The sequence below is a fragment of the Bufo gargarizans genome, chromosome 6 (genome assembly GCF_014858855.1).
Source record: "Bufo gargarizans isolate SCDJY-AF-19 chromosome 6, ASM1485885v1, whole genome shotgun sequence".
NCBI lineage: Eukaryota > Metazoa > Chordata > Amphibia > Anura > Bufonidae > Bufo > Bufo gargarizans.
The window spans coordinates 133,999,790-134,143,968 of record NC_058085.1 but is presented as its reverse complement, the minus strand read 5'-3'; the positions used below and the strand labels follow the sequence as shown (position 1 = coordinate 134,143,968).

General features: G+C 45.0%; 2 protein-coding genes across 12 annotated transcripts; one reads left to right on the top strand and one right to left on the bottom strand.

The window, feature by feature from the left end:
- Window positions 1–29,984: 29,984 nt before the first annotated feature.
- Window positions 29,985–45,094, bottom strand: SLC35B1 (solute carrier family 35 member B1). Its single transcript, XM_044299541.1, has 9 exons — window positions 44,991–45,094; window positions 42,122–42,225; window positions 40,769–40,902; window positions 39,613–39,643; window positions 37,130–37,290; window positions 36,444–36,570; window positions 32,239–32,345; window positions 31,220–31,373; window positions 29,985–30,037 (listed from the first exon to the last, which is right to left on the bottom strand). The coding sequence occupies exons 1-9, from the start codon at window positions 45,092–45,094 to the stop codon at window positions 29,985–29,987; spliced, it is 975 nt and encodes a 324-aa protein (XP_044155476.1).
- Window positions 44,997–87,618, top strand: KAT7 (lysine acetyltransferase 7). 11 transcript variants are annotated; one of them, XM_044298753.1, is made up of 15 exons: window positions 44,997–45,284; window positions 66,105–66,252; window positions 74,637–74,813; window positions 74,987–75,226; window positions 75,969–76,051; window positions 76,209–76,298; window positions 76,775–76,873; window positions 79,523–79,633; window positions 80,243–80,434; window positions 81,453–81,542; window positions 81,675–81,815; window positions 82,347–82,440; window positions 82,525–82,671; window positions 82,814–82,920; window positions 85,153–87,618. In XM_044298753.1, exons 1-15 carry the CDS (start codon window positions 45,093–45,095, stop codon window positions 85,252–85,254), a joined length of 2,013 nt encoding a protein of 670 aa, XP_044154688.1. In that variant the 5' UTR covers window positions 44,997–45,092; the 3' UTR covers window positions 85,255–87,618. The 11 variants fall into 11 exon arrangements, with proteins under 11 accessions (XP_044154688.1, XP_044154686.1, XP_044154692.1 ...); XM_044298751.1 differs by having other exon boundaries at window positions 76,191–76,298; XM_044298759.1 differs by having other exon boundaries at window positions 45,222–45,284; window positions 66,093–66,252; window positions 76,191–76,298.
- Window positions 87,619–144,179: the final 56,561 nt, after the last annotated feature.

Sequence of the window (144,179 nt, the reverse complement as noted above, 5' to 3'; positions counted from 1 at the left end):
ATCTTGTTTTGTCAAATTGTATACAGATGACCATACCAAGCAACAGGGCCATAGTTAAAGGTTCATAGACCCTGGTGCAGAAATTCAGCTTCAGCATATAATTTCTCTCCCTTCCTTTATAGTCCTTAACACTGTCCCCCCTAAGCTGAGCAATACAGAATCACAAATAATTAATATTAACATTCAGTGCCCCAATAATTGGCTATAACACAATCAGATATACAGGCCTATATAGCATGATCCAGGCAAATAGTATTAAACCACATCCAGATCTATTGCAGTGAAGGTTATTGTCTGCATCCCTGGGGGTCTAGGACAGTGAAGGGGTTAATGTCAGTATACCTGGTGATCTAGGGCAGTGGAGGAGTTAATCTCAGTATAACTTATGGCCAAGGGCAGGGAGAGGGTTAATTGCAGTATCTTTGGTGGTCTACGGGCAGTTAATGTAAAGATGCCTGGTGGTCTAGTGTAGTGAAGGGGTTAATGTCAGTATAACTAGTGGTGCAAGTCAGTAAGGGGTAAATGTCATTACACTTTGTGGTCTATGGCAGTGAAGGGGTTAATGGCAGTATAACTTATTGAGAAGGGCAGTGAGGGGGTTAATTCCATTATCCCTAGTGGTCAAAGGCATTGAGGGGTTAATGTTTTTGGTGAAGGTAAGTGGAAGTGTTAAAGGGGTTCTCCAGGATTTTTATATAGCTAGCCTATTCTCAGAATAGGTCATCTCTCGCTGATCAGTGGGGGTCTCACACCCAACAACCCCACCGATTAGGCCACTGATGTCACGTTCAACGGTCACATGGCTTCTGCGCAGCTCGGCCTCATTCAAGTGAATAGGGCTGATCTGCGATACCAAGCACAGACGTTATTCAATGGACTTTGCGGTGCTTGGTAAGCTGCGAGGAGGCTGCGGCTGCCAACAGAGCTCCGTTGAACACAGTGGCTTCCTCAAACTAATGGCGGGAGTCCTGAGAACCTCTTTAATGATACATACCTGGGGTCCAGTCAGGGCCGTCTTTAATATTGATTGGACCCTGGGCAAGAATTTACTTGGGCCCCCTGGATAACGCCCCCCCCCCCCCCCCCCGCACTTTGCTGTACTTGCTATACAGCAGCACTTACCTGTCACATCCAGGGCCTCCAGGTGACGTCTCCTCTCTGTCATCATCTTCTCTGTAGATCTTCTCCACTCGGTCTGGACAACTTCTCTCAGCCGCCTTGTCTCTGCAGAGAGTGACACACAGACATCTTAGCTTCCTCACATTCTATCATTATCCCCCAACTGGAGTCCTCACAGTGTTATCCTGCTGCTTGCTGTAACCCCCCCCCCAGGGGTGTAGCTATAGGGAGTGCAGAGCTAGCAGTCGCTACCGGGCCCAGGAGCCTGAAGGGGCCCAAAGACACTTGTGCCGCATAAGAAGACACACAAAGCACTGAGGGAAGGGGGGCCCAAGATGAACTCTTGCACCGGAGCCCATGAGCCTTTAGTTACGCCCCTCCCCCCCCCCTCCCCCAATACTATCCTGAAGAAACATTACTGCCCCCCATAGTAATAGTGCTCCTCATAGTCCCACCAATAGTAATTCCCTTCTAGAATGCCCTCATTAGTAACACTGCCCCAACCGTGATAATGCTCCTCAACAATGCCCCCCATTATTAGAAGAGCCCTCCCATATTAATAATACCCTCACAGAGTCCCTAGTAGAAATAAGGCCCCCTATTGTTCCCCTCAGTAGTAATAAGGCCCCCATAGTGCGCTTAGTAGAAATAAGGCGAATCTATAAGACCCTCCTATAGAGCCCCCAGTAGTAATAAGATGCCTATAATGTCCCCTGGATCTGCAGTGCCCCTTGCAGTTATAAGGCTACTTTCACACTTGCGGCAGTGTGATCCGGCGGGCAGTTCCGTCGTCGGAACTGGCCGCCGGATCCGCCGATCTGCTGCTGCCTGAAAGCATTTGTGAGACGGATCCGGATGCGGATCCGTCTCACAAATGCATTGCAAGGACGGATCCGTCTCTCCGCTTGTCATGCGGACCGACGGATCCGTCTTGTACATTTTTCTCATTTTTACCGATCTGCGCATGCGCATGCCGGAACGACGGATCCGGCATTCCGGTATTCTGAATGCCGGATCCGGCGCTAATACATTCCTATGGGGAAAAATGCCGGATCCGGCGTTCAGGCATGTCTTCAGTTTTTTTGGCCGGAGAGAAAACCGTAGCATGCTGCGGTTTTCTCTTTTGCCTGATCAGTCAAAACGACTGAACTGAAGACATCCTGATGCAAACTGAACGGATTACTCTCCATTCAGAATGCATGGGATATGCCTGATCAGTTCTTTTCCGGTATAGAGCCCCTGTGACGGAACTCTATGCCGGAAAAGAAAAACGCTAGTGTGAAAGTACCCTAATCCTCCCTCCACCATACAGTCCCATGTAAATAACATCACCTCCTCCCCAGCCACCTCCAACGCACAATCCCATGTAAACATCACCTCCTAAGGCTACTTTCACACTTGTGTTCGTGCGGATCTGTCCTGTACTTGTACAGGACGGATCCGCACCGATAATACAAACGAATGCATCCGTTCAGGACCGATTCGTTTGTATTAGATTTGAATTTCTAAGTCCCAATACGGATCCGTCGTGACTTACATTGAAAGTCAATGGGGGGACGGATCTGTTTACAATTGCACCATTTTGTGTCAATGCAAAGGGATCCGTCCCCATTTACTTACATTGTAAGTCAGGACGGATCCGTTTGGCTCTGCAAGGCCATGCGGACACAAAAACGATGCGTGCAGCATTTTGGGGTCCGTCTCCAAAAGGGAACGGGGGGCGGAGCCGAACGAATGCATTCTGAATGGATCCGCATCCATTCAGAATGCATTGGGGTTAAACTGATGCATTTGGGGCTGCTTGTGAGAGCCTTGAAACGGATCTCACAAGCGGATCCCCAAACGCAAGTGTGAACGTAGCCTAAACCCATGTACATCAACATTATTCCCCCCACACCATCCACTTTCAACATACAGTCCCATGTCAATAACATCCCTCCCTTCAGCCCTAACATACATCCCAGTTAAATAACTACAACTCCCAGTATTGCTCTGCCTCTCCCTTCACTTACCTCTCCAGTCCTGCATTAGGCTCCTCCTCTTCACTCTGGTCCAATCCTGCACTGGTCACATGATGGTGACATCATCCAGGTCATCCTATCACAGCCTGTTTAGCTGATCACATGACCTGTGATGTCACCACAGGTCCTTCGCCTCTTCCCAGTCTATTAGATTCAATTGTATTGCCGTTCTGTGTACGGCAATACAGTTGTATCTAGCAGGCAGGCAGGACATTCGGGGCATGGGACAAAACATCCGGGGCCCAGGCCCCGAATGTTTTAACCTAGCAATGCCCACTAGTGAATGGGAGTTGGGAATGGAGCTCCCATGGGCCCCCAGGAGCAACTGGGCCCGGGGCAGCTGCCCCTTTTGCCCTGCGGCAAAGACGGCCCTGGGTCCAGTAGTTACTTGCCTCGAGTATTGTAACTTGTCCTAGAGATGAGTACAAGAAGGATATATGCAAGACCCTACAGTTAGTGATAGACGAATATCGGCCGGGACGGTTCGCGAACTGCAAGTTCGCGGCGGGCCCCATTCACTTTAATGGCAGGCGAACCTGAAAAACCTTCAGCTCATATTTGCAGCCACCAAAAAATTACAAGAAGTGCACAAATCGTCCCACAACATGGACAGTGACATACCAGAGGGGGGTCAATGGCAAAAATTCCCACAAAAAAAATATGTATTTTAATCAGGGGCCATTTTTATGCGTCTTAAATTGAAACTCTCAAGAATGTGCCCTGCTGGAAACTAGAAAATTGATATTTTAGGCCACAGGCGTACAGGCCCCAAACATTAGGCATTCACCAGACAGAAAACATCAAGTGATTATGTGGCTGGATGTATATTAGATGGTCATTAGATATAAATTTTACTACAGGCCAGTGGAGTACAGGTCCTAAAAATTATTCATTCAATGTAGAGAAAAGAACAAGCTTTGTCTTCTTCTCATTATCTGTCGCTAGTAGAGGCCTAAGCATGGCAGGCAGGTTCCCCCAAAAGTATCTGGATGCAGCCAATACCGCACTTGCATCAATCTTGACAGGATTCGGCTCCAGGTGTAGAGGAATAGTTTTTTAGAATGCTTTCTCCATTGCAACACCACGTCATTGAATAAACTGAAGACTTGCTGATTCTCTCCTAAGAATTTTTTTTAATGTTATTATTAAATTTATTAAACATTTTATTATGAAATTAATTCCATATATATTATAAAAAATCTGTGTCTCCATGATCAATCTGCAGCGTTGGGTTCCCACACATGTGTTCTATACACTTCCAAAATAAAGTGGGGCGAATAGGTGATGGATGATTGGGACGCTCCATGATCTTCCCAGGAGCTGCTTTTGGAAGCAGAGGTTCATTTCTGAGACGTCTGTGTGGGAGTCCGAAGACCATCTCCATCTCCGTGCACCACAGGATGTCCTCCTGTGTTAGGAACAATTTAATTTTTATTATAAAATGTATTAAACATTAGATTATAAAATGTATTAAATAAAATTAGGATGCCCTCCTTTCCATTCCATGATGACTGGGAACCCCTGACGAAGAGACTGGGCCCTGGTTGGTTTGAATCGTGCTTAAATTCACAACTTTTCCGGGCTCCAAGCAATCTTGAAGCTTTGTCTTCTTCTCATTGTCTGTCGCTAGTAGAGGCCTAAGCATGCCAGGCAGGTTCCCCCAGAAGTATCTTGCTGGATGCAGCCAATACCACACTTGCATCAATCTTGACAGGATTTGGCTCCAGTTGGAGAGTAATTTCTTTTTGGAATGCTTTCTCCATCGCAACACCCCGTTGTTAAATAAACAGAAGACTGGCCGGTTCTCTCTTGTCTTACGCAACATAACATTTTTATTATTAAAGTTATTAAATATTTTAACATTCATTTTATTGAACCAAAACTTGATTAAAATTATAAGAAAGTATACTTAAATTTGCTAAACCTGGCCTAATAACTCAAGTATGAACTCAGTCTTACAGGTCGATGTTAGCGCCAAGAAGAAGCGCACTCCTTTTACACCATCGTCAGCTGATTCCACATAGATTTCTACAGGACCTGTTCTATTAAATGCTTATACAAGTAGAGCCCCCCTGACAGAGTGGAGAGGTTGTCAGTAATAAGTTTGTGTGGACGTCACTGATTGATTTTTCCTTCCTCTGATCCGTCAGAACAATAACCCACAAAAAACAGATCCTGTCTGTGGAGCATCCGCCTTCACTCAGTCAGCATTTGCTCAATATTCCAGCAGTATTGCTAATGCCAATAAAAACAAGAGTGGATCTAAAACAGAGATGACACGTGAATGGAATATTTGCATGTTTTCTGTGTTTTGTACCCACTCCTGCTTTTGTCTACCAAATCATAAGCCAATTCTAATGGGATCATACAGGCCTTACAGCTGCTACACAGACAGGATCTGTTCTGCGTCTCATTCTTCCTTCCTTCTGAGAGATCACCAGTCCCTGGTAGCCGGACCCCTGCTGTATCCGCCGGCATCGCTGTAAAAGCCGATGCTGGCGGATTTAACCCCTTCTATGCCGCGGTCCGTGCTGACCGCGACATAGAAGGGGTTTGTGTCGGGTGAGGGAGCGCATCGAGTCCCTGCACTGCTGTGGTGGGGACTCGATGTGTCAGAAGGCAGCCCGATGCCGTGCAGAGGCTGCCCAATGCCTTGCACGACATCGGGACCTGCCTTCTATGGGTGCCGAGGAGATCTAGCCTCAGGCAGGGTCTCCTAGGCAACCTGTTTGTGTACTACTCACTGTAGTACACAAACAAGCAATGCATTACAATACAGATGTATTGTAATGCATTGCAGAGGGGATTAGACCCCCAAAAGTGAACATCAGAAACAAAGTAAAGAAAAAAAAGTAAAACAAAAGTGTTTTTAAAGAAAAAATTAAGAAAGTAAAAAAAGAAAAAAAAAAACGCCCCTTTCCCCTTATTTTATAATAAAAAAAAAAGTAAAATAAAAACAACCCCCCACATATTAGGTATCGCCACGTCCGTAATGACGGGCTCTATAAATATATCACATGATCCACCCTGTCCGATAAACACCATAAAAAATAAAAGTGTAAAAAAAAGCAATTTTTGTCACCTTACATCACAAACAGTGCAACAACAAGCGATCAAAAAGGCTGATGTCCCACACAATTGGTATCAATAAAACCGTCACCTCATCCCACAAAAAATGAGCCCCTACCTAAGACAATCGCCCAAAAAATAAAAAAACTATAGCTCTCAGAACATGGAGACACTAAAACACAATTTTTTTGTTTCAAAACTGCTATTATTGTGCTAAAGTGAAATACATAAAAAAAAATATATACATATTAGGTATCGCCACGTCCGTAACAACCAGCTCTATAAAAATATCACATGACCTAACCCCTCAGGTGAACACCGTAAAAAAATAGAAACTGTGTAAAAAAATTCAATTTTTGTCACATTACAACACAAAAATTGCAACAGCAAGTGATCAAAAAGGCGTATGCCCCCCAAAATAGTACCAAACAGATCGTCACCACATCCTGCAAAAAATGAGACCTTACCTAAGAGAATCGATCAAAAAATAAAAAAAGCTATGGAGACACTAAAATATGATTATTTTTTGCTTCAAAACTGCTATTATTGTGCTAAAGTGAAATAAGTATACATATTCAGTATTGCCACATCCGTAACAACCAGGTCTATAAAAATATCATATGACCTAACCCTCAGATGAACACCATAAAAAATAAAAAATAAACTGTGTAAAAAAAATATAACATTTTTGTCACCTTACATTACAAAAATTGCAACACCAAGCATCAAAAATAGTAACAATCAAACCATCACCTCATCTCGCAAAAAATGAGTCCTTACCTAAATCAATTGGTCAAAAAATATATAAGCTATGGCTCTCAGACTATGGATACATTAAAATATCATTATTTTGGTTTCAAAAATGCTATTATTGTGTAAAACTTAAATAAATAAAAAAAAGTAGATATAGTAGGTATTGCCACGTCCGTAACGATCTGCTCTATAAAAAAAGTCACATAACCTAATCCCTCAGGTAAATGCTGTAAAAATAAATAAATAAAAACTGAGCTAAAACAACCAATTTTTTGGTCACCTTGCCCCATAAAGTGTAATAATGAATGATCAAAAAATCATATGTACCCAAAAATGGTACTAATAAAAACGTCAACTCTTCCTGCAAAAAACGAGCCCCTGCACAAGACGATCGGCACAAAAATAAAAAAAATAGGGCGTTCAGAAAATGGAGATACAAAAACCTAATTTTTGTTTTCAAAAATTCTTTATTATGTAAAACTGAAACAAACATCATAGAAAGTAGACATATTTGATATCATGCGTCCATAACAACCTGCTCTATAAAAATAGCGCATTATCTAACCTTTTAAGATGATTGTAATATAGAGCAATTAAAAATCATATGTACCCGAAAATAGTACCAATAAAACTGGCACCTTATTCCTTAGTTTCCAAAATGTGGTCACTCTTTTGAGTTTCTACTGTAGGGGTGCATCACGGGGGCTTCAAATGGGACATGGCATCTAAAAACCAGTTCAGCTAAATCTGCCTTCCTAAAACCATATGGCATTCCTTTCCTACTGCGCCCTGCCGTATGCCTGTACAGCAGTTTATGATCACATGTGGGGTGTTTCTGTAAACCGCAGAATCAAGGTAATAAATATAGAGTTTTATTTGGCTGTTAACCATTGCTTTGCTACTGGAAAAAATGGATTACATTGTAAAATCTGCCCAAAAAGTGAAATTCTGAAATTTCATCTACATTTTCCATTAATTCTTGTGGAACACTTAAAGGGTTAACAAATTTTGTAAAATCAGTTTTGTATACCTTGAAGGGTGTAGTTTCTGTGGTCATTTTTGGGTTAAAGCTTCTAAGCCTTCTAACATCCCCAAAAAATAAAATGTCATTTTCAAAATGATCCAAACATGAAGTAGACATATGGGAAATGTAAAGTAATAACTATTATATGAGGTATCACTATCTATTATAAAAGTAGAGAAATTGAAATATGAAAATATGAGAATTTTTCAATATTTTAGGTAAATTTGGGATTTTTTTCACAAATAAAGGTGAAATATATTGACTCAAGTTTATGACTATCATGAAGTACAATGTGTCACGGGAAAACAATCTCAGAATGGCTTGGATAAGTAAAATTGTTCCAAAGCTATTACCACATAAAGTGACACATGTCAGATTTGGAAAAAAATGGCCTGGGCAGGAAGGTGAAAACAGACCCGGGGTTGAAGGGGTTAAACTCTTGCTAAATGTCATATCAAATGTATTGTGGTATCATGCTGTAGTTCCCTTAACAGGCAGGCAGTATCATTTACCTTTATTCGCTCCTAGGTGGTGCAGGAACTACTTAGATATATACCTGGGGGGAGGGGGGGGTTAAAGTTAGTGTGTCCAATGTTAATGAAGAGATGAGAAAATTAATGCAGGAGGTGGAATTTTTTATTTCCACCAAAATAATTCACAAAAGACTTTACCGCATATAAGTGCAGCGCTTAACAGCGAATACAAGTTTTTTTACTACCAAAATATTTCAAAAGAGATTTTAGCGCATATCAGTGCAGCGCTTAACGCAGAACACAAGATTTTTTTCTGAAGTGAACGGGACGTAGCAGAGAAAGTAGGTGCGCACTGGAAGAGCGAGACGCAGACCTCGTGCGGTTTCTGTGCTGCAGAAAAGTCACCGTAGTGTCCAGTAAGCAATACCGTAGATAGATGCGGTCTAATGGGAATTATTTTGCATTTTTGTGCAGGGTTAGTGCATAGTGTATTCACCTGTATTGGTGTGCCGCTCTTATGGACGTCGTAACGTAAGTGACTAGTGTGTGAAACATAAATACAACATTTTAACACAGCGTAATTCAGTCCATACCGCAAAAAGGACTTTCCTACATATAACTGCTGAGCGCTGAATATATCTTGATTTTTGTACAGAAATATGCCACTAAAGGCTTTACCTCATATAACTGCAACAGTGAAAGCTGAATATATATTTATTTTTCTACTGATATACATTCAAGATATAAGTACAGCATGGCGAATGTATATTTATTTTACTACTGCTGTATGCCAGTAAAGGCTTTACCAGATATAAGTGCAACAGTAAACTGAGAATATATTTTTCTTGTAGTACTGAAATACGCCCCTATATGCTTTCAACAGAAATAACTGCAGAAGTGACCTGAGAATATATATTTCTTGTTGATCTCAAATAGGCCACTATACGCTTTCAACAAAAATAACTGCAGAAGTGAACGGAATTTTTTTTTTTCGTGTTGGACTGAAATAGGCCACTATACGCTTTCACCAGCAGTGCGTATGTATTTTTTTTTTTTTTTATGAAATAAGCCCCTATACTCTTTCACCAGAAATGAATGCAACCGTGCAGTGCGTTTAAATGTTTTGTGTATTACTGAAATACCGCCCTATGCTCTTTCACAGTCAATTTTTGGGGGGGCAACTGGTATATCACACAGTAGAAATTATTTGTTCCAATGGCGTTTGTCACTCTGTGTAGCTGAGGTAACGCAGCTAAACCGCAAACAAATGCTGCACTACCCAAATGCACTATATAGAAAGGATATAATTTGTATATAACACCCCTGCTTCAATCAGTTTTTTGGGGGGGCAATTGGTAAATCACACCAGTAGAAATGATTGGCTCCAATAGCGTTTGTCACTGTGTGTAGATGCGGTAACGCAGTAAAACCGCAAACAAATGCTGCACTACCTAAATGCACTATATAGAACGTATATTATTGGTATATCACACCTCTGTTTCAATCAGTTTTTTTGGGGGGCAACTGGTAAATCACACCAGTAGAAATTATTTGTTCCAATAGCGTTTGTCCCTCTGTGTGGCAGAACTGCACACAACTGCTGCACAATGCAAATGCACTTTCTATGTTAGAAAGTATATTATAAGTATAGCACACCCCTCAGTATGGCACACCTATCGATAGCACACCTATACCAGTTTTGAAAAGGACTTTCGTGGCCCTATTAGCTAGCGTTTGGTGTCCCTAACTGGCTGTCCCTGCGCTACACAGCAACCTCTCCCTACACTGGCAAAAGACTGAATGTAAAATGGCAGCCAGATCGGGTTTTTTTTTATAAGGTAGGGGGGTATGTCCATGTGCTGAAACGTCTCAATTGGCTGTCCTGTACCACCTGATGGATGTGTCATGGGTCAAAGTTCTTCACAATGTAAAAGAATAAAGAATATGGCGGGCGAGTATATCATCATATGTTCGCCCGTTCGGAAGTAAAGTTCGGCGCGAAATGACCGCCTGGCGAACCGCAAGGCCATCTCTAACTACAGTTCTAACTCTATGGCTGCAACATTCTCTCTATGATCAGACAGAGCAATTTAGGAAAGTGTTGCCTGATCAGTTTTAGGGTTGAGAGGAGCGGCCTGCGGGCCTCACCTGGCTTAGAAGCCTAGATGCAACTGCTAAACAGTTTGACATATACTATACATAGGGGCACATTTATTAAGACCGGCGTTTTAGACGTCGGTATCAATAAACCCTATAGCTGGCGGTGGATCGCTGAAGTTCTGTAGAGGTGCCGGCAAGGGTTGCCAACCAGAATGTTGGCCAAACTGGAAAACCATAGAAAATGATAAAGCTTATAAGTAATACATGTCTATAGCTCAATATACTGATAGGAACTCCTTACAAGCATTTACTGTGAACTTTAAAATAATGATGATTACCACCAATATAATCTAGTCAAGTACTGTACCACCAGCTGCCCAAAAAATCACAGATACATCTATTCTTTTTCAAGGTCACAGGAAAAAAGTTGCCTATTTTTACGGACTGTCGAGAAATTTCTGGATGGTTGGCAACTCTGGTGCCGGCCTCTCCATAACTTCGGCTCCTCCAGCGTCAGTTCTACATGTAAGGCCTCATGCACACAACCGTTTTTGTGGTCCGCATCCCAGCCGCATTTTTTGCGGCTCGGGTGCATATCCATTCACTTCAATGGGCCCGCAAAAGATGCGGACAGCACTCTGTGTGTTGTCCACATCCGTTGCACCGTTCCGTGGCCCCCTGCAAAAAAAATATAGCATGTCCTATTCTTGTCCGTTTTGCAGACAAGAATAGGCATTTCTACAATGGGCCACCCGTTCTGTTCCGGAAATTGCGGAAGGCACAATAGGTGTAGAAGATGATGAATGAGACAGCCTGCTGACCCGCCCCCTTCCCTGCCCACGCCACATGCACTTTTTTAGACTTGGCGTGAGCGGGGAAGAAGTAGCAGATTCTGCCGCACCATTGTGTGCGACAGAATCTGCGCCAGATGTACGCAACAAATCTGAACATAAATGCCCCCTTTGTGTCATACAATTGCTTAAATAACCATAAGACGTCATACACACGACCATGTCCATTTTGCAGTCCGCAAACCGAGGATCCACAAAATACGAATATGGTTCGTGTGTCATCTGCATTTTTTTTGCGGACCATGTTTTATGGAACGGACATCTGTGTGCTTTCTGCATCGATATGTTTGTTCTACAAAAGGATAGAACATGTCCTATACATGTGGAAAAAAAATCCAGATGCAACGTGGATGCCACTGCGCCTAATGCCACTGCCACCATACACTTATGTTTTGCAGTTCACATCACTAATCAGGGATGAACTACAGCATGGGCAAAATGGGGAACTGCCCCAGGCCTTTACCAGCTTTCCCCCATCATAGTCTGAACTGAATAATGGACTCTGCTGTGGAATTATTTAGGAACTGGATACTTTTATTTGCGCACTGTTCACTACTCTTAGTGTACTATAGGGCACTATATGGGGACAGTATGTCGGTATTGTTTGAGACTGTTGTGTGGCACTGCATGGTGGCATTTTATCTCCTCTACTTATGGCTCATCAAATACTGTATATCGCTACAAGATACAAAATAAAAAATAAAATAAAAAACACTGTATTGAATAAAATGAAATCCTGCAGCATGTTTCAGAGGTCCTAACCAGGCATCGTACCTACCTTATACTTAATCCACTAGTGCCACATCTTGCCTGTAAGCTGCAGTTCTGCGATATCCTCTTCCATAATCATCTGAATGGTATTTGTGGGCTTAAATGTAGCTTTATAAGGCCCCTTTCACACGGGCGAATTTTCCGCGCGGATGCGATGCGTGAGTTGAACGCATTGCACCAGCACTGAATCCGGACCTGTGGTGACATCACTCCATTCATCACATGGTCCGTCACATGATCTGTTACCATGGTGATGGATCATGTGATGACCGGAGTGACGTCACCACAAGTCCTTTTCCTGCACACAGCAAAGAAGAAGACAGAAGAGATGTCGGCTGCGCGAGCAAGTGGATTAAGGTGAGTTAAAAAAAAAATTCTTTTTTTTTAACCCCTCCAGCACTATTGTACTATGCATTCTGTATTCAGAATGCTATTATTTTCCCTTATAACCATGTTATAAGGGAAAATAATAATGATCGAGTCCCCATCCCGATCGTCTCCTAGCAACGGCACGTGAAAATCGCACCGCATCCGCACTTGCTTGCGGATGCTTGCGATTTTCACGCAGCCCCATTCACTTCTATGAGGCCTGCGTTGCGTGAAAAACGCACAAAATAGAGCTTGCTGCGATTTTCACACAACGCACAAGTGATGCGTGAAAATCACCGCTCATGTGAACAGCCCCATGGAAATGAATGGGTCCGGATTCAGTGCGGGTGCAATGCGTTCAACTCACGCATCGCATCCGCACAGAATACTCGCCCGTGTGACAGGGGCCCAAGTGTCTAGTGAAGTGATTTTTTCCACAAATGAACGTATTTCTTATCATAGCTGCATTGGTATGAGGGCATTGTTACATCGATCACTTGGCAGAGTATAAGATATCATCCTTGGATGCTGGTGGAATGCTGCCCCTGGTGGTCATATTAACAAAGGTGATGCTTGCATGGAATTTTTAAGTAAAAAAGCTCTATTAGGCTACGTCCACATGGCAAAAAAGATTCTGCGTGTTCTGCCATGTAACACCGGTTTTATACAGCATAATACGGGACCAAAACTACATCAACAGCTTCCACCGATTTTAATGGGAAACATGTGACCTACGGAACAGCTGGCCCCTAATAGAACAGTATTATCCTTGTCTGTAATGCGGACAATTTATAGGACATGTTCTATTTTTTCACGGAACGGAAAAACGGAAATACGGACATACAGAAACGGAATGTACATGGAGTAACTTCAGTTTTTTTTTTGCGTACCCAATGAAATTAATGGTTCCATATATGGTCCGCAAAAACCCAGAACGGACACGGAAAGAAAATACGTTCATGTGCATGAGCCCTAGGGTTAACTCCAGCTAATCCTGGAGCACAATGGAAAGTCTTCAAATGACATATCATTTATTTATACGTGAACATAACTTATTGTAATATATGTCTATAATAAAGGCCTATGCACACGACTGTATGTATTTTGCGGTCTTCAAAAAACGGATCTACAGCTGAAGTTCATGTGCATTATGTATTATGCGGAACGGAACAGCCGGCCTCTAATAGAACAGTCCTCTCCTTGTCCGTTATGCAGACAATAATAGGACATGTTCTATTATTTTGCGGAACGGACATATGGACACGGAATGCCGTAATGAATATGAAGTAATTTCCGTTTTTTTTTGCGGAATCAGTGAAATGAATGCATTTTTCCTCATTTTTTGGCGTTCACTTCAACCTCCGTTTTGAGGACAAGGATAGGACATTTCTACAGGAGTTTGAGAAAAAATGATGGCATGCCTTGGGCCAGAATCCGAGTTTTGTGAATCCACGATTTGCAAACTGCAAAATCGTGTGCATGAGGTCTAAGGTCTCTTTCACACGCACGATACGGATTGCGTCAGGTTCTGTTCAGGAAATAACTGATGGTTTTTCTCGCACATTTATCAGTTTTGTCTGCATTTGCGTTCAGCGGGTGCATTGTTCCCCTCTGGATAGTATCCGGATTGCATGCATTTTTCACACGCTTGAAGAAAAAGTGAAGAACATCTAAAAACCATCAGTGAAAAACGCATTGCATCCGGATGCCTTCCATTTTGTGCTTCCTTCGCAGCAGACATCACATGAACGCAGAGACATCACACATCATTTCTGCGTGCAGGAAAAATCGCAGCATGTTCTATATTCTGCGTTTTTCAAGCAGCCCTGGTCCCATAGTGAATGGGGCTTCAATGAAAAACGGACGGCATCCAAAGTAATCTGGATGCAATGTGTTTTTCACTGACCGTTGCTAGGAGATGGAAATTGTTATTCATTTTTTTTTTTCATACGTTCAAAAACTGATTGCACCCGCTCGGAAAAAATAAAACATTAAACGCAATCGCAGATAAAACTGACTCAACTTGCGTGCAAAACTATCCGTTTTTTTCTGAACAAACCCTGAGAAAATCCGTATTGTTTGTGTGAAAGAGACCTTAGGTGCAGATTTGTGCAGAATTAAGACGAAGTGCTTTGACAAATTGATTTCGGATCTCTGGCCTCCCTACCAGTATCTCACCAGCCAAGCCGGTAATTTACTGCCCCTGGCGGTCATTTTTTTTCTACCGACAATAATAATTGCCGGTATTTGCCTATAAGGACTGTTACTAATGAGCGCTTCCATTGTACAGCCTTTAACTCCCGCAAACCCCCCCCCCCCTTCCCTTTGTGTCTCAGGAGCTTCCAGTCAGCAGCGAGTGTTCACAGCGGAGCGGTCAAATGGAGGAGATGAGTTCTTTTTTTTTTTTTTCTTGCACAGAGAAAAGAAGGGGGCATTACTATTACTGGGGGGGGCTCTAATGGGGGCACTATTAATTCTGGGGGGCACTAATATTATTGGGGGCACTAATGGGGGCATTACTATTATTGGGGAGCACTAATGGGGGCATTACTAATATTGGGGGCACTATTAATTCTGGGGGGTGCTAATAGGGTTACTTACATACAAAAGATACCTCTATGCACCCGGTGTATATGTGCAGAGATATACGTCACACCTCTAACTTATTTCCACTTGTGGACTGAGTATATAAAATGTAACTTTTACTAATAAATCGCTAAAAGCATAGGTGGTTGCAGTAGGACGAAACAAAAACATACATACATATATACACATATATTGCCACCATCTGGGGCCGCGGTAGGATAGTTATGGGTAGATCTTACCCCGTCCTGTAGACACACGACCAGCAGACAGTGGGTGGCGTCAGTGCCCTGGTATAATAGTCGGACACTGGTGACCAGTGCTTCTGTGGGTATGGCAGTATGGACACTCCTATTGTGCCCTAGTCTAGAGCCCTCCCTGTATAGGTGGTTAAGGGGCTATCCTCATTGACCTGCATCGCCAACACAGAGCACCCGCCCCGATAGGGGCGACCCCATACGGAACCTGTCCCTATAATAGGGCCTAGTCCCTGTAAAGCCCTTACTATATAGCCCTACATGCCATGTTTCATTCCATAGAGTTGGAACTCATCAGGGGCTTATTGAAGTCAAAGGGTTTTACTTCAAGATAAGTATTCCTTTCTTGTAGTTTGAAGGGTGTACGGACGGTCAGTGGTGCTTGTCCCTACAGGGTATGGGAAAGTGTCCCCAAAAATACCCTCGCCTCACTGCAAGATGCAAGGAGTGCGGAGATTGCGGTGAGGCGAGGGTATTTTTGGGGACACTTTCCCATCCCTGTAGGGACAAGCACCACTGACCGTCCGTACACCCTCCAAACTACAAGGAAGGAATACTTATCCTGAAGTAAAACCCTTTGACTTCAATAAGCCTCTGATGAGTTCCAACTCTATGGAATGAAACATGGCATGTAGGGCTATATAGTAAGGGCTTTACAGGGACTAGGCACAATTATAGGGACAGGTTCCGTATGGGGTCGCCCCTGTCGGGGCAGGTGCTCTGTGTTGGCGAGGCAGGTCAATGAGGATAGCCCCTTAACCACCTATACAGGGAGGGCTCTAGACTAGGGCACAATAGGAGTGTCCATACTGCAATACCCACAGAAGCACTGGTCACCAGTGTCCGACTATTATACCAGGGCACTGACGCCACCCACTGTCTGCTGGTCGTGTGTCTACAGGACGGGGTAAGATCTACCCATAATTATCCTACCGCGGCCCCAGATGGTGGCAATATATGTGTATATATGTATGTATGTTTTTGTTTCGTCCCACTGCAACCACCTATGCTTTTAGCGATTTATTAGTAAAAGTTACATTTTATATACTCAGTCCACAAGTGGAAATAAGGGTGCTAATAGGGGCATTATCCATTCTGGGGGGCACTAATGGAAGCATTATTAATTCTGGGGGGCACTAATGGGGGGCATTATCCATTCTGGGGGGCACTAATGGAGGCATTAATAATTTTGAGGGGGACTAATGGAGGTATTATTAATTCTGGGGGTACTAATGGGGGCATTATCCATTCTGGGGGCACTAATAGAGGCATTATTAATTTTGGGGGGCACTAATGGGGGCATTATCCATTCTGGGGGCACTAATGGGGGCATTATCCATTCTGGGGGGCACTTAATGGAGGCATTAATATTACTGGGGGGCACTAATGGGGGCACTATTAATAATGGGAGCCACAACCCAACCTGTGTTAACACCCTTTGGGGTGTGGATTAACATGGCCAATATTTTTTGTTGGGAAAGGTTAACTAGGGATGAGCGAATCGACTTCGGATGCTTCAACCGAAGTCGATTCGCATAAAACATTGTTGTAATACTGTTGGGAGCGGGAACTCCGTACAGTATTAGGCCTCATGCACGTGACCATTCCGTTTTTGCGGTCCGCAAACAGCAGATCCGCAAAAAACGGAAGCCGCCCGTGTGCCTTCGGCAATTTGCGGAACGGGCGGCACATTGTAGAAATGCCTATTCTTGTCTGCAAAACGGACAGAATAGGAGATGCTGTATTTTTTTTGTGGGGCAACGGAACGGAATTAAGCAATTGTATGACACAATGGGGTCATTTATGTTCAGATTTGTGGCGTACATCTGGCGCAGATTCTGTCGCACACAATGGTGCGGCAGAATCTGCTACTTCTTCCCCGCTCACGCCAAGTCTAAAAAAGTGCATGTGGCGTGGGCAGGGAAGGGGGCGGGTCAGCGGCCGTCTCATTCATCATCTTCTACAACTAGTGTGCCTTCCGCAATTTGCGGAACGGAACGGACGGCCCATTGTAGAAATGCCTATTCTTGTCCGCAAAACGGACAAGAATAGGACATGCTATATTTTTTTTGCGGTGCCACGGAACGGTGCAACGGATGTAGATAACACACGGAGTGCTGTCCACATCTTTTGCGTCCCCATTGAAGTGAATGGGTACGCACCCGAGCCGCAAAAAATGTGGCTCGGATGCGGACCACAACAACGGCCGCGTGCATGAGGCCTTAGAATGTATTGCCTCTGATGAGCGGTTCCGAACTCGGTATCAAGGTTTTTTACAGTAATAATTAATTCACTCGCGAGACTTCGCAAAGTAATAACTTTGGCTCATCGGAGCCAATACATTCTAATACTGTACAGAGCTCCTGCTCCGTACAATATTACAACAAAGTTTATGCGAATCGACTTTGGATGAAGCATCCGAAGTCAATTCGCTCATCTCTAGTGGTAACCCTTACCCTGTAGGTAAGTATGCTTCTCATTACAAGTCTGCTCAGGAGGGGTGTTTTGCCACCCGTTACCAGAATGTGCACAACCTCTATAAAAAGGTATCAAACCTGCAATACTCTTATTTTGTTTTTCTTAACGAGAGCACTAAACCAACCTCTTTAGGTCCCTCTAGTGGTAGTTCTGTGTATACAGGGAATTTGGAGCTTTGCATGAGATAAAGATACATTAATATATTAATTGGCACAGAATTTTGAACCCATTTGGACCTATTTAGAAACAAAGTAATTTTCAAGGGTAGATCAAGGTGTACTCCATCTATTAATATGGCATTACAGAGAAAGGTGTGGTTTGAGCATGGGCCAGCCTTCTTATCATGTTCGTATCCTTAGCATAAAGGGGTTGTCCCACAAAAAATATTCAACATTTTTTAAACCAGTTCTGAATACTTTTGTAATTGCATGTAATTAAAAATGCTGTATAGCTGCTGAGTTATTCACTGAAATCTATCTGTATAGTGCCACCTGCTGTTCGCTCATTTTCTATTTTCTCTGCTCTACATACTGAGATGGAAGCACAAGGATAGTTCCATCTTTCAACTGCCACCAGCTGCAGCAGAAAGGACACATCCCCTGAGAAAGTGCACACCCTAATCAAGCCTCAAAATTCAGGTTCTGTCACCTCCGGCAGCTGCCTCTTGAGCCCCATTTTGGAAGCGCTCATTAGTACCTGAGAACCAGGAAGCGGTGAACGCTCTGTACTTACCGCTTCCTGGTCCTCGGCCGATAGCCGACATCCGGAGGAAGAAAATTGTGGATGGCGAGGAGTGGCGGCGTCCAGGAGCAGAGAGGTCAGTGTTTTTTTTATTTGATAAAAAATTAGGCTGCTGGGGGCATAATGGGGGCTAATGAGAAGCGTTATGGGGGCTAATGAGAGGCATAATGGGGACTAATAAAGCATAAGGGCTGATAATGGGGGCTAATGAGGCATAATGGGGCTAATGAGAGGCATAATGGGGGCTAATGAGGCATAAGGGCTGATAATGGGGTCTAATGAGAGGCAAAATGGGGGCTAATGAGGCATAAGGGCTGATAATGGGGGCTAATGAGAGGCAAATGGGGGCTAATGAGGCATAAGGGCTGATAATGGGGGCTAATGAGGCATAAGGGCTGATGATGGGGGCTAATAAGGCATAATGAGGCTAATGAGAGGCATAATGGGTCTAATGAGAGGCAAAATGGAGGCTAATGAGGCATAAGGGCTGATAATGGGGGCTAATGGCATTAAGGCTATATATATATATATATATATATATATATACACGTGCGGTGTGTGTGTTTGTGCTTTAGGCTGCACACCCTAATGCAATAGGCTGCAAACACCTATGGCACAGCCAGAACAATTGGAGCAATGAATGGGGAAACATCTGGATCCATGTGGTACAGGGCTGGCTCTAAGTTTGTTAGAAGGAGACTGTCATTACTGTCAAGAGTAATCGGAGCCAGCCTGGTTGCTATGGACATTTTTGTCTAAATATTATCTATTGGCCGGTGTATCCATAGCAGACGCAATCAAACCAACCATCTGGACTGGCGCTGTGTATAACAAGCTAAGCTGCCTGGCGGCAGTCAAGCCATGTCATGCCCAGGCTCAGTCTTCATATTAATTACAATTTTTCTGGGGTCAACAAGACCAGACATGGGACGCGATGATAAAACGTAAGCGTCAGTCATCCCGGGGCAGGTACAAATGGGTTTACTGGCGAAGTGTCAGGTCATTGGAGACCATGTCCAACATATTACAGGTTACAAGGTGCACAGATCTGCCCGTCTTCCCCTGTGTCCCCTCTTGGGAGGCAGCTGCCTATTTGGCAGATTAACGCTCAGCAATCTCAGAAGGAGCTGATACAGGGGCAGCGCTGGCGGCGGCTATTAATCACACGACCTTTACAAGGGAACAGAAATCCGATCAGCAGCCGCTGACTCTAGAGGAAAAGATATTAAACAGCAGCACAGACGGCTGAGACTGGGGAGGGGGCAATGAGGAGTGGGGGAGGGGCAGACCGCAGGTGAGATGAGTGAAAGCATGGTGGAAATATTCTACCTCACTGCAACGATAAAGGCCTCCAGGGTACAAATTCTATAGGACGATGGCTTTATTATACAGCATATTATATCTCCATAAAGTTTACAGGGAGGAGAGAGTCCATAGCATACAGGTCATGGTTACGGAGAGGTGGGGGCCAAAAGTGCATGTCCGTGGGTCGACGTGATCTCGGTGGAGAAGGTTTTCCTGCATTACTTGTGATCACTAAATTGCGGTGACTAACAGTTATGGGTTATCTGCTTTACAAACCCCATTTTAAAATACATTAAGGGTCATTTATCAGTGGACTTGCAACTTTTTTTTCTACGACTAAGGCCTCTTGAACACGACTGTGTGTATTTTGCGGTCCGCAAAAAACTGATCCGTAAAAATTACGGATGATGTCCGTGTGCATTCCGTATTTTGCGGAACGGAACAGCTGGCCCCTAATAGAACAATCCTATCTTGTCCGTAATGCGGACAAGTTCTATCTTTTAGCGGAACGGATATACGGAAATACAGAAACGGAATGCACAAGGAGTATCTTCTGTTTTTTTGCAGACCCGTTGAAATTAATGGTTCCGCATACGGTCTGCTAAAAAACCCGAACTTACACGGAAAGAAAATACGTTTCTGTGCAACCGGCCATGCAACGATATTTAGTTGCGCCGACAGTTTTACGTCTTGTTCAACAGTTAGGGGGGATGGTGGCGAAGGAGAGGATATTGACTAAAATGTATGCCTAGAAACAGGCGGAAATGTTGGTGGAAAACTACGTCAGCCAGCGGGTAGAGTATTTTTTTTCTGCAGGCAAAAGGACTGCCATACATGCGCCTAATCATAAATTAGTCAAATCTTATGCCATGGGGGGGTAGGAATCTAAGACCAGTGTTAAAAGCTGGTCTTAGTAAATCACCCCCATTATCTATGAGCCAGAGTGTCTACACAGAGCGGGGGAGATTGATCAAACTGGTGTAAAGTGGAACTGGCTGAGTTGCCCATAGCAACCAATCAGATTCCACCTTTCATTTTTCACAGCTCCTTTGGAAAGCTGATTGGTTGCTATGGGCAACTGAGCCAGTCTTTCCTTTACACCAATTTAATAAATCTCCCCCAGCATCTACTCTCTCTCTGGCGGACCAGGTGTATCTATGCTTGAGGCTAGGGCTACACGGCGACATATGTAGTGCAACATTCATGTCGCACGACATTTATTGTACTGACAGTCTATGGTGTCGCACTGCGACATGTGACGACTGCGACACGACAGTCGCAAAAAATCCATTCAGGTTTGATGTCCAGACCTGCACCAGATTTATCACAGGGCTCAGGCCAGATGATATATTTGGTGTAGGGATAGACACGTTTAACTAGCTGTATACCAACTGCTGGTTGGCTTAGGCCTTATGCACACGACCTTGTTTTGGGTCCGCATCCGAGACGCATTTTTTGTGGGTTGGATGTGGACTTATTCCTTTCATTGAGGCCGTAAAAGATGCGAACAGCACACTAATGCTGTCTGCATACGCATGTCCTGTTCCGAAGTCCCACAAAAATAATAGAACATGTCTTATTTTTGTCCGTATCACGGATAAGGACAGGACTGCTCTATTGAAGGCTGGATGATCTGTTCCGCAAAATGCTGAACACACACGGCCAGTATCCATGCTTTGCGGATCGCAAAACGGACACTGTCTTGTGCATGACACAGAATTTTATGCCAGAATTGTGGTGAAATTTAGTTAGTGTTAATTATAGCACATAGGGCCACACTCTTTCTGTGGGGCCACACCTGATTTCTAATAAAGCTAGGTGCTGAAGATTTCCTAAGAACTAGATGCCCCAAACTGAGCCAAAAAATATGCAAAATTGCTGTCCGATTTGGGCTCAGTTTACAACGCGGACTTTAATAAACGTGGGCTAGTGAATTGTCCAAAGTGGATAACCCCTTTAAGGTCTCTTTCACATGGGCGTCGCATGTGAAGGACCGGATAGGATGCGGGTGCATCGTGGGAAAATGCTAAATTCTTCATGTGCAAAGCGTTTAAATGCGTTTTGCACGTGCGTGAGAAAAATCGGCATGTTTGGTACCCAGACCCGAAACCCGGACTTCTTCACAGAAGTTCGGGTTTGGGTTAGGTGTTGTGTAGATTTTATTATTTTCCCTTATAACATGGTTATAAGGGAAAATAATAGCATTCTTAATACAGAATGCTTAGTATGGAGGGGTTAAATTTTTTTAAAAAAATTAAACTCACCTCATCCACTTGTTTGCGCAGCCCGGCTTCTCTTCTTTCTTCTTCTTTGATGACCTGGAAGGAAAAGGACCTTTGGTGACGTCACTGCGCTCATCACATGGTCCATCACATGATCAGCGCAGTGACGTCACCAAAGGCAGAGAAGCCGGGCTGCGCAAACAAGTGGATGAAGTGAATTTAATTGTTTATTTTTTTTAACCCCTCCATCCCTAATTTACTTAGCATTCTGTATTAAAATGCTATTATTTTCCCTTATGATCATGTTATAAGGGAAAATAATAATGATCGGGTCCCCATCGCAAACGTCACCTAGCAACCATGCTTGAAAATCGCACCGCATCCGCACTTGCTTGCGATTTTCATGCAGCCCCATTCACTTCTATGGGGCCTGCGTTGCGTGAAAAACACACAATATGGTGCATGCTGCGATTTTCACGCAACGCACAAGTAATGTCACCGCTCATGTGCAGAGCCCCATAGAAATGAACGGGTCTGGATTCAGTGCGGGTGCAATGCGTTCACCTCACGCATTGCACCCGCGCAAAAAACTCACCCCTGTAAAAGAGGCCTAAAGGGTCCAAAAGTTAAATCTACTGGTTTTTTTTCTTTTGCCCAGAACAAGGGAATTTCCAGGATATGATCCATTGAGTTAAAAAAAAAACTAAAAAATATTATTAGGTTGACTGGAAATACATTTTCCAATTACGCTATTGTGTAAGAGCAGCTTTCTATGCACACAATCACATAACATGAGAAAAGATAGGAAACAGACTGCAGACTACTTATAGCCACCGCTCAGAACCAGGAGCCGATTCTGCCTTACTGGACTCGAGCCATCAATGTATTACAAGAACGTCCATTCATCTGAATGGCCGCCATGTTCTAAAAAATCAACAGTTTGCCAGGGGTGTCTTAGCATGAGCCAGGGTGATTAGCGGATTACCCTAGCGGCCACATTTTAAAAGAGCGTGGGGGTCACCAGCCTTTTACAGTCTTTGTTTCACCCCATGTGGACAGATGTGTCACAAATTAGGCGCACCGCTGGCAATCTGTGCGCCTGGAGCAACCTGTGTGACTGGAGTAGTTTTCATTCTGCTTTTACATTTCCGCTTCTATCTTTCGAGGCACAAAAGATGGCAAATGTCTTGAACTGATGTCCCGTCCCCACACCTCCATCACTCCGCCACTCCCAAGTTGCAAAAACAGTGCAGAAAAAACGCCTGTGCAACACACAGGTGTTAAAAAAAAAAAAAAGACAGGTCTTGCAACTTTTTTTTATGCATGTATTTCCCTTCTGTTCAAAGATAGAACATGTCCTAATATTGCCCGCAAATCACATTCCGTGGTTCCATTCAAGTCAATGGCCCTGCAAAAAAACTTAACACATACTGAATTCCGTGCGTGTTCCGTATGTCTTCCGTATCCGTTCTGTTTTAGCAGAACCATCTATTGAAAATTTTATGCCCACCCCAATTTTTTCTATGTAATTACTGTATACTGTATATGCCTTACGGAAAGACGGAATGGAACCGGAAACACTACTGAAACAAAAAACTGATCCATTAAAAACGGCCTGCAAAAACACAGAAAAAGCCATACGGTCGTGTGAAGCCCTTAAGGTCAGGATGACACGGCAGTTCATCGTGCAAGCACAACAATGCACTGCGCTATGGTGTGTAATGGTATAGTCACCCCATAACACCATGCATCCACAATATTGGGATCAACGGTGTTGATGTACGCATAAGGGGTCATGCCCGTAATGGGGCATGCTTGGGCTTGATGCACACATCAGGGGTCAATCCTATTGCTGAGGCAGGCATAGGGGCACCTGTGGCCAGTGGGCACTTTGAGGCCAATAAAAACTGATCCAAAAAACATGCACAAAAATCACCTATTTTTTAATGAACCTACTGCAGGCTTTGCTGACCGTCGGCATGGGAAAATGCCCAAGTGTCTGACATTTCTGATCATTAGTCATAATCCCTCACTAGATAGTAACTGTTTTTCAACCACCCAATGCTCCTCCTGCCCCCATACCCCCTGTCAGCCATTGATTTTCCAATCGCAATAACCTTAGGATGGTTAATGAACAGAGGTTACCTTCAGCATCAATTAATTAGATCAACCCAGGTGACCACTGTTGGAAAACTAATGAGCAGTAGAGTCACTACTTGGTGGAGCGGGGTCTGGTTGGCAGCTTCTAATGAGTATTAATAACCGCACATCCACTTGCATTCCATTGGTTTTCCTGAGCATGACAGGACTGCCACCTCTGGCTATGGCTGCCTATAAATCAAATCCATATTAGATCAGCACTTACTGTATGAGTCATGGAGAGGTTGCCCACAGGCAGCACCTGCGTACATGCAATTTCTAAAGCTCCCTCACTCCTCAACACAAACCATCTCGGCAGCTGCTCCGGAAAGAAGTCTTCTCAGGAGAGCTGTGTGCACAGAGGTGCTTGCCTTGCAGAGATCTGTAACAATTGTACCGGAGTCTACAGCGTAGAGCAAGGTGCGTTTCGTTAGCATAAGCAGAAAGAAGGAAACACCATCTGCACAAGTTCCTAATCCTCAACAGACTGGTACATTACATCCAAGATACAAAATAGGCCAATAACATTCCTAGGTAAAAACACGCTTTGACAAAGAGGGGTTGTCCAGGAATTTTGATATTGATGGCCTATCAGGTCGGCGGAGGTCTGACTCCCCGTTAATCAGCTGCTTTGGAACTACAAAGCTTGTTATTTGTGTAGTGGACGGAGCTGGTAACTGCATTCAGGTGCTTCAATGGAGCAAGGCTGCAGTTAACAGTTACATCGACTACAAAATGGATGGAGGTGTGTAGTCGCCTGAGCTACAAGAAACCAGCTGTGTCAGAATCCTGCTGATCTGATATTGATGGGCTAGGCCAGTGATGGCGAACCTTTTAGAGACCGGGTGCCCAAACTGCAGCCCAAAACCCACTTATTTATCGCAAAGTGCCAACACGCCAATTTACCCTGAATACTACAGTCCAGTATAGTAATATCTTCCATGTACTTTATCATTTACCTATAATAGCCTGTCTGCATTCAGTGCACAGCCTGTGCTGTTCATAGTGCGCCCAGCACTGATGAATGGCTGGTGAAGTCCAGAGTATATTGGTACACCATAGACTTTTTCCAGGGTGCCCACAGAGAGAGCTCTGAGTGCCGCCTCTGGCACCCATGCCATAGGTTCGCCATCAATGTCCTGGACATTCTCTTTAAAGGGGCTGTCCATGTTGAATAATTCTGCTCACTGTTCAAAAAGCTCTAAAAAAATAAGCTTACTACAGAATGTCCTGCAGCGGAGACCTCCAGTGATCAGGTGTGATCTGCGGAGTCTGGCAGAAAGAGTTCAGTTTCCCTGCAGCACCACCACAGGATAGAAGAGACAGTACATGGTGCCCATTAATGTCAATGGGTTGTCCACATAACAGTCAGATCCTCCAGACACTCAGGAAGCAGAGAACGTTGAACTGACCATTAAGCAGGGGTCGAGTCGAGGGGGAACGCGTGGGAACTTTTTTCATGGCAGGAACGCCGTTCCCTTTCATCATGGTCTGTGTGCGGCGGGGCAGGCAGTGTGCGGCGGCAGGCACTGAGATGAGCGCTTCCATTGTGGAAGTGAAGCGCTCATCTCCATGGTGATCTGTTTCTGTTTATATCGCTGTCCTCAGGACAGCGATACAAACAGAAGGCTGCGGAGGAGCAGGGCAGGGAGGTGTGTCCCTTTCCTGTTCCTCTGATAGGCTGCCGGCACTACTAGGCCGGCAGCCTATCAGAGGCCGGCGCAGGCGGCGCGATGACATCATCGCGCCACCGGCCTGAGCCGTACAGCGCTGGAGTCAGGACACAGGCTGGAAGAGGCCTGCATCGCTCCAAAGAGGTAAGTATAAGTGTTCATTTTTTATTTTTTTTTAAACTATATTATACTGGCACATGATTGGGGAATTTGGGGGGGGGGGGGGGCTGGTATTATACTGGGCTGGCACATGATTGGGGAATTTGGAGGGCCCTGGAATTACTGGCACAGATTTTGGGGGGGGGTGTCTGGTATTACTGCCACATGGTATTGCTGGCACATAATTGGGGGAGGGGGGGGGGTCTGGTATAGTGGCACATGATTGGGGGGGTCTGGTCTTACAATACTGCCACATGATTGGGTGGGTCTGGTATTACTGGCACATAATTTTGGGGGGGGGGGGGGGGGGGGGGGTCTGGACCGTCTGGTATTACTGTCACATGATTGGGGGGGGGTCTGGTATTACTGGCACATGATTGGGGGGGGGGGGGTCTGGTATTACTAGCACATGATTGGGGGGGTCTGGTATTACTGGCACATGATTGGGGGGTCTGGTATTACTGGCACATGATTGGGGGGGGTCTGGTATTAATGGCACATGATTGGGGGGGTCTGGTATTACTGGCACATGATTGGGGGGGGGTCTGGTATTACTGGCACATGATTGGGGGGGTCTGGTATTACTGGCACATGATTGCGGGGGCTGTTATTACTGGCACATGATTGCGGGGGCTGTTATTACTGGCTGATGAGAGGCGCTGGGGCTCTTATCTGAGGTCTGATTGGGGGTCATTCATATTGGGGTCTGAGCTGAGGTGTGATCTGAGGTCTTATTAACATTGGGGATCTTATTGGGGCTGTTAGCTGAGGTCTGATTAACATTGGGGGTCTGATTGGTGGTCTGACCTGAGGTGTAATGAAAAAAAAAAAATTCTTATTGTGCCCACTTCCAGCCCGGAGCGCAGCTGCCCAGAGCACTGATCCGATGCAGCTTGGAGAAAAAAGGCCTCACAGTCCCACACTCCTCCTGCTTGGCCAAGCCTGTCAGCACCCCTGAGTCTTCAGAACTGTAAGTAAATTATATATAAGGGGAGTTTTTGTTTTGTTTTGATCACAATGTGTACATTTGGCTCAGTCCGCAGCGACACAAATTACAGCTAGATTTTCTGTCCTTTGATTTTTTTTCCCGCTACACGTAGCTTTCAAAAGCCCATTCACATGTATTGTATTTTAAAGGGGTTTTCCCATCTCAGACAATGGGGGCATATCGCTAGGATATGCCCCCATTGTCTGATAGGTGCGGGTCCCTATATATATTTGTTTATTTCATGTTAATTTTGCAGTTGTTTGTGTAAACTGGCACTTTACAATAAATGTTGCACTGAATTTTCAGCTAAATATATATTTTTTTTGGGGGGTGGGGGGTTTGCAGTGGATCTTGGGTGAGTTCCCACACTTTTTCCCAGTCCATGAAGGATATCTGATGTGGCTGACCAGAAGTATCTCACGGTTTATTGTCAATAAAAACTAGATGTGCACTGAACCCACTACCAGGAAACTACCAGTACTAAGCTTCCCTCAGCAACAAAGTCCACCAGGTCAGAACTATGACAAAACCAGATGTGATTTTCAACACAGTTAAAAAGGTTATACGAGAACCTTGAATGTCTTACAACAGGGAGAGATAGGCATGAGGACATTGGAAAAAGAGGTTTAAGCCAGTCTGTCAAATCTATGGTGGAAGGGACAACCATGGAAGCAATGGTTTGACAATGTAATTAGAGGATGCAGAAGAAAGGCACGATATTTCATGAGACCAGCTCCCCACAATGAGCATGGCACCATGTGGTGAGTATCTAATGAAACACTAGATGTGTGAAAGACGATTCATAATCTCTCCATCCACCATTTGTAAATACTGGTGCCTTCTTAAGTAGCAGATTTTAGACTCTCACAGGCACCAGAGTGGAGGTTCAACTGCAGCTTTTTTCCATCACCGGAACTGCCTGCCGGATGCAGCAAAACGTATGCCAACCGATGGCATTTGTATGACTGATCAGGATCCTGATCAGTCTTAAAAATGCCTGATCAGTCAGAAAAATGCATTGAAATGCCGGATCAGTCTTTCCGGTGTCATCCGGCAAAATGGACCCGGCCTTAATTTTTTTTACCTTTTTTTCAGTCTCGCATGTGCAGACCGGAAGGACAGATCCGGCATTCCGGTATTTTGAATGCCGGATCAGGCAATAATACATTCCTATGGAAAAAAAAATTCAGGCAAGTCTTCAGTTTTGTTGGCCGGAGATAAAACCGTAGCATGCTGCGGTTTTAACTTTTGCCTGATTAGTCAAAATGACTGCACTGAAGACATCCTGATGCATCCTGAACGGATTACTCTCCATTCAAAATGCATGGGGATAAAACTGATCAGTTCTTTTCCGGCATTGAGCCCTTTTGACGGAACTCTATGCCGTAAAAGAAAAACGCTAGTGTGAAAGTACCCTTAGATTAGCTGAACAGCCATTCCTATGAGTGTTCACTCCCAATTATCAGCCTATATAAAAGGCCCCTTACACGGTACAGGAGGAGAGCATGCATATGAGGTTTATGGATGGTGGGAGAAGGGGCATTAGTTTAACAAACGTTCTAAAGATATTAAATTCATTAAGATTATACATTTTCTGCAACATTATAAAGTATCACTTTATTAAGTATCGTTATCATTTATTGCTGTCCCGACCAACAGTGGCATCATAGTCTTCCCTCTGATTATGTAGGTCTGAAGATCCTGTGAGGCCGATATGTAGTCTCTTGTTTTTGTCTTTGCTAGGGCGGCACTTCGTGGGAAGGAATGCCCATCACTACAAGATGTCTGCATTACTCTTCTAGTAGGCCTCTAATCTGGAGTGACTGGCTGCTACAGGCAACTACACTCAATTTTGTTTGCTCCAGTTTAGAGCAAATTGTGTCAATCTGTATAAATGGCGCACGGACTACATAATACATTTAGCACACCTCATGACATAGCTAGACACACTTACTGCCACCTCATGTCCGTCGTATGTATATGCAAACTATATTGCGCCAAGAAAGCCATGCCAGGCTTTAAACCTGTTGTCTAGCCACATCGCTATGATGCCTCTTTTTAAAATCTGTTGCAGAGCAAGACTGGAAGAAAGGCGCTCCGCATATTATGGCATTTTCCAATGTAACTTCAGGCTACGGATGCATGACCACAGCCAATATGGTGTTCTACCGGTATGATAATACAACGCATAGAAATCCTCATCTATATCTGTACATGCCCATCATTCATGGCATTTCTGAGGCAGCCACCAGCCAGGCTGCACCCGCTCACAGCCGTAATAAAAACCATCAGCCTGCCTACTAATATTCCTTCTGCTCTCAGTTTCTTCTAAATCTTTCTTGTCCTTGGTACATTTCCACCGCCAGCAGCCAAACTGGTCTCTGGTCTTGTTGTGCCAGTCCTGGGTATTAATGAGATCCAGGGGCTGGGATAGGGATGAAGGGAGGGAGGCTGTTGGCACCAGATGGGAAACTCTACACAGCTGCTCCCTCCGCTTTCATGTCTGATGGGAGAAGTCTGTGGAGGGCCCGATTCTCCAACTTTGAAGCCGGCAGTTATGCAAATGGTAGAATTCAGAGCCAAGCTGAATCCTGTGTGCCCAGTGTCTCTGTACTGTAATATTCATCAGATCTTTTATTAAAGGGGCTATAGACAACTCTAGATGGGTGCAACTCCACAACAGTAAAACCAACCCGAAGTAAAAGCAAAGAGACGTGTTCCATCTTCTTGCATTTAATACTCCCACTCAGCTTAAAATTCAAGCCCTTCCGTCATTAATAAAATAGTTACACATATTTGATATTTAAAAAAAACAAAAAACATGTATTTATATACACAAACAGTTAGTGAGGTCTGAATACATCATCTGAAGGCTCCTGTAAATAGGTATCAGTGGGACGGCTTTTTGGATCCTTTACCAAATTTGGCATCAAATCCTAGACCTGTGGGAAACAGAACAGAGAGCGGTGAGTGTGACAGGAAGAGAGTAGGCACAGAGCGTAAGCTATACTGTCATATAGCATGAGTATGTGCCTGTGGCTCATTGTGTGACCGCGTGTGCCAAGTACAGCTGGCGACACGTTCCTATTACTAAGCAGCGGTGCTATGATGAGTGCACATGGCTGGTCCAGTTGCCTTGTTAAGGGCAAAAATTATCTAATTTTATTCCTCAGGAATAAAAAAATATATATCTGAAAACTGTTTTTCACAGCAAAATTCCTTTACTAGAGGATTGATGGGACCAGAATATCAAATATGGCATCTTTCTGGATCCTTACACCTTCACAGGATAGTATATAAAAAACTCATGTATAAGGGTAGAGGACACAGGGATTCATGTGCAGAAAAAAAACGCAGTGTATTACAGTACCAGCAAAGTGTATGAGATTACACAAATGCTCATGCACACTTTGCAGATTGTTTCTGTACGGAAATTGACCTGCCGTGTGGATTTCCAAATCTGCAGCCTGTCAATTATGTTTGTAGTTTTAGATGCGGACTTCACCCTTTTCAATGGAAGAAGAAATTGAGGATTTTAGTTTGGATATGCTGCAGAAACGCATACATCTGTGTGAAAATTTGTGCAAGTCTTATCCCATGTGCAGGTGGCCTAAAGCAGGCATCCTCAAACTGCGGCCCTCCAGCTGTTGCAAAACTACAACTCCCAGCATGCCCGAACAGCCTACAGGTATCAGCCTACAGCAGGGCATTGTGGGAGTTGTAGTTTTACAACAGCTGGAGGGCCGCAGTTTGAGGATGCCTGGTCTAAAGGCTAGGTAAACCTTTTTTAGGACTGTATTCAACGCATTTGGGGCTAACAACTATTTTTTCAATTGGTCTTTTTAAAAAAATGTTCAGCCACTTCTGAGATACAGGGATAAAAACCAGTCCGTTTGTATGCTTTCATTTTCAGTTTTTTCTTTGAATCCTGTAATCTGACGGCTCATGTGTAGCTCTAATTCCTTGACCTCAAATATTTATTTAAGCCATTGAGCTATAATAAGTGTTTATGAGGTCAGGCGATCAGAGAAGAGAGATTAAAAAAATTAAAATGAGAGTCACAGTGATATAAGATGAAGAGCATAATTCATAGTCAGTCCACTTGTAAGGATTGTGGTACTTACCTAAAAACACTAACAAGGTTCCTACCCACTGTAAGCCACTGATCGGGTTAGAGAAGAGTATTACAGAGGCCAAGATGGTGAAGAACTTCCGAGTGGTGGTAATGATGGAGCAGGTGAGAGGACCAAAGTAGACTACAGTCATGAAGATGAAGGTCTAGAAGGGAAAGTAAAAGGACATGACCTCAAAGCTGTAATTCACTGTCAGGCAGCTCGTCAAGGTTCTTGCATCCTGAAGGCTAAATAGTTACCCAGATCAGAAAAAGTCCACAAGATCTAGCAGTGGTCCATTTATGGATGCAAGCAGACTCCCGCTGCCTGTGTATTCTCAGGAGAATCAGCCATGTTGGATCTTATGGTTATCCCCCGACAGGAGCAGCAAAGAAGGTAAATGGCTCCCCCCCTACTGCTTTCTAAAGGTCACCTTGGTGGCCTTGCTGGTTCTTTCCAATTGTATCTCTATGTTAATTATGGAAAAATGGCTACTGGTTGTAGGGGTGTGAATAAAATATATTTTCCCTAAATAGCTCCACTCTGATCCAAAGGTTGAGCCTAGTATTGTAGCTTATCCCTATTCAGATACCAGACACGGCCAAAGTGGCTATAAATATATATCACTGAAGGCAACTATATAGTTGCCTTCAGTGATATATATTTTGTTATTGCAACTTTCTTTATTATCAATTCTCTGTGATTTTGTTCAAAGTTGATATAACAAAGAAGAAACCATTATTTTTTTATTTCTGGGCAACCCCTTTAAGGAAGTCTATAGGGTTCAGTAAACAATATTTTATTCCTGGGCTGCTTTATATGAATGTACTGTATACTGCAGATAGTGTGTAAATATGGTGAATTTCTCAGCAAAAGGGGCAATTATAAATCACCAGCACTTTCACCTCAGTATTCAAGAGGAAGAGAAGTCACCACCTCCCCCCTTTTTGTGGCTTAAACATGGGCGAGTGGTTCTTAGAAAAGACTTTGGATCCTTGGAGAAGATCATCCCATATCTGCATGGCACTTACCTGTCCTAAGGCGCTGGTCAAGCTGAAGAGCAGAATGTTGTAGATGATACTTGGGTACCGTTCAGTGAAGCTCAAGAACTCCCATATTTCGCCACTGAACACGATACCTGTGTGGAGAGACCCACATTACAGTCTAATTTACAGTAATTACCCCCACACTTGAGCCCATGTCCCTTAACTGGGTAAATGGGATTGCCACATCACTGCCCCTTACATGGACAAAAAGCAGGAGTATAATAAGGCAGTGGTCTCCAAATGTTTTGAAGCTACAACTCCTGGCATTCCCTGACAGCACATGTTAGGAGACCCAAGGCATAGCGAACGGTAAATTCACTGTTCATGGCGCCAAATCTGGATTTGAAAACAAAATACAAATTATAGAGATGTAGATGTGTGGGTGCTTGCGCCACCTTCTGGCAGTATATATTCATGCAAGCTATAATGTAAATCAACAGTATGCGTGCAATCTGCAACAATACACTTTATTTGTATTGATGCGAGGTGATTGCTGTTAATATAACAAATATTGGTTCGGTTAAGAGGCTAAGAAAATATGAGAAGCATGCCGGAGTTGGCACCAGGCAGATGATGGGGCCTGTTGTACTCAGGGGAGGCTGAGCACTAAAACGACAGCATTTTTATCTTTTAAACAGCCTTTTAGTCAGTCCCTTCCTTTTCTCCCTCACTTGTCAGTCTGCAGACCCCTGTCTGCTATTAAAAGGTTTTTTTTTCAGGGAATTTTAAAATTGATGACCTATCCTTATCAGATCGGTGGTCCGACACCACTGCCGATCAGCTGGTTAAAGAGAAGACCATTCCGTGTGAGCGCAGCCTTCCCTTCATTTTTGACCTGCTTGCCATCGACATCCCATAGGTGAGCAGGCGTCACTACAAGAAGCTGTCACATTCACTTCTATGGGACAGCTTGATCCTATACACTTAAAGGGAACCTGTCACCGGGATTTTGTGTATAGAGCTGAGGACATGGGTTGCTAGATGTCCGCTTGCACATCCGCAATACCCAGTCCCCATAGCTCTGTGTGCTTTTATTGTGTCAAAAAAACTATTTGATACATATGCAAATTAACCTGAGATGAGTCCTGTAGGTGAGATGAGTCAGGGACAGGACTCATCGCAGGTTAATTTGCATATGTATCAAATAGTTTTTTTGACACAATAAAAGCACACAGAGCTATGGGGACTGGGTATTGCGGATGTGCTAGCGGACATCTAGCAACCCATGTCCTCAGCTCTTTACACAAAATCCCGGTGACAGGTTCCCTTTAAATAGAAAGGAGCCGTCCCATTGAAATGAATGGGACGACTTGTAATTAACCCGCTTGCCACAGGGAAGGCTGCGCCCGCACGGAGCGGTCACAATAACTGTCCGGTGTAAAGGTGCAAATTATAAAAATGATTAAACTATTAGTGGTTTTTCAATTAAAGTGTATTAACAATACAATTGCTGTATTCCTGCACTAAAAGACAAAAACAAACTGAAATCTTTTAGGTGGATGGAAAAAAAAAAATAATATATAAAAATAAAACGGTTGCATAAGTGTGCACACCCTTAAACTAATACCTTGTTGAAGCACCTTTTGATTGTATTACAATCAGTCTTTTTGGGTATGAGTTTATCAGCATGGCACATTTTGACTTGACAAGATTTGCCCACTCTTCTTTGCAAAAACACTCCAGATCTGTCAGATTGAGAGGGCATCTCCTGTGCACAGCCCTCTTCAGATCACCCCACAGATTTTCAATCTGATTCAGGTCTGGGTTCTGGCTGGGCCATTCCAAAACTTTAATCTTCTTCTGGTGAAGCCATTCCTTTGTTGATTTGGATGTATGCTTGGGGTCGTTGTCATGCTGAAAGATGAAGTTCCTCTTCATGTTCAGCTTTCTAGCAGAAGCCTGAAGGTTTTGGGCCAGTATTGACTGTTATTTGGAACTGTTCATAATTCCCTCTAGCTTAACTAAGGCCCCAGTTCCAGCTGAAGCAGCCCCTTGGCATGATGTTGCCACCACCATGCTTCACTATGGGTATGGCGTTCTTTTGGTGATGTGCAGTGTTGTTTTTGTGCCAAACATATCTTTTGGAGTTATGGCCAAAAAGTTCAACCTTGGTTTCATCAGACCATAACACCTTTTCCCACATGCTTTTGGAAGACTTGAGATGTGTTTTTGCAAACTGTAGCCTGGCTTGGATGTTTTTCTTCGTAAGAAAAGGCTTTCGTCTTGCCACTCTACCCCATAGCCCAGACATATGAAGAATACAGGAGATTGTTGTCACATGTACCACATAGCCAGTACTTGCCAGATATTCCTGCAGCTCCTTTGATGTTGCTGTAGGCCTCTTGGTAGCTTCCCAGACCAGTTTTCTTCTCGTCTTTTCATCAGTTTTGGAGGGACGTCCAGTTCTTGGTAATGTCACTGTTGTGCCATATTTTCTCCTCTTGATGATGACTGTCTTCACTGTGTTCCATGGTATATCTAATGCCTTGGAAATTCTTTTGTACCCTTCTCCTGACTGATACCTTCTAACAATGAGATCCCTCTGATGCTTTGGAAGCTCTCTGTGGACCATGGCTTTTGCTGTGGGATGCGACTAAGAACATTTCAGGAAAGACCAACTAGAGCAGCTGAACTTTATTTGGGGTTAATCAGAGGCTCTTTAAATGATGGCAGGTGTATGCTGACTCCTATTTAACATGATTTTCAATGTGATTGCTTAATTCTGAACACAACTACATCCCCAGTTATAAGAGGGTGTGCATACTTATGCAACCACATTATTTAAGTTTTTTTTGTTTTCTTCCCTCCACCTAAAAGATTTCAGTTTGTTTTTCAATTGAATGGTACAGTTTATAGGTCACATTAAAGGTGGAAAAAGTTCTGAAATTATTTATCTTTGTCTCATTTTTTTACAGCACAGAAACCTGACATTTTAACAGGGGTGTGTAGACTTTTTATATCCACTGATCTATACACACACACACACACATAAAAGCAGATAAACAAAAAAAGTTGCAGCACACTACTAAATGCACTAAGAATGGGTGAACATGTGAATGTCTGATAAGAAGCTACCTTGACGTCTGGTAGATGGGCCCAAATATGTATATATTATTATGATGCAAGTGAGCATATGTCTGTCCAGATCAGTAAATTATACCCTGGTCCTGAGTCTGTGTACCTGAGTAAGCATGTTCCTGAGCCCAGATATTAAGCGGATGTAAAGCTAACTTTCCCTGGCTGCCTGAATGTGTGAACAGCTGTACATCTGGCCCTGGTGCATGGATAACCTGGCAGCGGATACTTAGACTTAGGTTGGGCGATTTTATTTTCCTGTTCTGCCATACGAGTGGAACAATTTACTGTGTGTATAATGTGCATTTTAATCTTTATAAGATGCACGTTCCAGCACAGAGTAGATCATATGTTACTGCACTGATTAATAACCTGGAGGTTCGAAACATGTTGCTCTGATGGGAGGTGAAGCTCACTACGTTTTACCTGTCATGTGAATACTGGAATAAAGAGGCAGTAACGTAAGATCTACTCCGTGCTGGAGCTTTTTCTTGTTATGCCTATGAGAAGAGCTGGCCTTGGCTCCATTAGTGCACGGAAGAATTGGGTGAGCTGGACTAATACATTTATTGTTTGGAATGGGGCGGGGGGGCTGATTTTAGGTCTAATATGGGCATCTGATGAAAAATATTTATTTTTTCTTATTTTTCTAGGTGCATCTTATCAAGTGAAAAATATGTGCAATCAAACTGCAACAGATTTGTCATACAATGGTGCCTACGGGAGCCCACTTACTTGATTTTAAAAAAAAGTGGTGCATGCTGTTCTATTGTATTCATCATCAAGTGGCCCAAAATCTCTAAGAAAGAGGTGAACAGGCCCTAAAGGGAACCCGACACTAGAAATGCATTATAGTCTGCAGGCAGCATTTTATAGAGCAGAATGGGCTCCCATGACCACAGTTCTTCAACTGAAAGTGACAATCATTGAGATTACTGGAGAGGAGACCGCATGTGGCTCTCTCCAGTGAAGTCTATGGGAGTTATGGAAAGACCACAGTGATGCTCGCCCTGCTCTGTCTCATACAGCAATGGAAAACAATCCATGAAGCTAGGTAGGTCACAATGATCCATTTTAGTCCTGATCTACTGAATACAGAGGATGCACCCACATACCTGCTCCTAGAAAACAACTGGACCAGAGGTTGATATGAAACATCATTTGGTTGGAGCCAGTCTGGTAATGTGCCCGCATGTGATCCTGAGACACTCCAGTCAATCCGTCCAGAGTAAGAGAGAGCAACTGGAAGAGATGGTGTAGGAGGACAACCTTAAGTCATTACTGGCTGAGGGGGGCAATAGGAATATTTGACAAGCCATTTCGTGCTGGTAAAACCATGTACTCTCTGGTGCTGGTAGCACATATGAACAAACACTTCCAATAAAGGTGGGCAACGCGTACAGAGACTACAGACGCCAACACAAGGCTGTACAGCGGAGTGGTGGGGTCTAGTGTGCTGCCATATAGTGCTTTGTACAGTGCCATATCCTTAGGCTATTCTGTCCCAGAGGAAATGCTTCTAGGGGTAAATAGCTCTGTAACACAGCATCTGATGGAGCCCCCCATGATTATTTTCCTGTCCAATTCATACAAGTGGCTATGTATAAGAAGAGGCATACAGCAGTGCCCACAGAAGCACAAATATGGACTCATATTCTGTCCACCCCTCCATCATACGATAAGCAGAACATGACAAGACTGCTTTACCCAAGACCACTGTATGAATGGGCACTAGGAAGCCAGACGTATTCCACGTTCCTCAATGCCAGTGCCCCGAAATATTCAAAAATTAGCCACGTACCAGCAGCAATTCTCCGTAACCGAAGACGTGATCATCACCGCTGGGGCCGGTGTTCTTGGGCTTGTACATAAACAGGGCTACTCCCACCACTATGAGCAGCACACACAAATACTTGGTCACAGGATATTTCTTCCGGAGGACGGTGACTCCTAAGAGCATAACTGGAGAGAGACACAAAGAAGAGGACATTGTTGGTATAGAAGCCCAAGGATTAAAAACACCAGCACAATTCACCAGACACAAGCCTATGTAGTCAACGCCATTACACAAGGAATAAAAGGATGTTGGGGGTGGCAGGGTCCACAGGAGACTCTGAATGTCCCCCTCCCCAAAGAGACATCAGTGTAGACAACACTACAGAAAGAAGCATGACAATGAATGGGGACAAAACTGAAGCGTTTTTCTCCGGTATTGAGACTCTATGACGGATCTCAATACTGGAAACTAGAAACGCTAGTGTGAAAGTAGCCTTACCTGCAAGTGCACTGGAGGAGGAGCTCCATGCTCCACTGTGACGTGCTCTATTCTTCCCAGCCCCTCTCCTCCGAGTGACAACTGTACGTGGACCCCTTGTTGGGTACTACATATGTCACTCAGAGGAGAGGGTTATGAAGCAGCTCCGTGCAGACAGCACTTCACAGTGAAGCTCCACTTCCAGTGCACTTTTAGGAGCAGAACCTGAACTTCATATTCACACTGCTCCTGAGGATAAAAGATCTACAAAAGGTATGTTTGTACTGCTGACAGAACCACTTTAAAGTAGTTGTAATTCAAAGTTATCAACAGGATAGATCCCAGTGGAGAGGCAGGGAGCAAGCTTGACCTGTCGCTCCATCAGGATGGGAGAATGGTATCAGCAGTCAGGTCACCTCTGATCAGTTCATTATCCCCCATCCTGTTCATAGGTCATAACTTTTAATTACGCCACAACCCCTTTAAAGTGATGACATATCACTAGGACATGCTATCAAATTGTAGGGGGGAGGGGGGGGCAGCCACCTCTACTAAAAGGGCTACAGTGCCGGTGGAACAGTGCAGACCCTGCACAACAGACCTCAGCCACCCACTGTGCAGGAAACCGCAGGGCAGACCCATTCAAGTGAAATTTGCCTTATAGAGCGGGGTGGCCAGGCACTATTTTACTCAGGCCCCTTTATTATCAGGATGAGTGAGAGGTCTCAGGTTGGACCCCCATAAAGTGATGCGTATCCTAGAAGCACGCCATCAAGGTACCCTTGCTAATGAGCTGGCTGAAGAGGCCGGCGGTGCTGGTGCGAGCGCTGCGTCCTCTTTAATGTTCACCTGCACCAGGTCTAACTTGTAGTGGTGGTGCACTTTCCTCTTCCATTTGGCGCATAGGTAAACACTAAAGAGCATGCAGCCCTCTTCAACCAGTTGATTGGTGGGGAGGCCAAGAGTCGGACCCCCACCAATCTAATATTGATGACCTAGCCTGAGGATACTGAGGCTCCACAACCCCTTTAAACAAACTTTAAAGATGTCTCCCCATAAGGGTCCATTCACACGACCATATTTCTGGGTCTACATCCGGTCCGCAATTTTGTGGAACGGTTGCAGACCCATTCATTACAATGGGGCCGTAGTTCTGTTAGGTGGCCCCGCAAAAAAGACAGACTATGTCCTATTCTTGTCCGCAATCGCATTTCTATCACAGGGCTGGCCATGTGCGTTTCATAAAATGCAGAACGCACACGGCCAGTACCTGTGGTTTGCGGATCCGCAATTTGCAGACTTCAAAACACTTACGGTTGTGTGAATGAACCCTTAATTCTTACTTGGTGACATACATTTACATACAGAGGAACTATGGCCATACCTCTACTAAAAGCCTGCTTAGCTGTGGGACCCCCACCCATCTGAATTGAAGGACCTGTCAGCTCTCCTGACATGTCTGCTTTGGTAACCAATTGTACTCCCCATAGAATATTTCATCTTTTCATACAATCTGCATTGTATCAGTCATCCATTATTCCTCAAAGATATGTATGGAGGTGTCAGTTTATTCACACATTTTCCAGAAGGAGTAACAGAGGAACCATTATGAAGCAGAATTGTGAACAAAGATACATTATAAGAGGAACGCTTGTGGTTAACAAAAAAGAATTTCAGGAAACCTGACAGGTCCTCTGATCTGTATTCAGACACTGACGGCATGCACATCTCTCATTAACGAAACCACTGGCAGGGAGCCGTGTGTAGAGAGAATATTTACTCAGCATATATACACAGGGAGCAGGAAGTTTTATATAGCGGCACAGACGCAGCTAGGGGAGGTTTAATTTAGTACCGAGGCACATGTGGCAGAAAAGGTCAAAGAGAATCTATCCACTTTAAAGTGACAGGAAAGAAGCAGGCGTTGGGTTACATCATGCATATCCCCAAAAGGGCAGATCGTCAGCACCGCGGCTCTGCGGAGGGCTGAAGGTTATCCTACATGGGAGCAGCACAGCAGATCATCTTACCTGGGATAGGCTTACAGGATTTCCCCAACACCTGCAAAACAAAGAGGTCAAATCACACACAAAAAATAAAAAATAAATCTACAAGAAATACAGTACATTTTAAGGCTGTAGTCGCACTTCAGGTTTTTTTTTCTTTTGGGATTGTAAGCAAAAACGCCATGAAATTCACGCATTATTTTCTGGGGGTGGAATTTTTTTACTCACACAGCATACTACTTGCAGATGTTTTATTTTTATTTTTTCATGTACGGTAAATTGAGGAACGCACATAACCAGTATGCATGTTTTGCGAATCTGCCATTTGCAGACCTGGTTATGCCCATGAAGCATTAGGCAACATTCACACGACCGTATTTTTAGGCCGCATCTTTTGCGGATTGGATGAGGACCCACTCATTTTAATGGGACTGCAAAAATGCGGACAAAACACTGTGTGGTGTCTGCATCCATTGGTCCACTCCACAGTTCCACAAAAAAAAAAAAAGACACAATGCAGGTTATTTCAGCGCGGATTTTGACCTGCGGTGCGAATTTTAAAATCCACATGTCAATTTATTTTATTTTTCCTGACCAGATTTTCTCCATTCACATAATAATAATTGCGGATTGACCGCACGGATTTGCCTGTGAACACCTGCGGATTTTAGTGCGGATACTCCGCACATGAATCCTGAACGTGTGCATGTACCCTTAGGGAGATCCTCAGACAACGAACAAAGCAATACCCCATGGTCAGTGAACCACTACAATCCATGAAGTATTGTATGATGGCCATTGAAAATAATTTCCAGAGAGGCTATGGTCATTGTGCTGCCAATTAAAAGTATGAGGACAGCTCAAGTACCACCTGAAAACATGGCATGGACTCCATGGGGTAGGAGCTGTAATGGTAGCCATGTTGTCACCCGACTTCCCCAAAATGGATAAAACTAAGGCACGTTGGACAAAGAATTTAACAGAAAAGGATGATTTGAATACTTAAAAGGGGTCATCTCACCAGAGACACGACATGAACACTATGAGGACAGTGATTGGCTGCAGCAGTCACAAGTCGTACACCAGCATGTCACTACTACAATTTGCACATGCAGAGAATGGGGGGGCTTGTCTGAGATGGAGTATGTAATAGAGTACGTAATAGAAAGTCATAGCTCACCTGGGTGGGGTAGTTCACATACTGGAGTGCTGAATTGCTGGACACCATGGCCCCCAAATAGGAGAGTGAACAGGCTGCATAGAGCCAGCTCTGTGTGCGGTCAGGCTTAGCCTTAGCATCAAAGAATTGAATTACTGCAAAGGAGCACAATAGGAGTCAATGTACACAATGCCGCTCTCGTACTGTGTCTGGTATTGCGGCTCAATCCAATTCCATGTTTTGGGACGAATTGGACTGAGAGACTTTAAATACAGAGTCTATGAAGTCCTAAAGTGGAGAGGTGCAAAAATGACATGCGCCCTGGAGCAAATTTTAAGCTTTGGCCCCTCCTACCCCAACCACATACAACAAAACCAAAATCTTACCTGATAGACATCATGAGTAGGGGCTCGTGCACACAGACACATTACATCTGCAATATGGCACCTACAGCCCTCTAAGCAGCCCCAGAGCACCTCTGTACCCCTCTGATTCCATATCCAGGCATGCAGAATCTTTTTCTGTCAGATTCTACATAAATCCATCATGTGCTGTATTGTATGTATTGCGTATTCTAGGGTGATATACCGCAATACAGTGCTGTACGTGCTAGAGATTAGAAGGCTGCTGTGGCAGTTCTGCCATTGTGCCCTTTTTTTTTGCAAAATTCCAAGCCTCAAAAAAAAAAATCCTGACTCGAAAATCAAACCAGACCCCTATCGCTACCTATTGCTCCTTGCGTCCTCTTCGGCTCTGGGTGTCATTGCACTGGTTTAAGGCATTGAGAGTGAATGCACCCAGAGCTAGGGAGGTAAATGAAAGGAAGCCCCAGTTACTGCACCAACTCTGCTAACAGGGCCAAGCAGTAGTGCCCCCCTCATAAATACCAAAGTATTTCACAGGGGAGCATGATCTTTTTTACTACAAAATCAGTGACAACTGTATCTCACTGTGATTTTGTAGTAAAGAGATCACAGAGAGGCACGGAGCATTATCAACCATGTTAATGCTCCGTGTCTCTGCTGTCCGGAACAGGGCTTGGCTCTCTTTCACGCAGCGGATTACCCGCACGGGATCTGCTCGTGTGAAAGAGCTCCTTAGGGTACATTCACACAAACCTATGTATTTTGTCTTCGGTATGCTTTCCGCGTCTGTATGTCCTTTCTGCAAAAGACAGGACATGTCCTATTCTTGGCCACAAATGATGACAATGGACCTGTGGAAGTTAACGGGTCCGCAAAACATGCGGACGACAAACGGACATTATCTGTATTTTTGCGGACGGTTATGTGAATGTACCCTTAGATTGTATAAGAAGCATGAACCACAAATCTTATGAAGGGTGTCACGTTTATGGCCCCTGATGATACTCACATAACTTAGCAAATACGGCATTAACCACACACTGTACAAAGACCAGCGACAGTGCATATCGAAACTTCTCCTTGTTTTCTCCTTCGCCATACGTCCCTCGTGTTCTGCAAAACAGACGCATGTTACAGCTCACACATGCAATCAATCTACACAAAAAGTTGAACAACAGCCTATTAAATTATACTCGAGCTGCATTCATAATTCTGCTGTTTGCTACAAATTTGTCAATGGATTTTCTACAAGTTTCGGAAAGCTTAGCTGAGCTCTTCTAATACGGATGGGGCAATTAGGTTTTCCTACTTCAGATTACTGTACAGTACCAGTTCACATACTACGGAAAACAGGCAAGTGTTTCAAAGAAACCCCTCTATACTCCCCTCACCGGGTGGCCCCATGGCAACACTTTGTCTGTATAGGCAATTTTACACTTAACAAAAAGTCTCACACGTAGAATATATGAGACTTCCTTTGGTCCGGAGTGCTGTATCAGCGCAGAGTGTTCAGTCCCTATCGCCTGCACCATTAATCCTGGCACTGGCGGTAGGAACTGAATACGCCTATTGCCAACGACCGTATGGCTTTTGCAGTATTTTGTGGTCCGCCAAAAATACGGATGACGTCTGTGTGCATGCATTTTTTGCGAAACGGAACAGCTGGCCCCTGATAGAACAGTACTACCCTTGTCCGTTAAACGGACAAGAATAGGACATGTTCTATATTTGAATGGAACGAAAAAATGTTAACGGAATGCATACGGCGTACAGTCCGTTTTTTTTGTGGACCCATTGAAATGAATGGTTCCGTATACGGAACGCAAAAAAAAACTAAGGTAAACGGAAAAAAAAAACGTTTGTGTGCATGAGGCCTAACAGGCTGCGCCGCTACAGAAATCCAGGAGTCCGGCACCAACTGAAGCCAGGCTCAGGCTAATTTTAATGCCAGCTGCTTAACTTCCTAGATGCCTTGGTCAATAGGAACCGCGGAATCTAGACAGTTAGAGGGAGGGGGCTATCGGCCATGGTAGTTAGGGGCCTAATAAAGACTCCCAAGACTGAAATGACTGTATATGTATAAGACTGTGCAGCAGACACCTTGGTACAAGGCATACCAGTGCAGTATGAAAACTACGTCCCCTAAAAACAGTAGAGTTATAGGTTAATAAAGTTTATTTTTAAAAAATGAGTTCTGGATTTTGCAATGCAGCAATGTTAAGTGTTTTTAGTGTGCAGAAAAAGTAAAAAAAATTAAATAAATGATAAAACGACACATACTTGGTATTGCTATAATCGTACTGACCCACAGCATGAACATGTGAAGGCCGTGCCTGTGCTGTGGACCACAATGCACGGGCACTGTCCGTGGGGCAGGCGCATTGGGATCGCAGACCCATTCACTTGAATGGGTCCGCGATCCTTCCTGTTCCGCAAAAAGATGGAGCAACGGGCATCACACGTTCGCTGTGAACAAGCCCCAACAGTCACAACTAGTTACCCTGCACAGTAAATACTGTAAATTTAAAGTGCAAAAAACAATGGCAGAACTGCTTTTATTCTCATTAAAACTCCCTAAAAATAAAAGCTAAAAAGTTACATGTAGCCCAAGACAGTCTCACTAAAAAATAAATTTGCCCTGCAAAATATAAGGCCATTTGGCTACAGAAAAAAAACACACCCGCCCAGCATCTTATTTCATACTCCTCCTTGGATGGAAATTTGTTACTCTCCCAGAAAAAATGTAGTGTGACCTGTTGGCCCTGCTCTAGCCATGAGGTGTCGCCATGTGACTGCAGGGGGAGGGGGGGAAGCTCCGGCTCCTGGCATAAAGTATGATGAATCTGGTGGGCTGCAGGGCCCCATCTTCTTGCCACTTTTGAGGTGTGAAAAGTTGGAAATTATGGGGCAAATTGCATTGGGAAAATCCATAATGAATCCTAATCCGTAATGAAGAAACTGACGTGCCGCAGATTGTTGTGCCAAGTTACAAATGTATCCCCTTTAAAAGGGTTGTCAAGAATTTGAAAAACATAGCTCAGGGATCAGCAACCTCCGACACTCCAGCTGTTCTGAAACTACAACTCCCAGAAACCTCCTTTCACTTCCATGGGAGTTACAAGAACAGCCAAGCAAGTTTGCATGCTGGGAGTTGTAGTTTCACAGCAGCTGGAGAGCTGTAGGTTACTGATCCTTAACATAACTGCTTCCCCCCCCCCCCCCAAAAAAACAGCACCTCCCCTATCCACAGGCTGTGTGTGGTATTGCAGCTCTGCCTCATCAACTCCAACAGAGCCAAGCTGCAGTACCAGACACAAGCCGCGCACAGGGGTGGTGCTGTTTTTTGGAAGAAAGTAGTCATGTTTTTTTAAATCCTGGACAACCGCTGCTGAATTCCACTCAGATTTCCGTCAGAATTTTGTTCCCTATAATAAAAGTGTTCATTATTACTGCAGGCTCAGATGGGCTCCGTGGAAGCCTTCAGCATTGTGAATACAGCTCTGGAGCATCAGGATCAGTACAAGACAAATCATGTTATACTAGCAGAGCGGGGTCCCCCTTTATTACATTTGGCATACAGCTGTAAGCGGACGTTCACATCAGTCAGTCGTTGTGGTCCATCCTAGGGCAGATCTGGAACCGTACTGTCCCAGAATGGCACCGAAAAATCTAAACACCACAAACTAAAGCCTCATTCACACAGTCAGTGAGTTCCATCAGCGATTTGGAGCTGTAAACACAGGAGAGGTGCAGGTCTTTCCCTCACACCTGATCTCCGGGCTCACAATCACTGACCAAACACTGACGTGTGACAGGACGAGAGTTGTCCCATTACATGCCCAGGGGTCCCCCGCAGCTAGTACAGAACAGTCACTTACATTGTCTCCTGCAGGATCCCGTAGTAGAAGTAACAGACAAAGACCCCCATAAAACAGGCCAGGAGCCTCAGCCCCCCATGGCCAAGCACTCCCCCTCCGTCCATGTCTCCTCCAGCTGTCACCGGCACCTCCAGCCGCACATCTCTCTCAGCCGCCGGGGACCTCATACACTCACAGCGTGCCCAGATTGCCGAAGGACCCCAGCTGGGGCAGACCTCTGCACTGCCGGAAGAGTACACACGGAAGATGACATCAGTGAGAGAGCCCGGTTCACAGGGCACACGGCAAAGTCAGGTAAATCATTACCTCGGGCAGATACCACCATAATGGGACTCATAGTAATACAGCGGCGCTCAAGCCTCCCACAGCCATATGCATTTAAAAAAAAATATATATATATATATATATATCACGTAAATGCAGCGGCACATAAGCGAATCCTAATGTGGTGGAGAATGTTTTTACAGTAATTATGATAATATTATGACTGGTGACTCATTTGAACGTCTATACACAAGATACATTTCCGGTACAGTGCGAAATATTGTAATCAGGCATCGATATAGACACATTCTGATCAGGACCCTCTCTTCTGTTGAAGAGACGTGTAGTGACGTAGGCTCATGTGGAGAGCTCTGATTGGCCACTGTTTACACGTGTAACAAACCCTATGATCCCCAATGAATGGAGATTAGAAACTGGTCACTAGTGACCGAAGTGCGTTCTGTCTCTTGTGCAGGAGCCATTTTCTTGTGGTCATTTATCTATGAGTCTTTTTCTGTCTATGTGGGGGTTTTTCTTTCTTTTTTTTTGCAAGTAATAGTCTTGTCTACCTGGTGTAGTCTGTACAGAACTGCCTTTTTAAATGGTTTACAAAATTATTTAAGGAGGTCTCTCTGGATATATATATATACTGACCAAAAGTTTGGACACCTTCTCATTCAAAGAGTTTTCTTTATTTTTATGACTATGAAAATTGTAGATTCACACTGAAGGCATCAAAACTATGAATTAACACATGTGAAATTATATACATAACAAAAAAGTGTGAAACAACAGAAAATATGTCATATTCTAGGCTCTTCAAAGTAGCCACCTTTTGCTTTGATTACTGCTTTGCACACTCTTGGCATTCTCTTGATGAGCTTCAAGAGGTAGTCACCTGAAATGGTCTTCCAACAGTCTCGAAGGAGTTCCCAGAGATGCTTAGCACTTGTTGGCCCTTTTGCCTTCACTCTGCGGTCCAGCTCACCCCAAACCATCTCGATTGGGTTCAGGTCCGGTGACTGTGGAGGCCAGGTCATCTGGCGCAGCACCCCATCACTCTCCTTCATGGTCAAATAGCCCTTACACAACCTGGAGGTGTGTTTGGGGTCATTGTCCTGTTGAAAAATAAATGATGGTCCAACTAAACGCAAACTGGATGGAATAGCATGCCGCTGCGAGATGCTGTGGTAGCCATGCTGGAATAAATCCCCAACAGTGTCACCAGCAAAGCACCCCCACACCATCACACCTCCTCCTCCATGCTTCACGGTGGGAACCAGGCATGTAGAGTCCATCCGGTCACCTTTTCTGCGTTGCACAAAGACACGGTGGTTGGAACCAAACATCTCATATTTGGACTCATCAGACCAAAGCCCAGATTTCCACTGGTCTAATGTCCATTCCTTGTGTTCTTTAGCCCAAACAAGTCTCTTCTGCTTGTTGCCTGTCCTTAGCAGTGGTTTCCTAGCAGATATTCTACCATGAAGGCCTGATTCACATAGTCTCCTCTTAACAGTTGTTCTAGAGATGTGTCTGCTGCTAGAACTCTGTGTGGCATTGACCTGGTCTCTAATCTGAGCTGCTGTTAACCTGCGATTTCTGAGGCTGGTGAGTGACTCGGATGAACTTATCCTCTGCAGCAGGGGTGACTCTTGGTCTTCCTTTCCTGGGGCGGTCCGCATGTGAGCCAGTTTCTTTGTAGCGCTTGATGGTTTTTGTGACTGCACTTGGGGACACTTTCAAAGTTTTCTTAAAGTAATGATGGCCACTCGTTTTTCTTTACTTAGCTGCTTTTTTCTTGCCATAATACAAATTCTAACAGTCTATTCAGTTGGACTATCAGCTGTGTATCCACCTGACTTCTCCACAACGCAACTGATGGTCCCAACCCCATTTATAAGGCAAGAAATCCCACTTATTAAAGCTGACAGGGCACACCTGTGAAGTGAAAACAATTCCTGGTGACTACCTCTTGAAGCTCATCAAGAGAATGCCAAGAGTGTGCAAAGCAGTAATCAAAGCAAAAGGTGGCTACTTTGAAGAACCTAGAATATCACATATTTTCAGTTGTTTCACACTTTTTTGATAAGTATATAATTCCACATGTGTTAATTCATAGTTTTGATGCCTTCAGTGTGAATCTACAATTTTTATAGTCATGAAAATAAAGAAAACTCTTTGAATGAGAAGGTGTGTCCAAACTTTTGGTCTGTACTGTATATATATTATATATATACACTCACCTAAAGAATTATTAGGAACACCATACTAATACGGTGTTGGACCCCCTTTTGCCTTCAGAACTGCCTTAATTCTACGTGGCATTGATTCAACAAGGTGCTGATAGCATTCTTTAGAAATGTTGGCCCATATTGATAGGTTAGCATCTTGCAGTTGATGGAGATTTGAGGGATGCACATCCAGGGCACGAAGCTCCCGTTCCACCACATCCCAAAGATGCTCTATTGGGTTGAGATCTGGTGACTTTGGCGGCCATTTTAGTACAGTGAACTCATTGTCATGTTCAAGAAACCAATTTGAAATGATTCGAGCTTTGGGACATGGTGCATTATCCTGCTGGAAGTAGCCATCAGAGGATGGGTACATGGTGGTCATGAATGGATGGACATGGTCAGAAACAATGCTCAGGTAGCCCGTGGCATTTAAACGATGGCCAATTGGCACTAAGGGGCCTAAAGTGTGCCCAGAAAACATCCCCCACACCATTACACCACCACCAGCCTGCACAGTGGTAACAAGGCATGATGGATACATGTTCTCATTCTGTTTACGACAAATTCGGACATTTGAATGTCTCAACAGAAATCGAGACTCATCAGACCAGGCAAAATTTTTCCAGTCTTCAACAGTCCAATTTTGGTGAGCTTCTGCAAATTTTGGTGAGCTTTTCCTATTTGTAGTGGAGATGAGTGGTACCCGGTGGGGTCTTCTGCTGTTGTAACCCATCCACCTCAAGGTTGTGCGTGTTGTGGCTTCACAAATGTTTTGCTGCATACCTCGGTTGTAACGAGTGTTTTTTTCAGTCAACGTTGCTCTTCTATCAGCTTGAATCAGTCGGCCCATTCTCCTCTGACCTCTAGCATCAACAAGGCATTTTCGCCCACAGGACTGCCACATACTAGATGTTTTTCCCTTTTCACACCATTCTTTGTAAACCCTAGAAATGGTTGTGTGTGAAAATCCCAGTAACTGAGCAGATTGTGAAATACTCAGACCGGCCTGTCTGGCACCAACAACCATGCCACGCTCAAAATGGCTTAAATCACCTTTCTTTCCCATTCTGACATTCAGTTTGGAGTTCAGGAGATTGTCTTGACCAGGACCACAACCCTACATGCATTGAAGCAACTGCCATGTGATTGGTTGACTAGATAATCGCATTAATGAGAAATAGAACAGGTTTTCCTAATAATTCTTTAGGTGAGTGTATATATATATATATATATATATATATATATATATATTTTTTGTTTCACAGATAATCTAGCAGTTCACAATCCTGCGGCTGTGTGTTAACAATTTGGGGCCCAGTCGTAATCCTTTATTATATCATTGCTGCAACCTCTGACAACCAAATAAATGACATGGCCCAATCAGTACTATATAATGCATCCATAGGATAACTGAATGTGACCTCCAGCATTTGGTTAAAGGAGTAGTGGCAAGGTTTAATGTTATCCCCTATCCACAGTATAAGTAACTGATTGGTTAGGGTTCTGACTGCTGGGACCCCCCACCAGTGCTGAGAACAGGAATCCCATTCCCCTGTCCTAAAGGAATGGCAGTCAAGCATATTCCCTGCCGCTCCATTCATTTTCTATGTAGGGTTGCCACCAACGGCTTCGGGCACCAAAGGACTTGTTGGTATCACCATTAACAGGCCGGTCCCGGGATTTCATTTGTAATGGCGCTATCCTAGACTGTATTGCAGCTAGAGATATGAGCTAGGTCTTGTTTTGAAGCTAAGAATATAAGCTTTAAAACAGCGATTCTAGCCCCCCCATACTGCATGAAATAGACCATTTAGAAACTGAATTGTGAGTGGGAGCTGCAGGTATTACCTGCCTCTAAAGGTTGTATCTCTGGCTGTATGGATGTTAGCACCACCACCAGTCAGAGAATATACTTACTCTCTGTCACTTATGGAGGAGGAGGGGGTCTTTTTCCCAAAAAGGAAGAGGGTGTGAAGATGAGCACTACCCCTCTTCAAGTAATTATACAGTTTGTTGATGCCATGACTCAGATGCCATAAATGATCATTTTCAATATGTTTTATAAAACAAACCAGTTTCGGAAACTAAGGCAAACTGGGTCCCTGCATAGGGCTATACGGTTCAGGGAAGCTCTGAAATACATGTAGGGGATGCATTTTTCCTGGCTTTGTAGTTATTAAAGTGGTTATTCAAGACAAAACATTTTTAACAGAACTCTTCAAAGTGGCTGGACCCACGGTGGGGTTCATACTTACCTGGTCCCCACCGTTGTATTCCGGCTGCATCTCTCCGCAGCCACCTCAGTGGGTCCCAGGTCTTCAGGAATCAACATCCTGTTGATGGGTGTCACGTGACCACTGCAGCCAATCAATGGCCGGAGTGGTGACTTGTTTGTTGTACAGCGTGTGATCCATTGACGTACTGCATGGGTGACAGGTCACTGCTACAGCCAGTGATTTGCTGCATTGGTCACATGATGCCTGCCAACAAACGACTTATTCCTAGAGACCTGGGAATTGCCGAGGTGGCCGTGGACGGAGCAATGCAGCCAGAATCCAGCCGTGGGGACCAGGTGAGTATTAACCCCACCGCAGGGCCAGCCGCACTGTGAAGAAATCTGTTAAAAGGTTAAGTCTTGGATAACCCCTTTAAGAAACAGTTGGTGTCCAACATCTGTGTTAAAGGGGTATCCCAGTGCCATAATGGGGTCAGAGAGGGCACAAATAACAACTGGTGAGTACTCACCTTACTGAACCTCGCCACTGCCGTTTAGCTGCTGCTTTGGTCCCTGCTCCTCTCAACTTCCTCTTCTCAGGCTTGACATACAAGTATTGACTTGGACTGCCCGCTTAGCCAATCACTGGCTGAGGTGAGATTGTTAAAGGGGTATTCCAGCATAGGGGATAACTATTAGATCAGTGGGAGTCCTACTGCTGGGACCTCCACTGATCACGAGAACGGGGGCCCAGTAACTCCTGCAGCCCCCCTGAAATGAACGGAGCAGCCGGTTAGGTACACCTCTGGAACTCCCATACAAATGAATAGAGCAGCCACATGTGTGTGCGAACAGCCACTCCATTCATTTAAGGGGGCTGCAGGGGGGAAACGGGGCCCCCGTTCTCGTGATTGTTGGGGATCCCAGTGGTAGGACTCCCACCAATCTAATAGGTATCCCCTATTTTTGTCCTCTCTATTCTTATTTAAAATTATAGCGCTGTAATACCTCTTTAAACCATGCCCCCCAAAACAACTTGTCAGGTATTTTTTGCTGGGAAGGGTGGCAACCCTGTCTCCATGGGACTTCTGGAGATACCTGTATACAGCGCTCGGCAATCTCCTGCATTCCCATCAAGAATGAATGGAGCAGCCTGCCTGATCCTGCTGGTCCGTTCTTGTGATGGGTGGAGGTCCCCACCAATCAGATACAGATATCTTGGCACAATCGATGGGGGGCCGACCTTTGAGAATGAGGGGGTTGCAGCACTGTGTCCCTTTCACAGTTTTTCTCTGCAATGCAGCACCTAGGAATAACCCTTTCTAAGGCCCCATTCACACGTCCGCAATTTTGTTCCGCATTTTGCGGAACGGAATTGCGGACCCATTCATTTCTATGGGGCCGCACGACGCACTTCCGGGTCCTTACTACATATCTACCTCCGCCATCATACTTATTTTATGTGACCACTGGATGATGCCAACACGATTTGAATCCACAAGGCTTCTAGTTCTGTCACCTCGCCCAATTTTCATTCCGTTGTATTGGGGCCGCCAGCAGATAAACCTGGTGATTTCATGGAAGGCACATTTATGGAGCCATCTCTAATTGAAAGTGTAATGCAAATCCTGAGAACGCGGGATCATGAAGATATCATTACACAGACAGAATTGACTTGAGCCTTTGTGGGTTGCATAGATAAATCAGGCATCTCGGGGGGGAAAGACGAGACAAAAGCCCTGGCAGGGGGTACAGTGGGCAGGGGGCGCGGTGAACAAATATAATTAAGTGGAATTATGGGGAGGGGGCTGTTCGCATGACACCATAGATAACGGGCTGAGGGAGAACAGCAGCTATGATCATAATAGAGAGAAAGGATGGCTGATGTAATGCTCATTGCTTGTATCACAGATGGGGAGACCTGCTGTGCCCATCCGATGTAGCTAGCTGACCCCACTGGATCACCTTGGCCCCTCCACTGCTGTAGATTTCCAGGGTGGGAACTCCATGATCACAAATCGGTGTCATCCCAAAAATCTACTTTAAAGGGCATCTGTAATCACTTGCCAGTAGGTGAAACAGTTGGCTGCTGTAGAACGATGCTTGCCTGCAGAGTCTGATGATATCTGGTAGCTCCATATGTGCTGTATAATATAATATGCAAATTACCCTGTAGGTGCAACAAGGGCAGAATTGTTGCACCCAGAGGCTCCACTCTTTTTTTGCTATGCTGCGCCTCCACCTCTGTGACAGGCCAGGCAGTGAAAACATGTTCACCCTGGCGCGAGCACGTTCAGCACATGCGCAGTAAAGGGAGGGAGACCGCCAGGCAGATGGGTAATCTCCATCCCTTTACTGTGCATGTGCCAAGCGTGCTCCCATGAGACTTTAGGGCTAGGTGTGAATACGTTTTTACTGCCTGACCTGTCACAGCGGTGAGAGCAGGGCATAGCAGAGAGGGAGCGGAGCTTTTGGGTGCAACGGCACCTCCTTGTTGCACCTAGGGAGTGATTAGCGTTTTAGATTTCACATTTTACAGATTCCAGGTATGGAGACGCCAGAGATATCATCAGACTCTGCAGACAAGCATGGATCTACAGCGGCCTACGGTTTATTCTACTGGTAAATGATGACAGATGCCCTTTAAACCTACATAAAGAACTTTGCTTTACCGTTATTGTGTTGTTTCATAGATATTGTCTGATATGTCAGCGATAACTGTGCGCTCACATTGGTGAAGCGTGTGATCTCGGACCACCACTGCTTTCCAGGACAAAAGGGCTGCTTAGACCTTTATAAACCCTTTACTACTGCTCAGAGATGTCTGTTAGGGCGCATTCACACGAACGTGGTTTGGTTCCGTTGCTCCGTTCCGTGGCCCCGCATAAAATTATAGATAATGTCCTGTTCTTGTCTGTTTTGCGGACAAGAATAGGCATTTTCTATAACAAATTGCGGAAGGCACATGGGCGTCATCCGTGTTTTGCGGATCCGAAAAACATGGCACGTTCGTGTGCGTGAGCGCTTACTAAGAATCTGACACAACGTTCAAACCACACTACCACTGCTTGAATTGGCCATTTCCTAGAATGTGGCAGACATCTCTGAGCAGTGCCAAAGGGGTTTGAGCCCTCCATAAAGCTGTTCATTGTGGAAATCAGTGAAGGCGTGAGATCCCAGAATCCACCAGGGTCATCTGATCCTATGTGTGGCTTAGACATCTGAAGATCAGAATAATTGAATCCCATGCATCAGCCGTAATTCAGCTCCTATAATGCACTACTGTATACTAGTGAATTTAGCTTTAGCCCTAAATGGAGCAGAAAACATAATGTAACCAAATATTAGTACAGGCAGAGTATCTTGTGTAGGGAGGAGGTAGAATCAAAATTTTCAAAAAGCCACCCACCCACCTGACTTCAGGAATAGCTGGATCCAAGTCTACATCTTTGCCATCCATTGTGTCTAAAACGCGTCTGCTGCGCTGCACAGGAAATCCACTGCCTGAGAACAGACCGTCATTCATTACACATCATAATTACAGGGGTTCTGTATACTCTCAAATTAACCAGTTATTTGCCAGCAAAGTTTGAGAAAAGTCGCAGAGGCACGAGAAGTAGAGCGTCTTCGGGTGGGGGAGCACATGCGGCGGCTGTTGGTAACCCACCCTTTATATAACTGCAGGAATACATTGCAAAATCCAAAATGTAACTCTTGAGTAAGATTTTTTTGGCAAGCGTCGTTCCTGTTTACAGAGGGCTAAGAGGGAAATTGCTGCCAACCAGATCCTAGCAAACAGCAAAGCTGCGGGATTAAAGGGAAGCTATGTGCACACAAACGGGAACCAGACGTCTGTGTCACTGCGCTGAGCAAAGCGGGCATCATGTCAAAACATTAAAGCGGCTATGCCATGGTTAATGTCAAAAATGAAAATCAGACATCATATAGTACATGACAATCCCTTTCTAGAACCAGCCCTGTACCTCACATGGGTCCAAATATCTCCTCATTCATTGCTCTGCTAGATTTATATCAAACTGGCAGCTCAGGGGGCGTGTCATTTCTGCTACAGCTAAGGGGGGCGTGTCCTTTCTGCTACAGCTAAGGGGGCGTGTCCTTTCTGCTACAGCTGTCTATCTATCACAGCTTGACCATTATATACAACAAACATCATGATATCCATTACATTCCCCATATTATAATCTTACCTTTCATATTGCTGTCCATCGCCTATTTTCTCTTAAAAACGCTTTTATTTCATATGCTAATTAGCTTCTGTAGGTGCCCGGTGCCCATGCCCCACGGCGCTGTTCAAATGAAACCCCTCCCTTTCACCCCTCTGGCCCACCCTAGGTTATTCAGAGTCCATCCTCCCGTCATTGACAAATCGCCGTTCAACATAATCCTCGCGCCTGCACACTCCATTACCCACTATGGGCAGAGGCAGCAGAGCGTTTAATGCGCATGCGCCGGCCTGTACCTACCGATCTAGTTAGCGGAAGTAAACTGCCGCAAGATCGGGAGGTATGGGCCGGTGCATGCACATTAAACGACGTGCTGCTTCTGCCCATAGTGGGTAATGGAGTGTGCAGGCGCGAGCAGTATGTTGAACGGCGCAGGCGCCGGATTTGTCAATGACGGGAGGATGAAATCTGAAGAACATAGGGCGGGCCAGAGGGGTGAAAGGGAGGGGTTTCATTTGAACAGCGCCGTGGGGCATGGGCACCGGCCACATAAACGCCGCCTCCCGGGCACCTTCAGAAGCTAATTAGCATATGGAATAAAAGCGTTTTTTTAAGAGAAAATAGGCGATGGACAGCAATAGGAAAGGTAAGATTATAATATGGGGAATTTAATGGATATCATGATGTTTGTGGTGTATAATGGTCATTTTAGGTAAAAGACTCCCTTTAAGGCCTCATGCACACGACAGTATTTTTTTGCAGTCCGCAAAAAGAGGTTCCGTTGTTCCGTGATCCGTGTCCGTTTTTGTTTCCATGTGTCTAACTTTATTTTTGGAGGCTCACCAGACATGAAGGAAAGTAAAAAAAAATCTAAGTCAAGTTTGCCATGCAAATGATAGGAAAAAAATGGACGCGGATGCGGATGACAATCTTGTGTGCCTCGAACCGTTGTCTGTGAAAAAAATAGGACAGGTCCTATTTTTTTCACGGACTAGAAACACGGATCACGGACGCGGATGACAAACGGTGCATTAGCCAAGTTTTCCACGGACCCATTGAAAGTCAATGGGTCCGCAGAAAATCACGGAAAACGGAACAACGGACACAACAACGGTCGTGTGCATGAGGCCTAAGGAGCATGTCCTTTATGCCACAGCTCTCTACCTTTCACATCTCAGGGGGCATGTCCTTGCTGCTCCAGTACTATCACAGCTCAGGGTGTGTGTCTTTTCTCATAGGCCATGTCCTTTCTGCTGAGCTTTCTTCCTATCACAGCTTGGGGGATCCTTTCTGCTGCAATTTCCTCCCTATCACAGCTCAGGGGGCATATCCTTTCTGCTATAGCTCTTTCCCTATCACAGTTCAAGAGGTGTGTCCTTTCTGCTGTAATTCTTTCCCTGTAACTGCCACCTCTTCTAACAGAAGATATGGCTGGCGGCAGTAGAAGATTTAAACTGAGCGCATGCGACCACCTCAGTGAGGTGGACGGAGAAATAAGGAATTGGGATAACTCCTTAATCTTAGTGGAATTTGGAACTATAACTAATATTATTTGGCGTTTTATTGCGGTTCTTTATAAAAATGGGGTCCGGATTGTTTCATGGAGAGCCCCCACTATAAGAAGTGTGTTATCTCCTGGTTTGTATATGGAATAAATGTTTCCTAAATGAAGGGGTTGGTGTCGCTGTGGACATAACATATGCAAGGTGTATGGCGGTCGCTAGAACTTTAAGACGCCATGAACACCATTGTGGGGGGGGGGATTTGTTTTTAATGACTGCACTTTACTGCGTTTTAAAATCATGTTTTTCAGTTGGTCCTTATTAAACATTTTCCACAGATTTTCCTGTACAGATTTGTCAGCTTCTTCGCAGGCTTCCTGAGTCCAGTCAGCTCTGACAGCTAAGTGTCGCCCTTATCTCTGAACTCCTGAAAGCTCCTAAGCATTCATTGTAGTGAAACCGTTGTCAGTTTCATTAGAATATAGCTTTAAATGGGTCAGGAGTTCAGAGATAAGAGCTATACATGGAGCTGTCAGAGCTTTGAGGGGAATTGATCAAAACTGGTGCAAAGAGGGAAACTGGCTTAGTTACCTGTAGCAACCAATCAGATTCCACCTTTGGAGCTCTGGAAAATGAAAGATGGAATCTGATTGGTTGCTATGGGCAACAAAGCCAATTCTCTTATACACTAGTTTGCTAAATCAGGGTTTTAGGAAATTGGTGGGTAGTGCAGATCAGAGTATTTTCCCCATTCACATGAATAGAACACAGCAGTTGTAATTACACTGCGCCGCCGCTGCAAAGGGGACAACACGTAGGTAATTTTGAAGCGGAAGCAGCCCTCACATGAACACCAGAACCCCTTCAAACAGCGGGGGCCCCGGGTGTTGGACCCTGCTGACCTGATATTGATGAGCTATCCTGATGACAGGTCCTCAGTATTAAGCCACTGAACAACCCCTTTACCATTCAAGTATCTTCCTCAAAGGGCTCATGCACACGACCATATGTATTTTTGCGGTCCGCAAAAAAAGGATCCACAAAATATACGGAAGACATCCATGTGCATTCCATATTTTGCGGAATGGAACAGCTGGCCCCTGATAGAACAGTCCTATCCTTGTCCGTAATGTGGACAATAATAGGACATGTTCTGTTTTTTTGCGGAATGGAGATACGGACATACGGAAACGGAATGCACACGGAGTAACTTTTTTTTTGCGGACCCATTTAAATGAATAGTTCCGTATACGGTCCGCAAAAAAACGGAACAGACACGGAAAGACTATACGTTCGTGTGCATGAGGCCTAATTGTGACTAGGTGATCTTTGATTAGTTAGGTACTAGCACTGGTCACCTTTTTATTCTATGATTAGGAGCGTGAGGTAGCTTGAAACGCGGCTGTTTTTCCTGCTCCTCTTTGTATGCAGTTTTATAGGATTCCGATAAAAGACCCCATTTTACGTAGAGGAAGTTGTGCTGGTCAACAGTTCATCTCCACTCTGCGGTCATGTGACCTAACATCATGGCGCTAACTGTAAGGCCTCTTTCACACGACCGTATGGCTTTTTCAGTGTTTTGCGGTCCGTTTTTCATGGATCCATTTTTTGTTTCTGTTCCGTTTTTCCGTATGGCATATACAGTATACAGTAATTACATAGAGAAAATTGGGCTGGGCATAAAATTTTCAATAGATGGTTCCGCAAAAAACGGAAGACATACGGATGTGTTCCTTTTTTTTTTGCGGACCCATTGACTTGAATGGAGCCACGTAACGTTATTTGCAGGCAATAATAGGACATGTTCTATCTTTCAACAGAATGGAAATACGGAAACGGAATGCATACGGAGTACATTCCGTGTTTTTTTTTTTGCGGAACCATTGAAATGAATGGTTCTATATACAGCCCGTAAACGGGAAAAAAAACATTGCCGCTGTCCGTGTTTTGTGGATCCGTAAAACACGTTGCGGACGTGTGACTGGACCCTTACCCTTCAGATAATCTCTTCCCCTCACAGCAGCAGTAAACTGACAATGGATTACCTGTCCATATAGGAGGTCTTATCATTTGTGCTGACTGCGGACAATATTTTGGATTTAATTTTCTGTCGTATTGTATTGCCGAAATGAAGAAGAAAACCAGCCAAAAATGGTAGAAAAATCGTTTTTCTATGAATGTTGAATTTTTTTGTTTAGTTTTCTATGAATGTTCAATAAAAAAATGCCCCTTTCTGATAGATGTGTCCCTTTAAATCGACGTAACATAGACGTGCAGATACGTAGAGGACCATCTTACACTTTCAGGGCATATTCCAGGACAGGGATGCCCAATCTGCGGCCCTCTAGCTGTTGCAAAACTACCGTACAACTCCCAGCATGCCTGGACAACCTACAGATATTCGGGCATACTGGGGGTTGTAGTTTTGCAACAGCTAGAGGGCTGCAGGTTGAGCATCCCTGTTCTAGGATATAGAAATGTTGGCGGATAAGTAATTTTTTAGGTTTTTAAAGGGAATTCTGTCGCCAGGATTAACGATATGTAGATATTTATATGTGCCCATTAGTCTTCATGCAGTGTTTACAATGATCCCTCTGTGTATGCTCTGTGTGCCTTTATATTCTTATAAAAATCGATCTTATTCATATGTCAATCACCTCTGTCAGGAGCCCAAGGGGTTGTCCCACGATCTCCTGGAGCCCAGCACCGCCCATCGATCCGGAGCCCAGCACCGCCTACTACTTAATTTATGCACTGCACTATCCTGACTTCATGTAATCTCTGCTCCGTAGTCTCGCGCTGGCGCAGTGGACACTGTAGTCTGCGCCCGTGCGGACAACTGGCACCGGCTTCAACTTGTCCACTGCGCATGCGCTGGCTCCCTGCGCACCCCGATCGGACCGGAAAAGTCGGTCAAAATTGTCAAAGGAGCAATTGCTGCCAGAAGATTCCTCCGCCTAGGACCGACTAGCGCAGAGAGAGTCTTTTCCGGTCCGATCGGGGTGCGCAGGGAGCCGGCGCATGCGCAGTGGACAAGTTGAAGCCGGTGCCAGTAGTCCGCACGGGCTCAGACTACAGTGTCCACTGCGCCTGCGTGAGACTACGGAGCAGTTTACATGACTTTAGGATAGTGCAATGAATAAATTAAGTAGTAGGTGGTGCTGTGCTCCGGATCGATGGGCGGTGCTGGGCTCCAGGAGATCGTGGGACAACCCCTTGGGCTCCTGACAGAGGTGATTGACATATGAATAAGATCGATTTTTATAAGAATATAAAGGCACACAGAGCATACACAGAGGGATCATTGTAAACACTGCATGAAGACTAATGGGCACATATAAATATCTACATATCGTTAATCCTGGTGACAGAATCCCTTTAACTCTCTAATTGCCTTGCTAGGGAAAGATGTTGCAGAAAATTGCTTACTCCTGCCGATAATGAGACCTTATTGTTCCCCAGCGGAGCTCCGTCGTTCCTTACCTGATCAGTCTATCACAGGCAGTGCCTCTGCTTCAGGACTCTCTGGATTAGCAGTGAGGTAGACTGTTCCAGTTCATTACATTTTTAAACTTTGTCAGAGTGTTCCAGGAGCTGCTCCGTGTCCCCGCGTCCCCTCCCTCCGCACACACAGGGATCGCACTGACCCAGCTGATAAAGGCCACAGTTATCTTGGCTGCTTCTATTTGACCCCTTCAGGCTATCAAATGAATATTAGGCATAATACCAGTCATCACTTAAAGGGGTTTTCCTTTAAAATAATAGCTGCCATTTTGTAATGTATTTCTTTTGCCTATATTGCTTCCATCTTTGGTTCTGGGCTTTGGTCACATGACCATGTCCAGGCAGTTATTTCCTGTGATGTTATGTCCATGGGCGTGTCAGAGCAGCGACTGTAATAGGGGAGTGTCTATGTACCTAGCTGTATGATGGGAGATGGTAACTGGCTGGCCGTTGTTAGGGGCGGGTCTGTAGCAGAAAAATGAGAAGTGCATCATGGGTTTGGTTGGATACAGCAACAGGAAGTGCTACCTACAGGATGGAAAGAAAGGGAATATTGATAACCTCATCATGATAATCCTGCCCGGAAATGGTTTGGCTTCTGAAACTCATTCCATGGGCAGTAGTCAAGGGCATAGCTATAGGGGAAGCGGCTGTATTACACAATGAAATTATATACAGTGACAGTATGGACAGTGTAGAATACGGATGGAACAGCTGCCGGGCCTGGTCTGAGAGAGCGATCTTTACTAGCCACAGGAATGGGGGCGGCATGAAAGGAAGGGGTTGTAAAAAAAAAAATTGGGGGGAGGGGGGCCCCATTCAAAAAATTTCTGTGGGGCCCAGTCATTTCTAGCTATGCCACTGGCTGTAGTATAACATGGTGCCCATTCAAACGAATGCTGAATCCTCTAGGGCAGATGTCAGCAACCTGCAGCACTCCAGCTGTGGTTAAACTACATCTCCCAGCATGCTCCATTCACTTCTATGGGAGTTTCATGAACAGCTGAGTACGGTGCATGCCGGGAATTGTCGTTTCACAACAGTTAAGGGTGCTGAAGGTTGCTGATCCATGTTCTAGAGCGGGCATTCCCAACCTGCGGCCCTCCAGCTGTTGCAAAACTACAACTCCCAGCATGCCTGGATAGCCTACGGCTATTTTAGGCTATCCAGGCATGCTGGGAGTTGTAGTTTTGCAACAGCTGGGGGGCTGCAGGTTGAGCATCCCTGCTCTAGAGGTATAGCCCATTGTTCTCCTCTCTGGGTTACACACTGGGGTGTAGTCCTGACCAGTTAACACCCCCCCCCCCCCCCATGACATTGATATGCTCTATAGAGCAACCGCTTTACCATTTTGACTATGGCAGCTTGACAATAATTTTAAATTCCACATTTCCTGTAAGGGGATTCACATACCACATGTAAGGGGATTCACAACCACATATGGCCCCTGCTTTAGGCCTCTTGCACACGGCCGTTGTGGGTTTATTCCGTGCATTGGGGACTGCAATTTGCAGTCCCCAATGCATGGGGCAACGTCTGTGCGGTGGCCGGCACGGATCGAGACCCATTCAACTTCAATAGGTCCGTTATCTGTCCGCACCGCAAAAGAAGAGAACAAGTTCTATTTTTTTGCAGTGCAGAGGCACGGACAGAAGCACCACGGAAGCACTCTGTAGTGGTTCCGATCCGTGCTTCTGTTCCGCATCTCCGTGATTGTGGACCCATTCAAGTGAATGGGTCCGCATTCGTGATGCGGAGTGCACATGGGCCGGTGCCCGTGTATTGCGGACTCGCCATATGTGGCCACGGGCACGCAACGGCCGTGTGCACTTTCGGACCCATTCATTTCAATGCTGCCGCAAAAAATGCAGACATTGTGCCGCAAATTTTAGACCATGTCCTATTCTTGTCCATTGTGCAGACAAGAATAGGCATTTGTTCAATGGGGGCTGCAAAAAGTCTGGGATGCACATGGTCCGCATCCAAATTTTGCAGACCGCAAAACGGATACGGTCGTGCGAATACATCCTCAGTGAAAGTGAGTTTGATCACAAGGCCACATTGAAGCCTTCAGAGGTGCGTGCAGGTAACGGTTAACTTGCAGACGTGACTTTGTAGGTGTCACAGCGGGCTTTCTCCGGGAGCTTGAGCTACACACAGATCATGAGCTTCTATTACAATTTCAATTGAATTGTATGCTCCCAGAGGCCCCTATGTACACAGCAAACTCATTCCGCATTCAAGAGTGGTCTCTGTGCGCGGCAGACACCCCTGGGTATTTTTCGGAAACTACCAGCTAATTAAGAGAGAAAGGGAAATTAAAAAAACAGATGCAGAGACACGCTCTCCGCCATCTTACCACACCGCTAGAGGAAAAAGCAATGAGGTCTGAGGTACGACGTGCCCACATCTAAGATAAGCGGGGCTGGAACACAACGAGGCACGTTCATAAAAAGCATCATCTGGCTGCCAAGTTTTATGTTGGCAGTGGCTCCATTTGTAAGTGAAGTGAGAACGATCACAAAAATATTAGGGTCTGCTGAAGCCATGTTCAAGCCCTTGTATATGCCAAGTGCATGGGGCACCATTCAAACAGATGCCAAAAGAGCCTCACCTGTTGGGCAGGTATAGCTTATTCCTATAGAGTAGTGTAGAAGACAGCGCTTTTCTATACAGAGGCATCAAAAACGTATACCGCACCATGTACTTTTTTTTTTAAACATTGGAGCCTATGGGCGGGGCGAGGTAATCCACTATTGGGGTAATTTAACAAACTGTGGTAAAGTAGAACTGGCCTAGTTGCCCATAGCAACCAATCAGAGTCCACCTTTCATTTTCCAAAGGAGCAGTCAAAAATGAAAGGTGGAATCTGATTGGTTGCTATGGGCAACTAAGCCAGTTCTACTTTACACCAGTTTGATAAATGACCCCATATATGTCTATACAGTGGTAAATGTCAGTGCCCGCCGGCAGAGGTATACATTGTTAGAATCTTTGTCCTTTAGGCCACTTTCACACGAGCAAGTTTTCAGTCTGAATGTGATGCGTGTAGAGAACGCGTTTTTCACCCATCATCTTTGCGTTTAAGAAAATTTGCAGCATGTCCTATATTGTGCATTTTTAACACAGCCCTGGTCCCATAGAAGTGAATGGAGCATGTGTGAAAAACGGAAGCATCCAATGCAATGCGTTTTTCACTGATGTTTGTTAGATATAGGCCTCTTGCACATGACGTATGGCTTTTTCTGTATTTTGCGGTGCGTTTTAAATGAATCAGTTTTTCAGTTTTTTTGTTTCAGTAGTGTTTCCGCTTCTGTTCCATTTTGCCGTTCCGTTTTTACAGTTGGTTTCCGTTTGTGATCCGTTTTTTGCGGATCGCAAGCGGAAATGGAAGCATACAATAATGTTTAAACAGTAGGTACATAAAAAAAATTGGGCTGGGCATATCATTTTCAATAGATGGTTCCGCAAAAACGGAACAGATATGGAAGACATACATACGGTACGTCGCCAGATCTCTAGTTATACCCTTGTCTTTCACGTTTCTGCGCAGGGCAAAGGAGAGCATCGGAGCATGATGCTCCTTTAAATCTTTTTAAGGGAGTAGAATATTGATGGTCTCCTCAGGATAAGTCATCAATATCTGATCAGCGGGGTCCGACACCGATCAGGTGGTTGAAGAGCTCACGGCACTCCTGTGTCTTCCCAGTTTACCAAGCACAGCGCTGTACATTGTATAGTGGCTGTGCTTGGTATTGCAGCTCAGGCCTATTCACTTGAATGGGCCTTAACTACACACAGGCCACGTGACTGATGAACGTAATGTCACTGGGCTAGGAAGAGGCTGCAGCACCACCTCCTCTTCAAACTAGAGTGGGCATGATGCCAAAAATTTGATTCGATTTCAATACCATAAAAAAGTATTGCTATACTCAATGCCATTCAGTACTACGTGGAAAAAATAAAACGTTGCGTGCATTCCGCATTTTATGGAATGTCCATCATATAATAGAACAGTCCTATCCTATTTTTGGGGGGAGGACAAGGTGACAAAAAAAAAATGGCGAATCGGGCAGGTTTTATTTTTTTTCTGTTACGGCGTTCACTGTATAGGAGATATTTTTAATAGTTTGCACTTTTTCAGACATGGCAATATGTAATATGTTTATTTTTTGTTGTTTATATATTTTATATGTAAACTTTCATTATTTTAGTGTTTTTTTTTTAACTTTTTTTTTTTACTATTAGCTGTCCGCATCCGTTGCTCCGTTCCGTAGCCCCGCAAAAAAATATAACATGTCCTATTCTTGTCCGTTTTGCGGACAAGAATAGGCATTTCTACAATGGGCCGCCCGTTCCATTCCGCAAATTGCAGAAGGCACATGGGCAACTTCCATTTTTTTTGCGGATCCGCGGTTTGCGGACCGCAGAAAACGGACCGGTCGTGTGCATGAGGCCTAATAGAGCTCTATTAGAGTGACTAGGATGTTACACTGTCCCTGCTGCCCTGGGCTTTGTACACACAGCAGCAGGGAGCTTACCATGGCGGCTAAGGCTTCAGTAGTGTCCTGGCTGCCATGGTAACCGATCAGAGACCCGCGATTTCACTGCTGGGGCTCCGTTCAGAAGCTGCCACTGCACCACCAATGAGCAGGGGACCCTGTGGCCACTGCCACCAATGACTTTAATACTGCGGGGGCTGGGGCGCACTGCACCACCAATGATTAAATTTCATAATACTGGGGTTGGGGGGGCAGGGCGCACTGCGCCACCAATGAAGATAAATAACCTTTTATTACAAACAGGTGGCAGGTGCCGGCAGCGTTATCACAGCACCCGGCCTATATGACAGGGGGCTGCGATCCCCGGCAATTAACCCTTCAGGTGCAGCACCTGAGGGGTTCATTTCCGCAGTTTGCGGGATCGCTGTGTCCTGTTATTGAGGCCGGGTCTGTGATACCACTGCCGACACACGCAGCCTTCACTTAAATTAATGGGTTAATTATGTTCATTGGTGGCGCAGTGGTGACAGCCCCTACCCTCCTCCTCAGTACAATGTTCTCATTGGTGGCAGCGGCACAGTGGGGACAGACAGACTCCCTCCTTCTCCACTGTGCTGCTGAGGAGAACATGGTGTGCAGAGCAGCGCACTCCATGTTCTCTGATACTAGCTTGCGCAGTACCGCAGCCTAGTATTGTTAAATAGTAAAACCTGGCCTTTTTGCCTCTGAGCTGAAGGGGGCTCAGCCGCAATACCAAGCACAGCCACTATACGATGCATGGCTCTGTGCTTGGTGTAGTATGGAGAGACTACAGCTCTCATCTGAATGTGAGGGTCCCTTTAAACAGCTGATCAGTGAGGGTATAGCAGTCTGACAGATACTGATGACCTATCCTAATCCTAGGTCACCAAGTCCCAGATGGTAATATATTGTTGAAGAGCAGATTTTTCCATTTATTGGCCGCCTCCCCAATGGAAATCAACAGGCTACTGGCACATACACGCTACCATCAGCACCGTAAGGTGTCATATTGTGTGTGTAAAAGCCATGAGCAGAGTGGCAGGTTTCCATGGAAACTGGTGATGTCACTGTATGTGTATCACTAGGAAACGTCATCTAATAGGCTGTTACCATGGACCACTGTTATCATAAATGAAAATAAAATGTGAACAATAATAAAACTGCCTTTAGAACAGGCAAATAAAATATTTTACACCCCCTAAATTAATATCTACAAAGCTAAACAATCAATTCTAAACAAAGCCCGAAATTTGCTCTAAAACATCCAAGTCAGGGAAGGGTTAATCCTTCCTGATTCACTGCGCTGTGCAGTAGCCACCACTAGGTGGCGCGCGTCCTGATCTGGTCTAGGGCGGAGTCACAGATGCCACTCTTGACAAAACTCAGCTGTCGTGGGCGTGGTTATTGGCGAGTAGATGGGCGTGGACGCGCATGCGTGCCACTCTCCCGTTACCCGGAGACAGCGCTGAACGGATTCCAGGGCTAGGGTAACCGCACAAACGGGAGCCTGGCATCGCATTGAACTGGAGGGCCGAGCGATGCCCCGGAGGAAGGTGAGGAATACGTGCGGTTGCACAGGGGCTTGACTGTAGGCGTCAGCGTGGAAAATACGAGAAGGGCAGTGGTCCCCATGGCCGCCAGGTGCAGGGCTGTAACCGGGGACGCTGAACGCGGGGCACTGGTAGTGCACGAACCAGGAGCACCTCGGCTCCTAATGCGGGGGCTCCAGGCGTGAGAAGTGCAGTCAAAACAAGGCCCGTGTCGGTTTTTCTCATGTTCTGTGATAATTGGGTGTTGGGTAGTGACGAAGCATGTTGATTGGTTGACGTTCTCATGACTCGTTTGGTGATTGGCTGGTTACCATGTCAGTCACAGCTGGCGCCTCGCGTGTGGTTTTGAGCTCATTGATTCGCTATGGCGCCAATCACATGGGTTCCCGCCCCTTCTGTCGTCTGATTGGTTGTCGTTATGGTGCTCCTTCTGTCATAGGCTGGTCTTGCTTTCTGTCAACCCCCTGTGTGTCCTGATTGGTCTGTTGGAGCCCTATGTAATCGTTTAGCCAGTGGCGGCTTTTGTAGGCGTGGTCATAACAAACCTTGGTCCTGACCATGAGCAGAACGTCACGTGGTTCGCGGCTGCTCTGTGTCTGCGTTTTGAGGCTAGAGTGTAATGACGTCTCGAGAAAGTGGCCAATCAGATGCCTGCTTTCACTATTTCATTGTGCCCTCCCCTTCTTGTATGTGCTTTGGTGTGCTTACACATGTGCTATAGACCTGCTGTGGTACACAATGCTGTCCATCCAATGATAAGCTTTCCCCAGGGATATATAACCCTTGTGACTAGACTGACATGACAGCAAGTTCGTCGTTCACCCCCATTAATATCATGTTACAGGGATTCTTTGTGTCTTAAGTGGTCTAGTGTTCAGTGCGGCATTCCAACATGCTTGCTGTCACTTTATTGAAACTCTATGGGACTGGCCATCTCTGGTAGACTTTGAATGGAGTGGAGACCTGCGGATTTTAGATCTGCTGCAGATTTCTACCCTTTGCGATGCACAGTGTGGTCACTGGCCATTGGAAAGGAGAGACTGCTGTACCTGCGCTGCCGTATGTATGTTGTATGGGCCGCTCACCACCGTATGAGCTGTACAATTGGCAATCCTAATCACAGCCTGTTCCATAGAGGAATGCTGGAAGCAGTTCTGATGGGACAGAAGATTCAGATTTCTCTACAGACATGGAGCACACAGACAGTTCTGAAAGCGATGCCAACTCCCGAGGTCCTGCCCGCATCACCCGGTCCACAGCAAGGCTCAGCCAGAGCTCACAAGGTAGGTCACGTACCCCCACGTAGAACTGAACACTGTGTAGGCTGTCTAGCTGGGATACCATACAGAGTAAAATTCCCTTAGGGCTCAAGCATGCGGCTGTTACCCGGCTGTGCCCGTATTGCGGCTCATAAATAGCCGGTCCGCAATATACGGGCACCGGCCTGCGTTGGCACCGTATCACGGATGGGTCTGCAGAAGCAATGCAGAGTGCTTCCGTGGGGTTTCTCTCCGTGCCTCCGCACCGCAAAAAAAAAAAAAAGCCGCGGACGGATCATGAACACATTCAAGCTGGTGGCTCTGCATTGGCGACCGTAAACTGCCCTAAGGCGCGACCACGCAGAGTTTTTGTCTTTTTTTTGACACAGCTTTGAGGCAGATCCAGCAGGAAGAAGTAGAAGTCCCTCCTTTGTATCGCCTTTCACATCCAAATCCGGCTTTGGTAGAAAACCCTGCAGAAAGATCTGCTTCACAACCTTGTCTAAAAAAAAAACCTCTGTACCAATGATGTCATCGGTGGGACCTAACGTGCTGGGTTAAGGGAATCTCACTCTGCCACAGGGTTATGTGAGGTGTGTTTTATAGGATTATAATGGCTCTATAGTTGACGTGATCCTTTATGATTTGATGGCTAATCTTCTTGTTTTAATCTTTCGTAGTTACAGAGATGCATGGCTGCTTACGCAGTCCAACTAAAGGACTAGATTAGAGGGCACTTCATTATTTGTGCGTCTTGATTCTGACCCTGCAGAATGGATTGTAGTAGTCTCTAGCTGTATGCCTGAGCAGATAGGGTACCGGTGATTATTAGCAGGGTAGTGCTGATGATTGGTGGGCGTCTGATGCTCAGCACCCACAGCACGTCTATGGGACTGAGCATTACCCAGGCCATGTGACCAACGAATGGTGCGTCACTGGCCTGGGGAAGAGGCTGCGGAGCACTGTGGTTGCTTCAAACAGTTGATGGTTGGAGTGCCAGGAGTCAGATACCCCGCGATTGGATACTGATGATCTATCCCGAGGATAGATCATTAGTGTTAAACACTCGGACAACCCCTTTATTAAAGGGGTTGTCCATCGTGGGCAAAACTTTTGGTAAAGTGCTCAGATTGGTTTATTGAGCTATTATCAGGATAAGTCACCAATATCAGATCTATGGGGGAGTCTGACACCTGGCAGCGCCAGAAGCTATACATTGGAGGGAATGCTCTGTCCACTGCCCTCGGTGTACTGGAGCTGAGTACCCCAGCATGGCCACTACATAGTGGATGAAGCCATCTGCTTCCATCTGTCTACTGTTTAATTTCCGGCACTGTCTGACTCCCAACGATTTCATATGGATGACTGATACTGAGGCTAAAGGTGCATTTACACGATCGTAAGTGTTTTGTGGTCCGCAAATTGCAGATCCGCAAAACACGGATACTGGCTGTGTGCGTTCTGCATTTTGCATACCGCACATTCCTGGCACTATATAGAGAATGCCTATTCGTGTCCGCAAGCACGGACAAGAATAGGACATGCTCCATATTTTTTGCGGAACGGAACAACGGATGCGGAGAGCACACGGTGTGCTGCCCGCATCTTTTGCGGCCCCATTGAAATAAATGGGTCCGCACCCGTTCCGCAAGATTGCGGAACGGATGCGGATCCATTTATACAGTCGTGTGAATGCACCCTAAGTCCTGGAAAACCCCTATAAAAGAAAAGTAAGATTCCATAGTCGCCATCACTGTTCTCCTGTCGCTCCTGTTGTGATGCCTCTCTAGTCCCATCTCGACAGGCAGGCAGTGGAAGGAACGGCCCGCTGCAGCAGCCAATTACTGGTTACAGTGGTGACCCACCTCAGCCAGTGATTAGCCGAGCCGGCTTTTCCTGGCATTTTTCCGCTTGTTGAGACAGGACCAGAAAGGGGATACCAGGGGGAACCCGGAAGCATCGGACCGGTAGTGGCAGGTAATGTGAAGGTGAGTGTTGAGCACTGTACTAAACCTTTTCCCTGCTGGACAACCCCTTTTAATAAGCAGCTTTATCACTGTGTTAGATGAGGAACTTGGGCAAAAAAGTGTTTCTTCTAAGCTTTAAATGTTGCGCTTTAATCCAACCCTCTGTTTTATCACTTTTTCTGCCATACCTTGGTGTGCGTGACATTGCTTGGAGCAAGGAGCCGCAGTAAAGCTGGGGTCACACAGCTCTGCCGTTGTCTTGTATCCCACTATTATCTGCATAAAGTGTGTTTATTGTATCCTTTAATGTTCTGCAACTTTACGATGTGTTTTCTGTTTCTTTTTCTCGCCAAGATCTATTTACTGACGGCAAGCAGGAAAACCTTGTTTGATCACGTCCAAGAGACGCAGGACAGTTGGCCTATAAGTCATGTTGCTTGGAAACATGCATGCTGGGCTTGGTTGGGCATACGTGTTTGCAACCATTAGCATTTTGACATTTTTGCTGATAACTGACCAGTGTATAAGAGCTCCACCATGACCTGTGTCACCATGACGTGATCAGATAGGTGTGGTGTGTTTGTTTTTAATACACCAAACAATGGCCGCTTCTATTCGCTGACAGCAACCGAAAAATGGTAAAGAACTGAAACAGTAAGGTCTCTTTCACACGGGCGTTGCGTGTGAGGGCCGCATAGGATGCGGGTGCGTCGTGGGAATTTTATTTTTTTTTCCGCGTGAGTGCAAAGCGTTTTAATGTTTTTTGCACGCGCGTGAGAAAAAATGGCATGTTTGGTACCCGGACTTCTTCACAGAAGTTCAGGTTTGGGATCGGTGTTGTGTAGATTTTATTATTTTCCCTTATAACATAGTTAAATAATAGCATTCTTAATACAGAATGCGAAGTAAATTCGGAATGGAGGGGTTAAAAAAATATATATATTCACCTCCTCTACTTGTTTGCGAAGCCGTGCTTGTCTTCTTTCTTCTTCTTTGAGGACCTGGGAGGAAAAGGACCTTTGGTGACGTCACTGCGCTCATCACATGGTCCATCACCATGGTGACGTCACCAAGGGTCATTTTCCTCCCAGGTCCTCAAAGAAGAAGAAGCCGGGCTGCCCGAACAAGTGAATAAGGTGAGTTTAATTTTTATTTAACCCATCCATCCCTAATTTACTAAGCATTCTGTATTAAGAATGCTATTATTTTCTCTTATAACCATATTATAAGGGAAAATAATAAAGATCAGGTCCCCATCCGATCGTCTCCTAGCAACCATGCGTGAAAATCGCACCGCATCTTCTTGCGATTTTTACACAGCCCCATTCACTTCTATGGGGCCCGCGTTGCGTGAAAAACGCACAATATAGAGCATGCTGCGATTTTTCACGCAATGCACAAGTGATGCGTGAAAATCACCACTCATGTGCACAGCCCCATAGAAGTGAATGGGTCCGGATTCAGTGCAGGTGCAATGCGTTCACCTCATGCATTGCACCCGTGCGGAAAACTCGCCCGTGTGAAAGGGGCCTAAGGGGGAGAATGATTTATCAGAACTGGTATAACAGAAATTTGGGTTAGTTGCCCATAGCAACCACTCAGATTCCACCTTACATTTTCCAAAGGAGCATTGAAAAATGAAAGGTGGAAGCTGATTGGTTGCTGGGGGTAAGTAAACCACATTTCCTTTGCACCAGTTTTGATAAATCTCTCCCTAAGTGTGTAAGTTGCAGAACATTTCAGAATGCAATGAATACAGTATATTCATAGAGATGCAGAAAGCCTCTAGATTTTGGGATGCAACTCGGCCATTCATTTTTTTTCTTGGCTTCAAGCAAATATTGCTTCTCTCCTTATGTGGCTGTATAGAATACACACATGAATGATGTGCATGGCTGAAACCTCATTGACAGCTGCTCCCCAAATACTGTCGTTTGTGTGCATTACCTGTCTACCCCCTCCTTCTGTCTCTACATCATGGAGCTGGCGCAGTTTAGATGGAATCCAACCTGGTGTAGAGCCAGGGTAATGGTGCAGCTGGATAAATGTTCGGTAGGGTTAGCGTGTTATACAGACGTAGAAAACATTAAAGGGGTTACGTACCATTTTGGGGGGGGGGGGGCATTAAATGCTGTTGCAACAAACTTTAAATTGAAAAGGTCCAGTGAAGGTTGTTGGAGTAGTCTACATGTTGGGCCACTTTCACACTTGCGGCAGAGTGATCCGGCAAAACGTATGCAACTGATGGCATTAGTAGGACTCCTCAGGATCCTGATCAGTAAAAAAAATGCATTTAAATGCCGGATCCGTCTTTCACGTGTTATCCGGCAAAACGGATCCGACATTTATCTTTACCTTTTTTTTTCGGTCTACGCATCTGGCATTCCGGTATTTTGAATGCTGGATCCGGCACTAATACATTCCTATGGAAAAAATGCCTGATCCGGCATTAAGGCAAGTCCTTTTTTTTTTTTATCCCCGACTGAGATAAAACCGCAGCATGCTACGGTTTTCTCTTTTTACCTGATCAGTCAAAACGACTGAACTGAAGACATCCTGATGCATCCTGAACGGATTACTCTCCATTCAGAATGCATGGGGAAAAAACTGATCAGTTCTTTTTCGGCATTGACCCTTTTGACGGAACTCTGTGCCGGAAAAGAAAACCGCTAGTGTGAAAGTACCCTTAAGTGCCAAGTTATCGATTGCTAGATTTGTATGTGCTTTGATATTACATTGGACTATTGAGCTTCTGGAGCATCTCTGTCAGGGCTTGGATCTAGGCACTTGTCAGATAGTCTCAAGGTTGTGGTGATTGTATAGTCTCTGAAAGGACAGGGGGAGCAGCGTCTCGTGTGACTGTACAACCCGTATAACAGCAACTTAGACCATTACTTCATACCAGGCAAATAGTGCAGGTCTGTGTCTTGTTTCAGCAAAGCCAAATGTGTTGTATTCTGGAAAATGGAAGATTTTCAATTTACCAAGATGCTTAAAACATTGAGCAGTTTCTGATCATTTTTCAGTGCCGTTCTTTGCCGAATAATCAGGAAATACTGCATTGTGTGTGATCAGCTGTGCTTGAGTCTTAAAGTGGCACCCCGCTTTCTGTGTTGGAAACCACAATATGTGCAACTTGCTAATATAAACGTATTACCGGTTCAGCCCTGATCCCTTACATTGTGAAGCCACACTATAGTCTTCTCCATGGACCAATGTCCTGAGGATGGCTGCTGCTGCGGGGGAGTGTCGCCAGATTCCTGTTAAGCTGGCCGTGCACATCGGACGGCTATCTTTCCCGACTCCCTCATACACTTCACATTTGGCGTGGCCAACCATGTATGTGTATTCTATGAAGAAAGCCACTTCCAGACGCTACTGGCGGCGGCTTATCCCCCAGGAGAACAAAAAGATTGAGCGAAAATATTCCTTTTGCCCATTCGTTCTCTCCCCCAGTATTATCGGTCAGGATCTCCTTATATACAGGTCCTTCTAAAAAAATTAGCATATTGTGATAAAGTTCATTATTTTCTGTAATGTACTGATAAACATTAGACTTTCATATATTTTAGATTCATTACACACAACTGAAGTAGTTCAAGCCTTTTTATTGTTTTAATATTGATGATTTTGGCATACAGCTCATGAAAACCCAAAATTCCTATCTAAAAAAATTAGCATATTTCATCTGACCAATAAAAGAAAAGTGTTTTTAATACAAAAAAAGTCAACCTTCAAATAATTCTGTTCAGTTATGCACTCAATACTTGGTCGGGAATCCTTTTTCAGAAATGACTGCTTCAATGCGGCGTGGCATGGAGGCAATCAGCCCGTGGCACTGCTGAGGTGTTATGGAGGCCCAGGATGCTTCGATAGCGGCCTTAAAGGGGTTCTGCACTTTTATTTAACTGATGATCTATCCTCTGGATAGATCATCAGCTTCTGATCGGCAGGGGTCCGACACCCGGGACCCCCGCCGATCAGCTGTTTGAGAAGGCAGCGGCGCTCCAGCAGCGCCGCGGCCTTCTCACTGTTTACCGCCGTGCCGCCCGCCCACTGACGTCACGACTTGTATCAACTAGAGTGGGCGCGGCTAAGCTCCATTCAAGTGAACAGAGCTTAGCCGCGCCCACTCTAGTTGATACAAGTCGTGACGTCAGTGGGCGGGCGGCCCGGCGGTAAACAGTGAGAAGGCCGCGGCGCTGCTGGAGCGCCGCTGCCTTCTCAAACAGCTGATCGGCGGGGGCCCCGGGTGTCGGACCCCCGCCGATCAGAAGCTGATGATCTATCCAGAGGATAGATCATCAGTTAAATGAAGGTGCAGAACCCCTTTAAGCTCATCCAGAGTGTTGGGTCTTGCGTCTCTCAACTTTCTCTTCCCAATATCCCACAGATTCTCTATGGGGTTCAGGTCAGGAGAGTTGGCAGGCCAATTGAGCACAGTAATACCATGGTCAGTAAACCATTTACCAGTGGTTTTGGCACTGTGAGCAGGTGCCAGGTCGTGCTGAAAAATGAAATCTTCATCTCCATAAAGCTTTTCAGCAGATGGAAGCATGAAGTGCTCCGAAATCTCCTGATAGCTAGCTGCATTGACCCTGCCCTTGATAACACAGTGGACCAACACCAGCAGCTGACATGGCACCCCAGACCATCACTGACTGTGGGTACTTGACACTGGACTTCAGGCATTTTGGCATTTCCCTCTCCCCAGTCTTCCTCCAGACTCTGGCACCTTGATTTCCGAATGACATGCAAAATTTGCTTTCATCCGAAAAAAGTACTTTGGACCACTGAGCAACAGTCCAGTGCTGCTTCTCTGTAGCCCAGGTCAGGCGCTTCTGCCGCTGTTTCTGGTTCAAAAGTGGCTTGACCTGGGGAATGCGGCACCTGTGTGCAGGAAATGGGCTACGCCTGTACACGGTGGCTCTGGATGTTTCTACTCCAGACTCAGTCCACTGCTTCCGCAGGTCCCCCAAGGTCTGGAATCGGTCCTTCTCCACAATCTTCCTCAGGGTCCGGTCACCTCTTCTCGTTGTGCAGCGTTTTCTGCCACACTTTTTCCTTCCCACAGACTTCCCACTGAGGTGCCTTGATACAGCACTCTGGGAACAGCCTATTCGTTCAGAAATTTCTTTCTGTGTCTTACCCTCTTGCTTGAGGGTGTCAATGATGGCCTTCTGGACAGCAGTCAGGTCGGCAGTCTTACCCATGATTGCGGTTTTGAGTAATGAACCAGGCTGGGAGTTTTTAAAAGCCTCAGGAATCTTTTGCAGGTGTTTAGAGTTAATTAGTTGATTCAGATGATTAGGTTAATAGCTCGTTTAGAGAACCTTTTCATGATATGCTAATTTTTTTAGATAGGAATTTTGGGTTTTTCATGAGCTGTATGCCAAAATCATCAATATTAAAACAATAAAAGGCTTGAACTACTTCAGTTGGTGTGTAATGAATCTAAAATATATGAAAGTCTAATGTTTATCAGTACATTACAGAAAATAATGAACTTTATCACAATATGCTAATTTTTTTAGAAGGACCTGTACAGCATGTCGGCCGAACCTTCTGTTCTCGGCTGGTTCGGCCAACAGTAAACTAATCTTCGTGGGAGCCTCCTCCGAAAATTAAGCACAGCGGGTCTGTGGAAAAGGCTATAGTGACAAGGGAGTGTGGCCTCACAATGTCAGAGACCGGAACTTGTATTAATAGGTTGCATCTATTGCCACAGATCTGTATTGTTCCCTTGTCATTGCATGTCTATCATCAGATGGATGTTTCAGGATGGAAACGCATCTGACGCCCCCCCATCCATACTCCACACTGCGTGTCAGTCTTTGCTTTAGCTGTGCTTTTTGCTACCAGCTTTCTAACCTGCCGCAGGACTACATACAGGGGTCGGTATATTAGTTGTACAGGCAGCGGCTGCACACAGACCAGGTCTGAAATGGTGACATCTGTGTACAGAAGGTGGCGCTACTGAACACATGAGGAAAAGTGGAGCCAATGTCTATAACGACCAGTAAGGTTGCTTCTTTCACTTCTGAAATCTGTCTGGTTGTAATTGTCAACCTCGTCACTTCTCCTTTGCAGCAGTTTTGAGAAGTCTGTTTAGTGTCAGCACCTTTTGGTTTTTAGAGCTGGTCTGTGTGCATCCAGATGGTAAATCTAGTAAGAGCTTCCAGTAGCATTTGCTTTCGATCCTCAGTATTTAGGCCAGGCATGGGCAGCGTTCGGCCGGACAGCCGGTACTTTTGCCTTAGTTTTGAGGCATGTGTCCAGACGTTGCCCATCCCCTGGACACAGTCCTCTTCTTGTGTCAGGTAGGCAGGTGGTTATGTTTCCTTATGCCATGTAGCCATGGTTAGGAAGCTGCAGTCACAGGGCAGGTCACGAAAAGGTTGACCATGTCGGCAAGTGAAATTGTGGTTTGTATTAAACCAGATTCCAGTCCGGTTGGCAATCTGCAATCGTTTGGTGCAGAGGAGCCGGCCTACTCCACTCGGAGGGTGACCCGCAGCCAGCAGCAGCCCACCCCCGTGAGTCCGAAAAAATACCCGCTCCGACAGACCCGCTCATCGGGATCGGAAACCGAGCAGGCTCTGGACTTTTGTGACAGAGGTACGGGGGTGCAGCCGAGCTTCCACTACTGCCGGACGCGCGCTCTCACGTCATGGTAGATGCACGCTGGCTGTCTGTTTAGCTGTGACCCTGTAGAGTAGACTCTTCTTTGTGTGCTTTCTGCCAAATGGAACTGCTGACGGGTACTAAACCATTTCTTCTGTCTGCCGTAGATGCCAAAAATGCTGGGGATCATGACGAATCCCCTCCTCGCACTCCTACCGGAAACGCACCATCATCAGAATCTGACATAGACATTTCAAGCCCCAATGTATCTCATGACGAGAGCATTGCAAAGGACATGTCCATGAAGGACTCTGGCAGTGACCTGTCGCACAGACCTAAACGAAGGCGGTTCCATGAAAGCTACAATTTCAATATGAAGTGTCCCACCCCTGGCTGCAACTCTCTAGGTAACGTCTTATGCTTGTTTGCATCAATGATATGAATGCCAGTTCTAAGACCAGTCCGATAGCTGTGTTGTGACCACACTTGTCCGGTGGAAATGCAACTTCGGGGGCAAAGACACTCATGTGTACCATCACCACGTACCCTGCTGGACATGAACTGATGGGGAACCGTTTTTTATTCTGGATAGGTCATTGGTATCTGGTCAGTGGGGGTCTGACACCCGGGAGCCCTGCTGATCAGCTGTTTGAGAAGGTAGCAGCAGTCCCAGTAGTGTCTCGGTCTTCTCTCAGGCTCACCAAGCACAGTGCCGTACATTGTATAGCAGTTGTGCTTGGTATTGCAGCTTATCCCCATTCACTTCTGGGTCTGAGCAGCACCTAGGCCATGTTACCAATGAATGTGACGTTGCATAGCCTAGGCAAAGCTGCAAGATGACCGTGGTGCTGCTGCGAGAGCCGGTGCCTTCTCAGACCCCCTATCAATCAGACATTGGTTAAAATATCTTGGAAAACTCCTTTAAACATTTTTTATTAAGTCCTGCCTGACCCTGCAGTTTCATTTATACCGGACAACCTTAGTGGTTTTATTTGCTGACAGCAAGCAGGAATCTTGAAAGTGTTGAGTAATTAAAACAAAGTATATTTTAAAGTTGCATATCTTTTCATTATGCACTTATTACACTTGGGAAATGGCAATAAGCATAAGGACGATGTAATCCATGTCTTGTCTGTGTTTCTTTAATAGGACACCTCACTGGAAAACACGAGAGGCACTTTTCAATCTCTGGCTGCCCTCTATACCACAATCTGTCTGCAGACGAATGCAAGGTAACCCTTTTATTGTATTCAGCACCCCATTACTCACAGCACATTGTGCAACGTGAAGGGGTTTGTCGTCTTGTTGTATGTGTGTTTGTATTCCTGAAGAAGGCTGACCTGACCCATCCATGATTGCTTACATTTACAGAATTGTGATGAATTTCAGGTAAGAGGACAGAGTCGTGACAAACAGGTGGAAGACCGAATGCTTTCCCACAGGCAGGATGAGAATAACAGGCATGCCACGCGGCACCAGGTCAGACTGTCATACTTTCTTTATACATTTAATTATGTCCAGAAATAATTTATGCAGTCCTTATACAAGAGATGCTGTTTGTGCCTCTTGTAAAGCCTGGGCGCTCATGACGTTCTCCACTATTGATCGCATGGGATTCAGTTCTGGGCACACTATATCCCAATAGATACTAACATTATGTATGGACTAAGCCCTCATTCTGATGTGATAAGATCTGAGACTCTCGGCCAATATATTTTATATACAGTGACTAGGTGATCTCAGTCCGGCAGGTCCTTCTCTAAACCTATCTATGCCATTGGGCATACTATATCCCATGTAAATCTGGCCCCCAATACGTTGTATTGAGTGACAGAGAACAGTCTCCGTCTTCCTAGCTTGTATTGTTAGAATGACTTTACTTGTGCACTATCGCTTGTGGTTGTGTTGGACTAGTAGGTCATAGGCGTGACGTTAATTCTTGTCTGTCTTTACAGGCTCCCACTGAACGTCAGCTCCGATACAAAGAGAAAGTCACTGAAATGAGAAAGAAGCGCAACTCCGGCTTAACCAAAGAACAGAAGGAGAAGTATATGGTAATGTATGAAATACAATGGCTAGCAATTCTATAGACTACCTAAAGTATTTAGGCATGGCCATCACAGGCCTAGGCAAAGTATATAAAGGTCTGAAATAACAGACATTTCATATACTTTGCCTAGGCCTGTGATGGCTAACCTCCGGCACTCCAGCTGTGGAAAAACTATGACCCCCAAGATGTACACTTGCTTGGCTGTTCTCAGAACTCCATAGAAATGGTTGGAGCATGCTAGGAGTCGTAGTTTCACCACAGCTGGAGTGCCGGAGGTTAGCCATCACTGCCCTAGGCATTGTGTATAAAGCCTAAGCAATAAATAGACTGACGAGTACTGTTTAGGCAAATTATGAAATTTATTTAAGTTATAAAATGTTAAGCCTTTATTGATGCGAAAACATGATAGAAAGAGATGCAAAATAAACTACACTTAATGTTGTAAAAAATCAGGACAGAACTTTGTACTGAAAAGCAAGAGAAAGAGACCAGTATTGTCCTCACTTGTTGCAAAAAGGAAGGCTTGAATGGCATTTTGAATTGCACTTAAAAGATTTTAAAACTGAAGACCGATACTAAGCACAGCCGCAATACTATGTAAGGCGCTCTGAGAACGCTGCAGTGCTCACAGGAGCGCTGGTGCCTTCTCAAACAGCTGATTGGCAGGGGTCCCGGGTGTCAGATCCCCACTGATCAGATACTGATGACCTATCCAGAGGATTAGTCATCAGCAGTGATGGCCAGTTTGCCCGCGAACACATGCGGGCTGCAATCTTACCTGTGCATCGCCGGGCCTGTCAGTTAAGTCCTTACCTGTGCGCGAGCCGGTCTGAAACAAATGCGGTCACCGGGGGCAGGCAGTTCAGAGAACAGCCCGATGAAGGCCCCCGGAGGCTGTTCTCGGAACTGCCTGCTCCCGGTGACCGCATTTGTTTCATACCGACTCGTGCACAGGCAAGGACTTGCCTGTTCGTCGCCGCACTTGTCAGTTAATAAGGCAGCCCGCATGTGTTCACGGGCGAACACTGCGAACTTGCCATCATTGGTCATCAGTATTGAAGGGTTTCTGTCATGAGAAATAACATTATGTAGCTGACTGACATTAGAGATGTGCTAATCTCAGCAGTACATAACAGTATGCTTTATAACTCTCTGCCTGCCGCCGTTCTCTTAAAATAAAGACTTTTAAAATATGCTAATGAAGCTCTAGGTGCTATTAGGGCGTTGCTTTAGCACCTAGAGGCTCGGTCTACGCACCCTTTGGCACGCCCAGGTCCAGTTGATTGACTTTCGAGTTCTCCCCAGTGTCCCGTAATTCCCGCGCCATCCCTTTTTAGTATTCGGCGCAGTGAGTGAAGGACGCGCTCCTGCTGCCGGCTTCCTTTCTTCGGCGCAGGCGCAGTGAGGAAGCCAGCAGCAGGAGCGCCTCCTTCACTCACTGCGCCTGCGCCGAATACTAAACTGCAAAAAAAAATAAAAATTAGACCCTATCTGGGAAAGGATTAACAATAAACAATCAAATAGCTACAAGCTAATATCCTCTTGTCCCAGATATTAAAATATAACTTAATAAATTGATTAAAATAGTATAAACCTATTAGACTATTAGAGGTGAGCAAAATGTTGTGGGTTAAGACTAGCTGATACTCATTATTGGCGCTATATATCTGCATAATTGTACAACGTTGTTTCTAGAGGGTGGCTGGGAGAGAGTCAAGAGTTGTAATTCGATAAACCTCCAGGCAACCGACACCCACTTTAATGACATCCAGCAATTCTCACATCACAAAGGTAATTTATACTCCATTTGTGGCGTTCCGCTCTCGATGCTGCCCAAACCCCTGATGAAGCCAGACTAACTGGTGAAACATGTTGGGGGGCAGACTTGGGTTTTAGTTGCTGATCTCTTATGGAAACGTGCTCTAAAGTGATAGGAAATATCCTCATATACGTGCATGTTTAGGAGTGGATGGTGTGTGCAGTGTGCACCACAATCAGAGTGGTGGTGTGGGGAAGTGCACTCCCAGCCACCATCTAGAAACTACGGTGTACAATTACGCAGATATATAGCACCAATAATGAGTATCAGCTAGTTTTTTTCATACTTATAATAGTCTAATAGGTTTGTTTTATACTATTTTAATTAATTTATTTAAAAGTTATATTTTATTATCTGGGACAAGAGAGGATATTAGCTTGTAGCTATTTGACGGTTTGAATACTAAAAGGGACGGCGTGGGATTTGCGGTGCACTGAGGAGAACTTGAAAGTCAATCAACTGGATCTGGGACGAGCCAAATGGTGCATAGACTGAGCCTCTAGGTGCTGAAGCAACGCCCTAATAGCACCTAGAGGCTCATTGGCACATTTTAAGTCTTTATTTTAAGAGAACGGCGGCTGGCAGAGAGTTATAGGCGCTGGGTGATTTTATAACTCTGTCGCTGTGTGACAAGCTCTAGAAAGGAGTATTTTCTACTTGTCTGGTTTGCCTTTAGGCAATATATAGAATGCCTTGGAAATATGTGAAATTAAGCGTTTCATACTTTGCCTGAATACTTTAGGCATTCTATAGAATTGGCTGTAATGTGTACATATTGGCTCGCCATCTGTTATGAATTTGGTTTGGTCCAAACAAGTGCCACTATATTTGCAGGAACATAGACAGACCTATGGTAACACAAGGGAGCCGCTGTTGGAGAACCTTACTAGCGAGTATGACCTTGAGCTTTTCCGAAGGGCCCAGGCCAGAGCTTCTGAGGACTTGGTAAGGAACTTGAGGCATCCTGATTTACATTTTACGAGATGGGTCTGAATATAAGATGTTAATGTATACAGCTACCACCTTTTAAAGAGGACCTTTCACCTCGATATCCTTAATCTAATTATTATCCTACCTTATAGTGCGGCCCCCAGTGATGTCTTAGTACTTTTGTCTTTAGAAAAAAAAAGAAAAAGTTGAAAGTTTATCCGCTGTGGTCCCCGTACCTTTTGGCGCCTCATATGCTAATGAGGCGACTCGGTTATACTAGTCGTGGACTTGTATTTCTCCTGGGCACGGTTATCTTCTCCCTGGCTGCAAGCGCATCCAATAAGAGCGCCCTGCTCTTAGCCAGGGAGAAGGAGCTGCGGTTCGCTTAGGATAATATTTAGATTAAGGATATCCAGGTGAAAGGTCCTCTTTAAAGTGGCACAAATCTGACCGGCCATGGGGGAAATATTTTTTCCCATGAAGACGTGTTTCTAGTCATCTAGTGCACATTGCACATATGGATTTCTTATATGGCAGGCATTTTGTGGACTTTTACTGATTTTCATTATTTTATTTTTTTTTCCTCATGGATTCTGTCTATTCTTATAATGTCCTTTTTGGTAGGAGAAACTTCGGTTACAGGGTCAAATCACAGAAGGAAGCAACATGATAAAGACAATAGTGTTTGGCCGATACGAGCTGGACACCTGGTATCACTCTCCTTATCCTGAGGAGTATGCCCGGCTAGGACGGCTGTACATGTGTGAGTTCTGTCTTAAGTACATGAAGAGTCAAACTATCCTGCGCAGACACATGGTGAGTAGGAATCGCATGCCCATTGTGCATTCCTTTTGTGTAGCAAACGTGTTCTGAAAGGTAATCTTGGTCGCCATATGGGAATTTTCCATTATGGACTAACCCATGCTTTATTACATGATGTAAGTTAGTTGAAGGGTTGACCTGTTAGGTCATGTGTGTTTTATTTATTTTTTTAGCAAAGTTTGATTGTCTCCGATGGAGGTTCAGGGAGGTCTTTGATCAATAATGTTCAGTTTTGCTGAGTAGTGGATTTGATATCGCATGACAGGCTAGGCAGTATATATAGGGTGTCCAGGAGATGCAATAAGTTATAGGGGTTGTGCAGCCAGTACATATTTATGTACTGGATAGGTCATCATTGGGGGTCTGACTCCCGACACTGCTGCCGATCAGCTGCTTGAAGAGGCGGCGGCGCTCTTGCACATGCTGCTTAGTCTTCAAGATTACCCTGTGCATCGTCTGGCTTGCAGCAATGGTGCAGTTTAATTATTAGTGCATGTGCCATTCAAATGAGTGGAACATGCACTTGTAATTACACTGCACCGCCGAGACGATGCAAAGTATAAACTTGAAGAGGAAGTAGCGCTTGCAAAAGCGCCACCTCCTCTTCAAACAGCTGACCGGTGGGGATGCAACGAGTCGGATTTTGATGACCTATCCAATGCTGCACAACCCTTCTAACTGCTGAAAATATCCCTCCATGTTATTGCTGGGGGAAGCTACTGCGGCTCATACATTTCATGTGGTAATGTGCATATAACATATGGATGGGCCAGATCTGCCAGAGACGCAGTCCACTCTGTCGTATAGAGGGGCGTCCCCAATAATATTGTAATGTATAATGCTAGAGATCAATATCTGATTGTGTGTGTTTTTTTTTTGTATGACTGAGATAAGATGAAACGCTTAGTTCAGACTTGAAAGCTTTTGGGCAAGAGGTTTCCTCATGGACTGCCAGTCAGGGTATCTTAGTCTGGTCTTCCATCTCCTAGCCAGTTCTTCCTTTTGTCTGCAGGCGAAGTGTGTGTGGAAGCATCCTCCTGGAGACGAGATCTACCGCAAAGGATCCATCTCCGTTTTTGAAGTAGATGGCAAGAAGAACAAGGTTGGCATTGGAGTTTAACGACTTTGTCATTTAGGCCTCTCATTAGGCGCTCACTGTCACGAGAAACGGCAGTACTAAAATCTCATCACTGCTGGATGATTAAAGATGTTGCTGTAACGTTTCTGCTTCCAGATCTACTGCCAGAACCTGTGCCTCCTCGCCAAGCTCTTCTTAGACCACAAAACCCTTTATTACGACGTTGAGCCTTTTCTGTTTTATGTCATGACGGAGGCAGACAACACTGGCTGCCATCTCATAGGCTATTTCTCAAAGGTAGGATTTCCAATCGGTTTCTTTGACCGTGGTTGCTTCCATACCAGTGAATAGATATTGGCGGAAATTATAGAGTGCCGTAAGTCGTCATATGACCACTTAGTCTGTAGACTCCAGTGCCCATACATGATGGTGACTGCATCCAGGATGACTTGACCTTATAAATTTACTGTATACATAAATTATGGATGTGTGTCCTGCTTGGAAAACCATTTAGGGTGACCTCAACAGGGAGCTTATTTTAAAGGGAATTGCCCAGGTTTCAAAAAGATGCCCATTAAAATTTGTGATATCCACCCATGTGAAATGCAGAGCGATCCCTGACAGACCCTTTAACAGTTGGTGTACAAAGTCACCTCGGCACTGGTCATAGTTGTACTGTTGCTGCTGTGGCATAGTGGCTTTTCTATTCTACCTCAGACCTAGCCACCATACGACTACACGTGTTTTACAAGGTACCCGTATAATAATTTTTTTTTTTATTTTGCATAAATGGCTCATGTGGATGATGAAATCGTATTTGCTTTGCAGGAGAAGAATTCTTTCCTGAACTACAACGTGTCATGTATCCTGACTATGCCACAGTACATGAGACAGGGATATGGGAAGATGCTCATAGATTTCAGTAAGTGTCTGGGCTGTAGGTTTTCCTTCTGGCCTTTAACAGTTGTTAGGGTACCTTGAACTAAATCTGTGTGTCTTCTTCCAGGTTACTTACTATCCAAGGTAGAGGAGAAGGTGGGCTCTCCAGAACGCCCGCTCTCTGACCTTGGCCTAATAAGCTACCGTAGTTACTGGAAGGAAGTTCTGTTACGATACCTGAACACCTTCCAGGGCAAGGAAATCTCTATTAAAGGTAGGAAATCTATGGCTCTACTATTGTGTATCCTTCATAGACTGTCACCAGGTTACTACATAACAGACGTTTCCAGTTATTGAGAACGTGTCACTTTTAGTAAAATCAGTATTTTTTTTTATTTTTTATTCCATACCCCCAGAAATTAGCCAGGAAACCGCTGTGAATCCTGTTGATATTGTAAGCACCCTGCAGGCTTTACAGATGCTGAAATACTGGAAAGGAAAACATCTTGTACTGAAGAGACAGGTAATATGAAATATGAAATATTTATTCCTGCATCAGGCACATAAAATAGATCTGTGCGGCCATGTTCACACTCCAAAGGACATGTCGGAAAATTCCAATATGTTTGCTGTGCTGTCTATGGCAAAATCCCAAATGTGACCCTTGGATTTGTGCCACAGATTCGTAGTTTGTCATGCTGTGGATACAACTGCAGATCAGCCCCACCAAAATTCACATTAAATATAAAAGGGTTATCCAAGACCTTTAATGCACATGCCTGGGCCCCACACAGAGGTTGTACTTACCTCGCTCAGCGGCACTCGTGTCGCTTCTGATTCCAGCATGGCCGTCTCTGCATCTCCCGGTCGTGCGGATGAAACCATCTGGCGTCAGGGGGGCATCTAATAGCAGGCCACAATGGGAACGATTCTCCTCACTTCCTGAAACAGGCGTAGAAAATGGTAAATGAGACTGGCCTGTCCCCTGCCCAAACCAAGCCAACTTTTTTTTAGACCTGGCATGAGCAGAGAGAAGTTGCAGATTGCGGCGCTACTAGCTTGTGTTGCAATCTGTGCCTGAAATGTGCTTAATATAGGCGTATTTCAGCTTAATAAATGGCCCCCTTAGTATCTTGCATTCGGTCTTTGTATTTAAATGCAGTATCCCAACTCCTCAGTGCTCTGTATCTGGGGTGTAGTGAGCAACATCACAAATCGTGTACGGCAGCGACTTGCTGCCTGTCGATTTAGTAAGGGTATTTTCACACTTGCGGCAGAGGATTCCGGCAGGCAGTTCCATCGCCTGAACTGCCTGCCGGATCTGGCAATCCGGACGCAAACCGATGCATTTGTCAGACGGTCCGGATGCGGATCCGTTTGACAAATGCATTGCAATACCGGATCCGTCTTTTCGGTTGTTCTAAATCTAAAGGTCTGCGCATGCGTGGATAGGAAGAACGGATCCGCGATAAAAGACAATTGCAGAGCAGCAAGCGGCACAAATGGACCTCATGACCAATCCGGAATGCACCAGCCGCGATAGGACCACCGATCCACAGCAGTCCCATACGACGTTTCAGATATGCAATAGCCTTTATCAAGTATACTTGATAAAGGCTATTGCATAGCCGAAACGTGGTATCTTTTGGGGTGTACACTCTTGGGTCCCAATAAATAGTCACACCGGACATGCTGCTGTGAACCTTTTTATTTTCTACCAGGAAGAACGGATCCGTCAATACGGAAATTTTAATGCTGTATCCGGCACTAATGCATTTCAATGGAAATGAATGCCGGCAAGTGTTCAGAGTTTTTTGCCGGAGAGAAAGCTGCAGCATGCTGCGGTATTTTCTCTGGCCAAAAAACATAAGAGACTGAACTGATGCATCTTGAACGGAAGGCTCTCTGTTCAGAATGCATTAGGATAAAGCTGATCAGTTTTTTTTTTTCCGGTATTGAGCTTCTGTGACGGAACTAAATACCGGAAAAGAAAAACTCTAGTGTGAAAGTACCGTAAGACCTATGCCTCCCTGCCGTAAGAGGTCATAAAAAGCTGAGACTATATCAGAACAATAGTAGATAAAATGCACCATGTTGATAAAGTACCTGTGTTATGGCTTCAGAAGCTACCTGGGTCTTCCCCAATGTATTGTAATGTGGATAAAATGAAATTCTTGATTAGTGGGTTAGGTTACAGTGGAAGTCAACATTTCCACCAGATAGCTTCTATAATGTAGCATTTATTTTCTTCATACATAAAAAAGTAACAAAAGCTAACACTTCAGCCTCAAAAAGCTTGGAAACTTTGACTTCTGTGGACTGATACTATGGTAATAGTTGAGGGGAGTAGAGCTGGAGGTCTCGCAGATTTTAGAGTTAGTAGCGGTCACATCTAGAATTGCCATGTCTAAAAATTCATCCATTGATTAGTGTCACATTCGTAAACGTCTCCCCAGTTATTCAGCATCCTGTTCTGGTCATGTTTCCTGCCTAGCTAGGCAGATGGGCTATTTAGGAGTCTTGATAACCCCTGCTTGCTTTACATATGTGGCTAAAGGTTCTGGCAGGAGCCTCAATCGGATTTCAGCAAAAAACAAAATAAAAACAAATACTTGATATTTTGTCCACCAGAATGCCGATAATCCATGCCAATAACCCAACTGGCCCCATTATAGTCAATGGGGATGAGTCTGGAAGTTTGCCGCAGATGTAAACTTGGCCTTACTGTTTTTTGTTTGTTTTTTTTTCCCTTCAGGATTTGATTGACGAATGGGCAGCAAAAGAAGCCAAAAGAAGCAACAGCAATAAGACGATGGATCCGACCTGCCTGAAATGGACACCCCCCAAAGGAACATGAACCCTTTTAATATTCCAGACCCACAATCTGCAGTCTCCTCAGTCACCTATTGTGTTTCTTATATGGAATTACAACAGGTTTTCTCCGCCAAACTCTTCTTCCCATGGTAAACTGCACTCCACCCATGGGGTCACCTCCAGCCTTCCTCATCAGACCGGTATCCGCCGATTCAGCTTATGAAATGGTTGGGTGATTCAGTAATGGGATGTACAAGATTACTGAGCATTTGTATCCACTTCCACTTTAGATAAAAGAAAGTGTCCTCTTAATGACACGTTTGAGCCACCAAGTGTCATTTTAATGTCTAGGGCTTCATGAATGTGGAAAAAGCTTGGACGGAGTAGTGAAATATGTATGGCTGCTTCCACCCTACATTTTGCAGTGAGGTAACAGTCGGAAGAATTTCCTGACAGATGCCAGTGTATAGGCTTCGTTGACCATAGACGTCTGTTATTTTTACTGGGGGCATCTGTAAGATGTAGCCCAGCAGGCCAGACTATTTTATATAGCAGGAAAAACTGGTATGCTGATGTATGCCAGCCCAACTGAGGCCAAAAAGAGTGTTAGTTAATGGCGGGCGTATGGATATGCCTAATGTGTGCGCTTGGGACTTTCCTGGTGCACAGGTGAATGGATAACTTTGCTGAAGTGTATACACACTGATCAAAACGGCAGCTCTAGATATCTGTATAGTCTCAATGCTGGAATATCCAACCGGGTTGTATGTGCCAAGCAGGATGCTCATCAACTTTTATCGTTCTTAAAGGGGTTGTCTCATCATGGAAAATGGGGGCATATCACTAGGCTATGCCCCCCATTGTCTTGTAGGTTTGGGTCCCTCCGCTGTGACCCGAACCTATATCGAGAACCGAGCCCTGCAAGTGAAGGAGGGCGCACTGCGCATGGGCAGCCACTCTCTATTTTCTATGGGGCCGGCAGAAATAGCTGGCTCGGCTATTTCCGTCGGCCCCATAGAAATGATTGGGAGCTGGGGCCACGCATGCGTGGTACGTTCCCATTCACTTCTATGGGGAGTCAGCTTGGTGGTGGCTGGACCGGAGTCCTCCAGCCACCACCTTGCGTGCTCCGTTCTCGATATCCTCCGTTCTCGATATAGGTGCGGGTCAGTGCAGTCTGAAAACCGGACTAATACATTGTCTGCTGTGCCAGCTGGATTCTCTGTGCAGGTCTGAGACGCACGTCACATGATCTTGTGGCACCAGAATAAAAAGCTCTCGCCGTACTACACGTACCTTTAGCAATGTTACAAACTGTGGGCCAAAAAAAATAATAATGCAGGATGGTTTATTGTCCTATAAGGTCCACCATCTGGTCGTGTCTAGCAATTCTCCTCTTGCTAATAGAAATATAGGAATAAACACAGTTTAGGGATATTGTAAGAGATTCCAGAGTGTGCAGGGTTAATCCCAGGTCCCCATCTCGCACAAGTTCTTTGCTGCAATGTTTTTAAGGAAACTGTTCAAGAAATAAGAAAATGGGTTTAAAACCTCTCCAGAAGACCATTGACCGGACCAGGTTTCCCGTGACACATTACACATCTTCTTTGAGAAGGCCACCCCCTAGAAGAACACTTTTCATTGCAATTCTGGGTGGTAGTCTCAAAGCTGATTCTCTATAGCTGCCATGTGTGAATGGGAACTTATTTCCCTTTCTGCAAGACCCTGGGCAGCGACCAAACTGGAATGCAAGTCCCCTAACAATACAGGTAAAATGTGCTTTTATTCAGCGGTCAGTTTTTCTGACTCAGAGCTTTAAATCCCATGCATGTTTAAAGAACCTTTACCTGAAGTAGATGGTGAGAACAAAGAGTCTCCATCTGGACGACCCAGCACATCTGTACATTAAATTCACTGAGAACTGTAATCCCTCACTTTACCTGTGGTGGTGCTGCAGGGAATTGAACAGTTGCTACCAGGTACCCCCCCCCACAGATTACAGCCGGCTGTTGAGGGTACCAACAAGCTGAGGACTTCTAAGCAGCTTGTCGTTGCAGCCTGTCCAAAGGAGTAGAAGCCCCTCATACTTGTACAAGGCTAGGCCAGGGCTCAGAACCTCCGCCACTCCAGCTGTGCTGAAACTACAACTCCCAGCTTGCACTTGCTTGGCTGTTCTTATAACCCTCATTGAAGTAAACGGTACATTTTGGAAGTTGTAGTTTCAGAACGACTGGAGAGCCGGAGGATGCTGATCCCTGTCCTAGGTGGTCACATCTAATATATGTGCTACTGGGAGGTTAAGGCCTCTTTCACACGGGCGTCATGTTTTTTGCCCGGATAAGAGGCGGGTGCGTTGCGGGAAAATGCGCGATTTTTCTGCGCGAGTGCAAAACATTGTCATGCGTTTTGCACTCGCGTGAGAAAAATCGCGCATGTTTGGTACCCAAACCCGAACTTCTTCACAGAAGTTCGGGCTTGGGATTGATGTTCTGAAGATTGTATTATTTTCCCTTATAACATGGTTATAAGGGAAAATAATAGCATTCTGAATACAGAATGCTTAGTATAATAGTGCTGGAAGGGTTAAAAATAATAAAAAAAGTTAACTCACCTTCTCCTCTTGTTCGGGTAGATGCCGGTCTGTTCTTTAGCTGTGGGCTGAATGACCTGAGGTGACGTCAGATCACATGCTCCAATCACATGGTCCATCACCATGGTGATGGAGCATGTGATCTGACATCACCACAGGTCCTTCAGCCCACAGCTAAAGAACAGACCGGCATCTACCCGAACAAGAGGAGAAGGTGAGTTAACTTTTTTTTATTATTTTTAACCCTTCCAGCACTATTATACTAAGCATTCTGTATTCAGAATGCTATTATTTTCCCTTATAACCATGTTATAAGGGAAAATAATACAGTGAATAGACTGTCACCTAGAACCCATGCGTGAAAATCGCACCGCATCCGCACTTGCTTGCGGATGCATGCGATTTTCACGCAACCCCATTCATTTCTATAGGGCCTGCGTTACGTGAAAAACGCACAAAGAGGAGCATGCTGCGATTTTCACGCAACGCACAAGTGATGCGTGAAAATCACCGCTCGTGTGCACAGTCCCATAGAAATGAATGGGTCAGGATTCAGTGCGGGTGCAATGCGTTCACCGCACGCATCGCACCCGCACGGAAAACTCGCCCGTGTGAAAGGGGCCTAAGGGGTTCTTCCCAGAAAAACTGCTGCCTCCCTGGCTGATGCCACACCACTAGAATTTCTACCGATGGCACTGTGTGAATGAGGCTGTAAGTGGCAGGAGGATGAAAGCACCTAGTATAGCTCCTATGAAAGTTGATGCAGGAGATATACTTTCTGTAACAGGGTTTTTACTTGTCAAAAAATATAGAATATATTGATGCAAACATATTTTTAAGACTTGAGCCTTCAATTGCGTATAGTTAGTCTCTGTTGTTCACCAAGTTACATTGTCAGTCTGCTTCTATTTTAAGGCTCCATTCACACATCTGCAATTCCATTCCGTTGCGGACCCATACATTTCTATGAGGCCGCACAATCTGCGACCCCGATCCGGATGTGCGGACCCGCACTTCCGGGTCCACAATTTCTATCATGAAAAAAAATAGAACATGTCCTATTGTCCGCAATAGCAGACAAGAATAGGCATATTCTCTTAGTGCCGGCAAAATGCGGAATGCACATTGCCACTGTCCGTGTTTTGTGGATCCGCAAAACACACACGGATGTGTGAATGGACCCTAAGGGGCTTGTCTAAGTTTAGAACATAGTCTTTTATTTGCCAGTAACGGTGCCACTCTTGCCTGTAGGTTGAATCTGGCACTGCAGCTTGTCTTCATTACAGGCGAGTTCAGTGCGAGAATCTCGCAGTGTGAGTTCCCGTTCTGACCTCTGCTCCTCTGACAGGATTGCACAGCATTATATTTTTTAATGCTGTGTCTCCCTGCCAGACCTTGAATCTACTGAATTGTTCTAATGTGATGCCATCAGTGTCATTTATTATACCATTCAGTCCTGTCAGAGGAGCAGTGGTCAAAACTGGAAATCGCGCTTGTACACGCAGCTTGTTTCTCACATTGAACTGGCTCATCTGAGTCTGGCCTAAGTTGGGCTGTGCACCAGTACGAGACCCAGCCAGTGAGTGAGAGCGGCATGGTTTCTGGCTAGTCCAGAAGCCGTAGCCCTGTGCTCCATATCTGCATCATTATCCACCATTCCTCCCAACTTATTGGATAACTGGGCGCCATGGGGTTTCTGTCAGTATCATAGGCAGGTCTCTGTGCTGCACAGAACTACTGGTGATCACCGCTGTTGCGTCCATGGCTTTAATAACATTCGGGCAATATGTTTATATATTCCTGCAGGATCCTATGGGACGATCATATGCCAGAAGAACAGCCATGCTAACAGTAGCTGCCATGTACTGACAGAGTGGTCACTAGTACAGGAAGTCCTTGAACGTTAGGTGTGGGAAGATTTCAGGAGAAAGCCCACAGCAGGGGGCGGTATTTACTCTTTTTTTATAGAAAATGGTTTTGGAAATGGAGTTCTGGCCAAGGAACAGGTGCTACATGCATTTTTTCTTAGTCCAGCTTTAGAGAAGAAGGGTCTACTTTTTAGTTTTCTGGAATTGCACCGCTCCTGCTTATAGGCTGTGTCTGGGATTGTAGTGCAAGTGCACTCACCTGAGAGTGATATAGATAGATATATATATTTTTATTTTTTTTACTGTGTAGACCAGGCATGCTCAACCTGCAGCCCTCCACCTGTTGCAAAACTACAATTCCCGGACAGCCTACAGAAGGGCATGGTGGGAGTTCTAGTTTTACAACAGGTGGAGAGCCGCAGGTTGAGCATCCCTGGTGTAGACGATCTACTTAGCTGGTACTGTATTACACTGCAGATTTTACAGCAGAAAAAAATCTGTGCGGAATAAAAACCGCATGTACAATACCCTAAGGCTGCATACACGTGGCTTCTGTGACATGCAGGCCATGTTATGACCATGGCTTAGGGCTCATTCAGATGGCCGTATCTGTTTTGCGGTCCACCTGATAACCGGCCATGTGCGTTATGCATTTTACAGAATGGCCAGCCCTATGATAGAAATGCTTATTCTTGTCTGCCAAAAAGGACAAGAATAGGACATGCTCTATCTTTTTTGTAGGGTTCGCAGAATGTTGGTAGATGCAGACAGCACATGGTCCGTATCTGCGGACAGAAATTTACGGTAGTCTGAATGAGCCCTTATGTGAGCGACACTCACTGCATCATAGTGGTCTGCTGTCCCATAAACACTGTGTTATTTGAGTACAGCACAGTACACCCGTGGTCAGGTTGAAACTCGCAGCATCATAAATCTCTATGATCAGTGAGTTCGGCTCACACGAGATGCGGCCTCTCCGGGTAAGGTGGCCTGCTTGTGGCCATGGGGATGCAGCCTAAATCTGTAATAAGTAGTCTGCCAGTCTTTGTAGGTGGCCTTTTACATCTGTCAGTCTTGCTGTCAATCCATATTGGATTACCTCACTGCCCCTCAGTGTCTCTTGTTGGGAACAGCAAGGATTGAGTGTTTGTTTTTCAGTGTGATAAGCGGTGCCAGAGAAGTCTATAAGCTTATCTCTTACATGTTCCCACCCTAGTAGAGCAGGGATGGCCAGCCTGCGGCTCTCCAGCTGTTGCAAAACTACAACTCCCAGCATGCCCAGACATCCTACAGCAGGGCATGGTGGGAGTTGTGGTTTTGCAACATCTGGAGAGCCGCAGGTTGGCCGTCCCTGTAGTAGAGTGTGGCGATTTGTCATCATGTCAGTAATTTTACTAGGACGTCCGTCTAACGTGCTTTGTCACAGGCATCTTGTAGAATTCCAACGGATGAAAATCTCTGCACAGCACGACCAAATATATATAATTTTATTTACAGTTTCTTTTGATTCATTTGCCTTTTTACCTGCAGTACCACTTATAACCTGTTTGAGAAGCCACACCTTTCATAGACCTCAATGCAACAGCGCCCACATTTGAGCGGTCACTCCATTTTGTTTGTAACTTGGTCTCCCCAACACGACCTCTTCAGTCAGTGGCACAGCTTGCTGTACTGGAATGGTTCACATACTTGTGAGCATATGAGCCATATCCGCATTTGAGTACACTTTATCTATTGATTGCTTAAAGGGAACCTGGCGCCGGGATTTTGTGTATAGAGCTGAGGACATGGGTTGCTAGATGGCCGCTAGCACATCCGCAATACCCAGTCCCCATAGCTCTGTGTGCTTTTATTGTGTAAAAAACAGATTTGATACATATGCTAATTAACCACCATAAAAGCACACGGCTATGGGGACTGGGTATTGCAGTCCCCATAGCTCTGTGTGCTTTTATGGTACAAAAACAAAACCAAAAACGTCCTCAGCTCTATACACACAATCCCGGTGACAGGTTCCCTTTAACTTCACAAGTCACAAAAGGGGTTACATAGGATGGGAAATACATGGCTGCTTTCTGCTGAAAACAGTGCTACACCTGTCCACAGGTAGTGTGTGGTACTGCAGGAACTCCATTCACTTCACAGGAGCTTAGCTGCAATACCACACATGACTGATGGACATGTGGCACTATTTCTGGAAGAAGCAGCCATGTTTTTACTAGTCCTGGACAACTCCTTAAAAGTAATTTCAAAAGTTAGTCCCCCCCCCTCCACAAACAGCGCCACTCTTGACCATAGGCTGTGTCTGGTATTGCAAATCGCCTTATTTCACTTAAATATTGCAGTTTTAACCCATGGAAAAGAGCGGTGCTGATCTTGTACAACCCTTTTAATGGTATTAGGACCCCAATGCTACTTAATTACACCACTCTTGGTGTGGAGGTGTCCTAATTCCCTCAAAATAACCATTGGTTGAATGGCCAATACTAATGCTGTATCTGTGTGTGTTCATTGCCATGACTCCATACTGCATCTGATCCGATTTACTGTAGCTTGTTGTTAGGAATGACTCCATACAGTGAATACGTGACCAGGAGACTGCAGTCCTGCCCCCACCATCGGCCAGGACCCGTTCCATGATGAAGCCCCTCGATGTGCAGCCTTGCCGATTACTTGCACTGGATACATAGACATTATTTATGTTCTCTGCTGTAGGCTGTTTTGTGAATTCTCTGTTAATATGATAGCAGTATAACGCCTACTCAATAAAGCATGCACTCTTCTTGCTTATAGTCTCCTGCGTCGGTCTTTATTTTATAATTTTGATATGCCCCAGGTTTTGATTGGTGGAGGACTTAGTGCTGATACCCCCACCGATTGCTAAAAGGAGGAAATAGAAGCACTCACACAGCTCTCTCTCTCTCTCTCTCTCTCTCTCTCTCTCTCTCTCTCTCTCTCTCTCTCTCTCTCTCTCTCTCTCTCTCTCTCTCTCTCTCTCTCTCTCTCTCTCTCTCTCTCTCTCTCTCTCTCTCTCTCTCTCTCTCTCTCTCTCTCTCTCTCTCTCTCCATAGACTTCCTATTGAGCCCATCTTCAGTATCGAGGATAGAGAGCGGTCTACTGATCAGCACTCAGATCTCTACTTATCAAAACCTTTGATATGTGGCTATGACATATCAACAGCTTTTTAAAAAAGTACAGGAACACTTTAAAGGGGTTGTATGAGATTTTGATGTTGATGGCCTATACTCGAGGTAGGTCATCAGTTTCAAATCAGTAAGAGTCCAACTGCCAGTGTCCGTGCTGATCAGCTGTTTGAAGAGGCCATAGCACTCCAGTGAGTGTTGCAAACTCTACCTAGGCCAGTGACGTCATGTTTGGCCACGTGGTCTAAGTGCAGCTCACTCAAATTCAAGTGAACGGGCTGGGATACGATACTAAGTCCAGCCAGTATCCATTGGATGGTGCTATGCTTGGTAGGCTGTGGCACTCACGCCTCCTCAAACACCTGATTGGCAGGGGTGCTGGGTGTCTGAATCCTGCCAATCTGATATTAAACATCCAGAAAACCATCTTTAGACCAATTCAAGCAAGCATATTCAGTGCTAGAAATCTGCTCTGTGTGTTCTATGACATGGACCCAAGGCATTACAGTGATTTATAATGCTGGGTGTTCCTGCCTGACCTAAACTTTAATGAGGGGGGGGGGTCTTGGCTTTTCATCCTGTTCCTTCTATTATGGGCTCAGGCACACAGCCGTAGCATACTTTTCCGTACGCCTCCCCAACGGCACTAAGCAGGAGGATACCCCGCCTCCCAGGGACAGGAAACAAAGTTTAAAAGCCTCCTCCCCTTTTACCTTCTCCAGTTGTTTCCTGTCCCTTGGGGATGGAGTAGAGAACTAGCAGGTGCTCCCGCTATCCTTTTGCCCAGCCTAGGGTAAGTATTACCTGGTATTCAGGAGGGCTGAGGCAGCGGAGTCCGGGGACGAGATGTGGTTCCCGCCGCTTGCTTCGGCGTAAGCCCTCTATTCAGGGCAGCAACGGCTCATTCTGGAGCCTACAGAAGGGACGGACGGCGCGAGACGCTTGGGCCTGAATTCTTGAGAGATTGTGGTCAAGACTCCCTAGCCGTACCATGTGACCCGGAAATGATTTAAAACGGCTACACGGAGATCCAGAAGCCGTTCAGAGCAACCTGGCGTTCGGGATTAGACACCGACGATGTTGCTCCCTGTGGAAGAGCTGTCCGACACCCCTAAGGCCCTCAGCCCGGTAAGCATCCTCTTGGGAGAGAATTTCTATTTTTTTCACTTGTGCCCTTATATAGGATTCACTGGTGAAGGTTCCCCACTCATCTCCTACTCCTTAGTTAGGAGTTGTCCTTTTGTATACTTGCAGAGCAGAGAGACTAGAACAGTGATGGTGAACCTCTTAGAGACCGAGTGCCCAAACTGCAACCCAAAACCCACTTATTTATCACAAAGTGCCAACACGGCAATTTAACCTGAACACCAATATCATATATCTTCCATGTACTTTATCATTTAGCTATAAAAACCTGCCTACATTCAATGTGCTGCCTGTGCTGTTCATAGCATGTCCTGCACTATTGAATGGCAGGCAAATTCTAAGGCATATTGGTACACTATAGACTTTCTCTAGGGTGCGGGTGCCCACAGAGAGGGCTCTGAGTGCCGCCTCTGGCACCCGTGCCATAGGTTCGCCATCACTGGACTAGAAGGAGTGGGAAAACCGCGCAGAAAAAGAAATGTGCAATTTGTAAAAAGCAGTTGGCAGGTCACAGTAAAAGACCTATCTGCCAGAAATGCACAGACAAGATCATGTCTGAAGAGGCCCCTTCCTTGGTGGACAATCTAAGAACCATAATTGGAGAAGAAGTCAGCTTGGCTGTTGAGGCTAAAATAGCCTCCCTACCCCAGAAACCTTCCACTTCTAGAGCTATTCCAGAACCCCAAATGGATTGGGACCTGGAGGTAACAGAAAACATAGATTCTTTAGAGTTGGCCTCTTCTTCGGAGCATGAAGCAGGCAGACCCCTGTGTACATTAGAAGAAACGGACTCTGCTAAAGGCATTTAGATCTACCTTAAATATTGAAGAATCAAAAGGGATCCAGTCTGTTCAGGATCAGATATTTAAGGGACTAGGTGATAGGAAAAAAAAAAAAAAGTCTTTCCGGTGCATGACAACATTAAGAAACTTATTTCGGATGAACGGAAAGATCCTGAAAAAAGGGCGGGTACATCTAAAGTATTTAAAAGAGAGTATCCCTTTTAACGAGGATGACTCAGCCCACTGGGACAAAACTCCCAAAGTAGATGCACCTATAGCCAGAATAAAAAAATAAATAAATCACTGCCATTTGAGGATATAGGGCTATTAAAAGACGCCATGGATAAGAAATGCAAATCTGTGCTAAAAAGGTCCTGGGAGTCTAATACGGCTATGTTAAGACCAGGCATTGCAGCTACCTACACTGCTAGGTCTTTATCCTTATGGTTGTCGCAGCTGGAGGAACATTTGGTCTCAGGCACCCCTAGAGAAGACATTTTATCTTCCCTGCCGATTTTTTATTTTTTTTTGCCGACTCCTCTGCGGACCTGGTTAAATTATCCACTAGGTGGGGGCGTGGCTTGCCGCTGACCTGCATGGTTGCACGTTAGAAGAGCTCTGACTTCACCTCAACTTTTATGCAGCATATCGCCCTCTTTCCGCCCCATTCTGTGGACAAATAATCTAGCAGTGAACCACATGATGACCAGAGGTAAAAAGGCAAACAAGGCGCAAGGCAAACTGGACTTTTATTTCGACAAAGACCGGGAGCAGTCCGGAGCGCTAATGGAGGAAGGCACGAACCTACTCGCCACACGGCAGAAGCCTCCGTCCCCGGCTCATACAGTGGGAAACACTGGTGCCAGCAACAATGACAGCCAGCATGTCCCACAAAGGAGATTGCCGTCCTCCTCAGACAGCGGATCCAGATTTTCCTCACCGACGTGGGAGAGTGAAGGAGGAGAAGGTGACACAGTGGAGAGGGAGGCGCCATCTTCGCCAGCGGAGATTCCCGCCACACAACGATCCATGCTGGCAGCACCAGGCTCTCACAGTGAGGTAAATTCAACATGCTTATCCCTTACCTCTGCACTTCCTGACGCTCTCACAGACACTCTCTCCTCCATAGAGACTTAAGATGAGCCTGCGTCTGGCTCGTTAATTAAAATCTGCTGCTAGCGTTTAGTAAATCCCTACACCAAGACATCACCAAGCTGTATACCCCTCTTCACACGCAGCTACAAAATGTCTCCAGCAGAGTGGATCACATCGAGCATAAGATGGGGGGAATATGCTAACTCCCACAATCGGCTCATTGATTCCCATTATGGGCTCACGGAAGAAGTAGAAGCATTAAGGGTGAAGGTCACTGACTTAGAAGACAGATCAAGGAGAAACAATATAAAATTTAGGGGCATTACAGAAGAAGTCCTGTCTGCTGAACTGTCTGCATTCCTAAAGGCTTTATTAAAAAAAGCTGCCTCCAGGCTATGAACCACGGGAGTTAGTGATCGACCGTGTGCACCGCATAGTAAAACATAAGCATATTCCAGACTGGCGCAAATTCATTTTTTCCATGTCAAGAAAAGGGCCATGGCGGCTGCCAGGTCACTGAAAGAACTTCCCTCACCATATCACCAAATCAAAATGTTTGCTGATCTCTCTCAGCCACTACTCTTCGCATGAGAAGACAGCTACTACCTGTCACTTCTGCTTTAAGAGATAACAATATCCCCTACCGCTGGGGATTCCCAGTAAAGTTGCAGATAAATCGAAATGGAAAACTACACAGCATCTCCTCAGTTACAGAAGGGACACGCTTGTATGAATGGGGAATCTCAATCTCCACCACCCATCGACCAGCAGGGAATGAGAAGCAAAAGCGCATGTCTGCGGAGTGAAAAACTGCGTCTAAACCATGCTGACAGGCGAATGAGGACATTACTCATACATGCCTTCACACTTGAGGTGGTCAGTGGTTGCCGCCTGGTAGACTTCCTATAACAGATTGCAACCCCCGAAAGAAACGCAACCAACCGTTCCTGTTGATTGCTTACTTTCTAATCTGTTTGCTCCTTTATCTTATAAGGTGCAATTGTTTTCTGTTGTCTATCCCTTTCATTATACTTGTGGGCACCATTAACAATGTACAGTATACAATTGTGGCAATTTATGCACCGCATAGACATCAGGTGTCCTTCTTTAATAAGCTAATGATCAAGATCGGCAAACTTAGAAAAGGACATCTGGTGATTTGTGAAGATTTCAACACAATACATGATTGCCAATGGGATACTACCTCCTCGTCCACCTGGAGATCCCATTCTCTAGCGAAATTTCTATGTAAACAGGATTTGTATGATATTTGGCGCATTTTCCATGAATCCGAAAGAGATTATACGTTTTTCTCTCAAATAGACATAATATGTATTTTAGAATTGATCTATTTTTAATTTCCAGGTCTCTCCTGTCATGCTCCATCTCCGCATCCATAGATACGATCACATGGTCGGACCATGCTACTATCAATTTAACACTCGCAGAAAAATTTGAGCCCTCGGTGTCTCCCCAGTGGAGAAATAATGAATATCTCATGAAACATACAAGGTACCAATCCGAATTCTCTAAAGAATTACAGGAATTTTTTACCTTAAACGTGGGTTCTGTGAATGATTCGGCTACTCTATGGAATGCCCACAAAGCATTCATCAGAGGTATTTTTATCAAGTTAGGTAGCCGCTTCAAAAAAGAAAGAGAAAATAGATTCACAGATCTCATGTCCGAGATTAGACGCGTTGAGTCACTCAATAAGAGAGATCTCACCCGCTCTAATAGACAAACTAAGACAGCTGCGAGCCCAGCTGAATGAGTGTCTTTTGCTTAATTATGAAAAGAGTATGCGATCTCTGAGGGTTCAATACTTTTCGCAGGATAACAAAGCTAGCAAACTTCTATTAAAAGCCAGAACGTACAAAACCAAAATCCCGTTCCTGATAAAGGATGACACAGGAGCAAAAATATATGACCCCAAAAGCATAGCCAACAAATTCAGGGACTACTATTATTCCTCTTTGTATAACCTAGCTTCCTCCACTGTTCACATCCCCTCCCAAGAAGAGGTTAACAAGTTCTTAGATTCGGTATCTCTGCCTCGTATGTCTGAAGACCAAGCAAGGTCCATATCTATACCTTTCTCCAACGAGGAAATAAAAAACACCATTAAAGCTCACAAAGCCCCAGGTCCAGATGGACTATCTACCCAATGCTACAAAACATTTATGTCTGAGCTGATAGCCCACCTGCGTAATACACTAGAAGATATTCGTACTACAGGCCGCCTCCCAAAGGAAATGCTAAATGCTACAATAGTGACCCTCCCTAAACCGGGAAAAGACCCCCATTTATCCCCAAAATGTCCGTCCCATATCCCTCTTAAACACCAGAACTAAACTTTACGCCAAACTTTTAGTAAACAGATTGACCTCAATCATCCCACAACTAGTAACTATTGATCAAGTTGGCTTCGTCCAGGGCAGATGTGGCTCTGACAATACGAGACGGATAATAAACATCCTGGATTTTGTAAATAAGCAGAAACTGCAATCAGCTTTAGTGGCCTTAGATGCAGAAAAGGCTTTCGACCGCGTTAGCTGGTCCTTTGCATTTTCAGTGTTAGGCAGAATGGGTTTTACGGCGGAAATTATCTCCATTATACACAGCCTACTGCAAGAGTCCTTGTCAATGGCACTATGTCTGACGAATTTGCCATAACAAATGGAACCAGGCAAGGTTGCCCCCCTATCTCCATAATCTTTATCCTCACTATAGAACCTTTAGCACAGGCGATAAGACGGTGCCCACACATTCAAGGAGTGAACATAGGAGGGATAGATCACCGCATATTTTTATATGCAGATGACATTATACTGTCTCACTGCCCCTCACATTCCCTAACCACGGCACTAAAAATCATAGAAAACTTCGGCAACCTCTCTTATTACAAACTCAATCTAGATAAATCTCAAGTCTTACCTCTACAAATCCCGAACGAAAACAAATGAAACGGCAATTTCCACTAGATTGGCAAGACCGTAAAATTAAATACCTAGGGATATTTGTCACCACGCAGACTGAGTCTCTTTACACTACACTAATAATTACACCCCATTACTAGCGAGTCTGGATGCAGAGATGGATTAATTAGCCAAATGTGAAGTATCATGGCTGGGGAGAATCGCATCGCATCGTATATATATATATAGATATATATTATATATATGTAGGAACCGACCGATCACTTTACCACAGAGCTTCTTCCACAAAACGCATCTGGCCCTGAAAAACTTTGTCTGGCATAAAAGAAAACCCTGTATAGCCTTTAACATCCTGACAAGAGGTAGAGGAGCTGGAGGCTTGGGTCTTCCTAATATCAAACATTACTATCTCGCCACCCAGATCTCACAATTGCGACACTGGTGGGCGAACACCCAAACATACCCTTGGGTGTCTATCGAATCCGCCCTATCCCCATCTCACAATCTAAAAGCCCTCTAGCTACCTTATGCACATCTTTTAGAATACCCAAAGATGTACCATGCAGCGTCTCAGCTTCCCTGATCAACTGGAAAGAGTATCACGCAAAAGGGTCAGATGGGAAAAGATCAATATGCAAGTGGGCCCCCATAGAATCCCTAGAGCTATGCATAGCAGATATAGACCTGTCCTCATGAAAAAAAAAAAAAAAAGAGGGCTAAATAAGATCTATGACTTGTATACGGGTGATCAATTGTGCAATTTCGAGCACATCCACCAAACATATGATATTTCCAATCACGATTTTTACAAATACCTTCGCATTAGACACTACCTGACTTCCAATGCCCCGCTTGAAGTAGAAGCTGATCATCAGATATTTAAATCCTGGTCCCAAGCACACCCAGCTGGGAAAGGCATAAAACCCTTCTATGCCTCACTAGGAAATAAAGAGGAATTCATAGAAACCACCCCTTTCAAATCATGGGAGCTTGAACTACAATAACTACCAGTTGATAAGGCTCAGTGGACAAAAGCCCTCCAATTTGCTGCTAAATGCTTTAGATGCACTCTCCATTATGAGTCATACATGAAAACAGTCTTACGGTGGTACTATACCCCGGATAGACTCAGCATCATATATCCAGGTTCCTCACACCTTTGCTGGAGAGGATGTGGATGCAAGGGTACATTGCTTCATATCCTGTGGCAATGTCCTCTTCTCACTAACCTGTGGAAACAAATTTTTGAGATAATTTCTGATTTGATCGGAATCTCGATAGCACTAACCCCACAACTAGCATCTCATCGAGTGATTGTAGCACACCTCCTTCTGTCAACTAAAATAACTATAGCCAAATATTGGAAGTCACAGAAAATTCCCGCAACAAAGGAGATAGTTGACAAGGTAGATAAAACGTACTCCTATGAGAGGATCCTATCCTACAACTTTCCACCTTCTCTGAAGTTTGCTAAAGCAAGGCAGTGCTCGGGAGAATAGAGCAAAACTCCAACTGGCCTGACCCATTGAACCAACCTCCTATCCGAGTACAATGATTCCTGACGTTACTGAAACAGAGTGTAATAGCACCTAATTGCGCTGATGCATGTGTACTTAACTTGATTTAATTTTATTTCACTTATGTTCTCCTACCTGTTGTTTACATTCTCCCCCCCCCCCCCCTGCCCTTCTCCATCCTCACACTTGAATATGACGGCACTTTACACTCCACCATCAAACGTTATTAATAGAGTCATGCAGCCCACCTGAATGCTTTGGGGTTCCGTCCCCACAGTTACTTCTGGAGTGGGCATGCCCATAAATCTACAGTATATATAAATGTATAGCACAGATACCAAATACGTTCATATCTCATCCATGACTCTACACTTTCATGCTCTCTTCTTTCATGTATTGTATTATTTTAGAATGCACAAAATAACATTGATCACAAAATGACATATAATCATCATAAGTGTAGGCATGGAACTGTACCTTTCAACGTGATTTTGTTTGTTTATTTGCTCAAGCAAAACACTGTATAAACATATGCCGGTACTACGATACCGATAATGTATACCAAAGCTTTCCTGAAAAAATTAAATAAAAACTATGAGAAATTATCCGCTAGATCTGCAGCTCTTTCAAATACGGCAATGAAGGTCTGTTTGGTTGAAATCCTGGACAGGAGATACTGCTTCCAAAAACAGACTTTGTGGTATCCCTTGCGGAGGAGACAGACTTTTTGGTTCAGTTCTGGATGATATTCTAGAAAAAGCTTCCGATAGGAAGAAGGGGTTCCCTAGTGAGACCAAGTTCTTCCAGCAGCGACGGTCATTTTGCAACCAGAAAAGGAGGAGGCAAGATCAAAGGAAAAAAGACGGCGTAGGTTCATGGCCGCCATCAAAAGGTAGAGGTAAGGGTTTTCTCTTTAACCAAGACAAATCCTCTAAACAGTCAAATCTATGATGCCAGGGATCCCCTAGGGAGGAGACTAAAAGAGTTCCGCTCCGCATGGGAAGGAATCTCAAACTCCCCTTGGATTCTGGACATAATCAATCAAGGTTACAAACTGGAATTTTCTGCTCCTTCTCCAGAGAGGTTCATAATAAACAAGAAGCTAAGAGTAGATCACCATCTCTTTAGAATCCCAGATTCTCCTTTTGTTGCAGGAAAAAAAGCAGTTATTCCAGTCCAAGAGGACCAGATAGGCACAGGCTTCTACTCCCCAATATTCCTGGTAAAAAAAACGAATGGCTCCTTCAGAGCTATTATCAACCTAAAACATCTCAACAGATTCATCCAATAGAAAAAAATTCTAAATGGAAACAGGTAAAATCAACGATAAATTTGTTAACACAGGATTGCTACATGGTAACACTCGACCTAGCAGACGCCTATTACCATGTACCAATTTACCAGAAACATCAGAAATTTCTACGATCAACTTGTACATCTACAGTTTCAGGTTTTACCCTTTTAGCTCCCAGGGTATATACGAAAATAGTCGCTGGAAATATCCATTTTCCTGCATCAGAAGGAGATAATTTTTATCCCGTACCTAGACGACTTCCTCATTTCAGCATCCTCTCAGATACTTCTGCAGGAACATTTGAGAACAGTTCTGAGTGTCCTCCAATCTCTGGGTTGGAAGTTAAATTTGGAGAAGTCGGATCTCACGCCCTACCAGGGTAAACGTGTTTTTGGGCATTCAGATGAACTCCCATCAAATGATCTCCTCTCTTCCAGAATCAAAGAAAAAAGACCAAATTTAAAAGATTTCAGCTTTCCAACAGCTCAAAAAAGTGTCCTTCCGGAGGATCATGAAGATTCTGGGCCTCATGACCTCAACAATCCCAGCAGTCAAGCGGGCTCAATTCCACGGGAGACCCCTGCAGGAGTTTCTCCTAAGACATTGGAACAAGAGTCCACTGTCTTTGGACAAGTCTGTGACCCTCTCCCCAACAGTCAAAAGCTCCCTACATTGGTGGCTGAACAGGAAAAACCTGAACCAGTGAGTACCTTGGCAGGACCACAAATCAGGTGGTCATAACTACAGACGCAAGCGGGTCAGGTTGGGGGGCCCACTGCAAAGAGCAACTAGTACAGGGAATTTTGGACTCGGACCTTCTCCCTTTATCCTCAAACGCAAAAGAACTACTAGCAGTATTTTTGGCTCTCCGGGCCTTTTTACCAGTTGTTAAATTCCAGAATGTCAAGATCCTTTCAGACAACAGCACCACTGTTTATCTAAACAAACAGGGAGGCACGAGAAGCAGGACCCTGTGCATGGCCCATTCCACAAGAGCAGTATCAACCTCTTGGGCTGAATATTCCTCAGCATCCTTGTCTCAAATTTGCCAGGCAGCAACCTGGTCTAGTCCATCAACCTTTTTTAATCACTATAAACTGGACATACAGTCTAACAGGGACTTATCCTTCAGACGAAAAGTTCTGCAGTGGTCCCTAGCCTGATTACTTTGTTAATCCTCCTGCTTAGTGCCGTTGGGGAGGCTTACGGAAAAGATGAAGATTACTCTTAGCGGTAATTGGATTTTCCGTTTAGCCACCACAACGGCACTGGGTTTTTCCAACCCTGATAATGTCTCGATTATGTTATGTACTAATGATTTGGAAAAAACTTATTTCTCTCTCCCAAAATAAAAATCTTATTTTATTCAGCATCATCCTGAGTTCTTAGGTATTTACTGGAGAAGGTAAAGGGGCGGAGGCTTTTAAACTTTGTTCTCTACATTGTTTCCTGTCCCTGGGAGGCGGGGTATCCTCCTGCTTAGTGCCGTTGTGGAGGCTATACGGAAAATCCAATTACCGGTAAGAGTAATCTTCATTTTTATGAATGGGGCTACATCTGATCCGCAAAAAATTCTGATCAGATGAGGACCAAAACCACAGTCATGTGGATGATCCCTAAAGGGATTGAAGAACTGAATAAATCTAATTTCTCGCCCATATTCATTGGGGGACACAAGAACCGTGGGTATAGCTATGTCCTCGCAGGAGGTGTTGACACTAGTAAAAGCTGTAAGCTCCTCCCCTGGCAGCTATACCCCCTCCAGCCTGGAGAGAGAGCTTCAGTTTTTTCTAGTGTCAATAGGAGGCAAGACCTCTGAAGATTTTTTATTTTAGTTTATTATTTTCCTTCTTTTTCAGATGGGAAACAGCGGTCGCCTAGCCTCCCTGTTCTCCCGGTGGGGCACTCCAGCGTTGGTTCGCCACGCTGCCTCCTCCCCCACAAGAAGACAAGGTGGACCAGGCCAGCCTCGCTCCCCTGCATCCCGCCAGCAGAAGGGTCACCCATCCAAGTCCCCTTTCCAGTGTCCTGCCACTACGGTGCCAGTAACTGAAGGGGTGACCCTGCTGGACCAGAGGAAGGGTGAAGATGGCGGCAGGAGAAGAGAACAGGAGGAAGAGAGGTGAGTACACGGGACTAGGTAAGTATTAACCCTCTTCTCCCTCCCTCCCTCATTCATCATCTAGCAGGGCCAGCCTATCCTCAGGGGGTTCAGATCCTGTTCTGGTCTGTAGTGTCATTCCCCCTTTACAAGGCAGTTCAAGCCCGCTCTACCAGTGAGGGGCTAGCAGCAATGAATACCATCCTTCCTCCCTGAATCAGGACTCCATAGCACATAGTGGGTTATTGGCACTGGGCCGAGTGCACCGCTGTTGACGGGGTGCTCGGTCAGACATGCAGAAGGGGAGCGAAGGAGGCTCCTGCTCCCCAACACCTACCGCCATGATCCACCCCTTTCGGGAGCGGACGCGGCGGAAGGGGTTAATCGCAGTGCGATCGGCCGTGCACCCCATCGGTGTTCCGGCCCGGGCTTTTGTCTGCCCTGCCCACTTTGGTATCGGCCCGGCCAGCGGTGTGCACCGCCCCGTCTGGCCGGGCGCATTCGCGCTGCTCTGGTCCCTCTGTGACCGGCCGGTGCAGAATTCGGTGCCTCCTAATCGGCTGTGCGCAGGGAGGGGGGCCCTCTTTGAATCGCCGCACGGCCTGCTGGGCCGCAGCCTTCGTCCCGGAGGGGGGGGAACTCTGGCGCGAATCCTTCCCGTCCTGCTTCCCCCACCCCCAGGCACCTGCTGAGCTCCGCCCACCAGTGTTTCCCAACCAGTGTTTCCCAACCAGCCAAAGGCTGTCCAGGCATGCTGGGAGTTGTAGTTTTGCAACAGCTGGAGGCACACTGGTTGGGAAACACAGCTTTAGACAGCCTTAACCCTATCCTGGCCAGCCACCTCTTTAGGCCGGCACCTGATAATCTGGGGTTCTACCTCTAGTATAGTGTGCCATAATGTGGAGGAATTTAACCCCTTCCTGCCTCTTGTCATTTGAGGCCGGCTTCCAACTTTAAAAATAAAAAAATTAAATGTGCGTCCATACGGGTCCCCCTCCTCAGCCCTAATCACCGCAGGACCACCCTATCGGTGTGGTGTCAGACTGGGCCTATGTCCGATCTCGGATAAGGAGGACCTCGCATAGTTCCCATTCCGCCCTCCGGGACAGTTTGGTTGATAATTCTTCACCTTCGCAAATCCTGTGGAGGACAGCTGAAGTATTCCCAATCCACCCTCCGGGTCGTTTGTTTGATAGTTCTCCACCTGCGCAATCCAGTAAAGGACCTCTGCAGGATTTCCAATCTGTCCTCCGGGGCCGTTTGGTTGATAATTCTCTACCTGCGCCATACAGTGGAGAACCTCTGGCATTCCCAATCCACCCTCCTGGGTCGTCTGGTTGATAATTCTCCACCTGCACCATTCAATAAAGGACCTCTGACATTCTCAATCCACCCTCCCGGGTTGTTTGGTTGATAATTCTCTGCCAGCACAATACAGTGCAGAACCTCTGACTTCCCAATCCACCCTCCCGAGTAGTTTGGTTGATAAATCTCCACCTGCGCAATCCAGTAGGGGTCCACTAGACCTCCCATCCACCCTCCGGGGTTGTTTGGTTGATAATGCACAGCCTTCGCAATCCGGTGGCGAGACCTCTAGAAGTTCCCATTCCACCCCCTGGGTAGTTTGGTTGATAAGGCCCCACCTGCCCAGTCCACAACTGCCAGGGGCGAGATTCTGAGGGGTAGCCCTACGCGCAAGCGAACCTCAGCAGGACATCTTTTGTCCTCAAATATCTCTCCACCCCCACTCTTCCTCCCTGAATCACGCACATACACACCGGGGGGGGGGGGGTTAATCGCTGATCAGACCCTGACATGAATCCGAAGCAATCTCCAATCTCCCAAGATTGTGTCTATGGTGGCCAGCAGTACTTGTCCCCCTTCCATAGGTCAGGATACAGTGCTTGCCTTATACATTGTCCCCTGTCCTAGGTGGACTAAGTATATTAACACCGGTTAAGTGCCGGACGTATACTTCCCTCTTCTGTAGGTGGCGGAATTGCATCTCCACTGGTTTCAGTAGTGCTATATGCATTACCCCCTTACTTAGGTGCATTAATTGCACTCCCACGGGGTACAGGACTCGCTATATGCACTAGTTCTCGCCAGTGGGCATTATCCCCCTTCATAGGTGGAGTATTTCCCTACCACTGGCTTAGGTACTTGCAGTATGCATTCCACCTTCCATAGGTAGGGTACTTGCAACACCATTAGATACTGGTCCCGCCTGTCGCGTTATCCTTCCATGGGTGGAGTGTTGCATTACCCCCTTACACAAGTGATCCGCTAGCGGGGGACTAACTAAACATCTTTGGATGCTGCAATTCAACTCTGCCACGGCTCTAGGTGTCTTCGCTTATTTCACTGGGGGGGGCGTGGCACAGACGGTACCCGCGGGTGCCCGGTACTCTTACTCTAGTAGTATATGGGTGCCGCTAGTGGATACGGTGGCTCTCCTCATTGTATCCTTCTTTCTTTTCGGTGCTGGTTTTGGGCATAACTATAACATCCCCTGTCTTCTCAGGGGGTTACCTAGCATCACTTATGTGTCCTAGAGACCCCCCCATCTCCATGGGCCTCCATTGTTACAGTCGGTCATAATATTGTCCGCATCAATATGTAGCGCATACACCATTGCACATATTTGGTGAGTACATTCCAGCGAGTCAAGTATTTTCACTGACTGTATTCTCTATCCACCACTCCTTCTTACTGCACAGCTCTTTCGTCAGGTTGTGTACTCTTCTAGCACTGAATTCGGTGGCCTCTGCGGGTGACCCCCTCCTCTGCTGGGGTATGGGGCTAGCAATACAGTGGAACTCTCCTTGCCTGGCTTCCTCCTCAGGCGGAGTTTTTGCACAGGCACTTAATCCTTGGCTACTTCTGTATCACGCCGGTCTCAGACGGGGAATGGGCTTAGACCTAGCCTATTCTTCTCCTGTTTTTTTTCCTCCTCTGGCTCATGGTTCATAGCCACCCTGCATGCCTTAGTAGTTCCCACATTACTACCTTCCCTCATCTGCAGTTGCACGGGGTATTCATTTAGTGGCCTTCCATTTCCAAACATGCTCCGGTCCCGAATGGTGGGCTGTGGCACCCTCCATATCCCTCCTTCTACAGGGACTTCTTCCATTGGTCCAGGCTAACAGTATCTACATGAAAGCCTCCCACCTTCTCTCCCGAGCAAGAGTTCCAGAAGCATGCGGCGTGGACGCCCTGATATCTCCTTGGCGGGAGTTCTCCCTCCTTACGTGTTTTTCCCCTTGCCCTCCTAACCAGGTTTCTACAGAAGGTCAGATGGAGGGCATTCCGATGAATCCTAGTCGCTCAGGATTGGCCCCGTCGCATGTGGTACGCCGACCTAGTTATCCTTATAGGAGACGTCCCTTGGTCACTGCCACTCAGAGACTACCTTCTTTCACAGGGTCCGGTCTTACATCAGCATTTAGGGTCTTTGGTTGACGGCGTGGCTATTGAAACGTGGAGAGGGTTTTCGGCGGACGTCATCAACACTACAATTCAGGCCTGTGAAGCCGGGACATCCCCTCACTCAGTTTTTTCTCTCCACACGGTCCTATCCTTTCTACAATCAGGGTTAGACTTTGGTTTAGCCCTTAGTTCCTTGATGGGTCAGGTGTTGGCGCTTCTATCCTGGAGCAGCTTTCCAGTGTCCTCTGGTTTCCCTGGTGCCCATGGAAACCTTCCTTCAGGGAGTGGCACATACGGTTCCTCCGTACCATGCTTTTCCGCCTTGGGATCTGAATATAGTTCTATCAGCGTTCCAGTCTTCTCCCCTTGAGCCCTTGCGGGAGATCTCAATCCGGCTCCTGCCCTAGCAGGTAGTCTTTTCTTGTGGCTATCACATCATCAGACGGGCGTCCGAGTTGGGGGTGCTCTCTTGCAGAAAACCATTCCTGGTTCTTCACAAGGATAAGGCGGTTCTCCGGCCCATTCATTCTTCTCCCGAAGGTGATCTCTGACTTCCATATCAATGAAGAAATTGTCCTTCCTTCACTGTCCCTCCCCTTCACACCCTACGGAAGGGAGATACATTATTAGACGTTGTCAGAGCTCTGATCATTATTTGGCTACCTCCAGTCCCTTCAGGTGTATGGAACCCCTTTTTGTCTTCCAACGGGTCCTCGCTAGCGATTGGCGGCCTCAAAGGTGGCGATTGCATGTTGGATTCGGTCTGCAAGTGCTGAAGCATGCCGCGCCTGGAGCAGGGTTCCGTCCTTAGGTGTCACGGCTCACTCCACCACAGCAGTGGGTGTTTTTTTGGGCTCTGAGGAATCGCGCTTTGGCTGCACGTTCACAAAAATTTACCAGGTGCATACTTATGCATCAGGGGTCGCTACCTTGGGCCGCGTGGTCTTGCAGGCAACAGTTCTTAGATGCCTGCAGGGACGCTTGTTTCCATGGGTCTGTGGTTTTTCCCTCCCTGTGGACTGCTTTTGGACGTCCCACGGTTCCTGTGTCCCCCAATGAATATGGGCGAGAAAAGGAGATTTTTGTATAACTTACCAGTAAAATCTCTTTCTCGCTCTTCATTGGGAGACACAGCACCTACCCAGTATTGTTGTTCGAACACAGTTGTGGCTGTTGCTGGTTAGAAGAACCCCGTTGGGTCTTTTGGCATGGTGGTGTTCCGTGTTTTTTCTTTGGTTTGCTTCTCCTACTGCTTGTACGCAAACTGAAGCTCGCTCTCCAGGCTGGAGGGGGTATAGCTGCCAGGGGAGGAGCTAACAGCTTTTACTAGTGTCAATGCCTCCTAGAGGACATAGCTATACCCACGGTTCCTGTGTCCCCCAATGAAGAGCGAGAAAGAGATTTTACTGGTAAGTTATACAAAAATCTCCTTTTTAGAAAACATGGCCCACCCAGTTATTTGGACACTGTGTGAGAGCTGCAGGGGCCACATACAACCACCTGTAGATAGGAGATATATATATATATATATATATATATATATATACGCAAAAACACAAATGCAACCAGCACTCTGCCCTGCCTCTATGCTGGATGTTGAATGAGGCATTAGTGTACATTTTGGCCAAAGCGTAATAAGCCACTCACCTCTATAGAGGCGACCTTGACGTGGTGAGTGGCTTATTAGGCTTTGGCCAAAATGTACACTAATGCCTCATTCAACATCCAGCATAGAGGCAGGGCAGAGTGCTGGTTGCAGAGTGCCATTGCATTTGTGTTTTTGAGTTTGTATGTGTATTTCGCCATAGCAATGTGGAAGATAGGAGTCAGTATGGTCAATATGACGCATTGCCACTAGATGGCAGGAAAGCTCTACTTGGCCTTTGGGTGAGGATTTATACATTTCATACTTGCATGATTGAAAACTTGCCCTGCTATACACATTGTCCTCTTTCCAAGGCAGGATGTGCCACGGCCTGTTCACAGGTTTAACTAATCTGAACTCGCAGCATTATGAATCTCTATAACTACAACTCCCAGTGTGCACAGACGGCCCACAGCAGGACATGGTGGAAATTGTAGTTTTACAACCACTGGAGAGCCGCAAGTTGGCCATCCCTGCTCTATCATGATGGGAGTTCAATGCCAGATTTATCAGGGCATTTTGTGAAAAGATCTAGGCACCAACACATTGCCATGTTTACAGATTACATTATACTGTGTGATAAAATAGGCATATGTACCATAGGGGCAGATCATTGTTATGGAGAGAGGACTTAGCCCTGCTTGGTCTGGCTGGTGAGAACCTGTGCAGGACTGCCTCTCCAGAGGAACCGTGTTGATAGCAAACACCTTTTTGTCCTAGTAGGTAAAACCCTACACCATAAACGGGAGGCTTATTTTGCTTGTGCTTTGGAGTCCCCTCTCTGTTATGTATTTGACATTAATTTTCCACTACCCACCAAGCCCTGTTGTCTTCCTGTCTATCAGATATTTAGTATGCTGTCTGTGTTGGGTGATCAGGCATCGATACAAGAAAATGACATAGTCCCTATTGAGGTGGGCAAGACCACCTCATTAGGGGCCTGATTAAAAGGTTGGACTTTGACTCATAGTGAGCTACTTCCACAAGGTGGCGATAGCGAGCTGGTTATTTCTTCTTGAGAGATATGTCTTTGCATATTATTTTCCCAGGCTTTTCCTATAAGTCTCCATACACAGCTGGTCTCTTTAAGGAGACCTAGCACCCTGCCTGAGGTGGCCATGAAGAAGAACTGTAGAAGAACAGTGAATGAAGGAAGTCCTAAGTGTGTGTATTGCTAATAACATAACTAAAAATGTTCGTCTTGGTGGCATACTCTATGCTCTGGTACCATAGCTGGGTTATTCCTTAGAGGTTCTGGTTCTAGTGTGGGATTGAACAGGGGGGCACCAGTGGCCCTTATAATCGGGACACTTGGAACTTGCGATTCCAATCACACACAGTGCCTAGGAAGCAGTTTCATTGACTAGCTTGAGCATCATCAAGTGGCTGCTATACGGTAAATCATAAATTGGGTGGTGGTCAATAAATGACCCTGCACAGGGCAGCATTAGCCAATTTAGAACAGCCATGGTTCTAATTATACTGGTTCCAAGAGCTGGAGAAGAAGATTCACATCAGACATCTCCATAAAATGTATAGAAACCGTCTGTAGCAAGTTTGTTTTATGACTCATAATGTGGTTTGCAGGAGTTGGTTGGGGGGGGGGGGGGGGGTTCTTGAAGGAATTAAGTTTTAGGAACTGTTAAATACTTCTTTCTAGTTGTGTGTAAGATGTTTTCCCATCTTTATCTGTGGTTGGATCAGGATGGGACTTTTTGGTGCTGTGGGATCCAAAGCTTTGGAGCCGATGCTCAAGAGACACCAGTTACTGGCAAGGGCATCGTAAACAGCAGCTGGCTGTACCAGTGGGGCATGATGTATCCCTAGAGTCCATCTGTGCTTCATTGCTCAGTGGTCTACAACCTATTACACAGAATTAGAAGAACATGGCTGCTTTTTTGTGAAGACAGCTCTCCACAGGCTGTGCCTGGAGTTGCAGCTCACTTCCGTTGCAGTGAATGGGATTGGACTGCAATACCACACAAATCCTGTGAAGAGGTGTGTCACTATTTTTGGAGAAAAGCAGTCTTCTTTTTTTAAATACTGTGTCGTTAGGTCCATGAACTTCCAAAGACATGCAAACACAGAGGCAGCCCCTGCAGATGCAGTAGCGAGGCTTCAGCTTTGCCTCATTGATCTTCTCTTAGGGTGCTCACACACATTTAGGTTTTTGATGCAGTTTTTGAAGCCAAAACCAGGAGGGGACTGAAAAAAGTGGAGAAGATGTATCTGTCCTTAATACTTCCTCTCCTCCTATGGAGCACTCTTTGGGTCACTTGAACCTGCACAGGGCTTCTAGTGAGAGATGGTGGACCAACTTTAGGGTACACTATTCTTCTCTCCAACAAAACCAGTAAAATAGGTGAGTGATCAAGCGTTAGTTCTTCCTGGCCCTGGATGAAAATAAGGGGGCAAACTTACTTTTATTATACCCTCTATATATACACCCTTTGCCCTGCTGACCTACTTGGGTGCACATAATTATGGCTGCTTTGACTAACCAAATGGTATACAATAGAACTGCGTTAAAGGGTTGTCCGTTGTCCCATGGAAAATATTCTACATTTTTCAAACCAGCACTTGGATCTGAATACTTTTGTAATTGCACGTAATTAAAATTTTTGTATAGCTGCTGAGTTATTCACTGAAATCTATCTGTATAGCGCCACCTGCTGTTTGCTCTTTTTCTAATTTCTCTGTCCTGCTCACTGGAGATGGAAGCACAAGGTCAGTTCCATCTTTCAACTGCCACCAGCTGCAGCAGAAAGGACACACCCCTAAGAAAATACACCACCACCACTACCAAAACATACCCCCCTTCCCGAGCTGCCAGATTGAAATAAATCTAGCAGAACAATTGGAACAATGAATGGCAGGGGTCTCTGGATTCATGTGAGGTACAGGGATGGTTCTAAGTTGGTTAGAAAGAGATTGCCATGTCCTGATTTTCAGTTTTTACATTATTCATGGGATAACCCCTTTAAGTATGGCCTGTTTACCCCACAGGAACCAGCTAGATTTAACATGACCTTGTTCATATATGTAACAGTCGATGACTATTTACTATTATCCAAAAACGTTCTAGATGATCCAGTGCTGTGTGGGTTAATTTCATATACTAAATAAATTTAGACTGTGTATCTGCTTTAAACTTTAAGGAAAAAACTAAACCCTCTAATTATTTGTATTTTTAGGTATCTGAAGCTTGGCCAGAGTTTGAGGTTGATCCGTGGATGTGAGTGGGTGAGAGGAAGCTGCAGAGCACAGAGCTGGCTCCAGGGACAAGTGTGTGTAAGGGGAAGACGGGATGGGAGTACACATATGATGAACGCTGCTACGACCCTATGTATAGTGTGGATAGATAGATATATAGATGGATGATAGTGCACCAACAATCCGTAACCAAGGAAAGGAGTGCCAGCAGTTTAGACGTAACCAACCATTAAAGCATAAATGAAAAGAAAAAGACCGCGGCACTTCCAAATGGTGAAAAAAATATGTGGTCTCTTTATTCACCCATGCGACGTTTCAGTCCGCTTACTGGGACCGTTCTCACGCAAATGAATACAGAATCATAGTGCATATATAAACATTTGCATACTTAATCATCAATCAGCAATTGTTTAAAGCATCATATCTCATCATGTATAAAACACATTATAGATGTGAATTTCATATTCTCCTAAGTATAAAGTGTTATGTGCTATTCATATAATACATACCCCAGCGTACATTAACACCTCCTAATCCCTTCATTAATATTCAGTGTAATTATTCTCCTAGTGTACGGAGATCACGACTCGCTCAGCGCCAAAGTCAACCAACATGGCTAATTAGCGTGTGCGAAGACGCACTGCGCATCATCATCACACGTCGGTCACATCATCGGCTAAATACATAGCATTTTAATTAAATAAACAAACAAACCAAAGACAAAGTAAGGCCCCATTCACACGTCCGCAATTCTGTTCCGCATTTTGCGGAACGGAATTGCGGACCCATTAATTTCTATGGGGACAGACTTTGTTCCGCTCGGATCTGGATTTGCGGATCTGCACTTCCGTTCCGCAAAAATATAGAACATGTCCTATTCTTGTCCGCAATTACGGACAAGAAAAGGCATTTTCTATATAGTTCTGGCAATGTGCGGATCCGCAAAATGCGGAAAGCACATTGTCGGTGTCCGTGTTTTGTGGATCCGCAAAACACATACGGACGTCTGAATGGAGCCTAACACTATAGAAGTAGTAGTATCATAGAGGTATAGTAAATCTGGAAAACAGGCAGTTTTTCCCGATCAGGTTCGGGTAGGTGCGCGTGACTGCAGCGCCTCCCTGCCCAACAGTCTTTAAGCCTCCCCTGAAGAACGGCCTATTTGCCAGATTAATGCACGCTGGGATATGTATTAGGACTTGTTGCGGATCCGCAAAACACGAATGCCGCCCGTGTGCCTTCTGCAGTTTGCGGAACGGAACAGACGGCCCTTTATAGAAATGCCTATTCTTGTCCGCAAAACGGGCAAGAGTAGGACATGATCTATAATTTTTGCGGGGCCACGGAACGGAGCAACGTGTGCTGTCCGCATCTTTTGCGGCCCCATTGAAGTGAATGGGTCTGCACCCAAGCCGCATTTTTGCAGAACCAAACCACAGTCGTGTGAATGAGCCCTTATATGAATAGCACATAGCACTTCATACTCAAGTCTATAATGTGTTTTATACATGATGAGATGTGATATTTTATACAATTGCTGATTGATGATTAAGTATGCAAATGTTTTGATACCCTTTATATATGCACTATGATTCTGTATTCATTTGCGTGAGAACGGTCCCAGTAAGCGGACTGAAACGTCGTACGGGTGAATAAAAGGACTACATATTTTTTCACCATTCGGAAGTGCTGCGGTCTTTATCTGTTCATTAGATAGATATGAAAAAATTACTTTTTACAAAATCTGATTAATATTCCGGTGAACGATAGAGAAAGCCTGCAAACATCAAAGTGCGGCCTCCTGCCGGTGATGGCCCAAGGGAAGCTATGTCTGGCTTTTTATGATGTCCATATTGTCTAATAGTGCCTATTAGAAAGAAGTTACTGAGAAAAAACAATTCCTTTTATCCCAGTTCAGCCTTGCGATAAGTAATCTGGGACAGACTGGTTACTAGGGAATTGCTGCCTGACAACCTATTAGGCAGGATACCCCATAGTAACTAGTCTGTTAGGCCTGACTCAAAGCTAGATTGTTGCTGTATTGATAACATAGAACAGCTGCTTGGCGGTAGTAATGGCATAGGTGTCCACATCGCCGCCTGCACTATTAATCAGATTTCTCATACACTTCCGTTACTAGGTTCATCATAAGGATACCATTTTATCTCTTTATCAGTTCCTGTGTCTAGTTAGATCTTCACATACCATCCAGGCCGGCTCCCAGCATGACCGCCCCTGTGCCTTCAGGCAAAACTCTGACATCTCCAGTGCCCCCCATCTCCCCAACTCATAAAATGTCTTCATCTGTATGAGTCCTGCAGACCAAGCAAGCAAGAGTATTTAGGAGGACGCCTTTCTGTCTGACCAAGAGATAGCCGGCCCGTCCTCTCGCTGTTAACTACAGTAGGAGAAACATATTGAGCACAGATGGTTTTGGTTAAAGGAAAAGCTGGGTGGAAGGAAGAATTTTCTGCAGAGGAAAAGCTTTTATCCTACATAGTGGGAGCCGTGCCTTGGGGTGACAGTAAAACTGCAAATAACCCTAAACTCAACCACCATAAAACCACAAGACTGTGCAAGCACCACTTGAAACGTAGGATGAGTAGCAAAGAGGCGGACAGATAAATGAACTATTCCACATAGAGAGAAAAGAATTATAGCCTGGGCTGGCTGCCGGAGCCTGTCCTAACAGTGGGGTGGGACACGGGTGTATGGAAGTAGGGGATCAATTTGTCTTTCATGACTGAATCTAGATGACTAGTTCTATATCAATCCTCTTAGCTTTCTATAATAGATGCAGTGGAGCTGAATTTGTCATTTCACTATTAAGAGCTGCTTTGTTTTATCTTTCAGAGTTACCTAAAGGGGGATTCTGACCAAAGGTTATCCCATGATTAAGGTAACAAATGAAAAGTATACAAAATCTAATACTTGAGAATTTCTGTCTAGAAAAGCTAGAACCAGCCCTGTACCACACATGGATCCATAGATATCCCTATTCATTCCTCCAATTGTTCTGCTAGAATTATTTTAGGCTGGCTGGAAGTCTATGGTGAACAGATGCCAGTGTATGGCATCAGTCTGATGCATCCGCTTAACGTGTACGTTTTTGCAGTGTCGGACTGGGGTACCTAGGGACTACCAGTAAAATTTATTTTGGGGCCCCACCGTACGGATACATTTAAATATAATAAATAATCTAACAAGTTTTTTATATGAACATAGGCTGGTTGAGGTGCTGTACATTGAATGTGTGTATGTAGTGTACTAAATCCAATGTGTTATGTGCCACTTGTGCAGAGCGTGGGAGACTAGGGGCCCACCTTGTTCAGGGGCCACCGGGGAATTCCCCTGTACCCCTGTGGGCCAGTCCGAGCCTGCGTTTTTGTATACATTAAAAGGATGGGAAAAAACGTGATGTAAACACACAACCGTATAAATGGATCCGAGTTATGTCTACCAGAGTCGGAGCTCCAATAAGGCTCGTAGAAGGAAGCTCTGCATGGGGGAACCCCTTCTAAATGTCCTTATGCCCTAATAGGTTTCCCTAATTAGTTCTGAAAGTCAGCGGAATTTTGGTAAAAAACAGACACAGTCCTATGCAAAAGGCGTATAGGGGGAAATTTATCAAACTGGCGTAAAACTGGCTTAGTTGCTAATAGCAACCAATCAGATTCCACCTTTTATTTTCCAAAGGAGCTGTAATAAATGAAAGGCGGAATCTGATTGGTTGCTATGGGCGACTAAGCCAGTTCTACTTTACACCAGTTTGATAAATGACCCCAATAGTGTTCACCTGTAGTTCTATGTAAAAAAAACAACACTTATCTCTTGTGGTGGTTTTTCTAACATTGCACACAGTGGGGCAATCAAATTTACTAAGAGCGGCTTTTTACATTGGTCTTAGTTTCACTCCTGCACTGCTGTAAGAGTCATCTAATTTATGGCGAGTCAGTGATTTTTAGCATTGATTTTGAGTGAAGTAATGTGCGGGTCTAAACAGAGAACAGGTGCAGTTCTTTCTAGGACCCAAAAGATATGGACAGCACACCATGTGCTGTCCGCATCCGAAAAATCTAACATGTCCTATTCTTATCCATTTTACAGACAAGGGATAGGACAGTTCTATAGAGGGCAGGACGTTCTGTTCCGCAAAATGTTGAACGCATTTGGCCATTATCCGTGTTTTGCGGATCCGCAAAAATGACAACGGCCATGTGCACAACGGCCATGTGCACAAGTGCTTAAAAATCCAGAATAAAAAAAATCTGCTGCGCTTTTTGCTACATTTCCACATGTTACATGCAGTTTTTGCTGTGGAAAAGCCAGCGGACTTCTCCCTCTCCATTGCAAAGGGTGAAATCCACTGTATAAACTGACATGCTGCAGGTCTCAGATCTGTAAGGGCTCATGCACCCGAACGCTTGCTGGCTGTTCCATGCATTGGGGACCGCAATTTGCAACATCCATGCGGTTGCCGCAGACGGATCCAGACCCACTGAACTTGAATGTCCGCACCTCAAATTTTTTAACATGTTCTATTTTTTTGTGGTGCGGAGGCACGGAGAAAAAAAAATACCGAAGCACTCCGTAGTCAATGGGTCCACATCCGTGATGCGGTGCTCAAATGGATGGTGCCCGTATTATGCATGAGGCCTTAGTCATCAGTATGTGATTGGTGGGGGTTTGACTCCCGGCACCCCTGCTGATCAGCTGTTTGATGAGGCTGCCGTACTCCGGTGAGCACTGCAGCCTCCATATAGCTTACCAAGCACAGCGCCGACCATTGTATAGTGGCTGTGCCTGGTATTGCAACTTAGTCCCATTTACTGGCCAAGGGCCACCGTTCATGCCCACGGTCTCTTCGAACAGCTGAGGGTGCCAGAAACTAGATTCCCCACCGTTGGGTCTCAGGAACTTACTGTTGTAGCACATACTTGTATTTTCCATAAAACAACACTTTTGGAGCATCTCTTCTTAGAACTCTGTTATTCCTTCTGGAAATATATGATTAAATTGACAGCTGGGCTTTTACCATTCTTCTCGTCAAAGGTGTGTCCCTACGTAGTCTGAGGTGCGGCCACGCGTTCAGATTTTCTGATACAGTTTTAGAAGTCACATTATCCCCTAGTAGTACGCAGTTACTAATTTGTCCATACATTTCTAGGAGAAACAACAGAGGAACGTCAGAACACCGACTTCTAAGAAAAGATCTGAACAGCTTTGGACAGAATCTGGCAGAGGTCTTGCAGGGGACTTTGGGTTTTCCTACGGTATATGATAATAAAGTAGGATAAAGTGCACTCCTTCCACATTCCAATATCACATCAAATAAGCCCGGCTCTGCTACATCTGAGTACATTCCTGGCGGTATGCAATGTACTGAGTGATTGCAGACTCGTGTAGCAGGGGACCATACATGACAGTAGTGCAGCCTACACTGCGCGTGTTCCACGCTTTCTGAAGCGTGAGTTCTGTTTTTTTTAGTAGGAACAAAGACTTCACACTACGTCTCACACGATAAAAGCATGAAAATGACAAGGGTACACAGAGATGTCGCAGTGTCTGATTACTTCTAGTCCATCATTATGCCTATTCTGTGGAGTCCTAGACTGAGGACCACCCAATTCATAATACAATGGACCAGAGGTGAAACTGGAGGCTCCTGGGCCCCCCCGCCTACCATGTGTCATTTATAATACTGGTGTCTTATGTGGCAGAGGAGATCAGAGAGCCCCCTGCTGGCCACAAGTGGTTGGGAAAGCTGCAGAGGGGCCCCTTCACAACTGTAGCAGATGTGCCCTGGCTGCCCTGCTAAGCTAAGAGGGGGGATCGGCAGGCAGATGGGGTGGAGCCTAGTGGTGTAACTGGGCGGAGCTAAGCTATGCAATGGACAGAGTTTAGCGGTATGATAGTGCCCCCTAGACATAACTTTGCTTGGGGCCCCAGAAATTCCAAATCTTCCCCTGCTCTGATGGATGGAGATTGAAATTCAATAGAAAAGTCAGTGAGTTGTTACCTTGTCACCAGGAATCCAGAAACAGCTCCTCTAGTGGTACTGAAGCAGGAGATACATCAGTCAATGGCTTTCAGTAGTGTGGAAAGGCAGGGCGACCACCTTTTGTAGGCTCCAGAAACAGACCATTCCCTTAAAGGGGTTCTCCAGGCTTTCCTATGTTTACGACTTCTCCTCAAGATAGGTTATCAATATCAGATTGGCGGGGGTCCGACACCCCCCACCGATCAGCTGTATTAGGAGACAGCACGCGCACTGCACACGTGCCGTCTCCCTTCCTGCTCAAGAAGAAAGACTGGAGACGGCATGTGTGCGCCTGCTGTCTCCTCATACAGCTGATCGACGGGGGTGCTGGGTGTTGGACCCCTGCTGATCTGATATTGATGCGTCGTTCCACTAGTAAAGGCCTATCCTGAGGATCACTGAAAAAGGCTGGAAACCCCCAAACCCTTCACCTTCTATTAAATTGTTACAAACTCATCCAAAGGCGTACGCCCAAGGTTATCACCCAGCTTTCCCAGCCTCGGAATGGCAAATCTCCATCCCAGCCAGTATAACTGAACCTGTTTACCTCCATGAAAGCTGGGTGAACGCCCTAGAATCCATAATTTCAGACATTAGATATCTAACTGGCTTGATATAGATATCCAGAATATTTACCAAATTGACAAAATCAACGTTTTTTTGGGGGGAGAGTTTATTCAATGACAAGAGGGACAGTTTCTCAGGACGTAGGGACAGATGGAGAATGTTAGATTTCCTATTGTTCCCCGGACCTGACTGCTTTGACTAGAGCGATGCAATCCTCACAGACTATGCAAAAACACAAGTCTGGCCTGACCGCAGTTTTGTATGCTAAGTATAGCCCCGGCATGGATGTAGGCCGTCAGCCGGGGGGTGAGCGGGATCCGGTGTATAGGGTTATAGTATATATAGGGGTGGGTTAGAATTGTAGGGTTGCTCTGTTTCTTCAGCTATAAATCACTGCGTCTCTTATGTACACATTTTTTGCTGGAATTTAGTGCCGGTGTCTGTGGCGCTCCGTGTGTGTGGGATTACCACCCTAAAGGCATTATTGTCTTGTTTGGGGTGGGCACTGGAGCCAGGTGGTGAGTGAAGGAGGAGGCAGAACTCCAGTCTAACCACAGCCTTCCCATTCTGGGACAAGTCTGAACAGAGCCCAAACAGCAGAACGGTAACTGCTGGTACAAGAGACCGTGACGGAATTAACCCCGTACTGACTGCCCATTTAGAAGGCAAATGCAAACGTATTATCAGAGACAAAGAAGTCTAGGATGGATTATTGTAAACTATCCCCAGTTGTGGGCTGATGATTGAAGGGTTAATGGGACCTTCTGGCATCCCAGTGTGTAGTGGATAATGCTATGGATGACATGACAATCTTGTGACTGTCACAGGACTGTCTCTTTCTGTCCAAAATGTTCTCCAACATTTTAAAACACAAAGGGGACATTTATACCTCGGGCTCAATATGTGGTCCACGCTTCATAATAATTGTGGTGCATCTCGGGCCCTTTGTGCGCCAGAACAGAAATTCAGGTGTACTCATCGCCATTATAATAAATGTTAGGTAGCCGATGCCCCGACCTCTTCTGCCTAAATCCCTAAATCAAAGCAGGTACAGTGTAAAAAGGCAAAAAAGTTCTGATGCCAGAAGTTTTAGTACTACCTTTGTGTTTCAATCCTGGACCATTTTTAAGATGATTGTTTGCTGTCAGTGAATATAACCAGGCCCGCTGCTATAATAAGGCAGACCAACCGGCTGCCTTAGGGCGCAAAGTAAGGGGGGCGGAAAAATGAAACTTTTTTTAAAAATAAATCACTTGCTCCGACGGCCGCCCAGCCTCTCTGAGCAGTTACGCCGCCCCATTACCCCCGACCCCGTCTCCACCCATCCGGGTCCACCCATCCGGGCCCGGCGCTGCTTTCTTGCTGCGATCTCCCGCCATGTCTCGCGGGATCAAGCGACGCACGCCGGAAGACGGGATTGTGGGAGGCTGCGAGCGAGAGCAAGACGGCGGGAGGGGAGCAGTCTCACTCAGAGCGAGGTAAGTATATATTTTTTTTAAATGTGCACACCGCTGCCTGGCTTCATAACTCGCACAGGGGGGGCACCGCACCTGGCATGGCACTATATGGCAGGCACCGGCAAATCCTTCACAGGGGCCCGGCCCAGGGGCAAAAATATATGGCACTGGCAATAAGTAAACTAAGCAGAAAATGAAAAAAACTAAATAGATACAGAGGGGGCACCTGTAACGGAAAAGTCAGCAGAGCTTTTTGCAGCACAAACACTGCCTGTACTACATAAGTTTTTTGCTGTGGAAAAGCCAGCTGACTTGAAAAGGATGAAATCTGCTGGGGAGAACGACAGCATTAGGGTCCATTCCCACGACCGCAAGTTTTTTGCGGTCCACAAATTGCGGATCCGAAAAACACGGGTACCGGCCGCTTGCATTCTTCATTTTGCGGAACGGAATGGCCAGCTGTATGATAGATATGCTCTATATTTTTTGCAGAGTCCCGGAACGGAAGTACGGATGCGGACATCATTTGTGGCCCCATTGAAATGAATGGGTCTGCACCCAGAAACCAGAATGCGGACCCAGAAATACGGTCATGTGAATGGAGCCTGAATTAACATGCTGCAGATTTCAAATCTGCACCACAGGTCAATTCACACTGCGGTTTTTGTGCGCAGCGCGTGGATGAGATTTCTTGAAATCTCCTCCTCTTTGCTGTACTGTACAATGCTACAGTTTTGTCACAAGGCTAGTCTGTAGTGAACCTGCCATGTGCAAACCCATCCTAAGCATACTTACCAATATTTCAGTTGGTAAAATCGGGTATATAAGCCCCACCCCTGGGAACGCCCCACACCCACCCAGAAACGCCCACTTTTGAGTGAGGTTTGCGTTAGCCCCACCCATATTCGGCGCGGGACAGAGTGAATTTGCCAGGACTGTCTCTGAAAGTCAGGGACAGTCCTGGCAAATTCGGGACAGTTGGCAACTATACCTAAGGCCTCATGTACACTTCAGTCAATCACAGACATGTCCTGTCCCTGTTTTCCATTGCCAGCACACATATCCATTGATTTTAATGTGCTTGTTCACACATCAGTGTTTTTTTCGAATGATCGTTGATCTGTGGCAAAATCCTGGAGACATGCATCACTTTGGTTCGTGATGGAGATCAAACAAGTCTATTGAAACCTATGCGTGGTGAAAAGCTACTGGCACAACATGCATGGCATCTGTGTTCTGTCCGTGGTGTCTCACAGATCATTGGCAGGAGGTGCTCTGGAAATACATTTTCTGCTGAGCAGAGTCTGTGGAATACAGGAAAAAACAGACGCACAGACCAAACACGGATTCTTCACGGATGACACACGGACAGATTTTCCATGGACGTCAAACGGACACTGAAATGTGAATGAGGCCTAAGGGTGCCTTCACACATAGCGGAAAAATCCGCCCGAAAATACGCTAGTGCAGGTTTTGCTGCAGATTTTTGTGTGGATTCTGGTGCAGATTTTTCTGAATGGACATTTTGCTTCAGAAAATCCGTAATGCATCTTGCTAAGGCGTCGTCCACAAGACTGTATCCGTTTTGCGGTCCGCAAATCGCGGTCCTTGTGCATCCCGCACTCTTTGCGGACCCATTGTAACAATGCCTAGTCTAGTCTGCAAAACGGACAAGAATAGGACATGTTCTATCTTGTTGTGGATGGCACACATTTTTTGTGGCCCCCTTGAAATGAATGCTACAGCTGTAGGTCTATTGTGCTGTAAACCATGTGGTCTCCATAGTGAAAACGTTACCTACGTTGATCCATTGTAGCAAACATTCAGGATAAAAGATATGTAAGTACTGCTGATGTACAGTATTTAGTCTAAACTTGATACAGTTGCAGACTACACAGTATTTAGCTGCTGTTTGTAAAGAATTAATCATTCCACAAGTGTGCAGCAAGCAGAGATATTGAAAATGAGGAGTTGTTTAAACACACGATGGGAGTCATTTATCAAGGGACTTGTGACTATTTTAGTTGTAAAAATAGTCGCATGTCCCCTTTTTGACTGTCCGCGCAACAATATTAAGTTGCATGGCCAGTGTCGAAAAGTTTTCTACAGTTGGATGGGACAATGTTGCGTTGGGGGCCATGCCGGGGCCACAGCAAATTTACTAACGTGTACACCTAGAAACAGACGTTTATGTTGGCAAAAAAACTGGCGCACAGCTGCTTTAGATTAGCCAAATGTATTATGAGGCACGCGACACACGACAGAGCCCATTCATACCACAGAATATTTGTGTCCGCATCTGTTCCGCAATTTTACGGAATGGATGCGGACCCATTCTTTTCAATGAGGCCGCAAAAGATTCAAACAGCACTCTGTGTGCTGTCCACATCTGTATTCTGTTCCACAGACCCACAAAAAAGACAGAACATGTCCTATTCTTGTCCGCAATTGCAGACAAGAATAGGCATTTCTATGGCATTTGTGGACTCCAAAAACGGATACAGTCGTCTGAACGAGCCCTAATCCTCTGGCTGCGCAAGGAGAAATCAAGATTGGCATGAAAACATCGGCCTTTGTAAATGTGCCCCAATATGGGAAATTTTATTAATGCCCTTACGTCAGTTTTAGGCTACATGCACACGACCGTTGTGTGTTTTGCGGTCTGCAAATTGCGGATCCGCAAAACACGGATGCTGTCCGCGTGTGTTTCGCAATTTGTGGAACGGCACGAACAGCCTTTAATATAACTGCCTATTCTTGTTCACAAAGTGCAGACAAGAATAGGACAGGTTCTATTTTTTGGCGGACCACGGAATGCAGCAACGGATGCGGACAGCCCACGGAGTGCTGTCCGCATCTTTTGCGGCCCCATTGAAGTGAATGGGTCCGCATCCGAGCCGCCAAAACTGCGGCTCGGATGCGGACCAAAACAAGGCCGTGTGCATGAGGCTTTATAGTACAAAAAAGTGGCAGATTTTGGTAAAAGTCGCATTTGTGCAAAAATCATCTATTCTTGCACTTCTCTTGAAAAGGAATGAGAAAAGTGGGTGGGGTGTGGCCTCACACAGACTTACAGATTTACCCTAATTTATGCCATAAATTAGCGCAGGATATAATGCACATTTCTGTTTGGACGTAGCAGGCGTAGATTTGCTCTTCTGGCACATGGACAACCAGAAGATGCAAGATATTAAGAGGTTTGCGCCTTGAAATAAATTTGCTGTACAGTATTTTTCTCCAGCTTAGTTTATACGAAGCCCCGTCGTGTGAAACGCCTCTTTAATTCTCGTATGAACAGGTACAGATAGGACAGACCTCCCCTCCTCCTCTACTGTCAGAAGCTCGGGAATTCGCGGTAAAATGCAGTAGACATATATTCAATGGACAGAAATATTCGCCTGTGGTCAGTGCTAAGTGAACTCATGTCAGAGACTCATCCCGGCGGTGGTTGAGGAATATAAGGAGTGCGTCTGGCCGGCTTTCTTGGGTTATTTTCCCTTTGACTAGGCATTTCTCTCACCCCCTCATCATGCCTGTCTGTCTCCTCGCTTCCCGCTCCACGCTGTTTCATTTCCCCCTCCTTTGATGTCCTTGAGCCTAAGGGACACATCAAACACTGTACATGCTTCACAGGAGTAGTAATTACAGTGACTGTCTCGTTAAGTCTGGAGCAGAGGTAGGCAACTTGGGCTCCACCAGCTGTTGTGGAACTACAAGTCCAAGCAAGGCACGCCCAGACTCGCGGGTTTGTAGAAGGGAACAGTTATGGGACATTGTGCAGAGTTTAGGTTAAAATTCCTGATAATCGTGTCATGAATGTAGTAAGGAATTGCTTAGATAGCAACTGCCCACTATAACATTATCACTGTTACTCCCTTTAACGCCAATTGTCCAAAAGGCCTCTGCCCGATATGAGGAGACTACTACTATAAATGACCCCTGAGATTTGGGCGGGCTAGGGGATGTTCAAAATTTTACACTGGGGCCCAGGAACCCCATATCATCTCTCTACAATCTGCCGTGCCTAGATATAGGACAAGAACACACAACTGAGGGGGGGATTTATCAAAGCTGGTGTAAAGGAAAACTGGCTTAGTTGCCCCTAGCAACCAATAAGATTCCACCTTCCATTTTTCTGAGCTCCTTTAGAAAATGAAAACTGGACTCTGATTGGATGCTGGGGCAACTAAGACAGTTTGACAACTCTCCCCCTCAATCTTTGCTCCGGGTGAAACCTCGCTACAACCTTGGCTAGAAATATGATAAGCGATATTTCACTGTGTTGCCATTCAGAAGTTAGGCAAATGGCACAGAATGACCTTCTCTTCTCTGCTCTCAGCAGTCTGTGTTTATAGGGGTTGTCCAGTATACAGGTCCTTCTCAAAGAATTTGCATATTGTGATAAAGTTCATTATTTTCTGTAATGTACTGATAAACATTAGACTTTCATATATTTTAGATTCATTACACACAACTGAAGTAGTTCAAGCCTTTTATTGTTTTAATATTGATGATTTTGGCATATAGCTCATGAAAACCCCAAATTCCTATCTAAAAAAATTAGCATATCATGAAAAGGTTCTCTAAACGAGCTATTAACCTAATCATCTGAATCAACTAATTAACTCTAAACACCTGCAAAAGATTCCTGAGGCTTTTAGAAACTCCCAGCCCTGGTTCATTACTCAAAACCACAATCATGGGTAAGACTGCCGACCTGACTGCTGTCCAGAAGGCCATCATTGACACCCTCAAGCAAGAGGGTAAGACACAGAAAGAAATTTCTGAACGAATAGGCTGTTCCCAGAGTGCTGTATCAAGGCACCTCAGTGGGAAGTCTGTGGGAAGGAAAAAGTGTGGCAGAAAACGCTGCACAACGAGAAGAGGTGACCGGACCCTGAGGAAGATTGTGGAGAAGGACCGATTCCAGACCTTGGGAGACCTGCGGAAGCAGTGGACTGTCTGGAGTAGAAACATCCAGAGCCACCGTGTACAGGCGTGTGCAGGAAATGGGCTACAGGTGCCGCATTCCCCAGGTCAAGCCACTTTTGAACCAGAAACAGCGGCAGAAGCGCCTGACCTGGGCTACAGAGAAGCAGCACTGGACTGTTGCATGTCATTTGGAAATCAAGGTGCCAGAGTCTAGAGGAAGACTGGGGAGAGGGAAATGCCAAAATGCCTGAAGTCCAGTGTCAAGTACCCACAGTCAGTGATGGTCTGGGGTGCCATGTCAGCTGCTGGTGTTGGTCCACTGTGTTTTATCAATGGCAGGGTCAATGCAGCTAGCTATCAGGAGATTTTGGAGCACTTCATGCTTCCATCTGCTGAAAAGCTTTATGGAGATGAAGATTTAATTTTTCAGCACGACCTGGCACCTGCTCACAGTGCCAAAACCACTGGTAAATGGTTTACTGACCATGGTATTACTGTGCTCAATTGGCCTGCCAACTCTCCTGACCTGAACCCCATAGAGAATCTGTGGACGCAAGACCCAACACTCTGGATGAGCTTAAGGCCGCTATCGAAGCATCCTGGGCCTCCATAACACCTCAGCAGTGCCACAGGCTGATTGCCTCCATGCCACGCCGCATTGAAGCAGTCATTTCTGCAAAAGGATTCCCGACCAAGTATTGAGTGCATAACTGAACATAATTATTTGAAGGTTGACTTTTTTTGTATTAAAAACACTTTTCTTTCATTGGTCGGATGAAATATGCAAATTTTTTTAGATAGGAAAATTGGGTTTTCATGAGCTGTATGCCAAAATCATCATCAATGCCAAATGCTACATAAAAAAAAAACTGTACTCACCTCTTTATTCCCCTGCCCGTCCATGGTAGATGCTCCAGTGATCTCCCTGGTCTTTGTTTAGAAGTGGCTGGCTCATGACTACTGCAGCCATCCACTGCCCTCAGCAGTCATGTGTTGTGCGCAAATGTTATCGGGAGCCATGATACCAATATTACGACACGTGACCAATGACTGGCTGCAACGGTCAGGTATCAGTCACATGTAAATGACCAGGGGGACCACTAGAGCATCTCCATCATGGGAGATTAAAATTGTAGCATTTATAACTTTTTTTTTTTTTTTATGAGATAACCCCTGTAGTTAACCTGAGGAGATTTCTCCCAGACAGACTGGTTACTATGGACACATGTCCGTAGCAACCAGACTGTGTGAAATAGCTAATCTTCAGCTAAAGTGGCACTGAGCTGAGGGCAAGCGGACCGGACAGTGCTCATACCAGGGTTTTCCCTCCTTTTTGTTAGGATGCATTTCAATGGAGAACTTCTTTATGACTAACAGGTTGAATTGATGATGGGGCACTTTGCTTGATGCCTATAATGAGGTCCCAATGGCTGTATTCGTGGAAACACTCTGACTGCCCCTATTTATGGGTATAAGCCTCGTACTGGTAAGTATCAGTATACTCTGCTTGGCGCTGTAATAGGGGCACTGTGACTGTCTCTATTCATGGGGCTAATTGAGCATGCACTATTTAGGAGTGTACTGTATACCATTCTTAATGGGGGAACTCTCCTTTACGTTATTAGGGGGAACTTTTGGCTGACTCTGTTTGTGGGGGCACTCTGGCAGGCACTACTTATGAGTGTAATCTGTCTGCCGCTATTAGTAGGTGCATTTACCTTTAACACTATTAGTGGAACTTTGGTTGGTTCTAGTAGAGAAGGCACTTCAGTAGGCATTGTTTATGGGCATACTCCCCCTGGCACAATTAATAGGGGCACTTTGGTTTACGCTAGCACTTTAGCTTGCTCTATTTGTGGGGGCACTCCGGCAGGCACTATTTATTAGTTTAACCTGCCTAGCCTATTAATGGGACACATTGCCACTTCAGCAGGTGCTATTTATGGGCATAATGTGCCTGGCAAAATTAATAGGGGCACTCTGCTTGACACTATTTGTGGCAATTCTTCAGCTGGCACTAGTAAATCTATGAACGGAAATCTGTTAAAGTATTTATACATGTAGGAAAGCTAAAGTCTGAAGTAAAAATATTTAGGATATAGGATTTGGCTCTTGTAACCCCATTTGTGCAATCTTTTTAGGCTCTTGAAAGGGAATTGATGATAACAAGATATGTACAATAGAAAAGGGTTAATTCAGAGCTCTTAGGTTTCTTTCTGCCTGCATAGCAGCCACCAACATGCCAGTTCTCGTTGTGGCCTGGCAGGAACGTAGCTGTGTGCCCGGAGGCTGAGGAGGAGCCCAGCAGGGGGGTGAAGAGAGCAGTGAACAAGGGAGGCAGGGAGATACTGGGGTACACAACATTGTTTGTTCTGTTACCAAGTTGTGGTTTCGGCAAAGGTGCCTACAGGTCTAGCAAGGGATTTGGGTTTTTTGGCCGTTTTATGTCATGCAGGATTTTCCCTGTTGTTTGAAAATCCATAAAAATGTTGACATGTATGACTTTTCAGATTTACCCACCTTAGGATGGGTGCTAGGTGGCATAGCTGCATGTGGAGTTAATCTGACCCTCCTGAGCTATTATGCTTGGCTGGACTTGGTTAGTCTAATAGTATTTGATGAGGTTGGCGTAAAACTCAGATGGATGTCCTCCACATTGATCATGATGAGTCTGTTATCTAGAGATGACATACCTATGTTGTATTCTTCTTGGACAAGAAGGTGGGCAAGCCACATAGGAAGTTGACCATACGCAGATTTCAGGTTATTACTAGGACTACACTGGCATAACTAGTTGTATTTATGTCAAGAAAAACCTTTTAGATTCAAAGGAGTCTTCACAGCAAAACAATCAGTAACTCACAACTATCAGAAAAGTTTTACCACTAGGCATTTCCCACCATACATCACCAGGCCTCACTACAGTTACCATGGTGTCACAAATTGGGGGAAGTCAGAAGCCAGAGTTTTCTGGTGGAAGCTTCTTCATGGGCACACATCACTGTTTGAGTCCATCTCATGGTAGGTGGTTAAACCAAGTACAATTTCATGAGGCTGGCACCTGAAATTCCATAATGTGGTAAAACAAACCCCAGAATAGACATTTATTCAAGAGTCCATTCAATGTTGCAGTTGAGGGCATTAAAAACCGAAGGAGATGTTGGATCTTAGGAGAGAGAGGTGAGTAAAAACCCGTAGGAATCACTAATCTTTTGAAAATCCTGAGTTTTAATGTGAGCACATTAAGGTTCCTTCATTCCTGGCATCCGTTGGATCTCAACTCTTCCGCTAAAGCTTTCTTGTGTCTTGTATTAATAAAACTTTAGAAGATTTGAACAAACATTACTTACTTCGATGGCCGGAGCTTCCCAGCTCAAAGACACAGTAACTCCTTTCATTGTGATGCAATACACTTTCTTATTGCTCTGCGGCAACTACAAAGAAGCCAGGTTTTTATTAAAAATAGATAAAGGCAACTTGTTACGAATCAGTCACCTCACTGAGCAAGTTCTGCAACTTTTATTCTGATCATCTTAAAGTGAACCTGAGCCCCACATTTTTCATAGATGAGTAGAATAAGCATGGTGGAAGTCATTCAACTTGTCAGTAACTCCTTAAAGGGGTTATCCCATCATAATGATCACTGTTAAATCTGTTAATGATTTGACAGTGATCATTTTTGTAAATATACTTTATTAACAAATCCCCACCGATTAGGATAAAATTCATACCCACTTACCTGATTGTTGTGACTCGGTCTCCCCTGGTTACGACCATTGTTCTTCTCCAAAAGCCGGAAGGTCGCGCTTGCCCAGAAGACGACTCCTTTTCTCCCGGCCGGTCCGCTCGCTGTTCTGAACGCGCACGCTGCCGCGCATGCGCGACAGTGACTTCTTCCCAACCAGAATAGTACAGAGCTGCGAACGCGCACGCCGGCTCTGTAGGAATAAGTCACCATTGCGCATGCGCGGCGGCGTGCGCATTCAGTCCAGCGCGCGGCACGGCCGGGAGAAGACTTCAATCAAGATGAAGCCCGCCCCCAGCCAGAATCCAGGAAGTGAACGCGCGGTGGCAGCAGGTAAGTATGAAAACGCTTAGTGGGATAACCCCTTTAAACTGTTTTCAATTGTCGTTGTTGGCAAAGGACAACTGAGGAGCCCACAAGGAGAAGAGTCTTCCATATCTGTACTCAAACTTGCTAGTCATTGAAGAATATATCCTTAGGGCTGTATTATGGCTTTGTACAACTTCCACTGCATGATTTACCATGATAAATACCTACTGGAGACTCCATGTGGCAGCACACAGTGCCTACAGATTCATCAGGTGTTGTCATATGGACCTCTGTATGCTACCTTATGCAGCAAGCCCCCATGAGAGGCAGTGTAGATGATGGGAGTGGTAGTGACCCTGATGTAGTGTAGTTGTGTCACGGTGTCCTACCTCAGGCCGTATCCCTGGGGTACACTGCAGTGAAAGATATAGCACTGACGTTTGAGGCCAGAGTTGAGTGTGACAAAGTCCTTTTTACTAAGTGCAACTTAGAACTTGAAATACATACAGTACAGTAGCAGCAGGTGTTATGCCACTGACTGTAGAATATATTGGTGCTAGGCAATGGCGCTACTAGCACTTGATGTCCGAGGCACTTGGTCTGGCTCTTTTACCCAGTAAATGAGGTCTCTTGGTACCAGTTATCAATTTAATTCTATCTGCATCCTCCACTTCCACCAGTACACAGGTACCTTCAGAGTCTACCAACATCCCTGACAGTATATATGCAATGAGTAAAAATAGAAAAATGACAATTCTTAGCTACTTTTTACAAAATTTGCGTCCTTGAACAGGGATGAAGAAGACCCATCCTACTGAATATAGTGCACAGTATCATCTGCTAAATTAAGGGACTGTAAAAAGACATCAGTCATTCATCGATATTCACATAATGATGCAGATTTAAAGGAGTTTTCCAGGCTGCACATATTGATGACCTATACTCAGATTGTCTGACACCCGACACCTCCACCAATCAGCTGTTCCCCTGCAGCCTCCAGAGCTGGAGCTAGCCCAATGAACAGAGCAGGAAGCACAGCTCCATTCAAAGTGTAGTGGCTGTACCAGGTTACTGTAGTTCAGCTTCCATTCACTTGAATGGGAAAGTGCCAATTCCAGAACCGGAGGAAGCAGAGAACAGTTCATCAATGGGGGTGCTGGGTGTTGGATTCCCACCAATCTGATACTGATGACCTATCCTGAGGCTAGGTCATCAATATGTGAAGCCTGACATAAGTTTATATGAATAGGTTTGAGTTGGACAAGTAATTCAAAGTGGACATTTCAGCTCTCCTGACATGTCTGGAGTAGGGACACACTACAGTCATGGCCAAAAGTTTTGAGAATTACATAAATATTGGAAATTGGAAAAGTTGCTGTTTAAGTTTTTATAATAGCAATTTGCATATACTCCAGAATGTTATGACGAGTGATCAGATGAATTGCATAGTCCTTCTTTGCCATGAAAATTAACTTAATCCCCAAAAAACCTTTCCACTGCATTTCATTGCTGTCATTAAAGGACCTGCTGAGATCATTTCAGTAATCGTCTTGTTAACTCAGGTGAGAATGTTGACGAGCACAAGGCTGGAGATTATTATGTCAGGCTGATTGGGTTAAAATGGCAGACTTGACCTGTTAAAAGGAGGGTGATGCTTGAAATAATTGTTCTTCCATTGTTAACCATGGTGACCTGCAAAGAAACGCGTGCAGCCATCATTGCGTTGCATAAAAATGGCTTCACAGGCAAGGATATTGCGGCTACTAAGATTGCACCTCAATCAACAATTTATAGGATCATCAAGGAAAGAGGTTCAATTCTTGTTAAGAAGGCTTCAGGGCGTCCAAGAAAGTCCAGCAAGCGCCAGGATCGTCTCCTAAAGAGGATTCAGCTGCGGGATCGGAGTGCCACCAGTGCAAAGCTTGCTCAGGAGCGCATCTGCACGCACAGTGAGGCGAAGACTTTTGGAAGATGGCCTGGTGTCAAGAAGGGCAGCAAAGAAGCCACTTCTCTCCAAAAAAAACATCAGGGACAGATTGATCCTCTGCAGAAAATATGGTGAATGGACTGCTGAGGACTGGGGCAAAGTTATATTCTCCGATGAAGCCTCTTTCCGATTGTTTGAAGCATCAGGAAAAAGGCTTGTCCGGAGAAGAAAAGGTGAGCGCTACCATCAGTCCTGTGTCATGCCAACAGTAAAGCATCCTGAGACCATTCATGTGTGGGGTTGATTCTCATCCAAGGGAGTGGGCTCACTCACAATTTTGCCCAAAAACACAGCCATGAATAAAGAATGGTACCAAAACACCCTCCAACAGCAACTTCTTCCAACAATCCAACAACAGTTTGGTGAAGAACAATGCATTTTCCAACACGATGGAGCACCATGCCATAAGGCAAAAGTGATAACTAAGTTGCTCGGGGACCAAAACGTTGACATTTTGGGTCCATGGCCTGAAAACTTGTGGTCAATCCTCAAGAGGCGGGTGGAAAAACAAAAACCCACTAATTCTGACAAACTGCAAGAAGTGATTATGAAAGAATGGGTTGCTATCAGTCAGGAATTGGCCCAGAAGTTGATTTAGAGCATGCCCAGTCGAATTGCAAATGTCCAGAAAAAGAAGGGCCAACACTGCAAATACTGACTCTTTGCATAAATGTCATGTAATTGTCGATAAAAGCTTTTGAAACGTATGAAGTGCGTGTAATTATATTTCACTACATCACAGAAACAACTGAAACAAAGATCTAAAAGCAGTTTAGCAGCAAACTTTGTGAAAACTAATATTTGTGTCATTCTCAAAACTTTTGGCCACGACTGTATATTGACAAGCAATGCCCTATTTTTAGGGAGCAATAACAGTGCAATGGCGCAGCAAATAATTCTAAGAGAAGGTACTTCAGAATTGTTCTTTCATGGAGAATACAAGTAGTACTGGGCTGGTGTACCAGGAAGCAAGAAGGTTAGGTTCTGTTCATGCTGGTGATGCAACGGCCTGGGGCAGGAACGGCGATGCTGGATTAGTTGTTTACTTACCAGGTTCTTTTTAGTTGACAGCAAAGGATTATTTCTTCTTGATGTGAAGAATTAACGAAACACTTTCTACAAGATGAAAACATAATGACTTATTTAATCAGGTTTTATAATGGGGCACAGCGCTATTACTGGTTATCAGTCTATGTCTGTACTGAGCTTGGGGTGCTGAGAACCTCAGATTGGGAAAATTTAGTGGAGATTAAAGGGCACAGGTCAGTAACAAAATGGACCGTTTAGGTTTTTGCCTGGGTTAGGGTTTTTCTCTCAATCCTAAAGGGGCATTCCCATCTTATTGTTTTGCCTATCACAAAGTCATACCATAACATTATGACTGGCAGGAATCCAACTTCTGTGTCCTAAGCCAAGGAGAACTGAAGTTCTGGCCAACTACTGTGCTAGGAACTCAGGCCCAGCCAAGATCATGAGGCTGAGCTGTAGGATACCTCAACGGGTTTGGATTGACTTGGGATTGTCCAATGAAAGGGTGGAGTTTATCCAAATGTACTCCAAAATGTGTGTTTCTGGGAAGCTTTGTGGACATTCCTGGATAAATGGAGGATTAGACTAACAATATCATGTAGTTCATAGCCACCACAGTGCATGACATGGAATGTCTCTCCTGGATATTCTGCACTGTGGCTTCTCATTCTGAAAGCCAGTGGGGGTCCTGACAGTTGGCCCTGCACCAATTAGTAAGTAATGATGTACCCTTCTGATACTGTATATCATCACTTACTATCATAGGAATAACACTTTAAAGGGGTTTATTCTGAACTTTTCAAGTTCCTGGCCATAGAGATTACTGGTAAACACCTTCCAGAAATTTCTAGTCGAAAAGAAAGTAGGCACAGTTTTAGATATTTCCATATATTTCCCAATAGCAACGTAAGACAATTTAGCAACCTTTTCTTTATCTCATCTGTAAAAATCGGTTTCCCCATGACTGGTAGTAAACAACATAAGTTTATGCCAGCAGGACCCGACCACTGAACCACTCCCTTGAACTGTCACTTGTCAATCGCTCTGCTGCCTGCCAGGCTGGAAAGATTCAGTTACCACGTCATAGTAAACCACTGACAAGGGGCGAGGCGTGAACGTGCACTTAGAGTTAAGATGAAGATTTGGCTTTGATCAGGGAAATCTCTGAGATGTGTGTCTCTAGTCAACCCCGGGGCTGGACGCTACAGGCAAGATCTGCTCTCATCCCACTGTCTCCTTCCAGTTCACAACATGACACTGCAGTGTTATAACATGCTCCCCACACTCATTCCAAATACTACTCCTCCTAACCCAACCCAACCCAACCCAACCCAGATGCCCTACATAATGTGTGTGTAGAGATCAGGATTCTATAGAGCAGTGGTGGCCAACCTTACAGACACAAAGAGGCAAAAAATATATATGTATGACTACCAGGAACCTCAAGCTATACAGTTACACACAAGTCACCCTATTTTTTGCCCTACAAGATGCACCTAGGTATAAACAAAGAAAAATAAGATAATATTTTTTAAAATCTGATCTGAGGTTTGATAAAAATATTTTTCTCTTATTTTTAATTAGCAGAGAAAAAAAGAAAACCTCAGATCAGACTCCTAAATCAGATCCCAAATCCTCATCTGACCTAAAATAAGATTCTCAAACCTCCAAATCAGACCCCCAAAATAAGACCCCCAATGCTCGATCAGACAACACAAATCAAACTCCCAGTGTCAGACCCTCAGAGCTCAGATCTCATCCCCCCCAATGCTCAGATCCCCCCCATCTCAGATCTGACCCCCATGCTCAAACAAGACCCCCCATGCTCATATCTGCCCCCCATGCTCAAATATGAACCCCCATGCTCAGATATCCCTCCCCCCAGTCCCCCATTGCTCAGATCAGGACCCCCCATACTCAGATCAGAACCTCCCGTGCTTAGATCAGACCCCCATGCTCAGTTCTATAATTTTAAAAAATCTCTTCCCTCTCCTGATCAGGCACTGGGCTCCTGCTCGGGCACCTGCTACTCTGCAGGTCTGACACGCTCTCCACTGTGACCTGATGAGCACAACGTCAGGTCATAGTGCGTGTCTCCACGTACTACATTCTCACACTGTGCATCAGGACGTAGTGGAGAGTGAGCTGGAGCTGCAAAGTAGCAACAGTGCCCGATCAGGAAAAGCAATCTGAGCATGGGTTGGAGAGTGAGCCAGACTCACTACTTCCTGGCTCCACAGCTAGAGCCGCACTTGAAGAAGCAAAGAGCCGCATGTGGCTCAAGAGCCACGGGTTGGCCACTCATGCTATAGAGGATCCAGTTCAGCAATTTGCTATACTGTGTGTACATGATATACCATATTTTTTGCTTTATAACACGCACTGGACTATAATGTGGTTTACTCGTGTTTTACTGAAGTGGAGGGGTCAATGTCAATAGGGTGTAGAATGGGGGGGGATTGTTTTGGTCAGCTCCTGTTGCCCTTAGTGTGTCATCTGCTGACCGTTGTTAAAGTGTTATTCCTATGATAGTAAGTGATGATACAGTCCTGATCAAAAGTTTAAGACCACTGGAAAAATGGCAAAAAATCATATTTTACATTGTTGGATCCTAACAAGGTTCCAAGTAGAGCTTCAACATGCAACAAGAAGAAATGGGAGTGAGACAAAACATTTTTTTAGCATTCAATTAATTGAAAATAACGATTAAACTGAAACCGGCTGTTTTTCAGCTGATCCAAATTTTAGGACCACATGCCTTTAAAAGGCCAAATCTGTGCAAAGATGTGGATTCATTGTCATTGTCTGTCAGGTAGTCACATGTTGTGATGGCAAAGGCAAAAAAACTCTCCCTTTTTGAACGTGGTCGGGTTGTTGAACTGCATAAGCAGGGTCTCTCACAGCGCGCCATCGCTACTGAGGTGGGACGCAGTAAGACAGTCATTTGGAATTTCTTAAATGATCCTGAGGGTTATGAAACAAAAAAAAGTCAAGTAGAAGACCCAAAAAAATCAGCACTGAGCCGGAGGATCCAATTGGCTGTCCGTCCAGACACTGGACGATCCTCGACCCTTACTGGTGCTGACTGCAGCCCCATAACCATCAGATGGCATCTGCGACTGAAGGGCTTCAAAAACAAAAAATGTCTTCAAAGACCTCGTCTCTTTGAGCGCCACAGAACTGCTCGTTTGGACTTTGCAAGAGAGCACCAAACATGGGACATTCAGAGGGGGGAGAAAGTTTTATTCTCTGATGAGAAAAAAATGTAACCTTAATGGTCCTGATGATTTCCAACGTTACTGTGGCGACAAAAAAAGTAAAGTAGAAGACCCAAAAAAATCAGCACTGAGCCGGAGGATCCAGTTGGCTGTCCGTCCAGACACTGGGCGATCCTCGTGCTTTTTCCTTCAGTGGAACAATGGAGCTTCAGGAAGTGCAGGGGCATCAAATGGCCGCTGGCTATGTCCAGATGTTGCAGAGAGCATTCCTCATGACTGAGGGCCCTCGTCTGTGTGGTAACAACTGGGTTTTTCAACAGGACAACGCTACAGTACACAATGCCCGCAGGACAAGGGACTTCTTCCATGAGAATAACATCACTCTTTTGGCCCATTCTGCATGTTCCCCTGATCTAAATCCAATTGAGAACCTTTGGGGGTGGATGGCAAGGGAAGTTTACAAAAATGGACAACAGTTCCAGACAGTAGATGGCCTTCGTGCGGCCGTCTTCACCACTTGGAGAAATGTTCCCACTCACCTCATGGAAACGCTTGCATCAAGCATGCCGAAACGGAGCTGCTCATTACTGAGTTCATGTTTGGAAGTTGGATTTCTGTTTTGGGGGGGTTTAGTTTTTTTTTTTTGGAGGCGTGGTCCTAAACTTTTGATCAGCTAAAAAACAGCCTGTTTCAGTTTATTCGTTGTTTTCATTAAATTAAATGCTCAAAAAATGTTTTGTCTCACTCCCATTTCTTCTTGTTGCATGTTGAAGCTCTACTTGGAACCTTGTTAAGATCCAGCCATGCTAAATATGACTTTTTGCCATTTTTCAAGTGGTCTTAAACTTTTGATCAGGACTGTATATCATTAGGGTACATCATTACTTATTAATTGGTGCAGGGCCGAACTTGTATTAACTATGTAACAACCAGCAATGGTGCATGTGATCACCTCATTAAAAGTACCTATCCAAATAAATGTGTCTCCTGCCTTTACTCTGTTGTGTCTTGCCATGCTTCTTTTTCTGCTAGATTATTTTTAATTATTTGTCTGCGACACACACAGACAAAGTTCTGGTACACACAGCTCTACTATACACACATACAGCTCTGCTACACACACAGCTCTGCTACAGACATATGGCTCTTTTACACACATACAGGACTGCTACATCCATACAGTTCTGTTATACACACACACACACACACACACACACATATATACAGTTCTGTTACACATATACAGCTTTGCTACACACATACACACACACAAATACAGTTCTGTTACACATATACAGCTCTTTTACACACACACACACACACACACACACACACAGCTCTGCTACACACCTATGGCTCTGTTACACATATACAGTTCTGTTACACACATACAGCCTTTCTACACACACACATATACAGTTCTGTTACACATATACAGCTCTGTTACACACATATACACACATACAGCACTGCTACACACATACACACACATTTATAATTTTTAATAAAAACTCACATTTCCCTAGTGCAGGCTGTATAGTTCTGTTCTGGCTCCTCCTATTGATGACATCATTAAAAGTCCTTAACTCCTTAAAGGGACACTGACAGGCCCAATAACCATAATTAGCTGTACAGATGCATGCACAGGACTTCTAATGTGCATTAAAAACATATAAGTATAACCCCTGTCCACATTATGAATACAGTAAACTCATGTTTTATAACCTGAAGTAATCGCTTTTCTTTCTGCCCAAGGGGCGGAGTTTCAGCTCCACTTGCGCCCAGCCAGCATCATAGTGACAGATCATTAAGCAATGCGCCGCACAGACCTGTCACTTACCAGTAGGAGGAGCTCCCGGCCGGTCACAGACAGCGCAGCAGCCAGCAGGTGAGTATAATGCTTCTACTATTGCTAAGTAACCATGGCAACCAGGACTGCAGTAGCGTCCTGGTTGCCATGGTTACCGATCGGAGCCCCAGCGATTAAACTGGGACTCCGATTGGAACTCCGCTGCCACCAATGATCGGGGGGGGGGGGGGGGAAGCCGCACACTGCGCCACCAATGTAATTATTGCAATAGATGGAGAGAGGTGGGGCCGCACACTCTGCCACCAATGTTATTAATACAGTAGAGGGAGGGAGGGGGGGGCCGAACTGGCCACCAATGATATTCAAACTGGGGAGGGAGGGGGGGTCTGCCCCCTGCTGCCTGGCAGCCCTGATCTCTTACAGGGGGCTATGATATGCACAATTAACCCCTTCAGGTGCGTTACCTGAGGGGTTAATTGTGCTGATCACGGCCCCCTGTAAGAGATCGGGTGCTGCCAGGCAGCAGGGGGCAGACATGTACACAGTTTGTAGTATATTCTAACTAGAATCGTCCCCATCACCATGGGAACGCCTCTGTGTTAGAATATACTGTCGGATATGAGTTTTCACAATGTAACTCAAATCCGATGGTATATTCTGAAATAGAGGCGTTCCCATGGTGATGGGGACGCTTCTAGTTAAAATATACCATCGGATTGGAGAAAACTCCGATCCGATGGTATAAAAGGGACTCCTCACTTTACATTGAAAGTCAATGGGGATGGATCCGTTTGCAATTGCACCATATTGTGTCAACGTCAAACGGATCCGTCCCCGTTGACTTGCATTGTAATTCAGGCTCCGCACGGCCAGGCGGACACCAAAACTACTTTTTTTTCATGTCCGTGGATCCTCCAAAAATCAAGGAACACCCACGGACGAAAAAACGGTCACGGATCACGGACCAACGGAACCCCGTTTTGCGGACAGTGAAAAAATACTGTTGTGTGCATGAGGCCTTATTTCACCTTAAGGACCAGGCCATTTTTTGCAAATCTGACCAGTGTCACTTTAAGTGGTGATAACTTTAAAACGCTTTGACTTATCCAGGCCATTCTGAGATTTTTCGTCACATATTGTACTTCATGACACTGGTAAAATGAAGTAAAAAAAATTCAATTTTTTTTATAAAAAAATAAAAAATTTAGCAAAAATTTGTAAAAAATTGCAAATTTTTAAGTTTCAATTTCTCTACTTCTATAATACATAGTAATACCTCCAAAAATAGTTATTACTTTACATTCCCCATATGTCTACTTCATGTTTGGATCATTTTGGGAATGATATTAAATTTTTTGGGGATGTTACAAGGCTTAGAAGTTTAGAAGCAAATCTTGAAATTTTTCAGAAATTTTCAAAAACCTAATTTTTAGGGACCAGTTCAGGTCTGAAGTCACTTTGTGAGGCTTACATAATAGAAACCACGCAAAAATGACCCCATTCTAGAAACTACACCCCTCAAGGTATTCAAAACTGATTTTACAAACTTTGTTAACCCTTTAGGTCTTCCACAAGAATTAATGGAAAATAGAGATACAATTTCAAAATTGCACTTTTTTGGCAGATTTTCCATTTTAATATTTTTTTTACTTTCACAAAGCAAGGGTTAACAGCCAAACAAAACTCAATATTTATTGCCCTGATTCTGTAGTTTACAGAAACACCCCATATGTGGTCGTAAACTACTGTACGGGCACATGGCAGGGCGCAGAAGGAAAGGAATGCCATATGGTTTTTGGAAGGCAGATTTTGCTGGACTGTTTTTTTTTTACACCATGTCCCATTTGAAGCCTCCCTGTTGCAACCCTAGAGTAGAAACTCCATAAATGTACCCCATCTAAGAAACTACACCCCTCAAGGTATTGAAAACTGATTTTACAAACGTCTTTAACCCTCTAGGTGTTCCACAAGAGTTATTGGCAAATGGAGATGAAATTTTTGAATTTTAATTTTTGGGCAAATTTTCCATTTTAATCCATTTTTTCTAGTAACAAAGCAAGGGTTAACAGCCAAACAAAACTCAATAATTATTGCCCAGATTCTGTTGTTTACAGAAACACCTCATATGTGGCCGTAAACTACTGTACGGGCACACGGCAGGGCGCAGAAGGAACGGAATGCCATATGGTTTTTGGAAGGCAGATTTTGCTGGACTGTTTTTTTTTTACCCCATGTCCCATTTGAAGCCCCCCTGATGCACCCCTAGAGTAGAAACTCAATAAAAGTGACCTCATCTAAGAAACTACACCCCTTAAGGTATTCAAAACTGATTTTACAAACATTGTTAACCCTTTAGGTGTTCCATAAGCGTTATTGGCAAATGGAGATGAAATTTCAGAATTTCAATTTTTTGGCAAATTTTCCATTTTAATAAATTTTTTCCAGTAACAAAGCAAGGATTAACAGCCAAACAAAACTCAATATTTATGGCCCTGATTCTGTAGTTTGTGGTCGTAAACTGCTGTACGGGCACACGGCAGGGCGCAGATGGAAATTAATGCCATATGGTTTTTGGAAGGCAGATTTTGCTGGACTGTTTTTTTTTTGCACCATGTCCCATTAGAAGCCCCCCTGATGCACCCCTAGAGTGACCCCATTTTAGAAACTACGGGATAGGGTGGAAGTTTTTTTGGTACTAGTTTAGGGTACATATGATTTTTGGTTGCTCTATATTACACTTTTTGTGAGGCAAGATAAGAAATGGTTGTTTTGGCACCGTTTTTATTTTTTGTTATTTACAACATTCATCTGACAGGTTAGATCATGTGATATTTTTATAGACCAGGTTGTCATGGACACGGCAATACCTAATATGTTCACTTTTTATTTATTTATGTTTTACACAATGATTTCATTTTTGAAGCCAAAAAAATCATGTTTTAGTGTTTTTAGTGTCCATAGTCTGAGAGCCATCGTTTTTTCAGTTTTTGGGCGATTATCTTAGGTAGGGTCTCATTTTTTGCAAGATGAGATGACGATTTGATTGGCACTATTTTGGGGTGCATATGACTTTTTGATCGCTTGCTGTTACACTTTTTGTGATGTAAGGTGACAAAAAATGGTTTATTTAGCACAGTTTTTATTAAAAAATGTTTACGGTGTTCATCTGAGGGGTTAGGTCATGTGATATTTTTATAGAGCCGGTCGATACGGACACGGCGATACCTAATATGTATACTTTATTTTTATTTATGTAAGGTTTACACAATAACAGCTTTTTTAAAACCAAAAAAATTATGTTTTAGTGTCTCCATATTCTGAGCCATAGTTTTTTATTTTTTGGGTGATTGTCTCAGGTAGGGGCTCATTTTTTGCGGGATGAGGTGACGGTTAGATTGGTACTATTTTGGTGGGCAAACGCCTTTTTCATCGCTTGCTGTTGTACTTTTTGTGATGTAAGGTGACAAAAAAATTGTTTATTTAGCACAGTTTTTGCAGCCATCTGCTACCCCCTGTACCGATGCTATTGATTAGCATACAGAGTGGCAAAACAGAACAGGGAGCACAGCACCGCAACAGTTCAGTGTATCAGTAAATAAAAATTTGCAATATGACATCTAGTAAACATGCCCTACAGTGCCAGACATTGATATTGTAATGTCAGAACCTGTAAAAAGGTCCTCTTTAAGCTGTAGTTTTTATTTCCTTTCAGTACAGCTGTAGGATTTTCTGCCCCATGTGCTCTCCTGCTACTGCTGATCACACAAATCGGTGTCGGCAGGAGAGAGAGGTGAGTGCAGAGGTGAATGTGCGCTCTGCCGGATCATTAAGGAAGCAGCCAGAGGGTCTTGCAATACTGGATCTCCCTAATAAGACGCAGGTACTTTTTAGCAAAAAATTTTTTGGGCTAAAAATAAATTGTTTAAAAATTCTTTTGCAAAAAATAAAATGTGCGTCTTATGCAAATAAAATATGATCACCAAATTTGGCATATAGGTTAGTAAGGTTTCAGCTCTCTAGGACGTACTTTTCTCAAGATATTCACAAAAAAGCTAATATGGCACCATGACATGACATGTATTTGCCAATAGAAGCTCACATGTCACGGGGTAGAGTCGCAGGTATAAAGATAGAGCGGAGGTGCACCACCCGCCCTAGGTGATGGGGTGCAACTGGGCGACAGTCCCTGACCTGAGTAAGTGCAAGCAGAGAGATAGAGACAGCAGTGAAGCGGACACCCAATGAGAGGTAGCACTAGAGCGGACAGAGAGGTGGAACAAGCAAGGTACCACCAAAAAAAGAAGAGCGAGGCAGATCAACTAGCCGGGGTCAGTCCAGGAGGTCACGTCAGTACAAGAAAAGAGGCAAAGACAAAATCCAAAAGCAAGCCGAGGTTAAAATCCGAGAGGTAGCGTCAAGGTTCAGGGAGCAGGCAGAAGAGGTGTCAGGAAGCAGATCAAGGGTCAAATCCAAAAGCAAGCTAAATAACAATAATAATACACAGCCTAAGGGACCAAAATCACAGGCAACTTGTAGCCAGCAGGTTGCCTGTATTTATAGTGGGTAGTGAGGGTCATGTGACGTTGCCAGTGTCACATGACTGACAGACAAACAAGTCGAGCACTGAGTGATCAGCTCGGCGCTCAAGGCAGACCTAGGAGCCGGGACCCTTTCAGCTAGCAAAAGCCGAACGAGTCTGAACACAGATCCTCACTCCCGAAGCTAAGCAGCAGGTCTGCGGCTGATGGGAGACCGAGTGCGCCTTCGGCGCCCCGTTACATCACAGGTCCTTATTTCATATTTTAACTGACTTACACAGGGTCACATGACCCTTATTCGCCAACAGAAGCTTGTGGGACCTCACCGACAAACACAGTTTTACACCACATTTCCATAAAAAACATTTTACTTCACTGTTATAAAGCCACTGTGGATGTCACTGTTATGGGGACATTGTGGATGTCCCTGTTGTTAGAATACTGTGGATGACACTGTTATGAGGGCACTGTGCATGTCACTGTCATGGGGCCACTGTTGATGACAAATGTAAATGTTATGTGACCACTGTGGATATCACTTTTATGGGGAGCTCTGTGGATGTCACTGATATAGGATGTCATTGTGAATAGCACTGTTATGGGGGTCACTTTTGATATCTGTTGAAATAATGCTTATTGTTCTGTGTATTGCAAGAACTACATTATGTGAATGCCTGTTTCCAGACAGTGTTATGTGTTGTTAATAAAGTACTGCTAAAAAGAGAAGGCAGGAAGGAGCAGAGACTTGCTGCACATGTACAGAGAGAGAGAGAGAGAGAGAGAGCTGAGAGAGAAGAAAGCCAGAAGCAGATGTGCTGAGATTCTGATCTTCCTGAAAGTTATATTCATATGTTCATATGTTGTGTTGTTATTTCTAAATTTCTGTTGTTCCTCCTGCTACGCCTGATGGAGACCTGATTAATCCGCTGCCAACAGGCTACAGGACCAGAATACAGAAGGACAACTGCGAACAAAGATGGCCACCATCAGCAGCTCAGTGAAATTCACAGTGCCAGTCCTGACTAACCAGAACTACCAATCCTGGAAATTCAAAGTGAAGATGCTTCTAATAAGAAACATTATGTAGAAATACACACAAGTATGTAAACCAGACCCACAAAGAGTTAAAAGCGCTGTCAATGAAGAAAGTAACACTCCAAGTACTGAAGTTGCATTTATTACTAATTCAAGTACATCAAATTATGCATGGTGCATAGACTCTGGAGCAACTAGTCATATGCCAAATGACAGAAACCTCTTCTCTAACCTTTACCAAAGTAAGACAGAGAAAGTGATCCTAGCTAATGGTCAGTATATGACTTCAGAAGGAGTCAAGCACCCCCAACACAAAGCAGTAGGATTCCAGTCAAGGATGTTCTGTACGTCTTTAAAGCAATTTCTTGTCTGTGAAGAAACTCACTGGACAGGACAATGAAGTCACATTTAAGAATGACCGCTGCATCATCTCTAAACAAGAGTACATACTTAGGCCTCTTTCACACTTGCGTTGTCCGGATCCGGCGTGTACTCCACTTGCCGGAATTACACGCCGTATCTGGAAAAACGCAAGTGAACTGAAAGCATTTGAAGATGGATCCGTCTTCAAAATGCTTTCAGTGTTACTATGGCAGCCAGGACGCTATTAAAGTCCTGGTTGCCATAGTAGTAGTGGGGAGCGGGGGAGCGGTATACTTACCGTCCGTGCGGCTCCCGGGGCGCTCCAGAATGACGTCAGAGCACCCCATGCGCATGGATGACGTGCCATGCGATCACGTGATCCATGCGCTTGGGGCGCCCTGACATCACTCTGGAGCGCCCCGGGAGCCGCACAGACAGTAAGTATACTGCTCCCCTGCTCCCCACTACACTTACTTTACCATGGCTGCCAGGAATGGTAACCATTCAGAAAAAGCTAAACGTCGGATGCGCCGAAACGACGTTTAGCTTAAGGCCTGATCCGGATCAATGCCTTTCAATGGGAGACTCTAACCAGATTTCTGTATGTTCTTTCAATTCATTCCGGATCCGACCTTGCGGCAAGTCTTCAGGATTTTTGGCTGGCGCAAAAAGCGCAGCATGCTGCGGTATTTTCTCCGGCCAAAAAACGTTCCGGTCCGGAACTGAAGACATCCTGATGCATCCTGAACGGATTTCTCTCCATTCAGAATGCATTAGGATAAAACTGATCAGGATTCTTCCGGCATAGAGCCCCGACGACGGAACTCAATGCCGGAAGAAAAGAACGCAGGTGTGAAAGAGCCCTTACAGAAGGAAAAATTACATATTAACTGTATCAACTAAATGCAGAGAAAGTGTGTGTACTGCCAAACAAGCACTGCACAAGGATTGTGTTGACGTATGGCACAGACGTCTTGCATGTAGACACCCAGAAGCAATAAGAAAGCTAGTTTGAGACCAGCTTGCTGAAGGTGTTAAAATAGATCACTGGAATCAGATGATGAAATGTACAAGCTGCCTGAAAGGGAAAATATCCAGAAAAACATTTCCTAAAAATAGTGTCACAAGATTAGAGCAGCCACTTGACTTAATACGCACAGATGTTTGTGGTCCAA

Excerpts from the sequence above, each read along its gene's own strand:
- KAT7 (XM_044298751.1), top strand. The coding sequence starts at position 45,093 with ATGTCTCCTCCAGCTGTCACCGGCACCTCCAGCCGCACATCTCTCTCA. Across the intron at positions 79,634-80,242 it reads CCAGAGCTTCTGAGGACTTG|GAGAAACTTCGGTTACAGGG; the intron begins GTAAGGAACTTG and ends CCTTTTTGGTAG. Across the intron at positions 82,441-82,524 it reads GAAGATGCTCATAGATTTCA|GTTACTTACTATCCAAGGTA; the intron begins GTAAGTGTCTGG and ends GTCTTCTTCCAG.
- SLC35B1 (XM_044299541.1), bottom strand. The coding sequence starts at position 45,094 with ATGGACGGAGGGGGAGTGCTTGGCCATGGGGGGCTGAGGCTCCTGGCC. Across the intron at positions 36,571-37,129 it reads GTTACGGAGAATTGCTGCTG|TTGCTCTCTCTTACTCTGGA; the intron begins GTACGTGGCTAA and ends CATCTCTTCCAG. Across the intron at positions 31,374-32,238 it reads TGACCAGCGCCTTAGGACAG|ACCTTCATCTTCATGACTGT; the intron begins GTAAGTGCCATG and ends TTTCCCTTCTAG.